The 117,908-nt window shown below is 47.3% G+C and overlaps 7 protein-coding genes and 2 pseudogenes across 18 annotated transcripts; 5 read left to right on the top strand and 4 right to left on the bottom strand.

Moving 5' to 3' along the window:
* Positions 1-339: 339 nt before the first annotated feature.
* GCHFR (GTP cyclohydrolase I feedback regulator) lies at positions 340-4,215 on the top strand. Its single transcript, XM_080931442.1, has 3 exons — positions 340-442; positions 1,818-1,912; positions 3,804-4,215. The coding sequence occupies exons 1-3, from the start codon at positions 407-409 to the stop codon at positions 3,925-3,927; spliced, it is 255 nt and encodes an 84-aa protein (XP_080787568.1). The 5' UTR covers positions 340-406; the 3' UTR covers positions 3,928-4,215.
* A 143-nt stretch (positions 4,216-4,358) lies between these two features.
* DNAJC17 (DnaJ heat shock protein family (Hsp40) member C17) lies at positions 4,359-36,502 on the bottom strand. 4 transcript variants are annotated; one of them, XM_080931303.1, is made up of 12 exons: positions 36,399-36,502; positions 16,442-16,511; positions 16,129-16,187; positions 15,790-15,877; positions 14,111-14,196; positions 13,801-13,897; positions 12,521-12,564; positions 12,083-12,160; positions 11,547-11,627; positions 10,981-11,148; positions 7,772-7,892; positions 7,429-7,662 (listed from the first exon to the last, which is right to left on the bottom strand). In XM_080931303.1, exons 1-11 carry the CDS (start codon positions 36,474-36,476, stop codon positions 7,812-7,814), a joined length of 930 nt encoding a protein of 309 aa, XP_080787429.1. In that variant the 5' UTR covers positions 36,477-36,502; the 3' UTR covers positions 7,429-7,662; positions 7,772-7,811. The 4 variants fall into 4 exon arrangements, with proteins under 4 accessions (XP_080787430.1, XP_080787428.1, XP_080787431.1 ...); XM_080931304.1 differs by lacking the exons at positions 7,429-7,662; positions 7,772-7,892 and adding an exon at positions 4,359-4,517 and having other exon boundaries at positions 10,981-11,091; XM_080931302.1 differs by lacking the exons at positions 7,429-7,662; positions 7,772-7,892 and adding an exon at positions 4,359-4,517.
* Positions 6,663-7,326, top strand: LOC308431733 (uncharacterized protein C15orf62 homolog, mitochondrial). The gene has a single exon (XM_080931306.1). It carries the CDS (start codon positions 6,778-6,780, stop codon positions 7,321-7,323), a length of 546 nt encoding a protein of 181 aa, XP_080787432.1. The 5' UTR covers positions 6,663-6,777; the 3' UTR covers positions 7,324-7,326.
* A 186-nt stretch (positions 36,503-36,688) lies between the features above and the next one.
* On the top strand, positions 36,689-45,131 carry ZFYVE19 (zinc finger FYVE-type containing 19). Of its 3 annotated transcripts, none has more exons than XM_080930998.1 (11): positions 36,689-36,894; positions 38,224-38,345; positions 38,508-38,558; positions 38,879-38,997; positions 39,099-39,244; positions 39,606-39,714; positions 42,261-42,470; positions 42,858-42,931; positions 43,581-43,679; positions 43,805-43,902; positions 45,010-45,131. In XM_080930998.1, the coding sequence occupies exons 1-11, from the start codon at positions 36,841-36,843 to the stop codon at positions 45,014-45,016; spliced, it is 1,089 nt and encodes a 362-aa protein (XP_080787124.1). In that variant the 5' UTR covers positions 36,689-36,840; the 3' UTR covers positions 45,017-45,131. The 3 variants fall into 3 exon arrangements, with proteins under 3 accessions (XP_080787124.1, XP_080787122.1, XP_080787123.1); XM_080930996.1 differs by lacking the exon at positions 45,010-45,131 and adding an exon at positions 43,985-44,400; XM_080930997.1 differs by lacking the exon at positions 45,010-45,131 and adding an exon at positions 43,985-44,400 and having other exon boundaries at positions 42,264-42,470.
* A 441-nt stretch (positions 45,132-45,572) lies between these two features.
* PPP1R14D (protein phosphatase 1 regulatory inhibitor subunit 14D) lies at positions 45,573-64,547 on the bottom strand (the record flags this gene model as incomplete). The annotated part of the gene is made up of 4 exons (XM_080931678.1): positions 45,573-45,697; positions 45,900-45,932; positions 46,124-46,207; positions 64,290-64,547. The coding sequence occupies 4 exons, from the start codon at positions 64,545-64,547 to the stop codon at positions 45,632-45,634; spliced, it is 441 nt and encodes a 146-aa protein (XP_080787804.1). The 3' UTR covers positions 45,573-45,631.
* On the bottom strand, positions 47,229-47,782 carry LOC308432014 (large ribosomal subunit protein bL32m-like; annotated as a pseudogene). The gene has a single exon. The product of its transcript is annotated as a large ribosomal subunit protein bL32m-like (transcript).
* A 6,797-nt stretch (positions 64,548-71,344) lies between the features above and the next one.
* Positions 71,345-72,091, top strand: LOC308431820 (small ribosomal subunit protein mS40-like; annotated as a pseudogene). The gene has a single exon. The product of its transcript is annotated as a small ribosomal subunit protein mS40-like (transcript).
* A 3,947-nt stretch (positions 72,092-76,038) lies between these two features.
* SPINT1 (serine peptidase inhibitor, Kunitz type 1) lies at positions 76,039-88,169 on the top strand (the record flags this gene model as incomplete). 5 transcript variants are annotated; one of them, XM_080931538.1, is made up of 10 exons in its annotated part: positions 76,039-76,495; positions 84,055-84,182; positions 84,408-84,546; positions 84,628-84,798; positions 84,943-84,969; positions 85,234-85,359; positions 85,475-85,525; positions 86,986-87,156; positions 87,334-87,381; positions 87,729-88,169. In XM_080931538.1, the coding sequence occupies 10 exons, from the start codon at positions 76,039-76,041 to the stop codon at positions 87,932-87,934; spliced, it is 1,524 nt and encodes a 507-aa protein (XP_080787664.1). In that variant the 3' UTR covers positions 87,935-88,169. The 5 variants fall into 5 exon arrangements, with proteins under 5 accessions (XP_080787664.1, XP_080787663.1, XP_080787665.1 ...); XM_080931537.1 differs by lacking the exon at positions 84,943-84,969 and having other exon boundaries at positions 84,628-84,846; positions 85,213-85,359; XM_080931539.1 differs by lacking the exon at positions 84,943-84,969 and having other exon boundaries at positions 85,213-85,359.
* Positions 88,170-105,510: 17,341 nt separating this feature from the next.
* On the bottom strand, positions 105,511-106,757 carry RHOV (ras homolog family member V). The gene is made up of 3 exons (XM_080931562.1): positions 106,523-106,757; positions 106,288-106,346; positions 105,511-106,093 (listed from the first exon to the last, which is right to left on the bottom strand). Exons 1-3 carry the CDS (start codon positions 106,728-106,730, stop codon positions 105,650-105,652), a joined length of 711 nt encoding a protein of 236 aa, XP_080787688.1. The 5' UTR covers positions 106,731-106,757; the 3' UTR covers positions 105,511-105,649.
* Between the last annotated feature and the right edge of the window lie 11,151 nt (positions 106,758-117,908).

A 117,908-nucleotide genomic window follows, 5' to 3' on the forward strand; every position in this document is an offset into this window, starting at 1 on the left:
ACCCCGGGACGCAGGACCTGACACTCGCGTTTAGCCTAGCTTAGCGCACCTAAGTTCTCAAGGGACGCGTCCTAGTGAGGACACTTCCCTTTGGTCCCCAGAGTAACTTTCGCTCTGCTGCGCTGTAGGGACAGGCGGGAAGCGGCTGGAATCCGTCGGACTTTGGAGCCTGAGCATGGAGGTGTTGCAGGAAGAGGGCAAAGGGGCGTCAGGCACCCTGGACGCCATGGCTACAACTGCTAGTGGAGTCCGCGGGGACACGCCCGCTTCCAGGTCTCTGGGGCGGCGGGACCGAGGCGCGCGCTCCTGATTGGCCCACGCAGTGTCCGCACCGCCGCCAAGCGCCGCCCGCGGACAGAGCAGGGAGTAACGGGACTGTGGTCGCGGGCAGCCCCAGCCACGCACCATGCCCTATCTACTCATCAGCACTCAGATCCGTATGGTGAGTACCTGGAGTGGGTGACTGCGACAGCCATCCTGAGGGACTTTACTGGTGGCCCTGCAACCAGCCCGCCACGACCCCGCGGCTCGGACACCGGGCAGGGTCAGGCGGCTGGGTGGGCGGGGTGTTCCGCGGGGACACCCACGACCCGAATCACAGGCGCTGCCGCCAGGGCCCGCACGGAGACAAAGCGGCGCGCACGGCGGCTACACCTGCAGCCCGGTCCAAGCGGGGCTCGTTCCCATGCACAGAGAGAACTCGGGCTAGAGGTGGAGAGGACTGCAGGCGGTCTGGACCGGAGCACCACAGGGGAGTCTGAGGTCACGCTTTTCTAGCGGAAGTTTCTTCAGCTGGGGCCCTGGGAGGGAGGTGGTACTGGCTGCTTTATAAGGTCTCCTCAAATCCCCTTTCAAGGGATACCTGATGTCCCCTCCCACAGCTCAACAGCAGGGCAGGCTACCTCTTCCAAGGCCCAGCAGTGTGTTACAGTAAAAAAATATTTACTGCAACAGCAGTGGGTACAAATTTAGCTCCCAGGGGATATAGCTAGACGTAGTGGGCTCATCATGAAACTAGAGAGGTCTGGGCAGTGCCCAGAAGGGAGTGCAAACCTGTATCTGGATTGCTGGGCACGTGCGCCTGTCTTCCTCCCCAAACAATAATTATTCTTTTAATTCTGTCTAAGTTTTGTGTATGTGTGTGTATATGTCTCATGTGGCACAGACTGGCCTCGTTTGTTATGTACTGGAGGCTAGACTTGATTCCCATTTGCTGGATTTACAGGCATGTCCCACCAGGCTTGGCTCTCTTAAATTACAGAGATTATTTGTTACTGGTGGTCTTGTCCGTCTGTCTGTCTGTCTGGGGCGTGGAGAGTTCAAGACAGGATTTCTCTGTGTAGGGCTATCTGTTCTGAAACTCTGTAAACCAAGCTGGTCTCAAACTCAAGAGATCCACCTGCTTCTGCCTCCTGAGTGCTGGGATCAAAGGAATGATCCACTATTGCCCGTCTAATGCTTGCCACATTTCACTTGTGCGCTCCTCAACTGACAAGCATGGTGTTCTTTCAGTCTTCAGGCTGTTATGAGTAGTTCTGTTAGGAACATATGGTGTTTTTCTTGTTGTTCTGTTTTTTATTTGGGTGTCAGCTGTAATCTGGGACGTTTACCTGCCCGGATACAATTTTTTTTTTTTTAATGTGGACATATGTTTTCATTTCCTTCATTATCCAGGTGATGCCAATACACAGGAAACCTGACGGGTGGCACCTGGCTTGAAAGCACCAATAGGCAGGCAGTGTTTAGAAGCATCAGGCAGCTTTTGGGGACGTCAGGGAGGGCACCTAGCTAAGCAGCTACTGTGGCTTACCTTGCAGGAGGTGGGCCCCACCATGGTGGGTGACGAGCACTCAGACCCAGAGCTGATGCGGCATCTGGGGGCCTCCAAGAGAAGTGTCCTGGGAAACAACTTGTAAGTCGTGGGAACCTCTGCGCCTCCTTTTCTCCCTGGCAGGGCCTTGTTCTGCTTTTCCCTTCACATAACCATCAAGCCCAGAGGCAACAGTCACTGGAGGGTTTGCTCTCATCTTCTGGAACAGCCTGTCCTGGGAATTTGGGGCTCTGGAAATGAACTGTTCTTGCCTTGTCCTCTCCCCTAAACTGGATCCCATCAACAAAGACAAGCCTCACCTTGAAGGGCTGGCTGAGTGACAGAGCCCGGCCCCAGAAACAGAGCAGGACACCTGGGTCCTCCTTTGAGCTCCTGGCTTCCTGGCACTTAGCCTCTTCTCTCAGGTTCCTTCACATCATCTCTGTGTCTAAACACTACTGCTTCCCTTTCTGCTCCCTTACCCGATGTCTTAGGGTTCTACTGCTGTGAAGAGACACCATGACCAAGCAGAGTTAGGTTAATCCATGACAGTCATGGTGGGGAGAATGGCAGCAGGCAGACAGGTGCTGGGGTCGGAGCTGAGAGCTTTATATTTTGATCTGCAGGAAGCAGTAGGAGAGGGAGGGAGAGGGAGGGAGAGGGAGAGGGAGGGAGATGGAGGGAGAGGGAGGGAGAGGAAGGAAAAAGAAGAGGGAGCACCTAGCATGTGCTTTTGAAACCTCAAAGTCCACACCCAGTGACCTCCCAATCCTTCTAATCCAATTCTTAGTCTTCCTAATGCCAAGACCCTTTAATACAGTTCCTCATGTTGTAATGACCCCAACCATAAAATTATTCCATTGCTACTTAACTGTAATTTTACTACTGTTATGAATCATAATGTAGATGTCTGGTATGCAGTACATGTGATATGTGACCCCAGTGGAAGGGTCATTTGATACCCTCCCCCAAGGGTATCAACAGTTGTGAACCACTGTTCTACTTCTTCTCAAACAGTTCCACTCCCTAGTAACTAAGCATTCAAATATTTTCATTGGAGTCATCAAACGACTTAAAAAAGAAAGCACTTAACTGGGGGCTTGCACTGAGTGAGCCCATAACCAAACCGGCAGGGATCATGGCAGCAGGCAGGCACAGCACAGTAGGGCTTACATCTAATCTACATGCAGAAGGCAGACACTGGGTCTGGAGTGGCCTTTTGGAAATTAAAAGCCCACTCCTAGTGACACAGCTCCACGGCCACACCTTCCTTTTTGCCCTCCCCACTTCTTTCTAAGGCCATACTTTCCAATCCTTCCCAGAAGAACAGTTCTACCAACTAGGGACCAAGCATTCAAACATATGAGCCTATTCGTTCAAACCACCACGCCCTCCCTGCTATTGGGGGAGACACACCAAGTGGGTTCAGGGATCTTAAGAAGAACTGTCAGAGACCCAAATGTAAGAAGGGAAGAGAGGAGACAAACAGATCCCAATCCCTTGGTCAAGGCATAGAGGAGTCACTCCTATCTCTTGCCATTAGACATTTGTTTCAAGATGCCAAGCTTGGGGTTTAGGCCCCTCATCTGCTTCATGCTTTTTACAAATCAAGGGAAATCAAACCTTCTCTGTGACACCGAATGGCCCATGGATCCAGGTGTTAACCTTTTTGCAACTTCAGGATTGCAGGGCAGCCCGAGAGTAGCCACAAAGGGCAGACTACTCAGTGGGTACTTAGACTGACACACAGCAGCTGCAGGGCTACCCTGGGGCCTGCTAATCTTGGCAGGCAGAGCTAACCAGCCTGTTTTCACATGTGTCAACAGAGTAATGGTATTTTCATCACACTGTTAAAAAGTGTATAGCAAGGAACAGAACAGAGGCTGTGGACTTCGTCTGTTACCAGGCAAGTGCCCAGCAAACAGGCTTGGCATTGAGTGAACACTAGCTTACACTGTATTTACCTCATGACACTCTCCTGGTCTCTTTACAGTTATGAGTACTACGTCAACGACCCTCCTCGAATAGTCCTGGACAAGCTGGAATGCAGGGGCTTCCGAGTGTTAAGCATGACAGGGGTGGGCCAGACGCTGGTGTGGTGTCTGCACAAGGAATGACCTGCTGGAGTGGACTTTGCATAGGGTATATATTCTTTGGAGGGACCTCCATGTGCCCTGTCCACAATCTTGCTTCACTGTCTGCCCTGCCTATGTCTTGGGCTGTGAACGGCCTCAGGAACCTTGCTTCAGTTGGTTGGGCACAGTAGCCCCTTGCCTGGAGCTTTCACCTTCCCTCAGCTACACCTAATCCTGGCTCTTGCTATAGGCCACATGCTGAAGCTGCCCCAACACAGTCCCTGGATCCTACACAGCTAATCCAAGCCAATAAAGGGCTCTCACAGTGGTTGTTCCTCAGTTGTTGTGCAGTGTCTCTTGAGATGTGCCAGTCTCTACTGGTCTATCCCCATCCATGGAAGAAGTCCTCGCAGATAGAGTCCAGCCTAAGAGGAAGAAAAGTAGACTGTTTTTAAAAAGTTTATTGGTGATGATTCAGAAAAGGGTGTGGGGTGGGAAGGCTGGAGCCGGGGCTACGTGGGCTGCCCCTCATCTTCCTGCTGCATCTGGGCGATCAGCTGCTGGCGCTCAGCTGCCTGGCGCATGCGCATCATGACGAGACTCTCATAGTCCCTTTCTGACAGCACTGAGCCCTGGAGACAGAAGAGACAGAGGAGTTAGGGCATCAGGATACAACTCCATAGATTATAGACTCAGTATAGTGCCAAGACAGAGCCAAGTCTAAAAGCCAAGGAGGGAAGGGCAGAGGAAGGGAAGGATCAGACATCTTGAATTCCAACTCCTCCAGGAGCCTTCAGAGAGAGCAGGCCTATGCTCCCCAGGCTGCACCAGCCCCCCTCAGCTCCCTTTACCCAGGACACCACATCTACCTACATCCTGCTCTGGTTCAGTCCTTTCTTGTCAATCACTCCCCCCCCCCCCCCCCCGTGCGGGCCTGGCCCTCCCCCTTCATTTCCTCTCAGCCCTTTATCTGACACTTTCCCTCCACCCATGGCTTCTGTCTGGCAGGTTTCCAACAGAGGATATCTGTGGTGCTGGGATCCCCAGGCTCTGCTGGACACAGACCAGAGCATTTCTCCGTGGTCTGGCTAATGCTCAGGATACAGAAGGGACACAGCTTCAAAGGGCCCCCCTAATCTGAGAAAAGCAAGCATGAGGTAGCCCAGCTTGCCTCATAAAAACACAGACCAGACCACTACAGCACAGGGTCCCTGGCTTTCTTTTGTGGTCTTGTGATCTGTGCAGGGGACTGCGGAAGGCGACCAATGAGTCAAGGCTGTGGGAAGTGAAGCAGCACTTCATTACGGCAGTCTGCGCGGCCCAGTCTGTCAAGAGCAGCACTGTGACTCAGATCACTTCCTCCCTTAGCACAGCTGGAGCTGTGGTACCATTGGCGATCCTACAGCTGATTAGAGAAATGGCAACCCGTCAGAGAGGCATGAAGGCAAGCCAGGACAGGGCTTGCAAACATGGTGTCTTGCAGGGGGCACCCCACATTGGTGCCCTCCCACAGAAGAAGGCTTGGAAGTCAGTGACCTAGGGAAGAAGTGGGGAGTGGCTGAAATTAGGTTGCCAGTCCCTGGCTGACTTGTTTGTAGTAAAGAGGCGCAGATAAAGAGGAAGTGATATACAGCCTGGTCTCCTTCCCTTATACCTCCCCACCACAAGAAATTCCCCCTACCAGCTACCCTCCCTCCAACCACTGGCAACTCATGGCAGCCTCACCGTCCTGGTCCCACCCGTAAGATGGTTCCCAAATGAACCGGAGGGAAAGGCTGGGAGCATCCTAGGAGCAGCAGGGCACTGGCCTTCTGCTGGGGTGAAGGAAGGAGAAAGCTGAGCAGCCCATACTGATGTCCCCGCTGTGGGGAAGGACAGTGTTCCTTCCCCAAGTTTGTATTGCTCTTCCAAGAAAACTTCAAGTCACCCTGGCATGCCCCCAGCACCTTGGGAGGAGCAAATCCTGTACAGGCATGGGGCTGTTCCCCGTTAACACACCCTCCACATCCTTCTCCACCATTCCTGTGGCCTGGCTAATAAGGGCCTGTCATCCAGCCTTGGGACTGAGTCACACACACACCAGCAAGTCTCCTCTCTTTCTTCCCTAACAATTGTTCCAAAAGCTGCCTTTCAATTAGTACGACCTCCCTGGGCTCCTCCCAGAGACATCTGGGGCTCGGCAGCCAGGCAGGCCTGCTGAGGTCACGGTGGCAGAGCACTGACTAGAAAGGAAGTAACCTGGTGACACACCAAGCAGGGCTGTCCCCAGACCAGTCCCCAGAGGAATCTGAAGCGTCCTACTGCCCTGGGGTGTTGGTCACAGCTGCCCCAATCGCAGCCTGTGGATGCTGCAATTACCTCAGAGCATGAAACTGGCTTCCCACCTGACTGAGTCAGCTGAAAACAAAACACATCTCTACCACACGCTGGCACAAACAGCCAAGCCACTAATCAGAGTCCCCAGATGCTGGCAGAGAGAGCACAGCCCTACATTGGCCAGGAGATCGACATATGCCAGGGATCACCAGAGAGAGGGTGAGCAGGGGCCCAGCCGCTGCCTGCCTGTGGAAGGAGTACGTGTTTCCCTGCCAGGATCCCAGCCCTGCCCACCAGCCCGGTGAGTACCGTGAGTACCGCTGCTTCCTTTGGGGTTTTCCACATGCCGTCAATCAAGTAACCAGGCCACTCTTCTCCAGGTGGGAGCTCGCAGTGCTCGAATCTCCTAGACAAACCTCCTCCTGCTAGACTTGTCTTACCACCCTGAGCAGAAACGCACAGCCTCTGCTGCTGGCCCTTGAAGGGTGTCCCCCTGGCTCCTGGCATTCTCTAACAAAAGATCACTAGCAACTGCTGAGCCCCTCTGTGGGGCTTCTCAGATGCCAGACTCACTGGATGACTCTCAGGAGCTCCATGGAGACTTGGCGGAAAGGCTCCTTCCGCAATGCCTCCTTTTTCAAGCGAATCACCCTTGGGCGGCCACGGAGACTGCAGCGACAGGGCAGCATACTTAGCCAGGCCAGCACTGCTGGTGGTGACCATGAGGAGTATAGCAACCGGGAAGTCATCCGGGAACTGCAAGGGAGGCCAGATGGCCGGCGTCTGCCCTTGTGGGGGGATGAGCATCCCCGAGCCACCCTACTGGCCCCACCCAAGCCCCCACGCCTCTACCGAGAGAGCTCCAGCTGCCCCAACATTCTGGAGCCCCCAGCAACCTACACTACTGCCTACTCGGCCACCCTGCCTTCAGCAATCTCCCTGACAGGGCCCCTCCATCAATGCCCAGAGGAGGGCCTTTTGAACACCCCCCATTTCTCGAGGGCAACAACTCCGGACCTCAGTGACCCTTTCCTCTCCTTCAAAGTGGACCTGGGGCTCTCACTTCTGGAAGAAGTTCTACAGATACTTAAGGAACAATTCCCAAGTGAGCCTCACTTCTGATCCTGGGGAGGGTGGTGAGAGCTGGGGTGACTGGAGGCGTGGAGCCTGTGGGACCCAGGGAAGGAAAGTACAACTTGGACTAAGGAACAGGTGGGGACCGGAAGCCACAGTTCTCCCTGCCCTCTGGCTGCTGACCAATCCTTCAAGTCACCCAGAGTGAAGGGACAAAAGCCAGCTGGGAATGTATGGGAGTCACTTTCTGGCAGGAACCCTGAAGGAAGCTGGAGAGGCCAGGAAAAGAAAGCCACAACCTGCAACCACAGGAACCAGTCAGAGGTCAGTGGAGAGCCAGGAGCAGGACTCAGACTGGGCAGAGCAGACAGTGGCATGCACCGGCCTCTAAAAAGCACATCAACAGAGAAGGCACAGGACAGGAAGATGTAGTCTAACCGAGATGAAAGGAAAGTGGGGAGGTCAGAGAGACAGGATTAGAAAAGTCACTACTTACTGCGAAGGACTGTTTAATGAAGGAGAAACAAACTGAAAAGTCAGCTCAGAGACTGGGGGATGGCTTCGTGGATATAGTGCTTGCTGTGCAAGCGGGAGGGCCTGAGCTTAGACCTCAGCACCTGCATAAAGAAGTGGGCATCTGTGCTAGCACATCTGGAATCTGTTGCTCAGGATGAAAAAACTAGGGATCCCAGGGGCAGCTGGCTGGTTAGATTGGCCAAATTGGCACAGTCCAGGCCCAGCAAGAGAGCCTGCCTCAGTAAACAAAACATGGAGAACAATTGAGAAAGACATCTGAAATCAACCTGTGACCTCCACTTCACACACACACACTATATAGACACAAACAAACAAAAATTCAGTTACTTTTCATCCTAGCCAATTTTTGTTTTTGAGACAAGGTCTCATATGTAGCGAGGGTGCTCTTGAACTTCTGATCCTCCACTTCCACCTCTGAGTGCTGGAACTGCAGGTGTGTGTCACCACACCCAGGTTTTTTATGTAACGCTGGGGATCAAATCTAGGGCTTCATGCATGCTAAGCAAGCACTCTCCCAAAATGAGCCACATGCCAGCACGCACACAAGTATACGCAGGTGCCTGCAGAGGGCAAAGGTGTTGAATGCTCCTGAAGCTAGAGTTGTTACAGGTAGTTGTGAGCCACCTGATGTGGGTGCTAGGAATTGAACTCAGGGCCTCTAGAAGACAGTATGTGTTCTTAATTGCTGAGCCATCTCTCCAGCCCACTAAGGCACGTTTTACATCAACAGCCACACATGATTGACAGCTACTGTGTTGGATGACAGAGCATAAACATTGGCCTGTTAGACCAAAGTCCACTGAATGGTGCTTCCATCAGAAGCATGGGTAAGGAAAGATGCCCCCCAGGCTGCAAGTGCAGGAGGGGCTGACACAGCAGGAGAGGTAGGCAGAAGAAAATGCAGGGGAAAGGCCCAACATCATTAGCCAACAGCATGAAACTCAAGCCGCCCACAGATCTGCAATCCCAGTGTTCCAGGAAGAAGCTCCTGGAACCAGCAGCTGCAGAGGAGTTCTCTGGGAACTACAGAAACAGTAGAGGGATAGCCAGATCAGGGAAAGGACAACGCACCACCAAGAGGCTCCAGAATCCTCCACCAGGCCCGGGACGCTTTGCCTTGCCCCAAACAGGCCAAGGCTACCGACTGTGCTGCTACCCTGCCCTGTGGCTTGGTCAGACCTGAATTTAGAGCCCAGAAGCACTGGACCATATGGGTCTGGCCTTCAGGCCACTCAAGTGTGAAAGAAGGGTAAAGGAAGCTGTGACACACACTGCCTCACACACCCACATCTGTGACATCTCTTTCCTGCTCCTGTGTCCAGCTTCAAGCCTCCTCTTGAAAGAGGAGGCAACCAATAAAGGTTTTTCTAATATGACCTACAGAGTATGATCTTGGATGTGAAATGCTGAAACTTACTAGTGGGGGGAAAAGGCCTCTTTTTAAGCTAGGATCCTGTAGTAAACAATTTGGTTTCTTTTTTTTTTTTTTTTTTTTTTAGGAGAGAAATATAAATATGTTTTTATTTCGATCCCACGTGTGATATGGGCTGCTCCAGACTGTTCGTAGCAGCTGACTATGATTTCCCTCGTGCTCTAGCAGGGGTGTGCTTTTGCCAGCTGCAGACAGTTTCTGCAATTGAGTGACATTTGAAATTCTGGGGCTTTTTTTAGAGAGTATAAATGCTAGGGGTCCTGAAAGGCAGGGTGGTTTGTTAAGTAGTCTTGCGCAAAGAAGAAGCAGTAATGGGAAGAAATGAGATATCCTGACTGGTGAAGTTCTCAGTGCCCCTAATTAGGGGTCTCTTTCCTCTCTATCATTTTCTCTCTCTAGTGTCAGAGGGTTAAAAGTGTGGAAGAACCCACAGAGTGGCAAAGACAGCTACAGGATCCTGAGCTGACCTACACTACTTCATGTTCCTCCTCTATCAGGACCTGGACAGTGATGAGAATGGCCACCACAGAGTCTAATGTTTGAATGCCTAGTCCCCAGTTGGTGGAACTGTTTGGGAAGGATTAGCAGGTGGAGCCTTGTCAGAGGAGGTGTGTCACTGAGGCCAGGCTCTGAGGTTTCAGTCAGCTCTCTCCCTGCCCTGTAGTTGGTATTTCAGCATGTAAGCTCTCGGCTACTATTCTGGTGTCTTGCCTACCTGCTTGCTGCCATGTTCCCTACAGCAATGGTCACGGACTCTACAACCTTCTGGAACCGTAACCCCCCCCCCAAATTAAATGCTTTCTAAATTGCCTTGGTCCTGGTGACAAAACTGTCACAGCAATAGAAAATAACCAAGACTGACACACTCCCTCAAAGGTTCCAACCTCTCAGGCAGGCATCCTGATAACTCTCTGAGAAGCTGTAGATATGTCAACAGGTACCCAGGCAGTTTCAGAGAAGAAAAAAGCTCCTGCCCCCAAGGCAATCATCTTTCCAGCAGGAGCTTATGCCCCAACCTCTGCAGTCAGGCTAAAAAACTGGACCAAGAAGGACAGAGTGAACAAGTCATGGTGTTCTAAGGACTGGGAGGCAGCCCCAGGCCCACAGTTGCAGAAAGTTAACACTTCACCATAAGTGGAGTTCCAGATATAGCTCCCCAGGTTCAACATGGGATTGGGTGTTATTTCCAGAGTCAGTTTGTGAGGGGAAAGCCGGAGACACAGCTGAAAAACAGAAGTGCTAGGAAAACACCACTGCTCTAGCTGCCTGCCTTCTGCCTCTTCACCCAACACTGGGTTTCCTAAACTGAAATCCTGTACATCATGACCAAGGACAAACAAAAGCCCTCTTGGTAGGTTGAGGGCTCCAACAGGAGACACACATGAAGGGTAAGCAAAGGCCAACTTTCTTGTAGCCTTGGAGGTGTACTTCAGTAGCAGAGTGTGGGCTAATTATGAGCAAGACTCTGGTTTTGATCCCAGTGCCAGAGAGAGAGGGAGGAGGTGGAAGGGGAGTAGAGAAGAGAAGAAAAAAGTAAAGAAATAACATAGGATAAGGCCCTCTGGTGCCCAGAGAGAAAAGGCATGAACAGGGAGTCAGCCTCTTGCCTGAGCTGCAAACCCAGCCCCACCCTCACCCAAGTGTATTTGTATCCAGGTTGAGAAGAAAGAGCATAGAGAGGAGCAAAAGGTCCCAAACCCCAAGCAGACCCAGCTGGTTGAGTCCAGGCTTTTTACCTTTGATAGTCCTGGGGGGCTGGGGTTCATGGTGCCCTGGGGCTGTCCTTCCAACCAGGAAACCTTCAGAGGGTTGTCAGCCAGGCCCACTTCATTTCTGACAGCCAGCTCCTGCCAAACAGAGTATCCAGTCTCTGTCCCATCCGGTCCAGGTCTAAGGGGCTCTTTCTAGCCCACAGAAAGAGTAAAACCAACATTATCATCCTCCAAGCAGAGTTGGGCAACTTCAGCAACCTGCAATCAGTGGTATGCTGGAGTTCTGAACCTTATGGGAAAATGGAAGAGATGCACCTTCTGATTTGAAAACACACACACACACAAAAAAAAAAAAAAAAAAAAAAAAAAAAAAACCCATTCAGGGTGGAGTGGCCATGCTGGTGCAGGGTGGAAGGTGTGGTATGAAGCCGGTCAGAGCAAAATTAGTCAGACTTTTTGGAAGATTCAACTCTTGAACTGGCCTAAAGATCCAGTGCAGTAAGGGTCACCCAATTAGGAGGACCCATGAAATTGGGACCCTGCTCAGCATGACAGGATACCAACAGCCCTCAAACCCATACAGCACTCACCGCAGCCCTGACCGTTGCAAACTCCACTATGGCGTTGCCTGCCTTCTTTCTGGAAAGTACCAGGTTGAGAACCTCCCCATACTGTGGGAAGAAGAGAGCCATAAAAGTTTAACTGGGCACACAGCATGACCCATTGGACTACAGCCCAACCTTGAGTTACTTCTAGGGACTCAGAGGAATAAGATTGGAGAGGAGTTGTTTTCCCTTCCCACGGCACACAGGACAGACAGCAAAGGAGAGGTGGGCAGAGCACTGAGACCTAGGCTAGCACACAGCACAGCGGTCTCAATGTCTTAAAGCGGGGATGCAGGAGGTGTCCGACAGCCAGCTAAACCCTGTGCTTCAAGGAAAGGGCTAGGCTTAGGCAGGAAAGGTGAGCAGAACAGAGGGGCATATGATTACTCAGATGATGGGAGAACTGGCCTAGGAGAGTCTCTAGCCTTATCCATGATTATGAGACAGGCAAGAGAGGTGAAGTTTGGGGCATTTGGTTCCTTGGGCTGAGGCAGGAGGTGGCAGATGTCCCTGGAGCTTACCTTTTGTAAAAGCCTCAGGAGGACATCTCTGGAGTAGCCACCTTGGGACTCATCCTCCTTCTTGCACTTCCACTTTAGCTACAAAGACAACATCAGCATCAACCACAGCAGACCACACAGGTGAGCCTGCTACTCTAAGCAGACACCTGCTGCTCTCAGGGTCTGGTAATTTAACCGCCCAGAGCACGTTCCCTGTGGAAACAGAGGAACAGCCTGAGCAGTCTTATTGACACTGTGGACTATAAGTACCCATCTCAAATGGCTTTTGAGGATGCCTTGCCTACACCGCCAATGTTACAGCCACTTGGTGTGGCAAGCTCTGAGAAGCAGTCCTAGGGTCCGGGCCCAGGATGATGGAAGGATGGGTAGTTATCCATAGGGTAGGGCCTGTCCTTGCTGAGAGCTGTCACACTGTGATTACAGGTACTGAAGACTCACCTTTAGTTTGGGGGTTCCTTTGCCTTCAGTATTTTCTGTTTTTCCTAAAAATATTGGAAAAAGAAGAAAAGTAAAATTTCAGAGTTCGAGGTCTCCCAAAGGAGAGGTGGCACCAAGCCGGAGGACTGACCCATAAAGGCTTTTTGCTATTCATGTCCAAGGGTGATGCCTCCCCTATCCTGGTAAAGGGTCTTGCGGGGAAGCGAGATGCTATCCCACCCCATTTCTAGATAGCCTGCTCAGCCACTTCATGAAGGTTGCCTCTTAGCTCTCACAAAGGAAAAAGTAGAAACACGTCCTAGAGTCAGAGGCAAACAGACCACTCAGTTCCTCTGAGGCCAGGTACCCCAAGGCCTTTCCCTGTTGGGGAAATGAAGGGGGAAAGGGGATAATAAAGGATATTTTAAATAGGTATGGGGGGATATAGGATGACAGGATAAAAGGTAGATAACTGAACCTACTAGTCTCAAATATTTTACATAGCATGGATTATTCTATATTGATAGAAGTGTAAGGTCATTTGGTTCAATTCTTGCTTAATGTTTTGTATGCAACTCATGAAAGCGACTTACAAACTGTTTATGGTAATTAGAACTGGAAGTTAGTAGTCAGGCACCTAGAAATAACCTAACCCGTAGTCTTGTTAGGCACTAGTTTAGTTAATTATGGAAATAAGCTTTATTTAGTCTCTTGTATATGGTTTCAAAGTTAATTGGATAGTAAATAGCTAGAAACAAGCAATGTTTGTTCAGATATATGATACACAGACAGACAGACAGACAGATAGGTATAGATGGTCTTGAAATACTTCAGAGATCTACAGAATATGGCATTTAAGATGCTGCTCCTGGTTGTTTGACAAGAAGTTGGAGATATCACGATGAGGAAGATTAGATTTGCCCCAAGGAACCCAATGTTCACAGTCAGCAGGAAGTAGCCTACAGAGGACTGTGCTCTCTCTCCCCTCTAAACTTCTTTCTCTCCTACCTAGTGCTGGGGTGGGAAGGAGGGCAGGTATAAGAGCCCAATAAAACAGTAAAACAAATAACACCAACATTTCCCCCTGAGATCTGCTCTGGGACCTGTAAAAAGCACAAAGTCTCCTACAAATTGATATGCCACAGTAGGATGCTGTGGAAGACCGTGGGTTATTCACAGGGCTCTGGTAGGTGGGCCTGCCATAGTCAGTCCATGAAGCAGCCGACTTCAGCCGAAAGGCTACTAAATACCACAAGGTGCGCTCGCCCTGGAGGAGACATGGAGTGTATACTCTCTCTCACCTCTCAGCCTCTGTTCTCGGTCCTGGCGGATCTGCTCCTGGATCAACCTCTGCTGCTCTTCCAACTGACGGGAGCCTTCTTCTCGAAGTCGAGCAATCTGCAGAGCAGGAGGCGGAGGGGTGACAATTCTGTGCAGATCCAATTCCAGGTTGGCTCACCTTGTAAAGGTCCCTGAGAGGTTCCACCTGCAAGCTAGGGCTCAGCGACCTGCGGGTGGGACAAATCACCCAGCTCCCACAGAAGAGCCAACGAGCAAGCTCTCCCCACACAACAGCTACTCACCCTCAGGCCAGCGGGTCTGGGTGCTCACCTCCTGCTCTAGTGTGGTCGTGCTCCTGCTCTCCTCCTCTTCCTCAGTCCCCTGGGCCTGGGCCCGCCGCTCCCTGGCCTCCAAGTCTAGGTGCAAGGATTGAGTGGTCCAATTTCTAGTCTGCATGTCTATTATAGCCTCAGCCCACCCCAGCTCTGGCTGTTTTCCCAACACCTCAAACAAGATGGGCACCATACAGCAACTCCACCCATATCTTGCTGTGCCCAAACATCCCCAGTTACTTTTCATTGCAAAGGGACATACACAGAAGAGACATGGGCTCCAGCCAAGCAGCCATGGGTCTAGAAGAGTTAAAACAGCTCACACTGACCAATCAGGTTCTGTCCGGAAAGGGGCAGAGTGTACAGGTGGGTCCTATGGCCTGCTGTTACTGTGGTTTGGCACTGCAAGCTGGCCTGGGCCGTACCTCAGTTCATCTCCCATCACTGAACTCAAGTTGTCACTGTGTCCCTTCCTCACTCTCCTCTGCCAAGCTTTACTGTGGCCTGTGTTCTAGTGGCCTCTCTCAGCCAGCCAGACTGCTGCTGGTATACTCCACATCCCAAGCCCTGTGCCAAGCTAACTGTTGTAACAAACCCTTCTCTCTGCCTACCTGATTTACCTAAAACTTCCTTCCCTTTGCCTCCCATCCCATTCCCCACCCCCTTTTTTAAAGATTTATTTATTTTATGTATATGAGTACACTGTGGCTGTCTTCAGACACACCAGAAGAGGGTATCAGATCTCATTACATATGGTTGTGAGCCACCATGTGATTGCTGGGAATTGAACTCAGGACCTCTGGAAGAGCAATCACTACTTTTACCACTGAGCCATCTCTCCAGCCCCTCCCACCCCAGTTTTGACCTTGTACATGCTAAGCAAGTATTCTATCATAAAGCTATACCCAGCTGTTTGGTAGATTCATGATTGAATTGGGGCTGGTGAGATGACTGGACAGACAAATGGACTAGCTGCCAAGCATGATGACTTGAGTTGCCTCGTGAGCCCACAAGGTGGAAGCAGAGAACTGGTTCTTGCAAGTTGTCTTCTGACCTCTACGGACACTGTAGCATGCACATGTATATTCACATACCAAAAAAATAAATGTAAAACGTGTCTTTAGAAGTTCAACTATACTATGCTCCCTTGGAGCTCTGGGGAAGTGTCCCAGAGTACAGGGTGAGTACAGGGGTTGGACTGATGGGGAAGAGGCAGCTCCGCTGGAGGTCAGAACACTGACTTCACTCAAGCTCAGTGTAGGCCCCCACTCCGGCAAGTCTCCGGACTTTAAAGATATATCTATTGTTACTTTTATGTGCATGAGTGTTTTGTCTGCATGCACGATCTGTACGCCTGGTACCTGCAGACATCAGAAGATAATTCCAGATCCCTGGAACTGAGTTACAGGTGGTCGTGAGCTGTCATGTCAGCTAGGAACTGTACCCCGGCTCTCTGGCTGAGCAACAAGTGCTTTTAACCACTGAGCCACATCTCCAACCCTAAGTGTCTTAACTTTAGTAGTAAATCTAGTAACCAATATCATTTCTGAGAGTGCCTTTAGGACCCAACCTTACCAAACAGTTTTGCCAGGACCTGGGAAAGGCTCTAAAAATGAAGGTTAGGGAGACTAACAGCAAGGGAAGCCAGAGGTCAGCCAGCCTGGCCAGGTCTCCTACCAAGCTTCACTTTCTTCCTGTTCTCGTCAAGTCTCTGGGTCCTCTCTGCGGCCTGCTTCCTGGCTTTCCTCACCTTGTCATACGCAGCCTGACCAAAACACAAAAGCAAACAAACAAACAAACCAGAGCAGAGTTGGCCAAAGAAAAAGGGCAGAGCTCCAGGCATCTTCCTGGCCCCTGCTCAACCCAGAGTTATCAGATTTCTCTTATCCTAGAGCTACTGAAGCCTGCCCTGCCCCCCTCCCCCTTAGCTTCTGAGATGCACAAGATTAGGTCTGTTCTAGGCAGCAGCAGTCTCTAGTCACTGAGGACAGTTCAGTTAAAGATGGTGGTACTTACCCTGGCTGCAGAATCAGTCAGTACTTCCAAGGCCTGGGAAAGCTGGTGGAAGAGTTCAGCTACACACACAAGGACAAAAAAGGAAGGAATGAAGCTCAGTGTGATGTTGTGCTTCCTCAGTGGAATACTTCAAAGAAGCCACAGCAGGCCAACAATGAAGGTTAAGTACATTCACAACCGACTGTATAACCCCACCACCTGAAGACACACAGTGGCTCAAGGCAGGTCGTGTGTGTCCACACCAACAGCACAGACACACACAGCTGAGTTCAGGGGAGCAGGTCTCTTCCTCCCCAGGTCCTGAGAATCTCACCTGCTCTGGGGTTATCTGGATTTTTGTCTGGATGGCAGGAGAGTGCTTTTTGCCTGTATGCCTTCTTCACCTAGAAGAGTCAAGAAAACAGAATCAGTCACCCTCCCTGAGGGACAACGGGAAAGCCTAAGCGATGTAGGGATCAGTCCTATGCCACCTATAAGAGGCTGTGGCTCCCTGTTCACAGTCCCCACGACACTTGCAATGAGATGGCAAAGGCCATGGAGGGAGCTGCCCCTGGCATCAGCAGTCCTCTCACTTGGCCCTTCTCTCACTCTTGGTGGGCCCGCGGCTACAGCAACCTTCTGATAGAAAGTGCAGCTGCCAAGCTTTGCTATACACACTTACCTGTTTTTATGCACCTTGTGTTCTTGTGTGTGCTTGCACGCCACAGTGTGCACGTGGAAATCAGAAGATAGCATATGATACTCAGGTGGCCTGGTGAGGTGCCTTTACTCACTGACCCATCTTGGTGACCTTATCTGTTACATCTTAAAATATACTTTCCCTTTGACTCAGCCTAGGATTTGAACTTGAGAGGAACGACTAAATATATAAAGATGCTCAATGCAATAATAGTTAGTGGAACTAGCAAAACCTCCACCTCCGGGGTACCCATGAAAAGCACGACAGTGGCCTGGTGTTACGGTAGTAATGTCTGTAGCCCAGCTCTAAGGAGGCAGAAGCAGGAGATCAAGAGTTCAAGGTTGTCTTGGGCTATATTTAATAAGTCGCAAGCCAGCCCAGGCTACATTAGACTCTATCTTGAAACCAAATCAAAACAAAAGAGAACAAACAAAGTAATCACTACAGGAGCTGGGAGCATGGGGCTGAAGGGATGACTCAGTGGGTGAGGGCGCTTGCTGTCAAGTCAGACATTCTGAGTCCAATCCCTGGAACCTACCAGTGAAAGGAGAAAACCAGTTCCTACAAGGTTGCCCTCCAACTGTCACAGGCACTCCATGGCACATACACATACGTACTCCTACACATAACATACAATAAGTAAATATCACTTTAAATTCATTTTTATTTTTTGGGACAAGTTCTCTCTACATAGCTCTGGCTATACTGGAACTCACTGTGTAGACCAGGCTGTCCTAGAACCTACATAGATCTTCTGCTTCCTGAGCCCTGGGAATAAAGGCAGGCACCACCACATCCAGCTTAAAAAATTAAGAGAAAAACCAGTAATCAAAACTATGTCTACAATAACCCGTCTACGGGTTGTTTGTCTTTTCTGTTTTGTTGTTGCTGTTCAAGACAGGGTTTCTCTGTGTAGCCCTGGCTGGCCTAGAACTCACTGTGTAGACCAGGCTGGACCTAAACTCTGAAATCCACCTGTTTCTGCCTCCCAAATTCTGGGATTAAAGGTATGCGCCGCCAACACCCAGGTTGAGTTTAAAAATTGCAAGCAATTAAACAGTTAAGACAACTGGCCAGGCACATCAGAGTAGCAGAAGAACTCTCAGAGGGTAAGGAGTGATGGCTCAGGCCTGTAACCCAAGCTGGGAGGCTAGGCAGACAGGCTGTCCATGTCTGAGACAGCAGTGGGTATAGGTGAGCTCCAGAGACCCTGTCTCAAAACAACAAAATCCAAAAACTATTTCTAGATGGATGGGCGGGGATTGGGGGTGAGTGGGGGAATCATAGGCATGCACAAAAGAGGGGGTGTTCCAACAATGTCTTGATGTCACGTAGAACCAAGCTAACTGAATTTACTGTGTAGTCCAGGTTTTTATGTACCTTTAAATGTACCCTGTTTCTGCCCAGCCTCCCAAGTGCTACAACTACACCTATCTACGACCAGGCCAAACTCTAGCATTTCTTCTTTTTGCAAAAATTAAAAAGCAGGGCCTGGAGAAATGGCATTTGCTACTCTTGTAAAGAACTGGAATCACTTCCGAGCGTCCGAGGGGTTGCTTATAACCATCTATAATTCTTAACTCCAGGGGATCTGGTGCCCTCTTCTGGTCTCTAGAGACACTGCATGCACATGCACAGACAAGCCTGCAGGTAAAACACATAAAAATAAGTGAACCAAAACTGGCTGAGGTTCTTTCATGTATGGCCTTAGACGTTTCCCAGAAAGTGGTACAGAACCACAGAACTTGACTCCGCTTCTGAGCTCTCTGCATCTCACTTGTGTTCTGTACAGGTTACCTACTGCTTAAACTCAGGGAGGAGCAGCTCAGCACTCTGGCTTCCTGGTTTCTCAGAGAAAACTAACACCACCTCTACACTCAAGTGAGCTAAATAAGACCTTCAGAGGCAGGCAGCCAGCATCTCCCAGGAGAGTCCACCCGACTCAAACTACCTCGGTGCCGAGCCCCAGATCTCTAAGGTTGTGCTGCCACCTGCTGGGCTGAGCCAGCCCCACACTCATACCTGCCGGGGCTATTCTGGTTTTCTAGATTGAACTTGAACCTGAGGATCGGACTTACATTCCTGTTGGCCTATCTTCTCAACTGCCTACCTATGCATACCCCAGAGCACATGCTCATGACCCCAGTACAATGGGCTAGGCATGAAGGCTTCACATCTGTAACCCCAGCCGTCTGGACACTGGGCCAAGAAAATTGGAAGCTCTGGACTAGACTAGGTTACAGAAGGAGAACATAACTAGACATTCCTCTCGTCCAAAAACCCAACGCAACAATAAGGAAAGAGACAGCCTGCCAGGTAGCCTCACAAGTACAATCCTGACCTCCGGGTTGCACGGAATCTGTCTTTCCTCCTCCATGGAGCCCAAGGCAGCATCTCCCTTATTTTTATTTTCCTGGGGTTCTTGAATGGGGTTCCCACTGTGCTGACCTGGCTGGCCTGGAATTTGATGTGCAGATCAGCCTACTGGCACTATAAAGATGGCCCGCCAGACCCCGCCCCACCTCTTTTACTTTTAAGCCAAGCTTTATTAACCATTTTCAGATATGTGCGTATGTACATATGAGACCTGTCCTAAAAAGAAAAAAATACACATAATAAGAAAAAATGTTGACCACATACAAATCAAAAGGTATTTTCAGCTACTGACAAAAAAAAAAAAAAGGATTTTAGCCGTGTGCAATGGTTCAGTTTAGAGCACCAGATGCTCTTGAGAGGGGTCCCGGCTCAGTTCCCAGCACCCAGACTCTGAGGCTCACTGTAACTCCAATTTTAGGAGAGCCAAAGTCTTTTTTGGCCTCTGCAGTCATTTGGTACACATGCAAATATTCAGACATACACTTAAAATAAATAAGTAAATATTTTAAAGAGAAAAAAGATATTTAATTTGGGTCATAGAACTGGGCCCTCAGACCTAAGCAAGGCTCTTCTTTTTTAAAACAGAGTTGCATATATACCATATCTGCTTAGAGCTTGCTTGTCCCTCCCAAGTGCTATTAGCAGCATGCACCACCAGGGCAAGTCTGGTTTGTTTCTTTGTTTGCTTCTCTACTTTCCCTTTTTTCTTTTTAAAAGCTTTTTAAAAAGGATTTGTTTTTAGGGGCTGAAGAGCTGGCTCCGTGGTGAAGAGCACTTGCTGCTCTTGCAGAGGACCTGGGCTCAGTTCTCAGCAGTTTACAAATATCTGTAACTGTGGGTCCAGAGTTACCATATTCCGGTCTCCACAGGCACCAGGAATACAACTGGTGCACAGACAAATACACAGGCAAAACATACAGAAATAAAAATAAATAAATCTTCTTTAAAAAACAGAAAAAAGATTCATTTTTATTTTTTAAATTTTATTTACTTATGTATTTGTTTGTTTCCTTTGTTTTTTGTTTTTGTTTTTGTTTTTTTTTTTTTGAGACAGGAGTTTTCTGTGTAACCCTGGCTGTCTGGAATTCATTCTATAGACCAGTCTGGCCTCAAACTCAGAGATCCACTTCCCTCTGCCTCCCAGGTGCTAAGATTGAAGGCATGAGCCATCACTGCCAGTCTAAAATAAAATTTTAAACTTTTAAACATTGAAAAAAAAATTCAACAATTAAGAATCAACATGGCCCACTCAGAGTGGGGCACACATAGACCTTAAATCATAATAACTCAAGAACTAAGAAGATAGGCAATTTTTGGTATTTAAAAATCATTGTTTAATCTATACACATCAAGAAAACTTTGACTATTTCCAGGTTACATCTTGTTTTACATGTACTTTAAGCTCATTGTAACTAGTAAGATTTCAATGCATCCTATCAAACCTTTAAAAAAATCAAGTATGGACAAAAATATATTCATATAGTTTTATGCCAAAATGCTTTTAAAAATCTGTACATGTATCTCTCTTTTTTAAAATAAAGTTGTAAGGAAAAAAAAAAACTTAAAAAAAAAAAAAAGAATCAACATGGACGGGCTGGAGAGATGGCTCAGCGGCTAAGAGCACTGAGTGCTCTTCTAGAGGTCCTGAGTTCAAATCCCAGCAACCACAAGGTGGCTCACAACCATCTGTAATTAAAATATAAAGCCCTCTTCTGGTGTGTCTGGAGACAGCTACAGAGTACTCATATACATGAAATAAACAAACTAACACATCTTTTAAAAAAGAAATTAACATGGACAAAACCAATCCTCATGTGGTAGGTGTTGTTACCCTCCTGTGACACATGCGGAAACGGGTATAAAGAGGAGTTAATGTAATTATCATATACAACAAAGCCTATTCCAGCTGGAGAGGTAACTTAGTGGAAGAACACCTACCCAGCACCGCACACACACAATCTACTCCAGTCAAATACTGCGGAAATACACCCAGCCTGGTCACACCTTTCACCCCGGCAGATAAAAATATAGAAATATTCACCGAAAAGGATTACAGTTGATATTTACTGTCAACACGAGTTTAAGTAATAAAAGAAAATACTTATATATGGCATTTATTTTCAAATTTAGACTCTTCCTTATACTAACAGCAAGACTTTAGACAAGTCACTGAATCTCACTTGGACTCAGGCTCCTAAGCACCTACCCCCTTAAGGCTACCGTAAGGGTTAAAGGAACCAGCAAGACACTCCACAAGTTCCTAAACCTAAAACTGCTGTGCTGGCACATCCCTGTGATCCTAGCATCTGAGAGGTTGAAGCAGAGGGATCAAAAGTTTACCCTACACCTAGAGCAACTTCAAGGCCAGCCTGAACCAAATGAGACCTTCTCAATAACAAGCTACTAGCTGGGTGTGGTAGCACACACCTTTGATCCCAGCATACAGAAGGAAGAGGCCGGTGGGATGGTGTTGAAGACCCAAACAAACAAGTTCCCAAACCTCCTCCTCACCCCTTCCTGGACAGGAGTCAGAAAGACAGGACAGCAGCCTAGGAGCCTGACAAACTGCAGGGAGTCCAGGAACGGACAGACCCAGGTGAACCCAACCTGAATGGTCTGGATGGACAGGAATGGTTTCAACGCTGATGGAGGTAGTCCTAAAGTTCGGCTGGCCCCAAGAGCTCTAAAATACTCTCACTGAAAAAGCAGAGGGCTTAGGTAGACAGCCTGAGATCTGCCGGGTGACCACAAACTGACACCCAGAATGCTGGACAAGTAAGTCTGTCTGGATTAACTAGTTAGTACTATATTTGGCTGCTAAGCCTGCCTTGGGCAGAGCCCATCCCGAGACTGAGGCTGGCAGGCTAGTTTTGATTTTGAACCAGTTGGCCTGGTCTTTGGTGCTTTCTTACAAATTGGATCCCAGTTCTGTCCAGACCTCTGAGCTGGCAGCTGAAGAATTTCTCAGCAGGTAAACAACCCTCCAAAAGCCATCTGGCCTCAGTTCTCAAAGCTGCTTATTCAAGCTGGGCCTGGTAACCTTTATTCAGAGGCTGAGGCAGGAGTGTTAAATATTCAAGGCCTGGTTGGACCTGGTGGCTCACGCCTCTAATCCCAGCACTCAGAAGGCAGATCTCTGTGAGTTCCAAGACAGTCAAAGCTACACAGTGAAGCCCTGTCTCAAAAAGACAAGACAAAACAAAATTCAAAGCCTGAATGGGGTAATTTTGTGAAACCTCTCAAAATAATAAAGATATTAATGACTGCAGATACAACTCAGTGGTAGAACAATTGTCTGCCATGCAAAGAATCATTTACTCTATCTCAAAAACAAAAACAAAACAAGAAGAAAAGTTTAAAGTCCTCTGGGGCTTTTGGTCACCTGAGATCCTTGCCATTCTGGAGCTGTGTGCGGAGACAGACAGCCTGATTCTCTGATCCCTGGACTCACAGGGTGGGAGGGTAGAAACCAAGTCTTGGTAATTGTCCTCTGAAACACACACACACTCTCTCTCTCTCTGTTTTCTTTTTTTTTTTTTTTTAGACAGGGCTTCTGTATATATTGGCTGTCCTGGAACTTGCTGTCTCCCAAGTGCTTCATAGTTTTAAAAGTGTAACAAAGACTAAGGATATAGCTCAATTGGTTGGGTTCAATTCTGAGCACTCTCCAAAATGGAAAGGAGTTCATCAAAACAGTATTTTTCCCAAGCTCTGTACGGCTGGGAAGGAGAGGAACTTTCAGGAAGGAGACATTCTATAAGACGGAGGATAAAGGCTCAGGCAGCAGCACAGCAGCTACAGAGCTGCCAGAGACCGGCCCTCCATCTTCACCTACAGGTTTCCTCCTGGTCTCCCCAGCTCTAGTAAACACCACATTCCGGAGACTTCACAGAAGAAGCTGGGTAACAGTTCAGGGGCATTCTACCCTCCCACCCTGTGAGTCCAGGGATCAGAGAATCAGGCTGTCTGTCTCCGCACACAGCTCCAGAATGGCAAGGATCTCAGGTGGCCAAAAGCTCCAGAGGACTTTAAACTTTTCTTCTTGCTTTGCTTTTGAGATGCAGACTTACTATGTGGCCCCTGTCTGGGCAGGAACTTGCTATGTGGACCAAGCTACACTAGAATTCAGGGAGATCCACCTGCTTCGACTTCCCAAGTGCCTAGGATTAAGGGAATGAACCATCATGCCCAGTGAACTTTGATCTGCAGAAGGTTTTGGGATTTTTGGAACAGTCTAATGAATCTCATCAAATTCAACTACATAGCTAAAAACTGACCTTGAATTTCTAATCTCCTGCTTCCTTCTTCTGAATGCTTTAAAAAATATATCATTTACTTATTTATTGGGGTGTGTGTGTGTGTGTGTGTGTGTGTGTGTGTGTGTGTAGGTACCTGTAGAGACCAGAAGAAGGCATCAGATCCTCTGGAGCAGGAGTGAGGTGGTGATATGAACCAAGTTTCTTATTTATTTATTTATTTGTTTGTTTGTTTGTTTGTTTCATGTATGTGAGTACACTGTAGCTGTCTTCAGACACACCAGAAGAGGCATCAGATCCCATTACATGTGGTTGCTGGGAATTGAGCACAGGATCTGTGAAAGAGTAGTCAGTGCTCTCAGAACCAAGTTTCTTAGGTCTTCTGTTAGAAAACTGGGCCCCCCTTGAAGAGCAGAAAGTGCTTTTAACTACTGGGCCATCTCTCTAGCCCTGCAGGAAGGGGCCCATACTAAGTTTTTTATTGGTGGTGGTGGTAGTTCATTTGGTTTAGAGACAGGGTGTCATCAGGACCCGGAACTGTGAAACAAGTAGCATCTACAATAAAAACCTGTTGCAAGAAAGGGGCAAACATTCATTTGCTTTCAATCAAAACAATTAGAAAGCCTCAACCAAGTCAGTGAGTTCAGACCCACAGGAGGGCAGGAGGTGAGTGCTCTCCTGACCCTCTTTTCCCCCAGTCCTCACCACTATTTCCTAACTTCCCTTTCTACCTATTAACACCTTCTCTAACAAAAACCAGGCCTGAGCCAGGACCTGCCTTTAATTCCAACACTCAAGAGGCACAGATAGGTGGATCTCTGCGAGTGTGAGGCTAGCCTGGCCTAACAAAGTGAGTTCCAGGATAGCCTGGGATACACAGTGGCTATGTAGTCTATTTCAAAAAACAAAACAAAAGTCTAGAAAAGACAACGTATGGAGACAGACTGACAGAACAGCCATAGTGGGAACCAAATGTTAACTTCTCACAGCCCACACCACAGGGGTAGGGGTGGGGTAGAAGGAATAAGGCAGAAACTGCACTCAGCCCCTCCCGGAGCTCCATAACTGGTTCCACAAATTGCAGCAGCCCAGCCCAGTAGAGGTGGCCACAGTGGAGCTCCTGCCACTCAGGTGATTTGCCCCAGGCACCCAACAGGGCCTCTGACAATCTTCCTGTCTCCAGTTTCACCTCTTGAGGTGAAAGATCTCCTGACTCACCCAGAAAAGCAAGGGCTGAGGGATCCAATAAATAGAAATAGCCATCATTAACTTAAAAGAAAGGTGCCCTGCAAAGAACAGGTCATTATTTTTTAAAGGCGGCTGTCCTTTCTTGCAGTAAAACTTGGAGCCAGGTAAGTAAAAGGTACAAGTAATTAGACCCCATTCTCAAGAGCCAGGCCAGTTGGTAGCACCCAGACAAGGACACACAGGGAGGCAGTGGCTTCAGGGACAGAATGAACAAACTATCTAGGTGAATCAGCTCGAACGCCATTGGCAGCCCCAGTTCAGAACAGTCTGTGACCACAGCCTGGACACTCATCTCTCCCAAGCCTAGAGAGGTAGACATCTCATTCCCTTTCTAGCAGGAACACCAGGAGTTATGTGACTGTCTTATGTCAGGCGGAAAGAAAGGCAACACAGGACTCTGGGCACACAGATTTAAGAATCCCCTCTGTAAGGGTTCAAGGCCAACCTGAGTAATATGAGACTCTGTCTCAAAAAAATCAAACAAGGACTGGAAAGATGGTTCAGCAGTTAAAAGCACTAACTGATCTTCAGAGGACCCAAGTTTAAATCTCAGCACCCACAGTCAGTGTAGGAGTCTCTAATTCCAGTTCCAGGGAAGATGACTGCTTTTCCTGTCTCTGTGGGCACCAGGCATGCACACGGTACATAGAAAACATGCAGGCACGTTTGGTTTCGTTGGTTTGTTTGTTTGAGACAGGTCTCCCTATGTAGTCTAGCTAGCTTGGAACTCACTGTGTAGACAGGCTGTCTTCAAACTCACAGCAAACTCCATTTGCCTCTGCCTCTGGAGTGCTAGGACTAAAGGTATGTGCCCCCATACTTGGCAAAAGTAACATGTTGAAACAAAAGGATCTAAGGTTCAAGGCCAGCCTTGGCTCATATGGAAGCCACCAAGGGTTGAGTGAGACCTGGTCTAAGCAAACAGCAAAAGAACAACAATAAAGGAAACTAATGAGCAACAATCCCCTCTGCCTGAAGACTGGTCACTATCATTCCTTTCCTCCACAGAAACAATACTGAAGCCCTCAACTGTCTGGGCACTCAGAGACTGTGGGCCACTTCCTCTGGACAAAAGCAGAAAAGCAGCCATCCTACACCAGACTCCTCAGCTCAATGTCCCCAAATGTAGGCCTCCTGGTGGGCTTGAGGTGATTTGGGGGATGCCTGAACCTCACACCAAGATCTCTTATGGTAGCCATAGCCATGGTGTGATCTCAGGACAGGAACCTATTCCTTCAGGAACAACTAAAGCATGTGTTCAGCCTGGTCTCTGTGACACTCAGCCCATCTTTGGTCTTCCCCCTTCACTCTCACTTTTAGTCTCCTCCCTTCCTTTAGTCCTCCCAACACTCCTTCCTGGTCCTCAACTTCCAGTAAGCTCCCCCCACCCCCGCCCCCCGGAATAAGTCCCCTAAGCTCCCTTCTCACCCTCAGATGCTACCTTTCCCTCTGGCCAGAAGGTATCTAGCAGTTCCCAAGCTCAGTTCTCACCTGCTGGGCTCACCCAAGTCACATGGCTTTACTCACACGGAGACAAGTCTCCGTCACTATGCAGAGGTGGGGGAGGGGTCCTGTAGGGAGCACAGACCACCTCTGGTTGCCCTAATTGCTCCTGGGTGTGGAGAGTAGAGCGTTCAGGTGTGGGCAGGGGCTCTGCATTTATTTGTTACCTTATGCCAGGCAAATCAATTAACCTCTTTGAGACTTGGTTTTTCTCGTCTATAAATTGGAGTTAATAGTCCTTGCCTGCCTCCCAGCCCTGTTTGGAAGATCACATCAAATGAATGAGGCCTGGGAAAGCTTTCTGGTATCACATAAATGTGAGGCACCACTGAGAATGCTAACAGCTTCCAAACACAAGGGATCATGCTTCTTCCTTAGTAACTTCAAAACCCCAGAGCTCCTGCCAGAGTTGAGTTTAACAGAGGCCCACAGGACTTGGGCTGCATACTACCACCACCTACCATGCCTGGACCTCAATGACAAGAACCAGGGTCTTCCAGTGAAATGTTCTCCGTGCCTAGCCTAGAAGGGTTCTCTTTGGAGGCATGCAGATAACACCCCAAATCCACAAAGAATCCAATTTAGGTCAAACCCCACCACAATTCCCAGATTCATCTCCTGTCGGACCTTCAACAAACACTAGGCCCTGTTCCTTGCATTGTAAGACACAGCTGCCCCCTTCGTCTTACCTATCTCCTTCAGCTCTTTGGCATCTGGCCTCAAAACTGATGGGTTTTGTTTGTTTTTTAAAGATCTATCTGTTTAGCCAGATGGTGGTGGTACATGCATTTAATCCTAGCACTCTCGAGGCAGAGGCAGGCAGATCTGGGTTCAAGGCCAGCCTTGTCTACAGAGTGAGTTCCAGGACAGCCAGGTCTACACAGAGAAACCCTGTCTCAAAAAACAAAACCAAATATATATACTTTGTCTATATGTATGTTTATACATCAGAAAAGGATATCAGATCCCATTATAAACAAGTATAAATTGTATATGGTTGCTAGGAATTGAACTCAGGACCTTTGGGAAAACAGCCAGTGCTCCTAATGGCTGGGCCATCTCTCGAATCCTTGATGATTTTAAACATTTTTTTTAATAAAGAAACAATGTTGACGTGGGCATGGTGATTTATACCTTTGATCTCAGCACAAGGGAGGCAGAGATGGGAGGATATCTCTGAGTCCCAGGTCAGCCTGAACTACATAGCAAGTTCCAGAGCTACATAGTGAGATAAGTTTCGAAAAACAAACAAACAAAAAAACAACAAGAAAAATGAAATAATGTTGATGTACCACATGCTATAGTATCAAAAATGTGTGGCTTAAATAAATTGATCAGTAACCTTATAAAGAAATGGCTCAGCAGTTCAGCACACTCTCAGCTTTCGAAGATGGCTGGAGTTCTGTTCCCAGCTCCTACATGGAGGCTTACAGCTGTCCATAACTTCAGTTTCAGGGAATCCAATGTTCTCTTCTGGTCTCTATGAACACTAGGTATGTATGACACACATACACACATACAGGCACACACACTCACACACACAGGCACACACACACACAAATAAACAAAGATATACATTCAGACAAAATAAAAATAAATCTTAAAAAAAAAAACCCTACTAACAAATACGGTTGGTTGGTGAAGCATGGAATCACACACCAGTGATCCCCCGCACGAGTGGACAGAACCAGTAAGGTTGAAGCAGATTCAAAACCCCAGTAAATCTCATAACTGAGAACAGTAGGCACTGGAATCAGCTCCTGCCCAGACTACCTGCCCTGGAACGTGAGACCATGACACCTCACTAAGAGGACTATGACAACCTAGAGTTCTCCATGCTATCGAGGTATCTAGATAGGCCTTAAGTGTTTAGCCAATGAGCTTCTCTTCCTGGGCATCCCTTCCTGCAAAAGATATTTATTTAATCTCTGGTTCACCCTGAGTAAGATGTATGCATTCTCATCCACCATGAATAAAACAGTTTGGACAAGCAAGAACTGTCTCCTTCATCAAGGATCGCCTGGAGCCTTCATCCCAAACAGCCATGCCTACATCTCTCGTAGAAGGCCTTACTTCCAGCCCCTCTGCACTTCTGGCACTCACTCAGGGCCAAGCCAGATTAAAGTTAGAGAATCACAGCATCTGTCCCAGCCACCACTGTTTCTCACCCAGGAAAACACAGGTTGGAACCCCTATCTTACACTGCAGTTTTGCCTTCCCTGAGTACCTTGCTGGAAGCCCAGCAGCCCAGCAGTGAGGCGGAAATGCAGACCAACAGTGCATACCCCTCAAAAGGCTTCAAATGAAAGGCTGGGTTGCTAAAAACAGAGACCCTGAGTTCAATTCCCAGCAACCACATGGTGTCTTATAACCATCTATAATGTGATCTGATGTCCTCTTCTGGAATGTAGGTATATATGCAGATAGAGCACACATACATACATACATACATCAAGAAAAAAAAAAAAAAAAAAAAAAAGAAGAAGAAGAAAAGCACACAGAAAGACTATGAAACCGAGTCCTAGTCTGAGCCTGACATTCAGTCAGTTGACAGTCTTGACTTGTTTTAGAATCTCTGTAGACCAATGACTAGCAAATAATCCTGAGGATTCCCTCTGGTTGTTTGTTGGTTGGCTGATTATTTCTCCCATTTATGGGTGTTTTTGTGTGTACCTGGTGCACGTGTAAGAGATCCCCTGGAACTGGAATTACAGATGGTTGAAGCTACACCATCCGTGTGGGGAACCAAACCTAGGTCCACAAGAACAGCAAATGGTCTTCACCACTTCACTCTAGCTTCCAACTATGCTGGTAATCTTTTGTTCCCTAAACTTTTGGACAAAATACCTTTTCAGGGAAGCCTTCCCTGATCCAGGCAATCATGATTTCTCCTCCTCCTCCTCAGATTTGTTTGTTTTATGTAAACACACACTGTCACTGTCATCAGGCCCACCAGATTTCATTGCAGATGGTGTGAGCCACCATGTAGTTGCTGGGAATTGAACTCAGGACCTCTGGAAGAGCAGTCAGTGCTCTTAACTGCTGAGCCATCTCTCCAGTCCCATGTTTTTCTTCTTATTCCTAAAATACTTCCCCTGTATAGTTCTACTGAGCCTCCTTTCTCCCCAGTTGATGAGTTACAACACTGTCTGAGCTGACAAATCCCATGTGACTTTTTTTCAGGGCTCACTTCCCACCATGACTGCCTGGGATGTTGTCTATGGTGATAAACTCCATCAATTTGATTTGCATGCAATCCTGATCTCTGTCTCCCTTCTACACTGACCTCTGCTTCCATGGAGATCCACTGGAGGCCAGAGGACAACCGCAGTACTTGGTTGGCTCTCTCCAATTCCTATCACTAGAACTTTGACTTCTAGGAATCAAACTGGGCCATCAGCCTTGGTAGCAAGCACCTTTACCTGGTGAACTATCTTGTCGACTCTTATTTTGGCTTTTGAGACAGGATCTTAATATGTAGCCCTGGCTGGTCTGGAACTATGGATAGCCTGGAATTATGAACAGGAACCTGGATAGCCCCAAATTTTAGGTAATTTTCCTGCTTGTGCCTCCCAGTTGCTGAGATTACAGATGTATATCTCACAGGTAAATATTTAGCTTTAAAATGTGCAATGAATTAGTCATGATGGTGCTCAATATTTGGGAAGGAGAGTCAGGAAGATCAGTCGTGCCAGACCTCGGTTACATGAAACCCTGTTTCACAAACCCAAACATAGAACTTGCAACGAGGATACAACAGCTAGAACTACCTGGCAGTGTGCTGGGCACTGAGATTAAGGCGCTGGCTGTACTGCTTTGTATGAATCCAGACTCACAACTACGCAACCAGGAGGAAGCCATCGTCACTTCCATGGGGCAGATGGGGAAACCAAAGCACAGAGAAATTAACTGTTCACGGATACCCGTGGGCTAAGTCATGAACTACACTCAGGCAGCCTTGGCTCCGAAGTTCCCCTCTTTAGCCACAACTGCCTGTGAGTACAAAGACTACTGACACATTTATGGTTCACAGCAGTGCAGGCCGCTCGACAGTCATATCTCTCCACCTTCAAACCATGGCAGCTACAATAAGCAGTAATTCTTGACCTTACTGAAGACTGGTTAGAAAAACTCCACCTTATGCATGGTAGGTGTCTGTAGGATCCATCGTTTGATTGGGAAATGTAAGCTTTGGGGCTAGAGATGCTCAGCAGTTAAGATCTTGAAGAGGCCCTGAATTCAATTCCTAGCACCCACATCACGTGGCTCACAACTACCCATAACCTAGCAGCCTCTGGCCTTCACACTTGTAATCTAGCTGCCTCTGGCCTTCATGTACACACAAACAACAAACAGACACACCTTTTTTTTTTTCTTGTAAAAAATAAAACTTTAAAAAAAAGAAAATGTGAGCTTCTGGAAAAATCCCGAAGAAAGGAACAGAGGCTAGAAACAAGACACCAGTGGCCACTCATCAGGGAGAACTTCTATTCACCTCTGTATCAGCACCAGACACAGCTTGACACCCAGTAGGCACTTAATAAAAATGCTTACAGGCTAAGTGACAGCTCAGTGGAAGATGCAAGCTTGCTATAGACAAAGCCCTGGCTTTGTCACACCAAAAGAAACGTGTACAGGAAATGCTTCCATCCTTCTATCTAAACAAGTAAGAAGGAAGGAAAAGAGAGTCTGACTTTATGAAGGTTCAGGGTGTGCCTGCCCTAGGCAAGGTACTGGGGTACCTGGTGTGCTGCTGTCAAATGTCAAGGATCCAAGCAGAGAGAAGGAGACCTTATACCTACTTGGTGGGAATGTCAATCAGTACAGCCTTTCTGTGAGTCACTGTGTAATATGAATCATAGTCTTGTATATACATTAACCTTTGGTCTACTAACTTCACTAAGCCTGAAAACAACACTGTTTGCTCATTCAATCATTCGCCAAGTGTTTACTGAACATTGGTCAAGTGCTAGGCATTGTTCTAGGAGCCAGAAACTGCAGCAAACAAAACAGGAGCCACTGCCAGGATTTTTATCCCCTGGTGGGAGAGGCCAACAGAGAGCAAATGACATTAACATAACATGCAGCTGGGGGCTCACAGCTGGAGCAGGACAATTAATTGAAACACCTCATTAGGGAAAGCAGCTCCCAGTGGTCAATTAGATGGCCAAATGCCCAAAGCAAAGAAAGTTCTAGCATAAGTATTAGGTGTAAAAGTCCCTAAAACAGGTCTGTTAGGTAAGTTGAAAACACAAAACAAAAAAACAAAAACAGGCTGAAGTCCCAGCACTTGAAGGTGTCCTCAACTATCTGTAACTCCAGTTGCAGGGATCTGACACCATCTGACTTCCTTAAGCAGTGCATGCATGTGGTGCACACACATGATGGTAAAACACCCATACATAAGACACATAAATAAATACATATGTTTAAGCACCCTAATTCATTGTTCCCCCCCAAAACAGAAAATAGACAGTAACAGGTTTTGGAGAGATGCCATGGTACAGCTGCTGCAGATGGCAGTACCACAGTTCCTCAGAGACTACACACAGAACCAACTCACGACCCAGCAGCTGTGCTGGGGTTATATCCAAAAGACATTTTTTAATATTTTGGAGGTGCTGGAGATCAAACTTCAGGGCAAGCTTTCTACCACTGAGTTACACATAGAATACAGGCCTCAACCAGATCTGTATAGCCATATCCACAAGAGCCTTATACACAGGCAAAACAACCCAAATATTCAATAGATTGAACACACAGCCATACAATGGAATTCAGCCCTAAAATAAGCCACATATAAAATGACAAATATTATCCGAGGTGCACAGAATCATCATACTCCACCTCCTGGGAGTTCAAGGACAGCCCTGGCTCCACCAGAACCCGATAAAACATCACAACTAAGGCAGCTTCTAGAAGGAAGGGTTTATTTGGGCTACGGCCTCCATCATGGTGGAAGCATGGCAGCAGGCGTGTATGGAGACCGGAAGAGAAGCTGAGAGCTTAGGTTCTAATCACACGCAGGAAGCAGAGCGAATTCGTTAGAAATGATCAAAGCGTTGAGTTTTTGGTGGGTTTTTTGTTTGTGTGTGTGTGTGTGTGTGTGTGTGTGTGTGTGTGTGTGTGTTTGGTTTTTGAAGGCAAGGTTTCTCTGTATAGTCCTGGTTGTCCTGGAACTTGCTCTGTAGACCAGTAGACTGGGCTGGCCTTAAACTCACAGATCCAGGTGCCCCTCTCTCCCAAGTGCTGGGATTAAAGGAACCTGGCTGATGACTAAAGTATTTTAACTCTCAAATCCTGCCTCCAGTGACATATTTCCGCCAAGAGGCCACACCTCTTAAACCTCCCAAACAGTGCCATCAATTGTGGACCGAGTTTTCAAATGCCCGAGACTATGGGGGACGTCTCATTCAAACACCACAATTACTATTTGACAATCATATATTTAATATTTAACATCTTGAGGAATCCTCATATCTTTAAGCTATAGTCACACCACATCCTCAAATATGTATGTGTGCACTGATTTTGGCTTCAAAACCCTAGCTAACAGTAAGAAGTATCTCATCCTAATTTATTTATTTATTTATTTATTTAGAGACATGTAGATCATGTAAACTAAACTGGGCTTGAACTCACACAGATCCACCTGCCTGAGGTTCCTAAATGCTAGAATTAAAGACCTACCCTACAACACCCAGCACAGCTATTTTTTGAGACATGGTCCCACTAACCCTGGAGCTTACTGATTTGGCTAGACTGGCTGGCCAGCAAGCCCCAGGATCCTCCCTGCACCAGGATTACAGGTGTGCACTTAGATTTTACCTATGTGCTGGGGATGAGCTCAGGTCCTCATGCTTATGTGGTAAGCACTTTACCATTCAAGCCTGTGTTTGTATCTGAGTGTGACTATCTGCACAGAGGTATGGGTACCCAAGGAAGCCAGATGTACATACCCCACTTCCATCCCTGGAGCTAGAGGTGATTGTCAGCTACTCAACTTGGGTGACAAGAATGAAATTCAGGTCCTCTTTACCCTTAACCACTGAATCACCTCTCCAGCCACACTTTAACCTAAATTTTAAATTGAGTTGTTCTGAGTTTTTGTTTGTTTCTTGTTGTTGTTGTATGATTTTTCTTGCTTGCTTGTTACAATACTTTCTACATGTAAAAACCATTCTGAGTTCATAAACATTAAACAAATGGTCACAGAGGGCTGAAGAAATGACACAGCAGACAAGAGGGTATATATGGCTTTTCTAGAGGACTGGAACTCAGTTTCCAGCATCCGCATCAGGTAACTCATAACTGTAACTCAGATGTCACTCAATATGTAGTCCACATGCACAATTAAAAACAACAAAACTAAAGCTAAAATAAAATTTTCAAACCTAAAATAATTTTGTTTTTTGAGGCAGGGTTTCTGTGTAGCTCTGGCTGTCCTGGAACTCACTCTGTAGACCAGGCTGGCCTCAAACTCTGAGATACCTCCCGAGTGCTGGGACTAAAGGCATGCCCCACCACCACCCAGTTTAAAATCTAAAAAATTATATATAATCAAAAACATTTAGGGGCTGGAGAGTTGGCTCAGCAGTTAAGAGCACTGGCTGCTCTTCCAGAGGACCAGAGTTCAATTCCCAGCAACTACATGGTGGCTCACAACCATCTATTATAGAATCTGAGTCCCTCTTCTGGTATATATATAAAATTTAAAACCAACAACAACAACAAAACATTTAAATAGGGGCTGGAGAGATGGCTCCACAGTTGGGAGCACTGACTATTCTTCCAGAAGACCCAGGTTCAGTTCTCAGCACCCACATGGTGGCTGGGACCATGCCACCATCCTTGGCTTATTTAAAATTTTAAAAGTTAATTTTTCATTTAATGCACATTGGTCTTTTGCCTGCATGTATGTCTGTCTGTCTGTGTAAAAAGTGTTTGGTTCCTTGGAACTGGATTTGCAGAGGATTGTAGCTGTCATATGCGTGCTGGGATTTGAACCCAGGTCCTCCAAAGAGCAACAAGAGCTGAACCATGTCTCTAGCCCCCCTAATCCCTCACTTTAGAAAAAGTACATTTACTTATGTAAGGATGTGTGCATGAGCACACATGTGCACGTAAGAAGACAACTTTCAGAAATCAGTTCTTCCATCATGGGAGTTCTGGCCATTAGATTTGGCAGAAAGTCTTTTTTTCCCCTCTGATCCCTAATTCTTTATATTACATTTGGGTAAAACCAGGCCCAGAAAGCAACACTGACTGTTCTAGGTTTCCTGATTCTCAAGTCAAGCCATTATAGTGGTCTCTCTAGTGTTTTCTTCATTCCTTCAAAAGATATTTATTAAGAGCCCACAATGTACCAGTCACCAGGACTACTACTGAAGTGAATGGACCAACCAGATCTGCTTCTCTTATATTTTCTCTAATGGCTGAGCCCCCAGTTCTGCTTCTCAAGAGGAAGAAGCACAGAAAGGATTAAGGCACTGGACAAAAATAACAACAGAACTAACTGCAGACTAACATAAAGTGCTGGAAAGGAGGGGAGCCAGCTGCTGTCAAAGAGAGTAACAGGCAAAAAGATTGGGTTGTAGCTCAATAGAACACATGCCTAGCAAAGCCCTAAGTTCATACCCAGCATGGGGGTTGAGGGGACCAACTAAGCTGAGTTGGGTTCTTTTTTAAATATATGTCTGTGTATTTGGGTTCTGTGTGCACATAAGTGCAGATGTCTGCAGAAGCTATCAACTGCAGGTGCCCCAAACTCAGATCCTCTGAAAGAGTATTGTATGCCTTCTTAACCACAAAGCCATCTATCTCTCCGCCCCACCCCCTGTTGTCTATGTTTTTAAAATAGGGTCTCTGTGCCTGCTAGTTTTTTTTTTGTAAACCTGACACACACACTCACACACAATAGGAGGAGAAAGAGGAGGAGGAGGTGTTGGTGATGTGGGTTTGGAGAGATGGTCCACTCTGTAAAGTGCCTGTCCTGTAAGCTCTGAATTTGGATCCCAAGCATTCAGGTGAAAAGCCTGAATTCCAAAAGAAGGGCATGGGGCAAACACCTTTAATCCTAACATTTGGGAGGCAGAGGCATATCTCTGTGAGGTGGAGAAACTACCCTGATCTACATCAAAACTTCCAAGACAGACAGGGCAACATCAACCTTAATTTAAAAAAAAAAAAAAAAAAAAAAAAAAAAAAGTGGGTGGAAGAGGCTTTTGGTGCTTAAAGGGTATTTCTACATCCACTTTAACTTCAGCCAAATCTTCAGTAAGCTTTTTGAGCAGGATGACCATAACTTTACTAAAGAATAGAGTCGCCCTGATTTTCTGCCACAGAGCACTCTGACATTCAACCCTTGGATGCTGCAGTCCAGAAGTACAAAGAGCATCAATAAGATCTTTTTCTTTGTTTTTTTTTTTTCTTTTCTTTTTCCCTCCTTCAGAGAGTTGACCTTAAACTCCACCAGAAGCTGAAGCTGACCTTAGTTCCTGATTCTCCTCCCTCCAGCTCCCAAGTGCATTACAGGTTTGTACCACAATGCCCAGCCTGGTGGGCATTAATTTTTATCCAATGAACTTCCCTGCATGTACTGTTACAATTGCCATCACAATCTGAGAGTAAATAACAGAAACCTTAAGTACATCTTGATCTGTCTCACCCAGGCACACTGACCAGCACCACCTGCTTTAACCTTCTGTTTAACCCGCTAAGCAGCACGCACTGAGAACGCTGAAACATCTGATACTTTTAAAAGCGGAAAAGAAAACCGAGGTTCTAGGACTCAACTTCAAATCCAGAAAAAGAGGGGCTGAGGAGGAAGTCAAGAGCCTAGAGACTGTTTCTTCTTAGGCTCCACCTGAAGTTAAAACAGACAGAAACAAAACACCTCCAGACACACAGGTAAAACGTTCAGTGACCAACGATGCTGCGCAGGCGCAAAAAACAGGCCTGGTTCTCCGGTTCAACCGGCCTCCACACATTGTGGACAGCTGGGACAGCAGAGTCACACAGTTCAGAGTCCTCAATGCCTCCCTCCCTAACGAGGTCCTCAAGCCTTTCAGGAAATGCCCGGAGGCCCCCTTTTTAGTCATTGGCCGTCCCTCACTCCCGGTCCAGGATAGGGCGGAGCATAGAAAGCCGGAGCCGGGCGCGAGCCAGGCACGAGGACGGAAGAGCTACTTTGCCTATCAGGTTCTCACCTCCTTGTCTGCCGCCTTCTCCTCAATGCCAAGCAGCGCGTACAGATCCATTTGTAAGAGCTCTTTGGTCACCGCCATGGTTCTAGCCTATAGTTGAATTGATACTACAATTCCCAGGAGTCTGAGCGTGCGGGGGAGGGGGGGTTACTAGCGCCGAGCCAGCCCAACAAGCGCGCTAAGCCTCCTGGGATGGCCTATCCCGATTCAGGTCTGACTGGCTGTGGAGGAGCGCGCAGTGAAGAATGAACTACGACTCCCAGCATGCTCCACTCCGCTGCCGCCGGCGCCTTGCTGAGCGGAGAGTCAGAATTCCCCGCGCTGGGCCGCCCCTGGAAAGCGCTGGTGGGCGTGTGGACCTGGGCTGCACAGCCTGAGGGTCTGGGATGCCTGCACTGCGCTGATGAGAGGCTAACCTACGGACTCTGCAGCGCCAGGAACTGCTATGGAGAGCAGGTGCTACGGCTGTGCCGTCAAGTTCACCCTCTTCAAGAAGGAGGCGAGTGTTCTCCCAGACAGCTGAAGGGCCAAGGGAGGACGGGGCGAAGGGAAGGGACTTGCAGGCTTCTTTCCAGTTGCGCGGTTTTGATGAAGTAACCCAGTTAACATTTCTGTAAAGAGGGGCGGATGCCCACCCGTTTTCGGGGTTAAGATGATGTCTAATGAGGTCCAGTGAGGTGGCTCAGTGAATAAAAGCACTTCCCTGATGACCTCAGTTCGAACCCCAGGACCCACATGGTGGAAGGACAGAACTCCTAAAAGTTATTCTCTGATCTCCACACACATGCCATGATCTGCACGTCTGCACGCATACACTCTCACAAAGAAGTAATGTAAAATTTTAAAGTGGCTTCGGTGAGATGCTGGAGCTGAAAGTACTCTAGAAATTGTAAAGTGTACTACTGTCAGTTTTCAAAAAAACACTTTTTTTTTTTAAATCTCCAAGTGGAATCTGCCACCCACATTCTACCCACCCCGCTTCTCTTCATCTCTGTCTCTAATACCCTATGACTACATCATACCACAACTGTTGCTCTATGTTCTGAAATCTGCCTTATCCACAGTTTGCCTTTTCCCAGGTTAGATTACCATACTTTCTCTTCTTCCCAGGGTGAAATGAAAAGGCCTTCTCAACACAGACTTGCCAGGTTCTCCTTGTAAGCTGCAAGGGAGTAAATGGGATGGATTCATGGTGTGCAGGACTGGAGTGCTTAAATAGCAATTTTGGAGTCAGGGTTTAAATTTCAGCTGCCCTGTCTTATTCAAAGAATACTTGAACAGTCATATAATTTCTCTGGCCCCCGTTAAGATAGAGATAATACTGATGGGCATTAGAACCAAATATGATAACATATGTAAATTATGATGGTTATATTAGGTGATGAATGTTAAGGTCCAAGCTTAGTGCCTGGCACACACTCTAAGTACTTAATAATTGAAGCTATTGTTACAACCCTATCCTGAGGCAAACCTCCCACCATCTGTGCCAGAGCAGAGAAAGCACGGATCTGCACTCAACTCTGATTCTTTTTGTTGACAAGCCAGTGGACCTGACACACAGGGCTTTGTTTGTCTTTGCAGTACACACCAATGTAAGAAATTGAAAATGGTAGAAAGCATGTGAATTTTGCCTAAAGTTTTATCTAATTTGAACAAGACTCTGGAAACTAAGGAATTGCTAAATCCATCTCTGCCAGGACCCTAGGGATCCCATTTTTCTTCCTTCAATATCCGGTCACAGCTTCAATTACTTCTTTCTGTGAGTGCTTAGAGAGTCTTGAAGAGCCAGTGGGGCTGGCTGAGGTATGAATTCTCCTGCTTCCTATAGTATGGCTGTAAGAACTGTGGCCGAGCCTTCTGTAATGGCTGTCTTAGCTTCAGCGCTCTGGTACCCCGGGCTGGCAACACACAACAGAAAGTCTGCAAGCAGTGCCACACAGTCTTGACCAGGTGAGAGATGGGCAAGGGTTCAGACAATAAACATCTGGTCAGGCCTTGTAGCCTTGTGCTCCCTGGCCAGAGGTCTGCCTGGGAAGTATTTGGGGTAGAAATTACCAATGGGTAGGAGGGCAAGACTTCTGACACCAATGTCTTCCGGTGTCCTCTTTCTAGAGGGTCTTCTGACACTGCCTCCAAGTGGTCACCACCCCAGAACTATAAGAAGTAAGTACTGAGTAGAAGACAAGGGGGCTGGGAAAAGACAAGGATACCATGTCTCTCCTTCCAGTCTCCAGATCAAATGGGCGCAGGACAGAGAGAATGCCCACCTCCAGAGGCTCCTGGCTTCTCTCTTGGATCCTGAAAGCTTCTCATTAACCAGTTATCAGCAAAGGCATTTGGGAACCCGTTCCCTGCTGGTCATCTGGGCTGGGCTGTGGAATTAAATAAATAGAAGCTGCAGAAAATAGCGGCCCAGGCTGGTGTGAATGGGCACTTTCAGTTTTCTCTTTAACCTTAAGAGTCTCTACCTCATATTCACCCAGACGTGTGGCAGCCTTGGAAGCCAAGAATAAGCCCATCACTTCCCAGAGCCAAGGCCTGAGCCACAAAGACCAAGCCATCGCTGAGCGTCTAGCACGGCTTCGTCAGGAAAACAAGCCCAGTGAGTGGGACTGGGCCAGGGGACCTAAGAGGCACCTACCTACTAGGACTAAGGACTGAGCTTCCTCTGGCCCTTACAAATCCTCTCCCTTCCAACTGCAGAGTCAATACCCTCACAAGCAGAGATAGAAGCACGGCTAGCCGCGTTGAAGGATGAAGTCCAGGGCCCCATTCCTTCCACACAGGAGATGGAGGATCGGCTTGCAGCATTGCAGGGCAGAGTCCTGCCTCCTCACACCATGAGACCAGTGAGTGTGATGGTTTAGGAGAAATTGATTTCCTAGGGCAAGCACCCCTCACAAGCCCAGATACATGTATGATCGTGTGCTTTGCAGGGACTGGTAAAGCCTCCCACCCCTACCTCCTGAGCCTTAAGCCTGCTCCTAAGCCAAAGAACAAGGGCCAAGCAGCAGGACTGAGTGCATCAGCAAAGAGTGGATACTCAGTCCTGTTGGGAGCTGCCAGACCGACTCACCTATGTGGACTTGAATTCATCCCTTTCCCTGGGCTTTGAAAACTCTTCAGCATCCAACCCTGACTCAGACTTCTGCACTCTTGGTGTGTCCTTCCCCACGCCCCCTCCCCACTGAGCTTCCCTCCTCTGCACAGGCACACCAGGCACCAGATACCAGGACCCAGGCCCAGCAGACACAGGATCTGCTAACACAGTTGACAGCTGAGGTGGCAATTGATGAAAACTGGCAACCAAGAGCCCCAGGTAACTTGTCCCCTTGGTTTTGCTCAAGTCATGTCCTGCCTCTTTTGCCCATCCTTTAGAGAGGTGAATGTAAGTCAGAGAATGGTCATTCCTGAAGAGCTTCTGTTTACTGAGCACTTGCTCCAAAAGGAGCCAGTGTGGGCCTCTTACACTGGCTCTAGAATCATGGTGAGTTCCACTTCCACCACCTACATGAGTTACTTCACCCCTCAGAGTCTTTCTCATCTATAAACTCAAGCTCTGTGTGCTAAAACCTATGTCCTGAGAGAAGTTATGAAGAATAAATGAAACAATACAGTAAGTGCTTGGAGCTGTGCCTGGCTCATAATAAGTACTGAGTGAGTACTCTCTGCAGGGCCTACACTGACAGTGGGGAAAAGGCTTAAGTGAAAAGTTAGGGTTCAGTTGCTTCCTCGGACCAGCCACATTTAACCATTCGCTACCCACATGAGCTGGTGGATTACATCATGAACAGTATAGATCTAGGACGTGCTATGCAGTGTTTTGACATCACAGAAGATTCCTGGACAGTGATAATGAAGTCTTCAGAGCAGTAGCTCCAACTAGGGATGGGTTTTAGCCTTAGGCACCTTCTGATTCGGTTAAAGACATTTTCATTGTCACAGTTCACAGGTACTCCTGGCTTCTGGTCGGTGGAAGATGGGGATGCTACTGGGCACCCTATCATGCAGTTATCAATTCCCCACCCCTAGAAAAAAATATGCCTTTAAATGTGCCAGAAGAACTAAAATTGTTAAACGGCCGCAGAGAGTCTCTGTGGATAACTTTACTCATCTAACTATGGATTACTATCAAATGTCTTCCTGCCCATTATCTAAGATTGCTGTTTCCATTATGACTACTCCCTGTTGGTCCCAGAAAATGCTAATTCTCACCCTGAAAGACTGAGTCTAAGTTCCTCACATTCTAATTCTCAGGCCATAGGATAACCACCCAGTATTAACTCAATATGTGCAGATGTACTTTTGCTTCTGTTTTCTATACTCCTTTTCCTCAGCCCTTTATGCTCCCAACACTAGATGATAGAGAAAGAAACAACAGAGACGAAAGGAAAGAGATCCCTGAATAAAGTCAGGGGTTGGAAAAGAGCAGCATTATAGGTAGACATCCTGTTGTTTAGAGGTGTCAATCCCTTGGGGACACGATTGCTCTTTGCCTTCAGGATATCTGATTTTATCTTCTTGTTGTCTCTCTGAGTATTACTACATAGTAAATGGCAACCCACAACAACCAAAAACCCACCAACAACCTCTCAGGGCTGTAGCATTTATATACCCTTTGAAAAGTCCCCAGAATTCCAAATGTTACATAATTGCAGAAACATTCTGCAGCTGGCAAAATCATACCCCTGCTAGAGCATGAGGTAAATCACAGTCAGCTGCTATGGAAAATTTGAAGCAGCCCCATATTTCCCATCAGTGTTTAAAACAAGAGCATATTATAATATTTCTGCATTTTTCAAAAAAAAGCAAAATTCCAAAATTCTCACTCCCGAGGTTGACATGCCTTTGAAAGACACAACTAAAATTACTAGTTTTCCCAGGCATGATTCTTTTCCCATGCAGTCATAGAATTGTGAGGTAAAATCATGAGTTCCAGGCCATCAAGTGGAGGGATAGGGGCACCAACCCAGCAACAAAACCTTTGACCTACAGTTTGTCATTCCTGCAAAATCATCATCAGAGTGTTCAGAGAGACTTCATCCAGTTACTGGTGAGAACAGATGTAGACTACTTCAGGCAAACAGGGGAGTTCTGCAAGGGAATGGGAGGAAGGATCTGAGGAATTAGAGAAGTCAGGGACATCCCAAGAGAACAAGACCCACAGAGAGAACTGATTGGGATTTGTGGGCTCGCAGAAGCAGGGATTCTGCAGAGGTCTGACCTAGGTCCTCTGCATATATGCTGTGGTTGAGTAGCTTGGCATTCTTGTGGGATCAGGGGTTGTCTCTGACTCTTTTGCTTGCTTGTGGGACCCTTTCCTACTACTAGGTTGCCTTCTCCCATGTGGCTGATGTTCCTGGCAGGACTTTCTCTTTTCTGAGGGGAGGTTGAAGGGGGATTGACATGGGACTGAAAGATTGGGAAGCTGAGGCAGAGAGACTTGGTAGGAGGGGAGGGAGGGAAAACTGAAGTCAGGATGTAATAGATGAGAGGAAAAGTTTAAAAAGAGTTTCAGGCCAGCCTAGACTCTACAGCAAACCCGTCTTTAAAATAAATGAATAGATGTGGAGGTGGCATACACCTTTAATTCTAGCACTTGGGACCAGCATTTGGGAGGCAAAGGCCGGCAGGTCTCACTTTAAAGCCAACCTGGCCTACCAAGTGAGTTACAAGAAGGCCAGGACTACACAGAGAAACCCTACCTTGAAAAAAAAAAAAAACAAAATAAATAAACAAATGAATAAAAGCCTTGTACTGAGCAATGAAAATGTATGGTTAAAACTAGTTGAGAAATGGGTTCAGTGGCTTCCGGGATGAGATCTTAGGATTCTTTTGCTTTCCTAACTGCATTACCCCTTCCAGCAGCCCCTCTCCAGAATAACCTCACCAAGGGAGGTACTAGGAACCAGCACACAAATTCCCAGGGGCAAACCAGCCAATCTCTGGAAGATGAGAAGAACAAGCTGCTGGCTGAGGCAGCAGTTGAGCTACGGGAGGAGAATACCAAGCAGGAACGGATCCTGGCTCTCGCCAAAAGATTGGCTGTATTGCAGGGACAGGACCCCAGCAGAGGTAAAGGCTCTAGCCAGCATCCTTATTCAGGCCCCCTGGCTAAGACCACAAACTGCTTTCCCTGACAGTGCTAAAGCAGATAAAAGGGTCCCTTGACAAAGCGCATGTCATGTGCTATGCAAAGCCGTGACATACGACAGGCAGAGCAGAGAATGAGGACTCTGAGGCAGCGGAACCTTCAGTCCCTTCTGGTGCTGGTGCTTCTCATTCTGACCTCCACTCTCGGGGCTGACAGTCCAGCCTTGCAGGGCTGGGGTAGAGAAGAATGCCGCTCTCAACTTCGAACTTAGTGCCCCCAAGAACCAACAGTTCTAGAAGGCAAGAGGAAAGCCATTTGGTGAAATCTCTCACCTCACTTCTACCTATGTTCCTGCCCTCTCATTCAAGTGACCCTCCAGGACTGTCACCTCCCAGACAGTGATGAGGATGAAGAGACAGTCATCCAGAGAGTCATGCAGCAGGTAGCCCTGTTACCCACCCAGTCACCCTGTTCTTCTGCGTCTGTCTCATCGCTCTGTTACACCAGCTGTCTGGTCTCATGCACTGGCCTCTGCTCCAGGGCCACATGAGCAGTCATTCCTCAGCGTTCCTTCTAGCTGGGATCCTATTCTTCCTGGTGTCTTGAGATAGGAAATATGCAGTCGTAGGCAGGAGGTAGTGTGAAGTGTAGTGAGAATTTTGTACAAATGTGTTTTTCCTTTAGTCCCATGTGTGGGATGTGGGGCTGCTTTGGATGGTCCTCACCAGCTGACCATGAGTCGCCTTGTGCTCTAGCAGAAGTGTGGTTTTCCCAACTGCAGATAGTTTCTGCAATTTTGTGGTTTGTAGAAGCCATGATCAAAGAAGAAAGAAAAGGCAATAAATTAGATCCAGGTCTGTCTGTCTCTCTATCCCTCCTTCCCTCCCTCCCCCTCTTCCCCTGATATCTTTTCTCTCTTATCTAGTATTAAGAAAAGAAATGGAAGGGAGGAGAACCCCCAAGATGGTAACAGATAACAGATTAACTGCAGTGAAGAACTGAGAAGCTAAGGCCACAAAACAGACAAATGGTGGGAGGGGAGCCTGGGCCTAGAGCAGGAAGGAAGTAGTTCTTTTCCTCCCTGTTCACAGCTCACTGAAGAAGCTGCCCTGGATGTGGCAAGTGGCTTTAACATCCCTGAAGAACCAGCTCCCAGATCCCAGGTCCAACCCTGCAAGGCAGAGACTGAGGTGACGAAGGCTCACATGGACTTCCATCCCCACACTTCCCCACAGGCAGCCTGCCACCTGCCTCACTGCTCCATCTCTACTTTCCCCATTCCTCTTTCTTCCTAAGCCTCAGTCTCTGCTTCCAGGCTGAGGAAGAACTACCCTGGTGCTGTATCTGCAATGAGGATGCTACTCTGCGCTGTGCTGGCTGTGATGGAGACCTCTACTGTGCCCGGTGCTTCCGGTAGGTGCTGGTAGTTCTGAGAGGAGAATGTTTTGGCTTGAGGGCTGCCAAGATGTCTGCCATTCGCCCCTTTGTTCTTCAGGGAGGGTCACGACAACTTTGATCTGAAAGAACATCAGACTTCTCCCTACCACCCCCGCCCGCCTTGCCAAGAACACTGAAGATAACCTAATGATCTCCTGAGGTGGCAGTGCCACAGGGCAACCATCAGGCTGGGAAGACACCTGGGCTAAGTGTCAGGTTATCCAGGGGGATAGCAGACCCTGCTCTACTGATGGTAAACATGGCCCTTTGTGAGCTTCACAGTCCCTGGAAGGAAGAAAGATAATGACTCTTAGAGGGGCCAGATGAAGGAATGAATCAGGGCCCTTCTCTAAGATGCTGACCTCAAACAGGCAGATGGGAAAGACCAGACTAATGCTGTGGATGATACCTGAAACCTGGTTCCTGTGCCCAGCCCTGGCCTATAGTGGAGCTAATAAAATGTTGAGTTATTGGTCCCGGATGTTTTTTTTTTTCTGTCTTGGGGATTGAAACCAGGGCCTTGCACGTGCTAGACAGCAATGCTACATCCCTCACTTGAGAACCTTTCAATTGTGTGGTTTTACAGGCACTACTAGGGATTGAATCCACATCCTCAGACACACTTAGTGTGTGCTCTACACCTCCTACATCTAGAACCTCATGGCCCCTGAGCCTGGGGCATGTGAGAGGCGCTTACCACACAGTAGGTTAACAACACAGTAGGTTAGAAGTAGACTCCTATGGAGTAAATGAAAAGCTTGAGCTATTCTGTAAGCTCCCAAGCAAGGGAGTCACATCTAGTGGCCTCATTCCAAGTAAGCATGAATATTCACATTAGGGATTGTGTCTTGTATAGTTCAACTTAGCCAGAAGACCCTTCCATGTTGGATTTCTATCTGTCTAGTACTTAGTAATGAATGTAGAAACAATGCATGCATACCCTGCTTCCTCCTCACTCACAGAAGACCTGGCTTCTGTCCCAACTGTGTACCTCAAAGACCCAATAACCCCTTGGCTCAGATTCTGGCAGTCCCTTCCACTCCTCTGCATATCCTCTGCTTCTTTCCTTCCTGCCCTGCACAGGAGCTAATCCAAGAAGAGAGTACAATCCAAAGAGTCCTGCTACACTGTGTGTGGAGGAAGGATCAACCTCCCTGGATGCTCCCGTGAGATGTTTCCTGTTGCCTCTTCAGTGGAACTTGTCTCTGCCAGTTAGGGCCTTCTTGTTGCTGACACCAGGATACCGTGTGCTTTACCCACATGGCCTCTAGGCCTCATTATTCCAAGCTGTGGTCTCTGTTTTGCATTCCCAACACCTGTTGGCATGGGGATGGGGGATGATGGTGGGTGGATGGTTGTAGATGCATGCTGGGGTAGAGCCAAGTGACTTAGGATGTTGGTCTTCCAAGCTATCACTTCCCGTCTCCCATCCCCAGCATAGATACACACCACACTCCCTTAATCTGGGCTCCCAAACGTTTTATCTTGGCTTCCAAGGAAAACATTAGACAATGCCACAACTGTCTCCCAGAGAGCCCAGGTGAGAGCCAACTGTGACTGCACTCACACGTGGGCTATACAAGTGTCTCTCTTTGTCTTCTGTCTTCTGCAGCCCTTTCCTGTATCAAAGGCCTTTCAACCAGTATCCAGGTCAGGGCTGTGGTTCCTGGCAGTGCTAAGGCTACAGAAGATGGTCCCTCCAGGATTATTTCGAAGGCCTGCTGAGTCTCCGAAGTCTCTTGAGTTGACTGAGTAGCTCAGAGATAAAAGGCTGAGGGAGAGAGAACACTGAGATCAAGGCAGGAAATCACAGGCTCTATGCTGCCCTCCTTAATCTGTCTTCAACTCTCCCCAGAGCAAGAAATGGAAAGAATGACCAAGGGCCAAGCATTCCCCTCGAAGGCTCCTCTCTTTGTTGTAGCCCCTCCCCTACTTGAAGACTTCCTCCTAATGCACAGCAGAATGTGCCTTACCTCTCTGTTGCCGGGGCAGTCTTGGAGAATGGCCTGAGTGAAAGAGAGCAGGCTGAACTGAGCCATGGTGCTTCCCCACACACCCCACCCATTTCCCAAGAGCCCTCCCCTGTAACCTGGCCCTTTGCATTGGCAGTCCTCTGTCGTGTGTAGCTAACACGTGGTACTTCTCATGTCACCCAAGAAAGCAGACCCTAGGCTCCAAGCCCAGCTTCCCATCCTACCTCCAGCTGAGTCCGTTGCTCTTCTGTAGACAAATCCATGAGAGCTTCCAGATCAATCTCAGGCTCAGAAGGCTCTTCTTGACCCTAGTTGAGAGTAACAGAGGCATCTGAGCACCTGGTGCTAAAATGGCAGTTACTGACAGGAACTCACCCATCTCTACCCCCATCGGCTGATCGTCCTATTGATCCCCCTCCTCAGCTAATTCACAACGACCATTGCTTTTCCTATTGGTAAACGTTTACTAGGCACCTACTATATTCTAAGCCAAAGAGTTAAGACTTCTACAAAAAGAGGCCTTCGCATGTGCCTGTACTCTCAGTGCCTGGGCTAAGGACAGAAGAACATGGATTTCAGACCGACCTAGACTTCATAGTAGAAGAAGGAGGGGGAATGCCTTGTGGAGACTGCTTAGCAGCTAAGAGCACTAGCTACTCTCCCAGAGAACCTGAATTACATTTCCAGCACCTCAGGGAGGCTCACGACTGTTCACAGTTCTCCTGCTTCCTGTGCTTTTCTCTGGACTCCCTGAGGACTCACACTTGGAGAACAGATATGCATACCGTTGAAACACCTATACACACAGAATAATAAGACTTTTTCAGAGTGTGGTGGTAAACAACCCTAATCCCAGCACTCAGGAAGCAGAGGCAGGTGGACATTTGTGGCCGGGTCTGTAGAAAGACCAGTTTTAACACCACAGTCATGTGAATAAGTCAATGTATATGAAACATGCAGTGTTAGCTGATCTACAGAGACAACGTAGATCTGTTCTTGCCTGGGGCTGAAAACTGATGGCAGGGAATGTAAAGTGGCTGCTGATGCACTCACGGGGACCGGATAAAGTTACAAAGTTAGGTTGTAGGAAACTTCACTTAAGCCTGTGAGACAGAACACGGCATTGTAGCACTGAACACTTTTTTTTTAACATAAAAATGCTGAGTGTATTCATGAGACAATCTTTAAATTACCTCATTTAAAAGTGACAGCTAACAAAATCTATTTTAAAATACACTGATGATTTGAAAACAGGCACAACATGAAAGTAAAGATTCTTGATTTTAAATAACTGTTTTACTATGAAAGTCTCCTTTTAACATTTTTAGTTCAATTCTGGGTGAACCAACTCGGCCTCTTTATGTTTCGTTCAACAATCCTCTTGCCCTGATCCTTTTCTGATGATTTCTCTCCTGTGTACAGTACCACAGTCTCAATGGAAGGAGCTCTGAAAGGGCCCCCTTCTTGAGCCCAAATCTGTTGTCTGTCTCTTGGGGCACTTTCTCATAGCAATAGCCACAAAGGACATGGTTCTGCTTCAGGTGACCACATTCAGGGCAGATGTCTATATTGTTCTTAATTTTAATAAACTTGTGAGGGTTTCTTCTCCTACATCGGTTAACTTTGATGGTATGTCTGTTTTTGGGAGCTGCCATCCAAAAGATGGTATCTAAAAAGCTAGAATTCTCTGTATTTTCACTGGTCTCATATGCTAGTTCTGTGGGGATAGATGGACTCTGGACTGCTAATGCTGGTGCCCACTGAGGACTTGCAAAGCCGCTCCAGTTCTGCTGCAGCTGCCGTTGTAGCAGCTTCCAGCACCTCTGGAGCAGTCTGGGACACACCGGCCGTGGGAGCGACAGGAGCAGCAGCAAAGGAGCCATGTTATTATTATTCATAGGAGTGGGACGCGGGATGTGTTGTACACTTTTAAAAGTGTGTGAATTAGCTGGATGTAGTGGACCATGATGTTAATCCCAGCACATAGAAGGCAGAGGTAGGAAGATCTCTATGAGTTTGAGACCAGCCAGATCTACATAGCAAGTACCAGACTAGCCAGGGCCATATAATGAGACCGTCTCAATAACAAACAAAACAGGTAAATTGTGGAATGTATGAATCATTAAAAATCATAAGAAAGCTATTTCTAGAAGGTACAGTCATGAGCCACTCATAAAAGTTGTCGATAGGAAGCATAAGAAGAAATGTTTAGTATCTGGGTCCAACAAGGAGGACACTGAGGTTGTCCTCCTATCTCCACTTGCACACTGTAGCACACACCCCACCTCCAACAATAAAATAAGTAAGTTAAACTTTAGAAAAATTAAAAGTTACAGTCTGTTCCATATGTCAGCAATTTATGAGTTAGAGGCCAACCTAGACTAATAGTCTAGGACTGCCAGGACTACATAGAGAGATTCTGTCTCAAAACAAAACAAGAAAAGTTACAGTAACAGGCGCTGGAGAAGAAACTCAGCAATAGAGAAATGACTGCTCTTCCAGAAAGTTGAGTTTGGGTCCCAACACCTATATCTTCACACCCTCAAAGCTGCAGGTCCAGGGAAATTTGACCTCTCATGTACTTTGGCCCCTGCACTCAGACATACCCATCTTCCCATACCCACACTTGGTGATGTGTGTTGGCATTAGGATAGCCCCCTCCCCCAGCAATGGCTCCACCCACAGGTGACAGGAACCTAGCACATCAATTGCCATGGAAACAGCCAAAGCATTCCCAGAAGACATCAGTTCTAAATCCCATCTCCCCCTGGGAGCAAGTGACGTCACTACCCCTACAAAAGACCGAAACCCTTCCTCCTCTCTCTCTTTCCTCTTCCTCTCTTTGCCCGGCCTTGACCCCTGCCCTATCCCGTTCTATTAAACCTCTCCACGTGGAACCGTGTTTGGTGTGGTCTGTCTGGGCCTAGGCGAGAAATCTAATTTACAACATTGGTGGCCCGTACGGGGAGCCAGATTTTCTCGCGACCAGTCCTTGCCGGCCACTCCAGCACACCCCGGCCCACCCCATCGGGCTGGGCATAGCGGCAGCTGCATGGCGGGCACTGTGGTTGCCTATTCCTCTTAACCGAGGCCACTGCCCCGAGTTCCCATACTGCCTCTTGTTCTGCTGACTGCCGCAGTGACCGTCTCCCGCCGCTGCTGCCGCCGCCACTGCCGCCGCCGCCGCCGCCGCCACGTGCAACCCGTCTGCCGCCACAGCTGATCTACCAACAGCTGCCCGACTCACAGACTTCCAGCACGTGAGTTGTCGCCATTACTAAAGCTCTAGACACTTGCTGGCCACTGCTCTGCCACGTGTGCCAATAGCTCCTGCCACGCAGGCTGCTGAGATAGATCAGCCACACGCCACACGGTTTCACTTTTCCTGATACCAGATCGTGGCTAAGGCTCCCGCACAAACATCGGCAAATTGGTAGGGATTGTCACTCCAGTTGGTGGAGAGAATCCCCGATTTCCCAAAAAGGCCTGGCCAGCTTTTTCGGGCAAAGAGGGTTACTTCTCTATAGCCACAGTTTTGAGACAGACATTGACCATTGAGAAGCTCGTCGGGAGTGCCCTTCACTCTTTTTCCCTTCCCCCAGGGCTCTAGCAGCCGGTTCACTCAGCCGAAGTCCAGGCCTGGCGAGGGCACTCTCTGCCAGATCCAGGATCTGGCGAAGCCACCAGGAGTCCGAGTGACGACTCGCGACCCCTGCGCATAGGCGAAACTTTTCTACCGAGTTTCATCCACTGGGACGCTGGATTGGATGGCTCCGTAGCCCCCTCCCTGTACCTTCCCAATGGGCAACTCAATGTCTCAAAACGTGTCACCAGGCTCCCCACTGGGATGTCTCCTGGAAAATTCCAAATCTCTAAAACTAACACCTCAGCTAAAGACATCAAAATTGATACACCTCTGCAACAATGTTTGGACTCAATATCCACTAGATAATAACTCAAAATGGCCGAAAAATGGCACCCTAGACTCGTTAATTTTACGAGACCTCCACTCATACTGCCAACGATCTGGTAAATGGAAAGAGGTTCCCTATTTATCTATCTCCGCTCTAATCCTTCTCTGTGTTCTTATAACCCCACCCACCTCCTTCTAGCAATGAGGCAATAAGGCAGATGACACCACAGCTCTCGATCCAGCCAACTAGCCATCGCCGCAAAATCCAAACCTCTACCTCAGCTTCTATTCATGTTATTCTAAGCTTTTCAAAACTCCCCTCCACAGCCAGACTCACATGTGGACGTGGACACACCACTCGGCCTCAAGCACCACTGCCGGTGCCCCTTTCCTCCCTTTCTGTCCTCTTCTGTGCCGCAATCTTATAGTCTGATGTTCTATGCTTTACTATGAGACTCACTAATAATTTACTTCCTGAGGAAAGCCAGCGAGTTTGGGAGCAGGCAAAAACGCATGCAGACGAAATCCATCAAACAGATACAACATACCCAATTGGATCTGAGGCAGTACCTGACCAAGATCCCCGATGGGATTACAATTCCACGAATGGTATCTTGGCCAGAGACAGGTTCATAACCTGCCTCCTGGCCGGTCTCCGCAGAGCAGCCTTAAAACCGGTAAATTTTGAAAAGCTACAAGAGGTTTTCCAAGACAGACAAGAAAACCCATCCCAATTCCTAGAGCGCCTCACAAAGGCCCTGTTACAGTACACTAACTTAGATCCTGAAAACCCAGAAGGTAAACAACTGTTAATGACATATTTTTTTCCCAGAGCTACCCCGACATAAGAGACAAGCTTAAACGGCTGGAGAGGGGGCCCCTAACTCCACAGGCAGAAGTCTTGGCGCTGGCCTTTAAAGTGTACCATGGGAGAGATGAAAAGGCTCGCAAACAAAAGTACCATATGCTGGCACAGGCTGTCCGACCAGCCACTGCTACAAACTCCCGGCCTCCGAGGGCAAAGGGACCACCAGCTCCCTGCTATAAGTGTGGTCAGCAAGGTCACTGGGCAAAAGCCTGCCCTAGCCCCCGCAAACCAAAGGGGCCATGTCCTAGATGCCATCGAGAGGGACACTGGGCTGTAGACTGCCCTTATGTCGCGCAAGACAGGGAGCATCACACCCAAATAACTCTCCAGCCGATCTCCTAGGCTTGGCTATGGATGATTGACGGAGCCTGGGCTCCCTTGACACGACCACTACCATTACAAACAGGGAGCCACGGGTAGCTATCATGGTATGTGGGCGGCCCATCTCCTTCCTCTTGGACACTGGGGCCACTTACTCGGTCCTGACGGAGTTTTGGGGACCCACTTCTCCCTCCCGTTTTCCTATTGTCGGGGTAGGAGGACAACCCTATCTCCCTCACCAAACCCCACCACTTAATTGTACCTTCAGGGGCATACCTCTCACCCATTCCTTTTTGGTAGTGCCTACATGTCCTGTCCCCTTATTGGGAAGAGACCTTCTAGTAAAGTTGGGAGCTTCCATTTCCTTTGCTCCCCCCACTCGCCTAAACCCAAGCTCGCCAGCAACCCCTCTGCTTCTCCTCCCAGCCAGCCAACCTACTGACACAAACATGCTGCTTCCTTTACCAGCTTCTCAGGTAGACCCCCAAGTCTGGGACGTCCAGAACCCCTCTGTTGCTAAACATCATTCTCCTGTTGTCGTCCAATTACTGGACCCTACCAGGTACATAACCCAAGCTCAGTACCCTCTCTCCCTCCAGAGCCTTAGGGGACTTAAACCTATCATTTCTGACCTCTTAAGGAAAAAACTTCTTCGCCCTACCTCTTCTCCTTTTAACACTCCTATACTAGCAGTTAAAAAGCCCAACGGAACCTATCATCGTCTGGTTCAAGACCTCAGGCGCATCAACTCTGCAGTGGTTCCCCTTCATCCTGTTGTGGCTAATCCTTATACTCTTCTTTCCACTATCCCCTCAGGGACCCCCCATTTCTCAGTCCTAGATCTCAAAGATGCGTTCTTCTCCATCCCTCTAGACGCACAGTCACAGGACATATTTGCCTTTACCTGGACAGATCCAGACACCCATTTCTCTACCCAGCTTACCTGGACTGTTCTACCTCAGGGGTTCCGAGACAGCCCACACTTGTTTGGCCAGGCTCTGGCTTCTGATTTGTCATCTCTGCCTCCTCTCAGATCTAAGGTCATACTTTATGTAGATGACCTTCTTCTCTGTAGTCCTTCCTCAGAGTTCAGCCAGGATGACACCTCCACTCTCCTAAACTTTCTTTCCAGTCGAGGCTATAGGGTCTCACCTTCCAAAGTCCAACTGTCCACTTCTCAGGTCACCTATCTGGGACTAACAATTACCCCAACCCACAAAGCTATTACCTTAGATAGAAAAAACCTAATTCAGTCCCTAACCGTTCCTTCTACAAAGGAAGAAATTTTATCATTCCTAGGGATAGCTAGCTTTCTACGCTCCTGGGTTCCTTCCTTTTCCCTCCTCTCTCGCCCCCTATATGAAGCAGCATCAGGTTCCATCCATGAACCTCCCCTCAAGCCTGTTACCAGGCCCTTTCGAAGGCTCCAACAGGCCCTCCTTAAGGCTCCGGCCTTACATCTCCCTGACCTGACTCGCCCCTTTTCTCTCTATGTAACTGAAAAGGAGGGATTTGCCCTTGGAGTCCTAGGTCACCAACTGGGGCCATCTTTTGCACCCGTAGCATATTTGTCAAAAAGACTAGATCTAACCGTCCAGGGATGGGCACCCTGTATTCGCACCTTAGCAGCTGCTGAACTCCTCATTAGAGAGTCAAAAAAGCTAACCTTTGGTTCGCCCATAACTGTTTTCTCTTCTCATAACCTGTCGCAGCTCCTGACTTACAAAGGCCTACAGACCCTGCCCCCTTCCAGGGTTCTTTCTCTCCAGGTAGCACTAATCGAAGACTCTACGCTCACCTTCCAATCATGTCCACCTCTTAACATTTCCAGCCTTCTTCCTCCGCCAGAAACTAACTACTCCCTGTCTCACTCTTGCACTGAAACTTTAGATGAACTATTACCTCATCCCTCACACATACAGGAGGGCACACTGCCTCAGGCTACCCACACCTGGTATACAGATGGCAGCTCCTTTCTACATGAAGGGCACAGAAGAGCTGGCTATGCCATAGTGTCAGACACAGAGGTGGTAGAGGCACAGGCCCTCCCTGCTCATACCACCAATCAACAGGCTGAATTAATAGCCCTTACCCATGCTTTTCAACTGGCACAGGGACAATCCCTCAATGTCTACACAGATTCTAAATATGCTTTTCATATCCTCCTGTCCCACGCTGCCATCTGGAAGGAACGTGGGCTACTTACAACAAAAGGAGGATCAGTAACTAATGCAAATCAAATTATGGCCATGCTAAAGGCTTCCCATCTCCCCACGGCTATTGGGATTATTCACTGCAGATCCCACCAGACCGATGATTCCATTGTTTCCAAGGGAAATAACCGGGCCGATGAGGCAGCTAGGGCTGCAGCCCTTAGGGGCTTAGGCTCGACTCACCCTCCCCAAGACATTCTTACACTGCAGCCCACAATCCCACCTTCACCCCCGGACATTCGCCAAACTCTGTCCTATCTTCATCAACTCTTCCATCCTAACAGCCAGGCCTTGTCCTATTTTGTTAAGACCCACTTGCAGCCTACCCCTGAAGACTTAAGTTTCTTAAAATCTATCACTGCTTCTTGCAAAATCTGCCAGGCGTCAGACCCTAGCTCAAAATATCGTAGTACTCCTTTTCCTACCCATCAAGCCCGAGGTTCTCTTCCTGGAACTGACTGGCAACTTGATTTTACCCACATGCCCACTGTCAAACGAGTCAGATACCTCCTGGTCTTGGTAGATACTTTCTCAGGGTGGGTAGAGGCATTTCCCACAACCAACAAGAGGGCTCAGACAGTCTCTGATCTCCTCCTCCGAGAGATAATTCCCCGATTTGGTGTCCCAGCTTCCTTGCAATCAGACAATGGTCCTGAGTTTACCTCTCAAATCTCTCAAAACCTGTCTAAGGCTCTAGACATCCCCTGGCATTTTCATATCCCCTACCACCCTCAATCTTCAGGGAAGGTAGAGAGAACTAACCGCTCTTTAAAAACCACCCTTGTCAAGCTGTCACAGGAACTTCACCTTGATTGGGTAAAACTCCTACCTCTGGCTCTTTTCAGACTACGAGCTCTTCCCAAGCGACCTCTTCAGGTCTCACCATTTGAACTTATGTATGGGCGTCCGGTCCTAACTCCTGGCCTCTCACCTAAATGCTCTCCCCTCCCAGACCATCTACTCACCCCGTTACTTTGCCACCTTCGCTCTCTCTTGTGGAACTTCGCTGACCACCATCTACCCCGACCACACACTGAACCTTGCCCACTGCCTGTAAACACTGGAGACCAAGTTCTTCTATCTCCTCCAGACAACCGGCCCTCATCACTCTCCCCTAAATGGCAGGGCCCTTTTAAAGTGATTCTCGCGACACCTACAGCAGCCAAACTGGAGGGACTCCCTCACTGGGTCCACCTGTCCCATCTCAAACCTTTTATTCCCCCACCTAAACATTCTTCATACACATCGACCCTAACAGGACCGTGCTCTGTCAAGCTCCAGAGGACGTCGAGACAACCCACCTTACCCTCGCTTCCAGAAAATGAGACCCCATCCTGCCAGCAACATTCAACACCACTGGATTAGACATGGGCTTCTTATCTTCCCTTTACTGTTTGTCTTTATCCAGGGAAGCCCATATATCTGGAGATTTGAGGTTCACGAGACTTCTGCAGATAACAAACAGTCCTTCCAAATAGGTTCAGGAAACTGCTCTATGGCTGGATGTCAAGAACCGATCCAAATCGCTGTCGTCCCTGTGTCGGTCATCCCATCCAAGTACTATGATCTCTTTACCTGCTTTCTCTTTGACCAGACAGCAGATGTTTGTAAGAAATGGCCAGATAAATATGGGGGTTGCCCATATTGGTCTTGCCAGATACACATGCTAGGATCACGGCCCCTCCACTTCTTCTACCAACAGCACAAGAAGCTCTTTTTCTACATAGAAGATCCATGGGATCCCAGGTGGGAGACTGGAGTTGTCGGTAAGCTCTACCGTAAAAACCAACCAGGATCCCCAGTGAGTACTATCAAAATTCAGAGAAAATATGTTTCAATTGCCCAACCCCTAGATATAGAAGGGGTAGGAAAAATAATCAAACACTCCTCTGAGGTCCTTACTTCCTTAACATCCCCCCTCATAAATGGCACCAGCTTGTCCTTCCGCCTTTTGCTTCAGACTTTGACATTAGCATACAAGCTCCTTAATATCACCCGACCTGGTCGTTTTAAAGACTGCTGGCTATGTGTTCCTCCTGGAACAAACTCACAATTGCCGCTCACAGCTTCTCCAGTAATGTTGCCCAATAACCTTACCTCACCCTTCGTCAGCTGTCCCGACTCTGATGTTGCCATGACCCCTTACCTCTCCTCTATCTCTCTTCTTGGCACGGCAAACTGTTTTAAGGCATCTGGGACACATCCTGTAGGAATGTTAGGCTCCTTAGACTGCAATATGACCACAACCCTTGATACCCCATCTCTGCCACAGTGCCCAGTGATCCAAAATACATCAATCCTCTGTGGCACGCAGGCATATCATCGTTTACCTGGCAGCTGGTCAGGAAGCTGCACTTTGGTTCTCCTTTTCCCCGAACTAGGAGTAATCCAGGGAAACGAGCCCCTGCCAATCCCAGTCATCAATATGATAGCCGCCCGACATAAGAGAGCAGTTCAGGTTGTGCCACTTTTGGTAGCTGCAGGAATAGCAGTAGGAACTAGCACTGGGATAGCAGGAATAACTACTTCCATGACCAAATATAATGAGATCACTTCCACCCTCAACAACAGGTTTCAAGAAGTGTCTGAAACTCTGCTCACCATCCAAAAACAGATAGATTCCCTGGCAGCTGTGGTTCTTCAAAACCGACGGGGGCTGGACCTTCTAACAGCTAAAGAAGGTGGCCTTTGTCTGTTCCTCCAAGAAGAATGCTGCTTCTATGTCAACCAATCCGGGATAGTGAGAGATAAGATCCAAGAGCTACAATCTGACATATAAAATTCCAGGGAACGTGAGACCTCCAGTTTCTGGACCTTCGAAAACCCTATATGGAAGTGGATACTCCCCTTCATAACCCCTCTTCTAGTCATCTTTCTAGCATTACTATTTGCTCCCTGCCTTATCAATCTTGTCTCTACATTCCTTCAACGACAGATACAAAAAATTTCTAACCAAACCATTAATCAGTTCCTGTTGCAGGACTACAAGCCATTGCCTATAGAAAATCCTGATGTTAATGATTACCAAGTGGAACCCGATGGCGAAAACCAGCTATACCCCTACGACGCCCCAAGACAGCAGGAAGCAGTTTAAGAGACCCGACGCCCCTATTCCCTTTTCACCATCGGCTTCCCTACCCTCCCCTTTTCTCTCTTTTTATATAAGAAAAAAGGGAGGAATGTTGGCATTAGGATAGCCCCCTCCCCCAGCAATGGCTCCACCCACAGGTGACAGGAACCTAGCACATCAATTGCCATGGAAACAGCCAAAGCATTCCCAGAAGACATCAGTTCTAAATCCCATCTCCCCCTGGGAGCAAGTGACGTCACTACCCCTACAAAAGACCGAAACCCTTCCTCCTCTCTCTCTTTCCTCTTCCTCTCTTTGCCCGGCCTTGACCCCTGCCCTATCCCGTTCTATTAAACCTCTCCACGTGGAACCGTGTTTGGTGTGGTCTGTCTGGGCCTAGGCGAGAAATCTAATTTACAACAATGTGAAGTTTTATAAAGGGCAAAATATATCCGAGGCTAGAGAGATGGCTTAGAGGTTAAGAGCGCTGACTGTTCTTCCAGAGGTCCTGAGTTCAGTTCACAACCACATGTGACTCACAACCATATGTAATGACATCCCATTCCCTCTTCTGGTGTGTCTGAAAGAGCTACAGTGTACTTATATACATAAAATATATAAATCTTAAAAAAAGATACATCCACTATTTATTTTGGTCACTGTAAAAGGGCACAAAACAGATCAAATAATATAGCAAAAAAAGAACCCCCATCTACCTTCTTTCTTTTTCCACTGTTAGCACTCAAGAACCTTTGCATTTTTTAAAAAATTACGATTGCTTGAGTCAGCCCTTTTCCCTGAAGCTCTAGGCTTCCTCCCGAACTTCTTTCATGTATAGTGGACTTCATTCAAAGCTTATGGACTTTATATGTGTTTGTCAAGGGATGGCAGCTGGGCAGTGGCGGCATGGCACTCAGGAAGCATCCACATCCCTGGAACTAGAGTTATGGATGGTTGTATGCAACTATGTGAGTGATGGGAACTGAACCTGGATCCTCGTAATAACAAGAAGTGAGCCTAAACTCGGCTATCTCTCCAATCATAAAAAAAGTAATTTAACTAAGAGTAGACAGCTCCTGAGGAGGGACATCTGAAGTTGACCTAAAGTTGACATGAGTGTGCACACGCACACACACACCAACAATAAATTAATAATGAAATAGAATGTGATACATGGATATACATACCTGTTATCCCAATATTTGTGCTAAAATTGGAAGCCAGACTGAACTATGTCCCTTTCAGGCCAATGTAAAAGAGACATTGCTTCAAAAACCAGGTGCTGGAGAGATGGCTCAGTGGGTTAGAGCAGTAGTTGCTCTTTCAGTGGATCTGAGATGAAGTCCCAGCACCCACATGGTGGTTCACAACTGTTTATGACTCCAATTCCAGGAGATCCTACTTTAGGTGCCAGATAGAAACATTTATACATATAATATAATAATTAAATAAAAGAAGTTGTAGATTGTCCTGAAGCTGTTTGCATTTTAATGTTAATTCCACTTCCCCAAGAAGTGACTAGTCACATGACTCCAACTGAACCTTCCCATTTTAATTAGTGATGTAAAGGAAAGCTAGTGATTGGGTGGGGTGAGGGAGGTAGAGAGGACGGAGAGGTCTGAGGAGGTCAGAGGACGTAGGGGAAAGGTCATGGTGACATGGAGCTTCCCAAGGACCAACTAGGCCTAGGTAATATTGATTAGTGTTAAAAAGCTATGAACATTAAGGATTTTACAGGTCTTATATCTCATATAGAAGGACAGTTTGTATCTTTGTCTATTTGATGCAATCTTGTTGTGTAGAGGGTTTGTGGATTGAGAGTTGAATATATAAACCTCTATGAAAAGTTATCAGGCTGTAGAGTTGTGTTTGTGGGATTTGGGGGTACAGAAACACCCCAGGACAGAGGCAGAGAACAGGCGGAAGTAAACCACCAAGGGAAGGGAGTTGTACAGACAATTTGAGCTGTAGCGACAGCTCAGACCGGGATCCAGAGGTGTACACAGCTCTGTATCAGGGTCGGGCCTGGGGAGTGAGACCTAAGGACTGGTAAATAGATAAACCGTTTTTTATTTTTTAATATTTACTGCAACAAGAAGTGAACAATATTTCTAGATATTGGACAATAAGGAACTTGGGGCTGTGAACCAAGAAAAAATAGAAATGAGATTTCTCTCCAGAAACAACTGAAGACCCCAGCCAGAGGCCAGAAGACCCAAGTGTCATGTCATTAAAGTCATGTGACAGATCAGACCTGGAGAAGGTGGAGGTAGCTAGAAGTCACTGGACTAATTTTTGGGAGGGACAGTTATGCAGAGAGAGCTGTAGCAATTGGCAGAAGAGATACTCTTTAATTTCTGCTGAGCACTAAGATGAACATTCAGACCAACTGTGAGGAACTAACTGAAGGCACAGAGGTGAGCTGTTCTCACACCTAATTCAGGACTAGGTGTTGTTAAAAGTCACAGGGCACCAATGTTGTTAAAGGTCTTGGGATACCAATGATGTTAAAAGACATGGCACTAATGTTAGGAAAAGGATGAAGAGAGTGGGAGGATATGGCCCAGGGTGTTGCGGTGAGGCCTGGAAGCAAGGGAGATGCCTCTGAGGGGCCCATGTTGGGAATCCCTTCCCCCTGAGGGACCAGCCACACAACTGTATAGTACAGAATAGAGTTTATTCAAGTCATGGGAGAGGGGGTCCATGGAGGATCCTGATGTTAATGTTTACCAAGCGGACCCCAATGGTGAAAACCAGCTACACCCCTACAACGCCCCAAGACAGCAGGAAGTAGCTTAAGAGACCCGACGCCCCTATTCCCTTTTCACCATTGGTTTCCCTATTCCCTCCTTTTTCTCTCTTTTTATGATAAGAAAAAGGGAGGAATGTTGGCATTAGGATAACCCCTTCCCCCAGCGATGGCTCCACCCACAGGTGACAGGAACCTGGCACATCCATCACCATGGAAACAGCCAAAGCCTTCCCAGAAGACATTGGTTTCAAAATTCCACCTCCACCTGGGAGCAAGTGACATCACTACCCCTACAAAAGACCGAAACCCCTCCTCCTCTTCCTCTTTTTCTCTTCCCTTCCCTTGACCCTGACCCCTGTCTTGTCCCCATTCTATTAAATCTCTCCATGTGTTCGTTTGGTGTGGTTTGTCCAGGCATGAGAAATCTAATTAACAACACTAGGCACAAATCAAGTCTGAGCAACGACCTGAATAGTTATTGTTGAGCATGCAGGAACTCTACTGAGACCTCAAAAGGGTCATTCTATACTGGGAGCACCAGTGACTCTCTAGATCAAAGACAACTTTTGACTAACCCCAACAGAACTTAGATAAAAGTCTCAGATCCACAAGTAATACCATCAAATAGAACAAAACCCACACTCCTTGAGCGAAGGTTTTGTTTGTTTGTCTTTTTTTTATATGTGTTTTGTTGTTGCTGTTGTTGTTGTTGTTTTATTACAGCTACCTTGGCTGGGAAGATGGCTCAGACATTAAGACCACACTAGGCAACTCAGAACTGCCTATAACTCTAGCTATGGGGAGTTGGTACCTCTGGCCTGTAAGGGCATCCCCAGTACTCATGTACACATACCCACATACAGACATGTACACAATTAAAAATAAAAAATAAATCTTAAAACATATTCAGTTACTTAACACTCAATTCACAATGTCGAGATATAATTCAGTGTCTGGATATTATTCAGTGATAGAATACTTGAAAAGCATGTGAGAGAAGCCCTAAGCTTATTGCCAACACCACATACCACACACACACACACACACACACACACACACACACACAAAAGCACACAGATACACAAATCACACACACATGTCACACAGACATATACACACATGTACACAGACAGACACACACACATACACACATACCACTAGTCTCAGAAATGACAGACATGATGGAGTTTCTAGGCAGAGAAACAAGAATAATAAAAGATAAGAAATCCAAATCTAGGCATGTGGTACACTCTTAGAACATTAGAACTCAGAAAGGCTGAGGCAGGAGGATCAGGAATTCAAGGCCCATCTGGAAAATGTAGTATTTCCCTGTCTCAAAATCAAGAGTAAAAGACTGGCCAGAGAGGTGTTAGGAAGGAATACAGCTGAGGTGGTAGAGTACTCGCCTAGCATGCACAGGCTCTGGGTTATGGGTACCCCAAGCACCTCATAAACCAGGCACAGGGACACAGGCCTGTATCCAGCACCTGGGAGCTGGAGTTTGAAGGGTTGGGAGTTCAAAGCCATTCTCAGTTCCATAGAGAGTTAGAAGTGACGTCAACTGAATCAGACTCACATGGTAAGGCAAGATCCATGGGAGGGCCTGTGACGTTTGGAGGGAGTACAACTGGGACCCATTGGACAGTGAGGGGGTTTGCACAGTCAGCTTTGCAACGCACCGTTGGTCTCACGTCTTCACTGATCTTTACTTCATTGAGGAAAGCTCGGCAGGAAACTTCTCCTGGCATCCCTGCTGATCCTGGTTGCTCCTGCTGACTTGTGCCAATTTGGCTGAGGCCTGGCTGTTTCTGCTGGATCATGTTTGCTGTCCTGATACTACTGAACTGGACTGCTGATATATCCGGACAACACAGATCGGATTTGCACAAAAAAACTATTTCTAAACATTTCTCCCATATCCTAATAGCCGTTCTTTTCTACTACCTCTTATGGGTGGTGGGTTAGAAGAGAAGTTAAAGCATTTAAGAGCCCTTATTAAAAGTAGGTTTTAAAGAAATCGAAGACAACACAGCCCCACTGAGATGAACAAGTTTGGTAAGCTTGTGACACTATCACATGGAGCAGCCTTTTGCCAGCCGTTGCTCGATTTGAACCCCTTTTCTCATCTCAGTCCAACCCAGAGCATGAAGACTAGCAATGGAGAACAGCCCAGAAGAGCTAACCATGTCTGCCTCATTGACAATACTTGGGAGTGTTGTTGTTGTTGTTTGAGACAGGGTCTAACTATATAGAAAATGTTGGTCTCAAACTCAAAAAACAACAACAACAACAAAAACCGTGTTGCCTGTGTCTACTTCTTGATTGCTGAGATTAAAGGCATGCACCACCACGTCCATCAATACTTTTTTAAAAAATTATTGTTATGATTGTGTGATGAGGGGAGTGCCAGCCATAGTCAGAGAACTATGTGGAGTTGGGTCCCTCTGTCCACCTTCACATGGGTACAAAGGACCAAACTCAGGTCATCAGGTTTGTGTGACAATAGCCTTCACCTGCTGAGTCATCTCAGTGACCTGAACAATACTGTCAATTTACTTACATATTTTGTGCTATATTCTCAGTTCTTTTGTGTATGTTTTATTTCAAGATAGGGTTTCGATAAATGGTCCAAGCTAGTCTTGAACCTGCAATACTCCTGCCTCAGCCTCCTCAGTAGCTGACTTTACAAGCCTGTGCCTGACAACCACACATTTTAAAAAGTTAAAAATATAGTTAAGTTGCTGCATTAAAATGTCACTGCCTCAACAGGGGTGTGTTCCAGCTGTCAGCAGGAAAATCCAGTATCGTGGGATTTCAGGAAGTTCTCTCTGGGTAGACGGCGTGCCCTGCAGACATGCACTTTAGCTGTAAAGCGGCACTTAGCAAGCAGAGGCAGAGCTCTCAGAAGGTATCAGGGGACTGAGTGGTATGGGAATGGGAAAAGTCAGAAGTGAGTGTGGGCGAATCCTCTCAGGGGTCTGATGGGAAGAGGTTAAAGGGGGTGCGGTGTAGAAATAGTGCACAGAGCCTGTTGTTGAAGAGAGGTCTCCTAAGATGTACAGCTGATCCAGCCTCTTCCTAGAAGCCAAATCCTCAGACTACTGCTAGAGAACAGAAGTCCCAGGGCCCCCAGATTGCATGTATCCCCAGATTTAGTTTCTCACAGACCCCCAGGCCAGGCTACACACCCACGGTGGCATTGGTTCTCTGAGAAGGAATGCTGAGTGTCATCAAACGAGAGACACATCCCTGTTCCCATTCCCAATGGTATAGCACAGCAGGGTGGGCAGGATGGGCCATGGAGGGGTCCTGGGAAATAGACTAGAAGCAGGTACGCTCAGAGTTACTGTGACCTGTGTCTAGATGCCCATCCATCTGGAGCTTCCTGGGCATTTAGTCGTTTCCTGCTGGCACCTTTGGACAGTTGCCATGGAAACAGCAGGGCAGGTGTTTTATGCCAGTCATTGCCTGGGAACGGTCCTCCCACATGCCTTGTTTCCCAGTATTATGGGCACATTATGATACAGCCTCCCTCCTCCATCTTTGCCTTGTAAAGTAGGCTGTTGCCTTCCTCGGTTGTTTGGCAGGACTTGCCCTGAGATATCTGAAATCTGAGACTTTTCAGTCAAGGGCACTTAGAACACTCTGAAATTGAAACTTAGCCAGTGGAGGAGGAGCTGGAAGTAGTAAAATAGGAGTGCCTGGCGTATCTCTCTAGCTCCCAACTCTGAAGCAACTCTCTACCCTCTACAAGCAGGCTAAGGATGCTTCAGGAGACAAGAGCAACGTGTACACTAGGCAGTCACAGGATATAGGGAACTGCAATACTGACCAGGCCTCCAAAATCATCCTTTTTTTTTTACTCTCATAGTAGGACAGCTCACAAGCCTCACTTGCAAGAATCACAGGACCCAAAGAAGGAAAGGGGGAGGGGGAGAAAGGAAGGAAGAAAGAAGAGAAGGAGTGTAGAAGAAAACAGTCATGTTAACAAACACTTGTAAACAGTGAGAACTCCTGGTCTTGTGGGTTAGTCTCTGGGAACCAGGCATGGGGCTTATACCTGTCCAGTAATAGATTTAAATTCCCATTGGCTGGCTGTTCATATAAGTACCCAAACTTTCTAGCCAGGGGCCAAACTATAGTCCTAGTCCATGACTCCCTAGCTGCATGCCTTTGAACAAGTCACTTATGTATCTCAGTAGCCTTGAATTAACTAAGTAGCTGAAGACAACTGTGGACTTCTGACCCCACCCCCCACAGCTTCTACTTCAGATCAGAATGAGCCATGTATGCAATGCCAGTGCTGGGGATCAAAGCCCAGGCTTCATCCAAACACTCTACCCACTGGATTGTATCTGCAGCCCCAAGTCTCCACTCTCTCAACTGTAAGACAACAAACAACCCAGTGGAATTTGGGGGGAGGGTTAAATCAAATAATGCATGTCCAGGCTTGCACTGAGGCTAAGACACTGTAAAGAGGTCAACATCTTATTCTTGATGAAGCAGTTGCTACTGCTCTGAGATCAGAATTGACCGAGCCTAAGTAAGAGACTACTTACTACTTGCCCCATGAGCAAGGGCAAAACCCATCCTTCCCCTGGTTCAGGCTGAAGAAAGGCAGCCAGAGCCACCCAGTCCAAGCCAGTTGAGGTTATGGTGTCAGTGTCTCCCTTGGCTGTTGTCACTGTCTAGCTCTGCACTGCCCATGCCCATCCTGAAATAGTGGGGCTGGCCCACATCTGTGTTGACAATATGGTCCACAAGACAGTCAGCTCTTTAATTATTGCTATGCGATTTGGGATCTAAATTTTGAATCTGATTTCATCTTAATTCATTTAAAACTAAAAGCCATGGTACTGATAGGGACAGTATTGGACAATGTAGGCTTTATGCATGAATTACGTACACTGAAGAGACATAAAGCAACAAAGTCTAGCCAAGCATTTAATCTTCAGCTGTCACTTACATCTCAGAAAGTCTTAGCAAAGAGATCTATCAGGCATGGATAGCCCCATTATATAGCTCAGAAACTGAATCTAGGCAATTTCCACAAATGAAATCAAATCAGGCGTTTTCCATAGCACAAAGGGGTTAAAGAGATGGTTGAGACTTTTCTTTCATCTGAAGATGCATGCTCCATGAGAGCATTTCTAATCAGCCCTCCAGCTCCTCTGGAAGTCTCTAAGCAAGCTCTCTGAACCTCAGGGCCCAAGCCCAGCTCCACAGTCCCAGCAGTCCCCGCAGGCTACCCACCTGGAAGAGCTCCTGAACCTGAGCATCTACCCACTGCTCCATCTCCAGCCAGCGCTGCAGATGACCCCGGTCGTACTTCACCGTCAGCCGGCTGGGCCTCCGGGACCTGGGCAACTTAGAAATGTCCAAGTGAGTCTTTGACTCTGAGTCTGTGGATGATGCCCTCCTTCTCTTCTCAGAAGCCCAGTGGACCTTCTTGTCTGGGTTGTCCGTGTCGGGGTTGGGAGATGAACAGGAAGCAGATCTTGAAGACAGCATGGAGAGAGATCGGATGATGCGAGAAGCTAGAGGAAAGTGCCAGTCCCGGAAAGAGCACAGAGGAAAATGAGGGGACAGGGAATGGAGGGAGAGGCCCACAAGGAAGAAAGGAGGTGGGAAGAGGGCCAAGGCTCTTGGGAGGGGCAGGGGTCAAAGATCAATAGGCCTTTAGTTAGTGCTGGGAACGAGTCTCCCAGCTTCTCTCTGCCAACCAGTGGCATTCGGAGCCAAATCCCAGCCTCTGTTCTGCAGCTGCCGGAGCCCACAGTAACATAAACCTCAAACAAGCAAAGGTCAAGAGGCTAGCAGGCCTCAAGAAGAGGAAAGAAGGAGCCTTCATGTCCTGAGGGGGGTGGGGCTCCCACCTGTCTTCCGTGGATAGCTCTAGACCGTGACTAGACCCTCATCTGAAGTTCCTTCAGCATCCTGTCTTCTAGGAACCAGATGGTCCACTGCAAGCCTGAGCAGCTGTGGCCGGTCAATTCCGGTTCCTGCAGGAGTAGGATTACTACTCAGGGTGAGGCACCACCGAGGGTAATCTCGGCCAGTGGATAGAGTTCACAGATGGCTACTTCTGACCCTGTGGGCCCTAGCGCAGTGTCTGGGTGTGTCTAGATACAGGCTCTGCGCTGTGATTGTTAAAGGCAGATTTGTGCAGCCTGGCCTACAGTGCCTGTTCTCATTCTTGGAAGCCAAGTTTACTGTCATGTGACCCTCCCCTGATTCAGCTTCTTCCTGATAAAAGACACCTACAGACCTGACTTCACATAGGTATCAAGACTCGGATTGGTAAACAAGTTGTCGTCAAAAAGTACTTTCATTTATTCAGTCCTTTATAATTAAAAAAAAAAAAAAAAACTCAACGTTTGAGAAGACTGGATTTTTATGGTTTGTTTTTGTCTCGTTTTTCTTTTTAATGAGCAGCTCAGAAAAAGAGATGGAAGGAAAAAAAAGAGGAGGAGGAGGAAGGGGAAGAAGAAAGGAAGAAAGAAAGGGGCTGGAGAGAAGGCTCATCAGTTAAGAGCACTGACTGCTGCTCTTCCAGAGGTCATGAGTTCAATTCCCAGCATCCACATGGTGGCTCACAACCATTTGTAATGTGATCCGATGCCTTCTTCTGGTGTGTCTGGAGACAGCTACAGTGTACTCACAAACAATTAAATAAATAAATAAGAATTTTTAAAAAAAGAAAAAGAGGAGGAAGAAGAAGAGAAAGAAGGAGGAAGAAGAAGGGGGAGTCTGAAGAACTAGTTATGGCTAATATTAAACAGAATTTGGTAATAGATTAGAACACACCAATGATCAAACCTCATAGCTCCCTGCCTGCACAGGACATCCCGGACTCATGCACGGGGCTTCTCATAGTCTTTCTTTGTTTTTAAGATGGGGGATTGGGAGATTTATGTGAACTTGTAGCATGGGCACTGTGAAGCCCTGTGGCAAAGGGAGACAAGGGAGATACAAGGCTGGTAGAAGGAAGACGGTTATGATTTCCTGTCCTGGCACAAGTTCAAAATGGGTAACAGACAGAGCCCAGCAGAGCCAGGCTGCCTGGAATCCCCCCTCCCCAGTCCAGTACTGGGGACTGAGCCTTGCCTGCCTCACACATTCAAAGCAAATACCTCTGATTCACATTCCCAGCCCTAGCCTGTTCTTACAAGCAGTCTTCTTCTCCATTACAGAAACTTAATTACAAATGAATAGGTTATAGTAACTTTTCTAAGATGGTGTCTTAGTTACTATTCTAAGGCTATGCCAAACATCATGAACAAGGCACTCTATAAAAGGAAGCATTTAACACCTACCTTGGTGGTACATGCCCTTAGTCCCAGGAAGCACAGGCAGGCAGATCTCTGAATTCGAGGCCAGCCAATCTACAAAGTGAGTTCCAGGACAGCCAAGGCTCCACAGAGAAACCCTGTCTAGGGATGGGGTTTGAGGTGGGGACAGGAAAGGAAGCATTTAATTGGACTTACGTTTTCAGAAGGTTCCATGATGGCGGAACACGTGTGTGACAGGCAGAAAGGCTGAGAACTCACACTAATTTGAAAGTAGGGGGCAGAGGGAGACACACTGGGGGTGGCATGAGTCTCCTGAAACCTCAACACCCACCCCCAGTGACACCCCTTCCCAACAAGACCGTACTTCCCAATCCTTCCCAAACAGTTCTACCAACTGGGGACCATCACATGGGCACTGTGGGACACATCTATAATCTCCAGTACCCAGAGGCTGAGGCAAAAGGATACGTGTGAGTTCAGAACCAGCCTGGGCTATACAGTGAAACTGTTTTTCAACATGACAACACAACACACTTCCCTATGCTACAAATAATATTCCATTTACTGCCCAGCCCAATGACCTCTTGCCCTGTAATCAAACTGCTCTTAAAAAAAAAATTAGGCCAGACTCTGGTGGTGCACACCTTTAATCCCTGCCCTTGGGAGGCAGAGGCAGATGTCTATCTTTAAGTTTGAGGCCAGCCTGGTCTCCACAGTAAGTTTCAGGATATCCAGGGCTGTTCTACACAGAAACCCTGTCTCAGAAAACAACAACAACAAGCTAAAAGCAAAAAATAACAATGAAAAAAATCAACTGGGAGTGAGGTGAGCTAGAGAGATGGCTCAGAGGTTAGGAGTACTATCTGTTCTTGCAGAATAGCAGGGTTCAATTTCTAGCACCCACATAGTGGCTTCACAACCATCTATAGCTGCAGTTCAAAGGGATCTGACACCTTCTTTGGACTTCTGTGGGCACCAGGCACAAATGTACATGTACATACATGCAGATAAAATACTCACACACATAAAATAAAATAAGTACATCTTTGAAAGTACTATATACAGTCATTGGAATATTTTATTTGTCTTTTAGGGGGGAGGGGTTGGGCAAGGTCTCACTATGTAGCCTTGTTTATACTGGAGCTTACTATATAAAATAGGCTGGTTTTGGATTCATAGAGATCTGCCTATGGCTTGGGATTAAAAGTGCATACCACTATGCCTGGGTAGAATAGTTTAAACATATTTATTAAAGTCAGGGTCTCATGTATCCCAGGCAGGCTTCAAACTCCCTGTGTAGTACAGGACCACCCTGAATTTCTGCTCTTTCTGCCTTGGGATGACAGGGATGCGTAGCCATTAACCGTGCCTAGTGTGTGTCTGGATATCAAGACCAGGCTTCATCCATGTAGGGAAGCATTTCATTTTATCTACTCTTTTTTTTTTTTTTTTCCAAGACAGGGTTTCTCTGCATATCCTTGGCTGTCCTAGAACTTGCCCTGTAGACCAGGCTGGTCTCAAACTCTTGGCAGGGAAGCATTTTACTAACTGAGCTACATCCCAGCTCTTTTTCCTCTTTTGGCAGTGGTGGGATTTGTTTTAAGTATGTTTCTCTCTCTCTCTCTCTCTCTCTCTCTCTCTCTCTCTCTCTATCTCTCTCTCTCTCTGTGTGTGTGTGTGTGTGTGTGTGTGTGTGTGTGTGTGTGTATGTGTATACACTTGCTTAGAGGAAGCATCATCTCAGATATAATCCTCGGGGACACCATCCACCTCCTTTAAGACAAGGTCTGTTATTGGCTTGATGCTCACCAATTACTCTAACAGGCCAGTAGGTTCCAGATATGCTACTTAGCCCAAAGTGGCCCTGAATTTCCAATCCTCCTGCTGGGATTTCCAAAAAGTTTTTATTTTTAATTATGTGTACGTGTGTACCAATGTGTGGGTGTAGCTATGTGTACACAAATACAAATGTCCCCAGAGGCCAGCCCTCTCTGGAGCTGAAGTTACAGGGAGCAGTAAGACACCCAGTGTAGGTGATGGGGACCAATTCTGGTCCTTTGCAAAAACAGTATGCAAACAGAACTGATGAGCCATCTCTCAAGCTCCTTGGATTTTTTTTTAAGTCAAGGTCTTTTATTTTTACTAGCGTGTATTCATTGAACATAAGGATGGGTTTTGTAATGACATTTTCATTTAAACATATCATGTTCTTTGACTACATTCACTCCTCCATACCCACCCCCCTTCTCTCCGCTTTTCTGCTAGTCCCCCGAAAAGTAATCTAATCTACGTTCTACTTTTCTACTTCCATGTGAGTTTATGTATGTACCTATAATATATAATTAGTGGAGGGTGTATTATTTGTGGAGGATGACCTGAAACACACCATGTAGCCCAGGCTAGCCTAGAACTTGTGGCAATCCTACTTCCTTGCTTATGAAATGTTGAGACCTCTGACATGAAGCTCCATACTCAACTGTCTGTTCCCATTGCTTAACCTTAACGTTAGAGGACCGTGGTGGTTTGAGTGAGAAACATCCTTCACTGGCTTAGCCATTTGAACACTTGGTTGTCAGGTGAAGGTGCTGTTGGGGGAGGATGAGGAGGTGTGGCCTTGCTAGAGGAAGGCGGCTATGAGAGCGCCTAGCCTTGCCTAGCTTCCACTTGGCTCTCTCTGGTTCTTGCTTGTGCTTGAAGTTGAGTTCCTGTTCCTACCTCCACTCCTGGTGCTTGTTGCTCTGCTCCCAAGCTATGATGGACTTTTAGTCCTCTAGATCATATGCTCAAATAAATCCTTTCTTCTGGAAGTTGCTTCTGGTTATGGTGTTTTATCACAGTGACGGAAAAGTACTTAACACACAGTCTAATTTTGAAAAATATTGCATTATTTCCCCCATAATTTATTATCAAAAATATTTTTTAAAGATTATTATATTTATATGAGTACACTCACTGCAGCTGTCTTCAGACATACTAGAAGAGAATATCGGATCCCATTACAGATGGTTGTAAACCACCATGTGGTTGCTGGGAATTGAACTCAGGACCTCTGGAAGAGCAGTCAGCTCTCTTAACTGCTGAGTCATCTCTCCAGTCCAACACTGGGGCTCAAACCCTGGACCTTCTGCATATGAAGCAGATGTGATAACTGCTACACTACAGAACCACGTCAAAATTTCTTAATTAGTCCAGTGACACATGCCTGTAATTCCAACACTTGGGAGGCAGAGACAGGAGGATCAGCAGTTCAATGCTAGTTTTCCCAGAGGAAGAGATGACTCATCAGTTAAGAGCACTGACTGTTCTTCCAAAGGTCCTGAAATCAATTCCCAGCAACCACATGGTGGCTCACAGCCATCTGTAATGGGATCTGATGCCCTCTTCTAGTGTGTCTGAAGACACTACAGTGTACACATATACATTAAATAAATAAACCCTAAAATAAAACGAAACGATTGCTCAGAATGTGTGTGTGTGTGTGTGTGTGTGTGTGTGTGTTTTCAAGCTAGTCTTTTAGTTATTTAGCAAGTTCAAAGCTTCAAGGCTTGTCTGAGCTACATGAGATCCTATGTAAAACTACCAAAACACACACACGCAAACTAAACCAAGGGTGGAGACAAACAGATTTCTGGGTTTCTACGGCTAGTTAGTCTAGGGTACTTAGTGAGAGACCATCTCTCACAATAAAATGTGGACAATATCTGGAGGGCTACTGAGGTTGTCCCCTGGCCTCCAGACGTGCAAATGTGTACTTGCTAATCCACACACGAAAACATACATACCTTGTTTCTACACTAATCAAGAGAATTAATAGGCTTTTAGTTGGATCACTAAAAAAATTAAGGCACGTTTTGAAATCTTTCTGTAGCAGAGCTGGGATTATTGGTGCTTTTGTGGATGACCTGGCGTCATTTCCTACCACCCAAATGATAATTCATACTGTTCATAACTCCAGTCCAGGGGAGTCTGACATGTTCTGCTGGCCACTGCATGCACATCATGAACTTCAATACATACAGGCAAAACATGCACATAAAACATAGACATGCACATAAAAATTAATAGAGGGTTTTTTGAGACAAGGTTTCTTTATGTAGCTCTGGCTGTCTTGGAACTCACTATTTAGATCAGACTACCCTCATCCTCAGAGATCTGCCTGCCTCTGCCTCCCCAGTGCTGGGATTAAATAAAAGGAACTACCACCATTGGCTGGCTCAATTGAATAAATATTTTTTGAAAGGGAGCTGAATACAATGTAATCCCAGACCTTGTAAGATGCAAGCAGGCAGGTTAGGTCAAGGCTATCCTCAGCTACACAAGACTCTATCAAAACAATAAAAAGGCCAGTTTGGGGGTTTTAAAAATATTTATTTATGTATAGGAATACACTGTAGCTACCTTCAGACACACCAGAAGAAGGCATCAGATCACATTACAGATGGTTGTGAGCTACCATGTGGTTGCTGGGAATTGAACTCAGTACCTCTGAAAGAATAGTCAGTGATCTTAGCCATTGAGCCATCTCTCCACCCCCCCCCCCAAAAGGCCAGCTTTACTTTGTAATAATGCTAGTCTTCTATTGCAATTATTATTGATATGTTCTGAAGTTAGATCAGTCCCAGGAGGCAGGCAGATGAAGAACACCAGGGCCATAGACAGTTGCAAAGAGGTTAGTGCAGAGAGAGCAGGGAAGAAGGGAATGGATGATAGCATCCTGTATCCCTGTCTTTATTATGGACATCCATGCTCTTTTAAGGGAAACTGGAAACTATTTTTTGAAGCTAGGAAGAGGAGCCACGCCCAGTGGCACAGACCTGAAATTCTAGCAGTTGGGAGATGGAGTCAAGATCCCTGGGGTTTGCTAGCCAGTTAAATCTGTGAGCTCCAGGTTCAGTGAAATGCTATCTCAAAAGACACGGTCAAGTCACAGAGATGGCTCAGCAGTTAAAACATTTCCTATGCTACTGTGAGAAACAGAATTTGGATCCTCAGAAACCCACATAAGTGTGCATCAAGATGACTGCCTCCCTGCCGCACACGCTGCTAAGGCTGTATCTTACACTCTTACGAAGCTCCTACGTAGCTCAGGTTCCCCTCCAGACTCTCTGCACCAGAGGCCCTCCTGAAAAAGACGCTCTATCCTCACTTCCCGTTTCCCCTTATGAGAACAAACCTTAGAAATACCTGGATTCAGAAGAATACCAGAACCGCTATGGCTCTCAGACTACTGCTGCAACCACAAAGGTGGCGTGCCACCACAGCGGACCCGAAAGACATGTATTCATAACTATAAAGTTTCTGGGAATCCTTGCCCCATCTGCAGGGATCACAAGTTGCACATTGACTTTAGGAATGTGAAGCTCTTGGGACAGTTTTGTTTGTTCCCACACGGGTATCATCTTCCATGCCCCATACACGGGTGTCTGTATGAAGCAGCACAAGAAGCCGACCCAGGCCATCCAGAAAGCCAGGGAGAGTGGTCTTCTCAGTTTCTACATTCCCCAGGCGGAGCCCCCAGATGTTGACTTTCATACTGTGCAAGGAGCTGTCAGTGTGACTCCACCAGCCCCCACATTGTTGTCAGGCAAACCTTGGTACCCATGGCACAGCTGGCAACAGCCACTGGAGAGAGGGCTGTCTCGCCTTTGCAGACTCTATCAAGAAAATCTGGAAGAAAGTGCTCCACCTATGTCAATGCCTGAGATGCCCACTACAGCACCAGCGGAAGCCTCCACTGGGCAGACCGGCTCCCAGAGTGCTTAGAGCTCGTGACCTGGGGAAGTCAGACTGAGGGACTGGTGTCTAGGGCTATGCGGTGGCGCGTGTTATGGAAGGGGTTCTGTTTTGTGACAGACAGTGTCAGACCCTAAAAAGAAATGACTGCTGTGAAGAGGACAAGAACATCTGAAGTTGAGAGATCTCGATGTGTATGGGGAACTCTGGAGAGGGCTTACACATGAACTAGAGACCTGTGTGTCTTGTCAGCACGTCCCTATCTTAAACCTCCTGGCCCAGCTTTTATACAATAAAGCTGTGTCTCCTCACCTGTTAAAAAAAAAAAAAAAAAGAAGAAAACTACATAAAAGACAGATGGGCCAGGCAGCTTGACTAGACTCTTGGGAGGAGACAGAGGGGATCCCCAGAGTAAGCTGACTAGCAAGATAAGAAACTCTGCCTCAGAGTGTAAAATGGAAGAGTGAAGGCAAATGATTCCCGACATCCAATTCGAGCCTTCACAGGAATGCCCACACACATACATAAACCCTGCTTCCTCTGTGCACACACACAGGGGCTGGGGGTCAGGGGGAGCAGGATTCAAAATAAGGAAGTAAATGAAAAAGGCACTCAGTATTAACTTCAGTAATAGCTTCCAGAGACTCAAAGTCCAAGATCTGACACACACATCTAGCAGCTGCCTGACACAGAAGAGGAAAAGCACAGGGGGCAGCCTCACTCTATAACCTGTTCTCATGGTAACTCATCCAGTCCTTCAAGGATTAACCCAGTTCCTTTTCAATGATCTAATTACCACTAAAAAAGCCCCACCTCTAGACACCACCACAATAGCAAATTTCAACATGAGCTTCCAAGGGGACCAAACTATATTGAAACCACAGCAACAGGCATCACAAAAAAAAAAAAAAAAAGAAAAAAAAAAGAAAGGCTGTCCATCGCTTGAAAATTATTTTTTATTTCAGGCAAGGTGAATCTGAAGTAAGAGTGGAACTTACAGATGACATCAGGATGGCAATTACACTAAAGCCCAAGGTTTAGGTACTGAAGCAATGAAGCTAGCCTGCCTTGGGGCCAAGCCCCACTCTGTGACCCAACATGTTAGCTCACCCATCTGTTTGTTCATCGGTACAATGGAAATAAAACAGAACCTACTTCCTTGGTTTGGTCAGATTACATTGGGTAACTTGTGGGCAGTGCTCAGGAACATGATTTAGACGTTTTCATTGTCCGATAAATGTGTTTATTTATGCAATGCTGAAGAACCAAACTCTAGATTTTGTGCATATAAAGCAAGTGTTCTACCATCAAGAGTTTTCCATTTCCAGCCCCAATACAAGGAAGATCTGTTTCTCTCTCTCTTTCTGGAACAGGGTCTCTTTCAGCCTCAGCGGGACTCAAACTTGATATTTTAAACAAGAGTGGCTTTGAACTCCTGATCTTCCTGCCGCCTATCAGATGTTTGGATTATAAGTATGTATCGCCACACCCAGCTTTAAATATAGGTATTTTTAATATCATGTACATAATGTAATCATAAACTTCTGGCAATGTGGTATTATGATAAGGTGATATTCTCCTGTGCTAGTATTCTCTTATGTATGAGCTATTTGGGAAGGTAGGAATCAAACTGACAGAATTCTTTCTTTCCAGGAACTGCACAGTCATGTTTCTTCCCTAGCATACACTACAAGCTTCACTATGCAATGGCTGTGGAACCCCAGAATATCCAGAGAGCCCTGGACACCCACTAGTTTCAGTTCCCAGTATCTGTAACCTGAGTAGCTGGAGGATTTGCAATTGGTAAAGTGATCCTTGCTCCAAGATCTACCCATGAAACTATTTTAAGTGAGCAATGGGGGAATTTTTCTTCATAGAGTGTGTGTGTGGGGGGGGGGGTTAAAATAGAATGAAATGATGTAGAATCTTTCCTTAGAACCTTGAATCCATTCCCAGCCCCATGTGGAGTTTTCAACCGTGTTACTCCAGTTCTAGAAGGATCCAAATGGTCTCTTCTGGTTTCAACAGGCATGAAGCAAACAGGAGGTGTACACAACATACAGGCACACAATATGTAGGCGCTCATACACGGAATACTTTTTAGAATCTTTGTTGTTGGTTTGGCTTTTTGAGACTGGGTTTCTCCGTGTAACCCTGGTTGTACTGGGCTCTGTAGAGCAGGCAGACCTCAAACTTAGGAGATGTGCTGCAACCCCCAGGCCAAATGTTTTATAACCTTAAAGAATAAATATTTATGAGTGTGTGTGTGTGTGTGTGTGTGCGAATAAATACCACATTTGTGCAGGTGTTTGAGGATGCCAGGTTTCAGACCCTTTGGAGCTGGAGTTTCAGGAGGCTATGAACCTTGAGATATGGATGTTGAGAACTAAATTCCAGTCCTCTACAAGAGTAGCAATTGCTCTGAACTGCTGACCTGTCCCTCCTGGGGAGAGGTAGGGGGGGGGCATAAATAGGACAAATCCTGCCAGATACAGTGATTCATCTCTAATCACAACACTAGGAAATGACGAAGAACATGACTTCAAGGACAGGACCAGAGATGCCTTTCAAGGCCTTGTCACAGAAATAAGTTAATGTGAAAGAAAACAGGACTAATGAATGCAGATGTCCTGTAGATATCTAGGATGTGAAGGACTTAGTGCTTTTCACTTAGTAAAAGCAATGAGCTTGGCATGAAGGTGTCCCCTGTTTTGTGAGATATTAACTCAACCCTTCGGTGAGCTGGAGCCTCCAGGTGTTAAAACAGGGGATTTTGGGGGAAGAGAGTGGTCAACTACTCACTGGGAGTTCCCCTTGGGATGGGAGAGTAAACCAGAGATTCAGGGAAGGGGGTAATTTATCAATAAAAGGTGAAGAGTTCAAAAGGAAATATTAATACAAATGAGGGAGAGGCCCAAACAAAAGGGAAAGAACTCCTGTGGGTGAAACCCAGGGAAGCCAGGATACCAGGAATCACCTGTTGGTCAACAACCGCAGAAGGAAGGGCTGTCCTGAGCTGTTTCAGTGAAGCACGCAATCCCTGGGGCTGGTTTTCACAAATTCAGCCTACCTAACTTGGGGTTCTCTTCTCACTGGAAATGACGTCCCAAGGGCAGGCCACAGACAGCGAAATCGTTTGCATAAGCTTTCCCCGACGAGGCTCTTCCAACCCCTTCCCAAACGCCTCCAGCCAAGGGCTGGGAATGCGGGGTCTAACCGGAACGGAAGGCCGGAGGCAGCCTCACCTGCGCCACCTTGCAGCGGCGTCGCAGCCCAACGGGGACTTTCGAGATGCACTTTTGATGTTCTGGGACCCACCGAGTGGCTGACTCCGTGGAGCCACATAGAGCCGCCTCCAGGGCACGCGAGCCTCACCCACGCCCCTGGGCGTCCGGATACCACAGTCGCTGCGGCTGGGTCTGGGGTGGCGGAGCCGCCGGGCGGGTCCAGCCGGAAGTTCTTCTGGGCAGGACGGTGGGAGTGCAAGCGGCGTGGGCGGGGCCGGCGGCGCAGGGGTTAATGCCAGTCCCGCCCCGCGCTCTGACTCAGTTTCACCAGAAACTAGGAAGGGGGGTAGGGGGAGGAGGCAGCCAATCTTCCGCGCATCCAGAGCCGGGCGGAAGCCGGGCGGGATCTTCGGCGGTCCCACCCCGTTCACCTGTGCAGGTTGCCAGGGCGGACGGTAGGCGGAGGCCCAGTGGGCCCCGAGCATGTTTGGCGGACGTCCGCTCTGTGTTGGGGTACGCGAGCTCCCGAGCGGTGCCCTGCCCGACGTCTGCGCTCCGGTCCGAGTGTGCGAGGGCGGATCGACCCGCGTGCGCCTCCTCCTTCCCAGTGCCCCGCGCCCCTTTCCGAGCTGATCAGGTGTGTCTCCTCTGTCTCCTCCCCTCTCAGGTCACCAGCACCCTCGGAACCCAGAGGCCAGCACTGTGAAGGTCACCGTCTTGGGGAGGAGGGCGACGGCCCCTGGGAGCACGATGGCGGGCCGCCGCCTGGCCCAGGCCAGCATCTCTACGGTCGGCGTATGGCTCCTTTGCGCGCTTGGTCTCCAGGGCACTGAGACCGAGCTGCCATCCGCACCCCCTGATCTTCCCGGGGGAACCGCCTGCTTGAGCCGCTTTACCAGCGGGGTGCCCGCATTTGTACTGGACACCGAAGCTTCAGTCAGCAACGGGGCCACCTTCCTGGGTTCCCCGACGGTGCGCCGCGGCTGGGACTGCGTGCGTGCCTGCTGCACCACTCAGAACTGCAACCTGGCGCTGGTGGAGCTGCAGCCAGACGGCGGCGAGGACGCCATCTCTGCCTGCTTCCTCATGAACTGCCTGTACGAGCAGAACTTCGTGTGCAAGTTCGCTCGGAAGGAGGGCTTCATCAACTACCTTACCCAGGAGCTTTACCACTCCTACCGCGAGCTGCGGTCTCGAGGCTTTGGAGGTGAGGAAGGTTGCTGGCCTGAAGGTATAGGCAGGTTATGGAGTCTTGGTGAAGACAGCAACAAAAAGGAGTTAAGGAGGAGAGCCCGTGGTCGACTGCCTTTGAAGTAGATAGTATTTAGTAAACAAAGGGAATGGGAGGGCTTTCTTAGGGTCCAGGTTCTGGCCCCTGAAGTAAGATGTTCAGTGTTGATTATAGATGGACTGAAGGCCTAGCCCAGACTGTTCCTGTAAGAGAAGTTCACTACTCTGTCCCTGATAGGCCAAGTCAGGGAATGTTGATGCGACCAAAGTGACTAGAAAGGCACCCTGGCCAAGCCTTGCCCTAGGCTGTTAGAGGCCTTGACAAAATGAGTCTGGCCATGGTCTCCTCCCATGGCTGGATAAGGGACAGGTTAGTGTCTCTGCCCTGGGAATAGATTGGACTTTCCCAGGTGGACCAATGATACAGCCAGGCCCCAGACAATACAGGACAGACCCAGGCAAAAGTTTTCCTGAGGGAGAGGGACTGTGTTGTAGGTCCAGTCTCCTAGAAGCAATCTGATGAGGGGTGAGCAGGGCTGCTGGGGTGAGTAAACCTGTTGGTATGTGTAGGTGAGGGTGTCAGCTGCCCAAGCAGGTGTGTGTGCCTGTCCCACGTGAGCCAAGTAGGGTTGTACCTGCTTAGGATATGGTAGGCCTGGCTGTCTCTTCACCTTGTTTCCTCCCGATGATGGAGGCAAAGTGGGGAACAAGGATCCTCCTCTTTGGTCTTCGGACTGACTGACAGTGGACTGTGAGCAGAGCTGCAGCAGCCCTACGTCGTCCTCTCTGTGGGCCACAGTGATAGCTTCTGCTGGCTCTTCACGTTTTACTCACTGTGCGAGTTCCTGGCTGTCTCCACTCTCTGGGAGAGGGGCCGCTTGTATCTGCTTTTTAGCGTAATAGGGAACTGAGCCCCCTGTGTTAAATTACTTGGGATAGTGGTGCACTCTCTTTAATAACAGCACTTCGGAGGCACGGGCAGGCAAAGGCCAGTCTGGTCTACAGAGTGAGTTCCAGGACATCCAGGGCAACACAGAGAAACCCTGTTAGTTTTTGTTTGTTTGTTTGTTCTTTGTTTTTGTTTGCTTTGTTTTTTTTAAAAAAAAAAAACAAGCAAAAAGAAAGAAAAGGAAAAAATTAGTTTACCCAGGATAATATCCCTAAATGGTAAGCCCAGGTCTCACCTCAGGGGCCTGCTCCAAAAGTCCTATTGTCTTTCATATAGGACCACCTTTCTAGTAGAACCCTAACCCTCGAATGGGTGGTAACCCAGCAGCTAACGGGAACAGGACCGGATAGAACCAGTGCAACAGACACCCATCTCTCCAGGCTTTTTTCTGAACTAGTACCTATCATAGACGATGGGTCTGCTCTTTTCCCCTTGATCTCTGGGGAGACCTGAGGCGGGGATTCTGGAAAGTGGGGGATGCTCTCTGTGGGGTAGGTTGGTCCATGGTGTCTCACTTGGTTACGGTGGAAGCATTAGAGTAGGTGGTGATGACACCTATTGGTTGTGGTGCCTTTTCTGCTCTGACAGGAGTCCTGTCCCCAGCCAGAACCTGGATCTCTGGATCTGGGCCACTTAGTCCTTCCTCTTTCGGAATCCCCCAGAAATGCTCCATTTGGCATGAGATAGGATAGAATGGGGATTTCCTGGACCATTTGAGGAGCTGGGTGGGGCTCAGGTATTGTGTGCACTTCAGGCCATTCTAGGCTGTATCAGGGGTACTTTAGGAGGTCCAAAAGCTGCTTGTCAGTAGCTCCACAAAAGGGGATGTGTCAGGATACCTAAGCTGTTGGTTGATTCCTCTGTTGGTTGGATTACCAGAATGGGTTGCTTTAATCCCTTTTCCCCAGTTTGTGGCTAGGCCAGGCAAGAAGACTCCAGGCTTGTCTTGTCCCTTGTGCCTGTGCTCCCCCACCATGTCCTAGTGGCTTAGGAGGTGGAGCCTACCATTCCCTGGATATATCCTGAGGCCTGGTTTTATTGTGATTCCAGCCCTTTGCTCTCTCCAGGGTAGGAAGAAGGGAGTGGTAGTTAGGGTAGGGCATTTGCCCCTTGGTCTTGGGGCTTGATGAAAGCAGATGTGCGAGTGGTGGAGTGTAGCAGTGGAGGGGGGGAGCTGCTCCTCATTCAAAGTCTGATGCCTGGCTGCCACTTCCACTTAGTGGGGCTGGGCGTTGGGTGGATGTAGCCTGTCCTGCTTTCTCCTCTTCCTGCAGCTGGTTTTGCACAATAAAAACAGGCACCACCTGACCTAGGCTTATCACCCAGGGTCTGGTAAATACAGTAAATACAGTAAACACACTGGCAGCAGTGTTTCCAGGTAACCGCTTTCTGTTCCTCTTTTGCCTTCTTCCCTACCTTTTTGTGTCCTTCATGTTCCCTGCTTTCTCTTTGGCCTTTTTTTTTTCTTTTACCCTGAATCTAACCTTACCTGTTAAGCAAGGTTCCCACAACCAAGCCACATCCCTGTCCCTTTTTGCTAAACTTTGAGATGGGGTCCTACTAGGCTGACATTGAACTAGCTCTGTAGCCCACATAGTTCTTGAACTTAGATCCTTCTGCCTCTCTCTTTCCAGTAATTGGAATTACAGACCTGTGACACTAGGTCCAGCCAACCCTGCCTTCTCCCTGGGTCTGTGAAACCTTGTCTCTCCTGTCTTCTCATCTCTGTGACTCAGCCCCTACAGCTGGCCTTATCTTGTTTCTCTTTGAGCACTCTTACATGCCATATAATCCTCTGTGGAGCCACCCTTGCCATAATTCTACTTGTGGGCTTAATGTATACATTTGTGCGACAGCTCGCCGGTAGCATCTTTTATAATGATGAAGAATTGGAAACAACTTCAGTGTGTGTCAGCATCTGTTAACTGAGCACTGTGATGCTGTTTGAATAACAATAAAACCAGGCTGGCAAGATGGCCAAATGGTTAAAGGTGCTTGCCACCAATTTAATTTGAGTTTGATCTCCAGAGCCCACTTGGTGGAGAGAGGAAACTGACCGCCCATGCCTTGGCATGCTCAGGCCCACAACACATACACAGCATATACATACTAAATAAATGAATGTAAAGTCATAATAATAAGCCCTAAGGCAAGCTTTAGGAAGGAGATGAATTTGAATACCTTCCCTTGGCCTGGCACATCTGTAATCTCAGCACTGGGGAGGCTGAGGCATTCAAGACTGAAAGCCAGCCTGGACTACACAGGCTTACATAGAGACCCTGTCTAAATCAGAGAGAAAGGGAAAAAAAAAAAAAAAAAAAAAACCTGTCTTTTTAGTAGATTCTCTTCTTTCCACCCCCTTTCCCACTCTAGTGAAATCATGCCTTTACACTAAAGAACACTGGAGTTTTTGGTGTGTTGGGTGGTTTGGTTTTACATTTATTTGTGTGGTTATTTGTCAGGGTGTGCTTTCTACTTACAGAGGTTAGAGGATAATGTACAGGAATCTGTTATCTTTTCACTGAGTGGGTCCTGAGAATCAAGCTCAGGTCAGGCTTGGTGACATACCTTCCCCTGTTGAGCCATCTTTCTGACTCAAAGGTGGGCTTTTAGATAGAGTATGAGCAATGGAGACAGACAGCCCTGGGTTCAGATCTCACTTTTAACACTTAAAAACTGAATCATGGCGCAAGAGTTCAGTTCCCAACACTTAGGTTGAATGAAAACCGAGCCATGCCTCTCATGAGTTGATTTTTCTCATCTAGGAAGAGTGAGCTCATAAGCATAGCAGGGTGGTTATGACGGTTAAGTAGTCTCGATGGTAAATATTTTAGGCTTTCTGGGCCATACACCATAGGTGACATATAAATAGGGGCAAGGCTTTTCCCAACTCAGACACACATTTCCCCCCACGGAGCTGTACCTTCTGCCTCAGAGTTTATTTTACCTGAGTTTTACATCTCACAAAAGGTGATCTTCTTTTCCCTGCTTTTTACCCATTTAAAGATAGGACGGGTGGTTAGTCTGAATTCTACACATCCATGCTAACCTGATGCAGCTAGCCCCCACCCACTGCATCCCCAAATTAGCAGCTTTATTAAGTAGTATATCCCCACTACTGTCTCTAGTCCTGGCCTCTCTGAAACACCCACACTCCTTTCCTGCTGAGCCAGTGTGTGTGTGTGTGCGATATGGGTTAGGTTCAGCTTTTCTGTGGACGGTACATACTTCTTTCTTAGTCTGGTTGCTCTTCTGCTTAGCCCTCTGTCTTCCTTCCTCATTCCCAGAGCCTTTCACGAGAAGATGGAAGTGTCTGCCCACAAGTGTTTCTCTAATCTTTCTTTACTTCCCCTGACTGCCCTGTGACTCAGACCTCTTGTGTTACATCACTCCTGAACTTCTTGCCCTTGTCCACCTGCCAGCCTTCTTACTTTATAGAAACTCTTCCAATCCAATGTTTAAATGCTAATGCCCAGGGCAAGGGTACCCTAGGTCGCTCCCACATGATTCCTGGACCTCATGTGCATTACTTAAGTCAAGGACTAGGGTAGCCAGACTCCATAACTCTACTCCGCCGCTTTCTGTCCTTTCTCTTCCTGTATCATTGTTTAATGTTTGACTGTCGCTCCTGGTATATCCAAGCACTCTGACTTCGTGTTCAGAAAGCCTTGAGGTTTGTCTCAGCCTGGCCTCCTTACTGTCCACAGAAGCAGCTCTGCAGATTCCTAATTTCTTTTCACTTTCATTTCTTTTCATTGTCGTTATTACTTTAGTGTGTGTGCATGTGCGGAGTGTGCGTGTGCACACATGTAGTTAGTTAGGTATACATGTGTGCCTGCATGTGGAGGCAGAGGTGGATATCAAGTACATCCCTTAGTTATTCCTTTATTTGTTAATTAATAAATAAAAAAGTATTTGTTGTTTTGCTTTTCGAGACAGCATCTCACTCGTAGCTCAAACTGGCCTCAGACTCAGAGATTCACCTGGCTCTGGAGTGCTGGGGTTAAAGATGCCTGGTTCCCCTCACTTATTGAGGCAGGGTCTCTTTGAGAGACTGCAGCTTACTGATTCTGTGGCCATCAAGCTCCAGAGATCATATTGTCTCCACCTATAGTGTTGGATTACACATGTGGAAAACTAGCAAGCCTCTTTTCACACGAATGCTGATGATTTGAACTCGGAATCTCCTGCTTCCATGGCAGACACCTTACTAACTGAGCCAACTCTTCAGCACAGTTTACAAACACCCCTTGTTCCCCATAATCAAGTAAAAGAACAAAACCAAAATCTGTCTTCCCTTCTGTTGAGAGCTTCCTTTTCCTCTGACGGCCTACTCTGCCGACTTCCATCTCATGTCCCCTCATGATATTGGGTCTTGGCTTTTTAATTCTACATAACCAATGATGGAGGCACATGGGAAATCGAGGTAGTCCATTTCTGTGACTTCAAGTCACCATAGTGGATTCTAGGCCAGCCAGAGATACACAGTGAGACATGACTCAAAAAAAAAAAGTCTATATGTATGAAGGTAGGCTTGTGCACACTGTCAGGACATATTTTTCCTTTTTAGTGTTTTTGGTTTTGAGATAGGATCTTACTATGTAGTGAAGGCTGACATGGAATTCTGTGTAGAAAAACTGGTCTTAATTTCATAATCCTCTTGTCTCAGCCTCTTAAGTGCAAGGATTGAAAATGTGTGCCACTGGGGCCAGCTTTTCTGTTTCTTGGTGTGTGTAGACATCTGTGCATGAAGTGCGTGTGTGGATGCACATATTTGTGTATGGATGTGTGTGTGTGAAGGTCAGAGGATAGTCTCAGGTGTTGTTCCTCAGGTGCTATCCACCTTTTTGTTTTTGTCTGAGAATGGATTTCTCACTGGTCTGGAACTCACCAAGTAGGCTAGGCTGGCCAGCTAGTGAGCCCCAGATATCCTTCTGTCTCTGCCTCCCCAGCCAGCAATGGGATTGTAAGTGCATGACATTTCATCTGGCTTTTTGATGTGAGTTCTGGGAATTGGACTCAAGTCCTTGTGCTTGCAAGGAAATGCTTAGTGATAGAGCATTCTCCCGAGTCTAAAAAAGATTTATTTATTTTATATATAAGTACACTGTGGATGTCGTCAGACACTCCAGAAGAGGGCATCAGATCCCATTACAGATGGTTGTGAGCCACCATGTGGGTGCTGGGAATCGAACTCAGGACCTCTGGAAGAGCAGTTGATGCTCTTTACCGCTGAGCCATCTCTCCAGCCCCATTCTCCCGATTCTTGTTCTGTTTTGCTCCTGCTCCCACGCCAGCTCTGCTCTGGTCTAACCCGAACCCTGATGAGTGAGACTGAGGGCCTTGCCCGTGTGAGTCAGTAGCTCAGCACTTTGCCACTTGGCTTTCTTACAGTGTCAGTTATCCCAGATAATGTTCTAGAAGCCCTTTATCACTTATGCAAAGACTCTCTCCAAATAAAGTCATATTCTTGGCTTCTAGAGGTTCTGTGGGTGGAAGATGGGGGCCATCCAACCCATTTTTAGCAGGAATCCTCTGTGCTTCTCTGACAGGACCCCTGGCTTTCAAGTGAAGGAAGCCTCAGACTGTTAGGTCCAGGAAGGGTGTGGCTCCTGGAAATTCCTTGTACTTGATGGCAGAGGCACGCTGTCCCATGGTTCCTCACCCTGGAGCACCAAGGCCATCTGAGTTGTTTCCCCTAACACTCAGAGGCTGAAGGCCTCTGTCTAGATTCTCAGCATGGTCTAGGCTAGTGAGTGATTTTGTTGTTGTTGTTATGAATGTATCTCTCACCATTGCATGTCTAGTGTACTACTTGATACTACTATGTGCCCCGTGCCATGAAGGCCAGAAGAGGGCATCAGAAAACCTGCAACTATATTTATGGATGGTTCTGAGCTGCTGTGTGGGATAAGAGCAATTGTTCTTAACCACTGAGCCATCTCCTAGGACCATTCTACCCATGAGCACCCATTTGCTTGCTTGTTTGTTTGTTTGTCAAAAGGTAATCTTACACATCCTAGGCTGAGTTCAGTTTTTATGTATTCTAGGACATCCTTCTAATCCTCCCGCCTCTACCTTCGGGGTGCCAGAATTACAGGCATATACAACCACTGTTTGAGTTAGCACTAGGGAGTCTCATCCTGCTGTATGTAAATGCTTAGCAAGCAGTCCGCCAATGGAGCTTCCCCTGTAGCTCCAGAGGAAAGATGACTTTTTATCACACACTTTTTTTGATTGGCTTTAAAAGAAATTGTCAGTTTAACTTTTTTAAGTAGTCAGCAGAAGTACCTGCTTATTGTAGAAAATAAGAACAGACTCATCCCCCCACCCAGTGTACAATCACACAGGTGGATTTTTTTTTTTCCTGAATGAGATTAGATAATCTAGCACATAGTATTCAGTTACTTGCTTAAGACAATCTACTAGTCATAATTGACTGCACAGAGAGCAAGGTCTGGCTTCGTTGAGAGTCCTTTTTGTGCCTATGCAGGCTCCTGAGTCCTAGTTTGGCCACCACCCCTCTTGTTTACCAAGAGAGCCTCCCTCTACCCACTGATGGTTAATTTTACTTCCATTTCTCTCAGGTAACCGGATCCCTCGAATCTGGATGGGCATAGACTTGAAGGTACAGCTGCAGAAACCCCTGGTACTGAGAGACGCAGACAACACAGACTGGCACCTACTGCAAGGTGACAAAGATGTCAGAGTAGAGGTGAGATACTGGGCTGGATCCCTGACCTTCCCTGAAGCCTCCTAGGACTCCTTCAGGGCTGTAGGCCAACCACTGGCTCATTTGGTGTTGGCTAGAGAAGAGAGCAGGATTCATTTGATATCCAGTCTGTGTGCTCTCCCGGGGGAAAGGGGATGGCTGGGAGGACCTGGGGTTGTCGGGGAACATCAGGAAGTGGCCAAGCTTCATGACCAGTGTTGTGTATAGAGAAACCGTCCAGAAGAAGTGGAGCTCTGGGGACTTAAGGAGGGATCCTACCTGTTCCAACTGACAAGAACTGACTCAGACCAGCCAGAGGAAACAGCCAACCTGACTATCACTGTGCTAACTGCCAGGGAGACAGAAGGTGACTGGGAGTGGACTTGAGGTGCCTGGAGCTTCCCTCACTGATAAGCCTCTAGTCCTAACTCACAAGTTCTCCATCTAGATTATTGCCTGGCTTCCTACAAGGTGGGCCGCTGCCGGGGCTCCTTCCCACGCTGGTACTACGACCCCAAGGAACAGATCTGTAAAAGTTTCACTTTTGGAGGTTGCCTGGGCAACAAGAACAACTACCTCCGTGAGGAAGAGTGCATGTTAGCCTGCAAGGATGTGAAAGGTGTGTCTCTGAGGGGCAGCTTTAGGGCTCAGGGCGGGCAGTTTTTCTGTTCAGGGAAGTGGATATGGGGCTTCCTGTCACCTCACCATTGTTAGAGTCTGGCCACACCTATATTATTCCTCTGTTGTTCCCCCCCCCCCCCAGGAATCTCACCTAAAAGGCACCATCCAGGTGGGTTTTACTTCTTTTCTTTCCTTATTTCCTTCCCCTTGTCTTGGTCTTCAGCCCATATGATGACCGTACCCCTGTCAAACCTGCTTTTGCTCAGCTCCCAGCGCCCCAGTAGAATACAAACAGCTTCCTGTCAGGATCTGCCCAGTTTACAGATAGGAGGAGCTAGGGTTGGTGAACATGGGCTCCTGGTGGGGAGGCCCAGTAGGTGATGGTCCCCTTGGCGCATGCTCTGTGCCTGAGCTTCACCTCATCCCCATCCAGTGTGTTCTGGTAGCTGCCATGCCTCCCAGTTCCGATGTAGCAATGGCTGCTGTATCGATGGCTTCCTGGAGTGTGATGACACACCAGACTGCCCTGATGGCTCTGACGAGGCCACCTGTGAGAAGTGTGAGCTGGGGACGAGGAGATAGGGCGGGGCGGGTGGGGAGGTCCTAAGAGCTCTCCTTTATGCTTCTGGGTTCCCCCATGGTTGGCCCTAGCCTCTGCCCTCTCATCTCTGCAGACACCAGCGGCTTTGATGAGCTTCAGAGTATCCACTTCCTCAGTGACAAAGGTGAGAGTCTCCCTGCTCCTCTGTGTCAGAACAGGTTCTGGCACTTCTGTCCCCACTCCATCCAGCTGACAGTGTCCCAGGGGTTTGCTCTGTGTACCGGCTGTGGACACCCAGAGGCAGGGCCTTCTGAGACAGGGCCTACTGAGCTTTCTTAGCTCACTTTCCGTACACCACTAGTCACTCGTCATCTGATTATTCCCATTACTGTAGACTCGTTAAGCATATCACTAAGTCATATGTGTTTAGGAAATTTCATAGTGCTGTCATACATGGAAAGCCAGCATGGCTTGACACACTGAAAGCCACACACCTAGCATTGCAAGGAAGTGTGCTTGTGTTCCACCACCCCTGGGGCGTGAGGGAAAACAAACAACTACCCTTTATGCAAATGTAACATGTACTGAAAATACAGATAATGGCCTAGTGATGGTGGCTTATGCCAGGAAGATCAGAAGTTCAAGGTCAGCTTCTGCCAAACAGCATTCAGAACTAGCCTGCGATACAGTGAGATTCTCTATCAAAGAAAAAATTGGCTAGGCATGGCAGCGCATACCTTTAATCCCAGGCAGATGCAGGCAGATCTCTTGAGTTCTATACCAGTCTTGTCTATAATGTGAGTTCCAGGACAGTTAAGCCCAGTGGTTGTCAACCTTCCTATGGCTACAACCGTTTTTTCATTGTGATTTTCATTGCTACTTCATAGCTAATTTTGCTACTCTTATGAATCATAATGTAAACATCTGTTTTCCAGTGGTTTTAGGGGAAAGGTCATTTCTAGGGGTTGAGAACCTCTGCTTAAGCTAGATACTCTTTCATGCCTAATGCCCAGCCCTTTTGTTAAAAGTTCAACTCACTGGGTGGTAGGAGTCAGAGACCTTGACACAGAAAAGTTAGATTGAAAAAGAAAACTGTGGGGCCAACAAAGGCACTTGCTACTAAATCTCATGCCCTGAGTTTGATCCTTGGAATCCATCCTGTTGAAAGGCCACCCTAGTGCGAGTCCTCTGACCTCCGTGCGCACATGCACATAAGTAAATAAATAATGTCACCAATCTTATCTTTAAAAGTAGAGTCTAGGGCTGGAGAGATGGCTCAGTGGCTAAGAGCACTGATTGATCTTCCAGAGGTCCTGAGTTCAATTCCCAGCAACCATATGGTGGCTCACAACCATCTGTAATGGGATCTGATGCCCTCTTCGGGTGTGTCTGAAATTGTGTGCCCACATACATTAAATAAATAAATAAGCCTTTAAAAAAATAAATAAATAAAGTAGAGTCTAAGTAGCAGTTCTCTTGGTGTTTGAGATCTTTATCCAGTTTGTCTATCCTGCCTTTAGTGAAGCCACATCTGCCCTCAGCCTGGTGCAGGGGGTGCTGAGCTATAGTCGTGTGGGGTCTGAAGGGTGGCAGCAGGGTGGCTCCTTGGACTCACTTGCCCCTTTGCATGCTCCCTTACCACAGGGTACTGTGCAGAGCTGCCAGACACTGGGTTTTGCAAGGAGAACATCCCACGCTGGTATTACAACCCATTCAGTGAACGCTGTGCCCGCTTCACCTATGGTGGTTGCTACGGGAACAAGAACAACTTTGAGGAGGAACAGCAGTGTCTTGAGTCCTGTCGTGGCGTCTCCAGTGAGCAGAGTGGCAGTGGTGGGGTGAAGAGGAAGATTTGCCTAGGCTGGGGCTAGTCCCTCCTCTATAAGTGACTTTGATGGCTGTGGGAGAGGGTAGCAGGGGGCTGTGACACTGGAACAGCTAAGTCTAAGGACTTAACCTAATGCCGACTGGTTTTTCTATGTCACTTTGCAGAGAAGGATGTGTTTGGACTTCGGAGGGAAAGCTCCATTTCCAATGTAGGTAAGCCTAGTCTTCCCTGTCACCGGCGTGGATACGTAGGTGTTGATTTAGGACCTGGCAACATGTGATGTGAATGCCCAGCCATGCTGAGAGGATCCTAAGGTTCCCCAGAGTGCACCACTGAGTAGTGAGGCCTGACATAGGTAAAGGGGGGAACAGTGAATTGCCTGCCAATTGTCAGGTGTCAGAGCCCCTCTGGGCTTTTGGAAGTCTGGAGGTCTGAGTTGGGTGTTCATCTGCGTCTACACATGACACCCATGGATTTTTGTCCATTCCGTAGAGTGAGGGTGGTGGGTGTCAGACCAGGCAGGCTTTAGGAGCACCTCATTCTGCCGTTCTTCTCCCAGGCTCCTCGGAGATAGTCATTGCTGTATTGCTGGTCATCTGCATCATAGTGGTCTTGGCCATCTTGGGCTACTGTTTCCTCAAGGACCAAAGAAAGGACTTCCACAGTCCCCTGCACCACCCACCTCCCACACCAGCCAGCTCCACCGTTTCCACCACGGAGGAAACGGAGCACCTGGTCTATAATCACACAACCCAGCCTCTCTGAGCCTGGGACTCTTACCAGTCTCACCGGGTCCTTCTTGCCAAGACAGAAGCGAGGACCTGGGAAAACTTGAGGACCAGACTCTTCCTACCTCTTTCCTGGGCATACTCACTCTGTCTCAGACTCTTGGAGGAGTCTCGGCTGCACTCAGGCCGGTTCTGGAGAAGGCCCAAGAGTCTAGGAGGAGCAATAACCTTGATCCAGGAACGCTGTACATAGAAGGACCTGCTTATCCAGGAGCCAGAGGAAGTTGGTGTTTTGTGTCTTGTTCAAAGCTGTCCATCCCCATCCAATGAGGACCTTGAGTGGTGTCAGGCCAGAAGCCACACAGCGCCTTCCACAACTGTCCCTCCACTCTGCACAGGCCAACACTGAAGGATGTGTCTTTGTAGTTTGTGCTGTAAATGATTTCTTTTGGGGCCCCAGGGTCATAGCTCAGGGTAGAGCATGTATGGTCACCCTCAGTGCTCTACGTAGCACCACAAATTACATTAAAGTAGAAAATAAAGTGTTGTGTTTTGTTAGCTCCTGCTGTAGGTCCCCCACCTCCCTTGTCTTAGTTCCCAGTGCTGACATAAAACTTGCCTGTGTGCTCGGCAGGGACTGTACCACTGAGCTATCTCTTCAGCCCTGTCTTGTGGGGTTGCTGAGGGGGGAGATTGAACTCCTGTCCAACCGGTTCCACCTTTAGCCACCCTGTCCAGCAGGTTTTCCCCGCCTCTCCTGAAACTGCCCTGGCTCCTGGGGTGGAGAAAAGTGTCACCTTTGACCACTGGAGTGGAGGGTCATGGGGGTGTTGGCCTTGCCGTGCAGGGTTTCTCTTGTAGCCAACACCACACCTATGCAGGTGGGGGAGGTACAGTCTGTTCGGGGGCTTGAACCCTGGCAGTCACTTCTGTCACCAGACATAGGCCTTCCTTGCCTATCTGAGAGCCTGCTGCTGAACTGCAGGAATGTAGCCCCTCCTCAGGCTCCAGGCTCTTCTCTAGTGGCCGTTAGTGGAGGCCCATCACTCCAGTCACCGCCCCCCCAGGGCTCAGGCCACTTGGAGGTGCCAGAGAGTCAAACTTGAGGAGATTGCAAAGATGGCCCGTGTGCCATGCACTTCCAGTCCATACACATTTAACGCTGTCAGGGAAGATGCTGCTCAGATGCCTTCCGTGACACCGGTTTGCTCAGAGCACTGCCCTGTTGACGGCACTCAGACCAGGAGGTTGATAACAAAGCTGGAATAACCCCAGTTCTGAGGCTCATGTGGTAAGAATGGATCTGAACCCTGGTAGTGTGGCCCAAAAGTCCCATGTTCCAGGAAAGGTTAGGGACTAGAAGGCAAGCTTGCCGGCTGTGCACACCTTCCTGCCCACCCTGCTAGTTTGTCTCTGGTGCCTGTTTCTATACCTGCTGTGCTGTGTTGAACACCTTTTCCTCACCACTCAGTTAAGCTCAGAGCCTTCAAGCGCTGGCCCAGGTAGCTGGCACGCCCTGCTCCACACCCTGGGTTTGCCAACGGGACCCTGAGCACATGGCATCCTTTCTTTTGTTTGTGTATCCGTCTCCCTGCTAGGTTGTGAGCTGAAGTCACAGGTGCATCTGAGTCATCCCCGACTCTAGCATGCCATGTTCCTTCTGTGACCTCTGTTAATGGTAGTTACCAGCGAGGGTGGGTACACGGCAGGGGTGGAGTTTGTTTCTTTTGTCTCATTTCACAGGGCATGGCATTTTCTCACTTAACTCTATTCCTGCAGCCATTTAGCCACACTGAAGCTCAAAATAGACATCTTCTCTTGACTATAAAGTACAGGCTGGCATGATTAACAATTCAAAGACTATCCAGTTTCTAAGACAGGTGATCAACACAGCAGGCCTAGTAAGTGTTAGACTGAACCGAGCAACCTGTCTTGGAGTGGTATATGTATGTGCTTAGCAGGCCAAAAAAAAAAAAAAAAAAAACTTTATTAACCATCCTGCTGTGGCTGGCTAGAGGAGGTGGATTCTCGCAGCAGCCACTAGGGGGCGCACTTACCATTTGCTCCTCAAACCTCCTTATCTTTGGATCTCTGCTCTCGGTTTCATCCCCACCTGAATAATGCTTTGTCATGCCTTCCTGATTCCCTGCTTGGCACCGGCAGAGCCAAAGACCCTTTGCCCCCTGCAGGACTTGTCTCCAAAAACTTAACAAGTTTGTTAAGTCTTAAGCTCGCTGTGACTCTCAGGTGAACCATGGCTGTGCCCCGTGTCTGCCCTCGAATGTTTGGAAATCCTTAGAGCAGGGTCTGGGGCATAGCCCGGTGCGCCCCTTACCAGGTTCAGTTGTGTATATGAAGTACTCAGCAAAGTGCAGTTGTAAAAAGGCTGTTGGAGCTGTGAAGATTCAGAAGGTTGAGCGGCTGGAGACCGCTCGGGTGTGGAGCGGTGCTCAGCACGCATAGCCCTGGATTCAGTTCCCAACACTGGGGAAGAAAAAGAGAAAGTAGGTCAGTGAGATGGGTGAGCAGGTAAAAGTGATATTTCCACAAGTCTAATGACCTGGGGCGTTACAGCAAAGTTGAAGAGCCAGGCATGGTGGCACACTGACTCCCAGCACTTGGGAATCGGACAGCTGTCTGGTCTACATTGTGAGTTCTGGGTCAAACAGGCTTATACAGTGAGACCCTGACTCGGGGAATTAAATGAGTAAATAAGTGGAAATAAATAAGTAAATAAAATTAAATACTGAAGGTAGTCCTCATCTCCCTGAACTCCTTGACATGCTTACGTCACACATACAATAATAAGATAATGTTATGATTTCTTTGTATTTATGTGTAGGTGTATATGTACATGGGAATATGTGAAAGCGGAAGGCATTGAAAATCCTGATACTGGAATTACAGGCTATTGTGAGCTGCCTGACATGCTAGGAATTGAACTTGGGTCCTCCTGAAGACCAGCAAGTGCACTAGCCTCAGACCCAGTGGTTAGCCCCATTTAAAAAAAAAAAAAAAAAAGGTTGGATATGTGCTTAATCCTGGCACTTAGGAATCAAAGGCAGATCTCTATGAGTCAGCCAGCCTGGTCTACATAGTAAGTTCCTGGTCAGCCAGTGAGATTTGTCTCAAATTAAAAAATTAAAAAGCAGGGAGTAGAGGGAGATTTCAGTATGTCTCTGGGTAAATTGCACTTGCCTGAGCTCAGTCCCCAGGACTCACACAGTGAAAGGAGAGAAACAGCTCCTGGGTCATGTCACTTGTACCTGGGCATGCACACACACAAACACACACACACAATCCCCCCCCTCAATAAACTTATGTAATATAACATTTTAACTTTAAAAATATGACAGAGGCTGGAGAGATGGCTCAGCAGTTAAGAGCACTTGCTGCTCTTGCAGAGGACCAGAGTTTGGTTCCCAGCACTGGGCAGATCACAACCACTTGGTTTGTAACTCCAGCTTCAGGAATTCTGCTCTTGCATGCACACAATTCAACTGCATGTAGATGTACACTCAACTGCACATACACACACACACACACACTTTAGGTTTTTTTTTGTTTTTTTTTTTTTTTTTTTATCGATTAGCCTGGGGGCTGGGCAGTGGTGGCACACACCTTTAATTCCAGCACTCAGGAGGCAGAGGCCCGCAGACATCTAAGTTCAAGGCCAGCCTGATCTACAGAATGAGTTCCGGGATAGCCAGGGCTATACACCGAAACCCTGTCTTAAAAATAAAGATTACCCTGGGGATGAAATAGAAAGGCTCTTGTCTCCAAAAAGGAAAATTAAGCCAAGAAATGGCTTCAGAAAATAGGTTTTAAGTAGAAGAGTGAAGATTCTAAAGAAATGTTTGGGTTTAATGTATGCATGCAAGTGCGTCCACTTTCTCATTTGAGATCAGGTCCCTCACTGACCCAGAACTCACCAATTAGGCTGAGTTGGCAGGTCAGTGATTACCCAGAATTCCACCTGTCTCTGTCCCTCCTGGTGCTAGGAATACAAGGGAGCACCACCGTGTGTGGCCTTCTTACATAGGTTCTTGGGATTGGGTTTCATTCCTTGGGCTTGTTTGGCAAGCACTTTACAGCCGGAGCTGTTTCTCCTCCAGCCTTGCTTTGGTTTCCCTAAGGCGGGGTCTCATTCTGAAACACGGGGCTGGGGTGGTGATGCATGCTTGTAATTCCAGTACCAGAGAGGCTGAGATTGGTGGGTTTCTGTGAGTTTGAGACAGGCCTACTTTACATAGTGAGTTCCAGGACAGCCAGAGCTACATAACAGAAGAGTCCACCCCCCAACATAATATTTTTATAGATTATTTGGGAATTTCAATATCATGTACCCTGATCACATTCACTTCCAAGTTCTGCCAGATCTTCTCCCTAATCCTTGTGACCCACCCTACAAATGATGAAGAAGAAAAGAGTTCACTTTGTGTTGCCCACCTGCACCCTGCCAAAGCCATCAGCTGTGAAATACACTTCAGCATCCGTATCACAACTTTTAAGAGTGAAAAAGCTGTGGGCTGGAGAGATGGCTCAGTGGTTAAGAGCACCGACTACTCTTCAGAGGTCCTGAGTTCAAATCCCAGCAACCACATGGTGGCTCACAACCATCTACAATGAGATGCCCTCTTCTGTGTGTCTGAAGATAGCTACAGAGTACTTACATATAATAAATAAGTAAATCTTAAAAAAAAATAAAGAGTGAAAGAGCCTGTCTTTAGGAAGAAAGGAAAGAAGGACAGATAGACCACTCTGGGATACAGAAGGAGTTCAAACCCAACCTGATAACTAACAAGGGACAGAAAATAGATATAGCCCAGTGGGAAGCACCTGCCTAGCATGTTCAAGATTCAACCTCCAGTTCTACAATGAATGAATTAATCAATCAATCAATTAACGATAAATAATGTGCTTGTTTGTTTTTGTAGAGTTATATAAACCAGAGTCACCCAGAAAAGGAAATCTCAGCTCAGGGACTGTTTCCATCAATGTGGACTCTTGACATGTCTGTGGGGCATTTTCTTGATGAATGATGGGCGGGGGAGGGCTCAGCCCACTCTGGGCTCGGCATCCCTGGGTAGGTGCCTGGGGCAAATAAGGAAAGCTGTGACCGAGATGTCTAAGTTGATTTTTATCCTGTCACCAGATCACAGTAACAGAAAGCGAACCAGGACAAATGCTGACTGTGATATGCTGCAACACAGATGAAATCTGAGATTAGGATAAGTGAAAAAAACAAGGTTTTTCAAAAAGGCATATTGTATGACTCCAATTATATGAGGCAACTTAGAGTATTCAAAATCACAGAGATGTAGTGTACAACTGTGCTTTTAAGAGAAGGTGGGGAGAAATTTAATGGGTATACTATTTCAGTCTTGTGAGGTGAAAAGAATTCTAGGAACGGATAATGGTGATTGCAAAATGGTGTGATTGCACTTAACGCTCCAAACTAGACCCTTAAGGAAAATTAAAGCCGGGCACCGAGGTGCACTCCAAAGTCTCAGCACTCAGGAGATAAAAGCAGAGAGATTGTGAATGTGAGAGCAGCCTGGGCTACACTTAAAGATCCTTCCTTGATAAACAACGCCTTATGCCATTTGAATTTTACCACAATAAAAACAGTTGGAAAGGTGAGCAGGTGCATTTGAATGTGTGCGTGTACACGAACATTGTGTGTGCATGGGTGTGTGTTGGGATGGGAGGTCCCAAGTATAACAAAATCTCAGAAGATCGGTAGACAGGGGCCCCGCTGCTGAGTACTTGGGGATTGCGCAGGGACAGGGGAGAGCCAGGCTCTAAGGGGTAGATAGAGGCCACATCACAGGAGGCCACGCCACCAGGAGAATCAGAGGGAAGAGACAAAACTGAGTCAGTTGGTCAAGATAACCTGTGCAAAGGGCACAGTGTGCTGTGAGGACTAGCGGAGGTTACCCACTGGCAGCCTGCAATCGTACCCTGTCCCCAAACAGTCAAGTTCTTTACAAAGCTGCCCATGACTCAGGAAACTTTATTAAATGCATATGCACATCCATTTCTCACTTCCTGGGGGAACTGTCAGTCCAAAGCTTAAACATTCAACTTTGGATCATCTTCGGCTCCAGAAGTTATTGGTCCTAGAAGTCCAAACAAACAATGACAAAACAGTGTTGTCTGGTGTGGCAGTGTGACACTGTGATCTCAGTGCCTAGGAGGTGTAAGATGAAGGAACAGAAGTTCAAGGTTAGCCTCAGCTACTTTGCACATTTGAGGTCAGCCCAGGCTAAGTGAGACCCTGTCTGAAAAAACTAACTAAATAAAACAATTAAAAATTAAAACCTTGTTATTTGCCCCCAAACCAGTCTTACCATCTGAGCAAAAGCCCTGAACAAGGACTGGTTTTGCCCTGTTGAACAAGACCATTCCTCACCCAAGCACCAAGACTAGGGCCCAAGAAGGTATATTCCCCAGGGAAGGCTTGTCAGGAGCCACGCCTGGCAAGCTTGAACCCAGAAGTCCTGACTCTCACCCAGTGAGTCTGTGATCTGCTCTGGCCACAGGCTTTGAGAACTCTCACCTTCTCCTGTGGCAGCCCTGGAGGTGGGGGAGATTGCATCAGTGGAGCCCAGAACCAGAAAGACCAAAGAAGGACCAGGAAAGAAAGTGGCTCGTTGTCATGGAGTTTTTAAAAAGCAAACAGAAAACCTGAAAAACTGTTTACTCAAATGTTCACAAATTACCTCTCACCAACAAAATGATAGATGGTGTTGGCTCCGCCTCCTCAGTCACTCTGCATTTTGTTACTTTCTTCTTTGTTTTGTTCTTTTGGTTTTTTGAGACAGAGTTTTGCTGTGTAACCTTGGCTGTAGACCAGGCTGGCCTCAAACTCAGAATTCTGCCTACCTCTGCCTCCTGAATGCTGGGATTAAAAGTATACACACACACACACACACACACACACACACACACACAAGCTTTTTTCTTTTATATATGTGTGTGTGTGTGTGTGTGTGTGTGTGTGTGTTTTGCCTGCACATATATCAGTGCACCACTTACATGCCTGGTGGTCTCTGAGGCCAGAGAGTGCATTAGATCCTCAGGAACTGGGGTTACAGACAGCTGTGAGTTAACTGGGTTCTGGGAATGGAACCCAGGTCCTCTGGAAAAGCAGCCAGAGCTTTTAACCACTGGGCCGTCTCTGCAGTTCCTGTTATTATCTGAGATAGGGTCTTACCCAGGGTTGGCCTGGAACTAGCTCTACAGACAAGGTGGCCCTTGAACTCAGAGACATCTGCCTGCCTGGGTTATGTGAGGGTGGAATCATGTTTTTTTGTTTTTGTTTTTTTTTAAATTAAAAGTAGAGTTCCCAGGGGTTTGCAACCCCGCAGGAAGAACAATATCAACCAACTAACCCCCCCCCCCCCCAGAGCTCCCAGGGTCTAAAACATCAACCAATAAGTACACATGGAAGGACCCATAGCTCCAGCCGCATATGTAGCAGAGGATGGGATTGTCTGGCATCACTAGAAGGAGAAGCCCTTGATCCTGTAAAGGCTTGTTTCCCCAGTGTAGAGGAATGCCAGGGCGATGAGGTGGGAGTGGGTGGACGGGAGTGGGTAGGTGGGAGAGGGAACATCTTCGTAGAAGCAGGGGAGGGTGAAGGGGAAGGGGGAAAGGAAATAACCTTTGAAATGTAAATAATACAATATCCGATTTTAAAAAATGAAAAAAGATGGTACCAATAAAAGAAAAAGTAGAGTTCCCCTGGCTTGATTCCCATACTCCAGCAGTCTTCCCCACCTCAGCCTCCCGAGTAACTGGTACTATAGTATCAGTGCACGTGCGTCACTGTACCTGGACTCAGCAGGCATTCTCAAAACCATCTACAAAAAACAGCTATTACTCTTGTGGGACGGGAGGAGTGAGACAGGGTCTCATGTAGCTCAGGCTGGCGTAAATCTTACTACATAGCTGAGTCTGGCCTGGAATCCTGATCCTCCTGTATCTCTATCTTCCAAGCATTTGGATTACAGACATACACCACTAGACCTGACTAAAATCTATTACTTTTGTAATAAGCAAAAGGGTTCAGATAGAAAAGAAACAGATCATCAAACAATGACCTCTCCTTTGGGGTAGAAAACGTAGAAATAGAAAAGAACCCAGAGTTGGATCTAATGACATAAGCCTGTAATTCCAGTTACTTAGGAGGCTGAGTCGAGCTCTAGGCCAGCCTGAGCAACAGAAGGGATGGCTGAGCTGCACTGTTGGAGGCCCAGGGAAAGGGACACTTCAAGAATTTACTCTGGGCTGGGCAGAGGGACCATGTAAGTCCTAAGAGCATTGAGATCTGCAGTCCTGGGAACTTGGCGATGTGGCAGTGCCACCGACAGAAATGAACGGGGTGGGGGCAATTTCAGGAGAAGCAGACAGAGAGCACAGGCCACAGTCGGCAGATGGAGGTGTGCTTCTTGGATCTTAGTATCAGTTGTTTATTTACTTGTGCCTGGCCTTACAGGGGAATGATTCAAGGATGCTTAACAGGGTCTGTAAATTATGAAATAGCATGGTAGGGAGTAGAAACAAAAACAAAACAAAGCAAGGGTGTAAAACAGAGGTCAGGAGTGAGGCAAAACCACCCCAGTCTGTGTCTCGGCCTCATGGAGAAGCTCTGCATAGTTCTGCTATGGTGCCGTTGAGATCCCTCTTGAGGTGAGGGTCTGTGCTTGGCAGGGGCAATGGAGGCCTTGGGTTTAGGAAGTGGTAAGGGTACAACCTAGGAGTAGGAGAGATGATTATGAGAGAAATCAGACAGATGGGTAGATGTGAAAGAAGAGAACCAAAGAAGAGGAGCAGTGACTGAGGAGGGGGAGGGCATCAGGAAGCATGGTTGGCAGGAATGATAGCCAATGACCAGGGAATCACAGACTTCAGATCTGTCCAGGCTGGGGACAAGATCACTGTCCATCACAGATGCTTGAAAGAGACACAAGGGATAGTCATGGCCGGGGGCTCTTTGGTGTCAGGGGAGGTGAAGGGAGGTTAGAGGTGCGGGGAGAGGCCACGGGTAGAAGGTGCAAGCACTGTTAGAGAAGGCTGCATCCTCAGGTTGTCTTCCCTGAGACTTCTCTGACCATACACCTCCTTACAGATGCCCCCTCTGCACATAATTTATGCTTTTGGGTTGGCCATGTTGACCGTGTGGTTTATCTGTGGCCCCAACTGGGAAAGACATACAGGAAATAAAGAAGGTAGAGTTAGATGACAGGATTTTTCCTGTCCCACGTTAGTGCCATTAGCATTCAATTACCAGCTCTAGGGCTCTCTCCTCCCTCAGTTCAGAATCATGAGGCTGCCGTTGTTGAGGAGCTAAAACCCAGAGATGAGCAGTGACAGGCCTAGGATCACACAGCCAGTCTCTGGAATTATAGCGGAGCTGGGAAGCCAGTGCTCCAAAGCCCCGAAGTCTGCACTGTGGTAGTCTCATCTATAGACAAGTGTTCAGCTTTGGTTTCTGTCCTCTCTCTGGAAGTGGGACAAAGAAGCCAAGAGCCAAGAAGCTGTCAGGGCTGGTCCCAAACCCCAGGAGGCTGGGAACCAGAGTCCCACACCCATGTAAACACAGACCAGCTCTGATGCCTCTTAGTTGGCACTGAAGAGCTTCCTCCAAATCAGTTCTTGGCTATTATCTTGCTTATCCTCACTGGTCCCCTGGGAGCCAGGGAGGGGCAGAGAGTATTAGCCCCACTTCATAACTGCTAGAAACTCAGACAAGAGGGAAGGCAGTAATTTGCCCAAAGTCACCCAGCAAGTCAGGATGGGGCTGGAACTAGAGGCCCTATCTCTCTCTGCCTCTGTCTCTCTGTCTCTCCATCTCTCTCTCTGTGTGTCTCTCTTTCTGTCTCTTCTCTCTCTGTGTCTTTCTCGCTCTATCTCTCTCTGTCTCTCTGTGTTATTGGTGAGGATAAGGATCATCAATAAACGTAGCCTATTGTCTCCATAGGGAGTGGGTGGGTTGTACACAGTCTCCAGAATAAAGGGTCTCCTGGTTTGTGAGGAGAACAACAATCTCACCTCTTTTGGAGGGACAGCACTGAGGACAGCTGTGTGAGCAGTATCAGGCTGAAGGAAGGCAGACAAAAACAATGGGATCTAATCACACCCAGCTCAGGCCTGAAGGAGGAAGCAGTGACAGGCAGGTGTCCCTGAGTGGCCACCAGGTCTGGCTAACTGCTTTCTAGTTCCAAAAGACCCCAGAGAATTTCTAAGCCCACACTGGGCCTAATATTCCTTTCCTGATGCCCCCTCAATGCTGGGGTTTAAGATTGGGAAGAGACATCTGGACAACTGGAGGGATAGACATACCGTTGCTGGTAAGGATCAAAGAGAAGGAGATGCTGCTGCTGCTGTTGATGATGATGTTCATCTTGCAGAGGGATTGCAAGTAGGTGATTGTACACCCAAGTTTTTATCCAAGGCCCTATAGTTTGACAATGAGTCCCACAGTCATTCTAGTTGAGGGCCCATCCTTCATCCTTACTCAGTTTGAAAGAAAGCTCTAAAAATGTTCCAGCAGGAGAGGAGACCGCTCCAGGGTAGCACCTGTTCTCACCCTTACTCCAGCTCTGCCTCCCCTTCCGTGACTCCCAGCCTAGGCCCACCAAGACCCTTAGAACTCTGGCCTGTTCAGCTTCGCCCTCCAAGAGACCCATTTTGTTTTCTCTTTTCTTTCCTCTCTTTCTCTCTCATTCTCTCTATTCCTCTCTCCTTTTGAAACAGGGTCACTCTAATGTAGATTGTTCTGGAATGAGCTACATAGACCAGGGTGGCCTCAAACTCTTAGAGATCCTCCTGCCTCTTCCTCCCAAGTGTTAGGATTAAAATTGTGTCTCATTTCCAGGCTTGAGACCCATTTGTAGAGCAGACCCTTTAGTCCTCATGCAGAACAAGAGGCCTGGATCAGGAAACCCATGACAGGCAGTTGATAGATATACGATTGCCTAAGTATTGCTGCATACAGGGACAGCAAGCAACAGTGCCCAGACCCAGGAAATCACTCCTTACTGTTCACAGTGACTCATGAGGCCCCTCTACTATATTCGGCTCATCTTACCAGGGATCTGGCCCAAGCCCAAGGAGGGCACTGCTGGCACAGCCCTGCTAAGAGCTGGGTTTCCTGGCAGCCAGTCATAGTGGGCAGGTCTGACCTGTGCAATGCGATCTGTGGTTACAGCCTGGGGCAAGGGCTGGTTTCAAAAGGGGCCGGTGCTCCTGACGAAGTCTGCTTTCGGTCTCACGGTCTCACTGGTAAGCTGGTTCCCAGGAGACTGCAGAGAGAGACCAGGGAGGGTGCGTCACCTCATCTCTGGGCACCACTCTGCTCTGATTCCGGAGCGAGGACACAGCTCTTTCAGGTGTGCATGTGCTCCCGTTCACACCAATCCATGCTGAGCAAGCACACTCAGCACAAAGACGCTCACAGAAAACAACACAGATAGAATTGAGCTTTAACATGAAGACACAGGCTCCAGGGAATTAGACCAGCACAGATGCTTAGACATGCACACAAAGACCCTCATGACTTCCGGCTACAGATGCAATTCTATGAGACACACACCCCTGAGGGCCGACCTGATGCAAATACAGACATATGCACACTTTAAGTAAAGATGGCCAGCTAGGGCTGGAGAGATGGCTCAGCTAATAAGAGCACTGGCTTGATTTTCAGAGGGTCCTTGTACCCACGTGGCAGATCACAACCAATAATAACTTCAGTTCCAGGGGATCTAATCTTCTTCTGGCCTTGAAGAGCACATCAGATATGCATGCTGACAAAATACCCACAAATGTAAAATAATTTAAACATTTTAAACAGATGGTCATTCATATTTACATAGATACTCATGCATGTAATTACTAACTTTTGCACTGAAAAATGTTCGAATGCATTAGACAAATTAGCCACACAGAGAAAGGTACATGTGTGATGCTATACACACGCTTGTCATTTAGGATTTATTGAATACTCGTGATCCATTACTCATCCTCCAGCAGAGATAAGCGCTCTCCTTCAGTTGCAGACATATAAATGAATGCTTCCTCAAGAATTTACTTCAGGTTATACGGGGCCCTGTCACCAAGCCAAAGATAGAGGACATGTTTTACTGCTCTCAGTGACCCATGAATCCTGCCCCCTACACACACACACACACACACACACACACACACACAGAAATAAAGCAAGCAAGCAAGCAAGCAAAGGAACTAGTGTATATTGTGTTATGCTAGGTGAGGAAGATAATCTAAATGTCCCTAGATGGGGATCTGGCCAATGATGTTGAAGTCAGGGTGAGTGAAGGTCAGAAAACAACTTGCTGGAGTTGGTTCTCTTCTACTATGTGGGTCCTGGAGATTGAACAAGAACCTGTCCTCAAAACAAAAGGTGAGGAGAAAAGGGAGCAGAGTGTGGGCAGAGAGCTGGGAAGAGGGCTCAGTGGTAGATCACTTACGTATGGTGCATGAGACCTTAAATTCAATCCTAAAAACAGCCAAGTAAGGAAGGTAGAACTAACTTACCTCTGCTCTGGAGGCAGAAGTAGGAGGCCCTTGAGCTCCAGGCTAACCTGTGCAACATAACGAGAATAAACAGGTACGTGTAAGTAAACCAATAAACGTGTGAATGGGTGGGCTGAAGTAGGTAGAATGTCTCCTTGGTATGCAGGCAGTGGTTCTGTGGGTGCTGAACCCCAGTACTACATAACCTGGATGTGGTACTGAATCCCTGTAACCAGCACTTGAGAAGTGAAGGCAGAAGTATATCAGAAGTTCAAGTTCAAGGCCAGCCTGGGCCTCACAAGACACAAAACAATACAGATAGGGCCAGTCCAGGCTGGGACTCAGGTCAGTGCCGTGCCCAGCCATCACCAGAGAAGCTTCTTCTTGCTGTAGATTGGAACAAACAGTGACCCGCAACTGATCAGTGTGCAGTGAGTGAGTGACCTAAAGCAATGTCTTCATTAGCCCCCTCCCTCGGGCTCAGGGAGCTCTGAGGAAAAGGAGGCAGAAAGATGGTGACAGCCAGTGGGGATGGAGTGTCTTCTGACAGGACTGACAGGAAGTCACAGAGGCTGTGGCAGCGTGCACAGGGCCGGCACAGGTTCAAACCAGTTGGGATTCCAGTGCTGAGAGAGAATTCAACATGCACTCCTATCCCTAGCCAAGAAGCTATCTCCACTGATACCCACTTGTAAAGAAAAAGTTAGTCTTCTCCAAGGGAGAAGGGGGACAGTAGCCATATTTTAGGGCAGGCTCCTTGTCCAGCAGTAGATGGCCAACACAAAACAACCACAATTGTGATTACAGGGATTCAATACCATGTCCAGAGATTTGTGTTTTTGTAGATTTTCTGTCTTGTATTGCTTTGTTTGGGCATTTTCTTTGTCTTACTGTCCTTTTGCTTATATATTATGGTTGCTGATTTTGTATTTTGATGGGTTTTGCTTTTGTGACTGTGTGTATATCTGGTGGTTTAATTTGTCGCTTTTTTTTTTCATGTTTGTTTTCTAAGGAGAGAAAGAGAAAGGGCATGGAGCTGGGTGGATGGGAAGGATCTAGGAGACTTGGCAGGGGTGAGAACCCTTGGCAGGTGACCGTAGTACACTGCATGAAAAATCTTTTCAACAAAAATAATGGTGTTCCACCTTTCAGCAACGCATAGACTGTCATTCGAAAGACAGAGAGCTTAGCATAGTCCCTGTGAAAGAATGACATACAAATCCGTGAAAGACAGTTATTTTAAAAGATGGGGAGGTGGGGGGAGGGGCTATAGAGATGGCTCAGCTGTCTTAACTCCCGAAGGATCAGATGCTTCTGGCTTTCAAAGGCACTGCACTCCTGTGCACACACCCAACACACACACACACACACACACACACACAAACCCACACACACATAATTAAACACACACATAATTAAAATAATGAAAAAATCTTAAAACAACAAATATGATGGGTGAGACTAGAACTCACTTTATAGATCAGAATGACCTTGAACTCAGGGAGCTCTGCCTGCCCCTGCCTCCCAGCGCTGGGATTAAAGGTGTGCTCCAGCACTGCCAGCTCCAGACATTTTGTTCATTGCTGAATCCACTGCTCTTGTGTGTGTGTAGCAATGAACTCCTTGGGTCACACATGCATGTACACATGCACACAGTAAAGGAGAGGGCCAGTTGAGAACAGGAGGAGAATTAATGGGAGCAGGAGGAGGACAAAAAAATGGTAACTGTATTGTGTGTGTGTGTGTTGAATGGGGCAAAAATCTATCATGTACATGTATGAAAATGTCATAATGAGCTAGCTGGGTAGTGGTAACACACACTCAGGAGGCAGCAGCAGGTGGGTGTCTGTGAGTTCAAGGCCAGCCTGGAGCCTTCAGAGTAAGTTCCAGGACAGCTAAAGCTTCAGGAAAGACCCTGACTTAAAAAACAAAAAAGTCATAATGAAACCAGTTATTATGAATAGCTAAAGCATGCTGACAGAAACATTAAAAATTAACATAAGCAAATACAATGAAAAAATACAAAAACCAACCTGTGAGATTCCATCTCAAAACATTTACATTGACATGGACATTGTATTTTCATATACATTTACATGCATGCATATATGTATATACATTTGTATATAACACACGATTTTATCTAAGCAATAACTATTCCTATAAGTGTAGACTCCTGTAGAATGTTTGCTTCTGCTGAATAAAGCCCTGATTTTGATCCTCAGAACTGAAAGAAACTGAAAAGCCTGTGTCAGGAAGTAGAGAAATGCCATGCTACACAGAGGTGACATGGAGTAGGAGGGGGGTCGAGAGCTAGATATCTTTGTCCTGCACAAGTCCTGGCCGCAAGCCTCAGGCTCTGTATCTCAGTGACACAAACCTGGAGCTGAATGTGATCCTGGTGAGTCTAAACAGTTAAGGGACAATGGTACACACTGCCCAAGCCCACAGGGTCTCCTTGGCAAAGCTGGGAGGATCATCAGTGTGCCTTCCCTGTGCTGAGTATCTGTGAAGATGCAGATAGCTCAGAACCTTCTGGAAGACGGTCAGAGGAGGAGCAGGCCACATGGGAGGGGCAAGGGGACATTTTTAAAAGTAGATCTTGCAAAAGCCAAAAACTTAGAGTCAAAGACAAGAGATAATTGAGGATCACCAAGACAAACTGTGCTGGTCCAATCTGCTGTCAGATTTGGGGAGGCCTTAGAGGTTCAAGTGAAGAGCTAGGAGTTTGCTGAAAACAGAAGTGATTAGTGCTGGGCGAGGGAGGCAAGGGAGGCACAGGGATGGATGTAGGTGAGTCAGTAGAGATCCTGATCAGGCTCAGCGACTGCCATGAGAGGAAGCATGAGTGCAGAGGCTGCAGCCTCAGTGACTCAGAGATGCTGGGACCATGAGAGAAACGACACTTCACATGTGATGATGGAGTGAAGGCCACCAAATCAGGGTTCTTTGCTACACAGTCTCAAGAGTCCTTGGAATGGTTTGCCAATATCTACTGGAGTGTTTCATTTTGCAAATAAGGAAATTGAGTTACAAAAAGGGAAATGAGCTGGCCGGTAGGACTAACCATTTAGCCCAACACTTGGGAAATGGATGCAAGTGGAGCTTTGTGAGTTTCATGCTATCCTGGACTATAAAGTGAGGTCCTATCTCAAAAAGAATTAAAAACTTGAAATTATTTGCCTGTGGTGATGTCAGGACTTGAACTTTTAATCTTGAACTTGGGTCCCTCTGTGTCCTAGAGAGTAGCAAGCCAGGTTGGCTTAGGGTAGCAGCTAGCCGTGGATCTATCTGTCATAATGCAGCTTACCACCCCCACCTAAGGAAACAAAGAAGGTGGCTGGTGCTCTGGGGGATAGGAGGCTTTCTTGGCTAAAACTGAACTTGAGGTTACCTAAGGTTTCATTTGGCTAGTATTTCTTATTTCTGTCCCTCAGTAATGCCTACACACACACACACACACATAAACACACACCTGTACTTCCTGAAGAGGGACCTGGGCGCCAATAGATTGAGATGGGGATGGGTGCTCACCTGGCCCAGCAGGTGCCTAGCAGGTGTCTTAGGTGTAGCACAGAAATACTTCTATAGAATGCCTCCTATATACCTAACTCTATGCTGTTCCTCTAACTACTCAGCTATATATTACCTTTTTTGTCTCCAGACCACAGTTTCCTTAAGGCAAAATAAGTTTTGTTTTCCCCCAAAATACTCTTTAATGTGCTTCTTATTTCCAATCCTTGTTTCCCATTCCCCTCCAAGCCTTCTGCAGCGAACTCACAGATTCAAGATTCCTGAGGCCAAACCTCTAAATTGTTCACAGCCAGCACCTAACCTACAGTAAGTCTGTATGGGTCCAACCAACCCAAGGCCACAAGCTTTGGCCAGTGGTTAAGTTTTAAAGCTGTATAGGTCTTCCTTGGTATTCAAACTGGAGTGACATTCTCCAGCCAGACCCTGGGTCCTGAAAACTGTTTGAAGAATAGAAGCAGAAAGGCTAGAGGGCTTGAGATTGTCATAGAGCCCCAAAGATGAGCATCATACTCTAGAAAGGAGGGGGAGAAGGGAGGGGCCCCACCTACCTGATGAGGTCATGGGAAAGCAGCTCTGGCGCTGACACCTGGGGAAACCCGTTTCCAGGCTGCTTCCCACGCTAGCTCTCCTGGGAACCAAGTAAACCAAGCCCCAAGCAGGGAGCCCCACACCTGTTCCCCCTAGTCCAGTTCCCATCACATTGTCCCGTCTGATTCAGCCCCCACCCTTCAACCAAGCCTCAGTTCCCAATCCATCTACCAAGGCTGTCTGGCCTTGGCAAAGGTTATGAAGAGGCATTGGCTGGCCACTCCAGGAAACCACAGACGGCAGCTTCAGAAACAGAAGGTTTTATTTGCAGATTGCATAGCTCACCTTCTAAGCTATGACCTTGTGGAAAGGGACGATCCCTGCCCCTTCCTCCTTCAGGCTCTTATTTGCAGCTCCTCCCCCTCCCTTTGCTGGGCCTTAACTCTCACTTCCTGCCCCTCTGCTAACCCAGCCAGTTTGGCCAGTGCCTGGGGAGCCCTGAGACCCAGTTCTTCCCAGGGAGCAGTCCTGTTCTCCCTGGCCCTGGGGCTCGTGGGCAGCTCAGGTGTCAGTCTTCTTCACAATTGTCCACCCTTCTTTTTTGTCGTCCTCCTTCCAGGCCCAGGCCTCTAACTGCCTCCTGTCTACCACTCCCTCACTTTCTGTTTTCCTCTCAACCTCTCACTGGCCTCGTCTTCATACCCCATCTCAACAGTCTCCAATCCAAGGCTGACCAGCCACTAACCCTCTAAGATGCCCCACTGTTTTCCTTGCTTTGTCACACCTGTCTAGAAGAGAGTGAGAACCCCTGGAGGGGCCTGCATCAGCCAAACTGACCTGTGGCCCCAGGACAGGAAACTGAGAATGACATCCCAAGCTGCTCAGTGATACTGACACTGATGGGACTATCCCATGAGAATCAAAGTGTGGGATTTTCCTGTGAGTCTTGACCAAAGAAATCCAAATCAGCCAGCCCTTGCACAGGACAGAGGCTCACCTGGCTTACCAGAGTGTACAGCTTTAAGGCCCATATCCCCTGTGTTCAATAAAGAACTGAGTCCCAGGGGTTGGCCAGGCCCTGCCAGTACCCGATGTCTCAGGGTTCAGAAGTCTCAGGTCACCTGCCTATCTCTTGCACTGCCATAGCTGCTCAAACAAAGCAGAAGAACTTCTTCCAGCGACAGCGAGAGAGCGTGCGCACACCTTTTGCGTTCAGTTTCTTCTCTAGGCGGGCTTTGTGCTCAATGGCACTGAGAATGGCCGAGTCAAAAACCTCCTTCAAGTTCTTCTGAGTCAAGGCGGAGCACTCAAGGTAGCAGCAGGCCCGGATCTTCTCAGCCAGACCCTGGGCTTGGGGTTGGGGTACTGGGCCCTCCCGGCCTCCTTGGTCCAACTGAATTAGTACATTGACATCGTCCCTCAGGTCAGCCTGAGTGCCCACCAGCAACACAGGTGCTTGGGGGTTGTGAGTGCGGATCTCCGGAAGCCATTTTTCTGTTATGTTTTGGAAGGAGCTGGGCTGCACCACACTGAAGCAAGCCAGAAAGACATCGGTATCCGGATAGCAGAGAGAACGAAGGCGGTCAAAGTCCTCCTGGGGTGGCAAGGCTAGTCGTTAGCAACATCATTCCCTCCACATTGGAACCAGACTCTGCTTCTCCCTTGGGAGCGAAGACCTAAAAGTCCTAAAGCCCAAGGCCTGCTTCATTCCTACTCCATGCAGGGATTCTCCCAACCTCCAATCCTCTCCAACCTCTTGCCCAAGGAAGTCTACACCCAGGTTCTCACCTGCCCTGCGGTGTCCCAGAGCTCGATTCGCACAGGGGCTCCATCTACCAGGACTTGTACTGCAGAGGTGGGGAGGGAAAAACATGACTTAGGCACAGCATCCTCATCCCTCCAGTCAGGCCTCACCAGCGCCACCTCCGGGCCTGCTCCCGGGGTCTTCCGTGCCTTCCCGCCAGCCGGCTACTGAATGCACAACCCTACCCAGTCCCAAGGGCCCCGGGACTACAAAACATACCGGAGAAGGTGTCCAGTGCTGTAGGCCGATACCGCGCGGGGTACCCATTGCAGGTGTAGCTGACGATGAGGCTGCTCTTGCCCACCGCGCCATCGCCCACCAGTACGCATTTGATGCCCAGCTCCGGAGGGGCGCTACGCCGCCGCGGAGGAGGGGTCGAGGCCGGGAGAGGCGGTGGCTCGGCCTCGCTCAGCTCCCGCGGCGGCATGGCCCGCTCCCGGGGTAGCAGAGGGGCCAGCCCGGACCAGGCTCCGCAGTGCTCGGGGAAGCAGGTTCCACAGCCGGACGCTGACAATCTGTCCAAGCTGGGCACGCCCGCTGGAGGCTGACAGGAGGTATATGTGTTGGGCCCCGCCCACCTCATCTGCATGTCCCTAGTGCCCCGACCCCGCCCACCGACCTGGAACCTCCCTCTGCAGAACACCCAGGAATAGCAAAGCATCCAGAGAAGAAACGGATATGAAAACCTGGCTCCAGGAAGGTACAAGGACAAAGACCCGGCATATGATATTTTAGTACATCCACAATTTATTGTTAGTAAGAAGATTCAACTACAGAATCCATAATACAGCATGTTCAAATAAACACATTCAATCTTTTCTAAGTTAGAAATGCTTTTATACATATATTAGTACAAGTATTAAACATCAGGATAGTAATTTTATTAATAAAGCATTTTAATCTACTGAGATTGAATCGGAGAATGTAGCTCAGAGTGCTTGCCTAGCATATATAGCCCTGGCTTGGTGGTGCATTTCTCTAATCCCAACACCCTAGAAGGATCAGAAGTTCAAGGCCATCTTCTGTTGTACAAAGTCAAAGGGACTATAATGTGAGACCCTGTCTCAAATAAACAAACACCCCTGCATAGTGGCTGGTCCATGTCTTTATTCCCAGCACTTGGGTGGCAGAAACAGAGGCAGGAGCACAGGCATAAAAGTCTTCCTGTGTCTGAGGCCAACTTGGTTACATAGTAAGTTATAGGCCAGTCAGGACTAGAGTGAAACTCTTGTCTCAAAATAAACAAACAAAAAATACATACACATATGTATTATAGGGGCTGGTGATGTCATCTGTGGTAGAGTGCTTGCCTGGCATACATGAGACCCTATGTTTAATGTCTAGTTACACACACACACACACACACACACACACACGGGCTGGAGAGATTTTATACTTTCATTATGAAACATATTTTGGATATTTTAAAAGATTTATTTTTATGTGGTATAGGTGCCTTGTCCGCATGTACGTCTATGTATCACATGCATGCAGTGCTCATGGAGACCAGAACAGAATGTTCGATTCCCAAACTGTAGTTACAGAAGGTTGTTAGTAGTCATAACAGTGCTGGGAACCAAACTCAGGTCCTCTGCAAGAGCAGCAAGTGCTTTCCAAACTGCTGGGACATTTCTTCAACACCTCCACCATACATTTGAATATTTATAAATTCCCAAAATAACATCTGTTATCCTTTTTAAATAATGAATTTATTTGCTTTTTTGTTTTCTTTCATTTCAAATACATTTCCTATTCCTCTTAATTATTTATTTTTAAAGATTTGTTTGTTTATTTATTTTATTTAGTTATTTATGTGAGTACACCGTAGCTGTCCTCAGACACACCAGAAGAGGGCATTGGATCTCATTACAGATGGTTGTGAGCCACCATGTGGTTGCTGGGAATTGAACTCAGGACCTCTGGAAGAGCAGTCAGTGCTCTTAACTGCTGATCCATCTCTCCAGCCCATGATTTCATTTGTAATTAAGTATATCTTACATGGACATGAATATGGGCATGTGAGTACAGTGCCTGAGAAGACCAAAACAAGATTCGCAGATCCCCTGAAGCTGGAGTTACATACAATTATGAAGCTGCCTGAGTGAGTGCTGGGAACTGAACTCAGATCCTCTAGAAGGGCAGCATGTGCCTTTAACTACTGAGCCATCTCTCCAGCCCTAATACTGGAGAGCCATCTCTCCAGTACTTAATATTATCATTATCACAAAAGCCCATCATAATTACCCATTTGCAGATGCTGTTTCTGGGTCACCTACTGTCCTCACCCTTTAAGGAACTTATAGACTCAGCCTGAGGAAGGTCAACTAGCGAGCAAATGAGCGAGAGGCTGGGTACCAATTAGTATCTACTGTAGCCAGAACAAGTGACACCAGGCTGAGAATCCTCTCTCTGATTCTGGAGGTAGTTTTCACCCCAGTCTGCATGCACAAAGATCTCGGAGACACTTTCACACGGGCAGGAAGAAATTCCTGAGTTTGGGGAAAGGACAGATGCAAGGAGAAGGTGGTGAGTAGTAAAGAGACATCTAATGCACTAGATGTCTAGCCTGACATGGTAGCACTCATCTGTAATCCTGGCACTTGGAAAGCTGAGGCAGCAGGTTTGCCATAAAACAAAGCCAGATCTGGGTTCTACTCCCAGCAGGACATAGTCTAAAGTGAAGGCACACCCTACAGCCCTGCAGCAGCTGTAGGGCAGAGTGGCACACTGTTAATCCCAGCACTCAGATCTCTTGTAAGGCTGAGGCCAGCCTGGTCTACTTCCTGAGTCCCAGGCCTACCAGGGCTACACAGTGAGACTCTGTATCAAAATAATAAAATAACGAGGTAGAGGCAGGAGCATCCGGAGTTCAAAGCCTCCTTTGAACTTTGGTTATATGGCAGGTTTAAGGCCAGCCTAAGAAATATGAGAATCTGTCTCAAAGGGGAAAAAAGCCAAAAAAACGCTTTATTAAACATGTAAATTTAAGTGCGATAGTTTTTAACCTTTCTAAAGACACATAAATAATACACTAATGGGACAAACATAGGAGACATCTGCTGGGTATGAGTAAATGTCCTGCCTTTGTCTGAGACTGGCCATTCGTCATTGTCTCATGGGTGGAGCCATTTCTGACCAAGGTCCCTCTGTCTAAGCTGGTTTAGGTACAGTCAGCAAGAGGGGGAGGGAGGAGACAACCCAGGAGCTGGTGAGTCATCTATTTCTCAGCTGAGGACTTGTGATTTTGGCTGCTACTTCTGGGAAAGTCCTCTTCGAGGTGTCTTCCTGCCTACCTGTAGCATCTGCCCCAACTTCCAGATGTATTTGCTAGGATTACAACTTGGCACGAAAATTACATCTTGGATAAATGTTATGTTCTAGGATGTGGCAGGAAACAGATAAAAGGAACCTTGAATATATGTGGACAGAAAGTAAGGAAGCGCTAAACAGACAAACATGACAGGGAAAATGTAGGTCATGCATATTAACAAGAAGCCACTGGAAGAGTCTGTGATGGTCTGAATTGAGCTATCTGAACAACAACGGAAAGCAATATTATAACATAGTGTAAGACAAATATTTAAATTCATACATACAAATAATTTATACATAAATAAGGTAAGGAAAAAATTTCAAATAATGTTTTTAAATTCTTGGCCTTGAAGGAGACAGGAAATAAGTCTTTTTAAATTATTTTTTAGAAGTAGTATGCCGCTCTCTCTCTTGTGTTCCTGTTCTTTGCTCTCCCGCTCTTGCATTTCCCCCCTACCCCTCCTCTCCCCATTCCCTACCCCTCTCTCTCCATGTGCTCATGGCCCATGGCCAGCCTCTGCTTCTCTACTCTTCTCTGCCTCTACCACCCTTTTAACACCCCTCCCCATGCCGGAACTTATTTTTCATTGGCTTACTGCTTACCAATTAGGCTAACTTGACTAGCCTTCCAGTTCCAGAGACTGACCACCACCTGGCATTTGTATTTCATTCTGGGGCTGAAATTTAGGTCCCCGTGTTTGTAAGACAAAAACTTTACCAATGGAGCCAGGAGGCAGAGGCAGGAAGATTGTAAGTTCAATCCAGGATGAACTACATAGCAAGACTGTATCCCAATAAATAAAAGTAAGGCTGGCAAGGTGGCTCAGTAGTTGAGTGCTTGCTGTGCAAGTCTGATGACATGAGTTCAAATCCCAGAATCCACCTAAAAGTAGTTGGCTCTTCCACATACACACAGCACTCTGTCTGTCTGTTTCTCTCTGATACACACACACAAACACACACACAACCCACACACACATATGCACACACAGAAATAAAAACAGAAAAATGGTCAATATGCCTTACTAGTGTAAGATATTCATAATTAAGGTAACCTAGGTAATAGGGGTACATAAAAATGCCTCGGACGGTCTTTCTTAAGTTTTCTGTTAATCTAAACTCTTCTAAAACAAGCAGCATCTCAAACAAACAAATCCACTAGAGTCCTGATAATGAATTATGGAAACAATAATGTTTTGCTTCCAGAATGTTCAGTCTAGTTATATAAGGCTCTGTATTTGTAAAAATGCTGCTGTTTGCCCTGACTGATAACACGAGAACAGAAGTGAGGTGTGTGTGTGTGTGTGTGCATATGTGTGTTCCTGCTTTGTTAATGGATATACTGAAGTCCAAAAGATGAGTTGTGTTAGGGGATTTCAAAGAAGCTAGTGACAGTCTCTCCTCAGAACCAACAAGCCACAGGCCCACGCTAAAGTGAATCGTGGTGGTATCAGGCATTTTTGTTCAATCCTTATCTTATTTAAATAGACTTATTAAATGTATTATTCTTTAATTTATTAATTTTATGTGGACCCAAGTTCCGTTCCCAACATCCACAGGGCAGCAGCCCAATATCCTAAGAAGTCCCAACACAACAGCAGTTCCAGGGCACTGGCACTTTCTTCTGACTTCTGGGGGTGCCAGGCATGCACATGGTCCACATTCATGCAAAATATTTGTATCCATAATAATAATGATAATAAATCTTTTTTAAAAAGCCAAACAAACCAGGTGGTGGTGGCACACCCCTTTAATCCCAACACTCTGAAGGCAGAGGCGAAGAGAGCTCTGAGGTCAGTCTGGTCTACAAAGCAAGTTCCAGGACAGCCAATGCAACACAGAGAAACCCTGTCTCAAAAAGAAAAAGAAAAGAAACAAAAAACCTACAGTTTCCAAGAAGTGTTTTATTTCCAGACAAAAGTGCACTTTATCCAGTCTTCCTTCTCCATGTCCCTACTCAAGTCTGCCATCAAGAATGAGCCCAGAAACCACCAAGCTTTGAAAGAAAGAAGATGAAAGGGGGGAAAAAACCTTTCAGGCCATTGGGATAGTACAAGCCACCAAGCCGAAAGACCGGAGTTCAATCCCTGGAACCCACATGATAGAAGGAGAGAACTGATTCCCACAAGCTGTCCTCCTCTTCCCTCCACAGGCAAGCCTGCTGCCCAAAGGCACACACACTCACACACTAAATAAATATGTACATCTAATAAAAAATAAAAATTGAATTAAATTAAACAGCCAGAGAGATGGTTCGGTGGTTAAGAGCACTGGCTGCTCTTCCAGAGGTCCTGAGTTCAATTCCCAGCAACCACATGGTGACTCACAACCATCTGTAATGGGATCCCATGGCCTCTTCTACATTCATACTTAAAATAAATTAATTAATTAAAAAGGAAAAAAAGAATCATAAATTCAAAACTTATTTACCAGCATTTTAATGACGATGTCAGCAGTGATACATAGTTATTAGATACAAATTAAAATTTCCAGGTAGCTGGATCACCAGAGCATTTGGTGTTATATTTAGTGCACCATGTTTTCAGGCATTTATGGTGTCACCGTGGAACTCTCTAGCTCCCAACCCTCCCCCATTTCTGGGTTTCTATCATGTCCTTCCACCTCCTGTGGGAGGGTCCTTTACCCTCAGCTTCCATTTTCCCTTTCTCTTCAGCCACCTCTAGCCAGCTCCCCCAACCTCAAAGTATCCTTAAACCCTGCCCAATACTATTGAAAGGCTCCTAAGAGTTGTCACTTAAAATGTGAAACTATGGGAGGCGTACTAAGAGTTCCAGGTCAAAAAAAAAAAAAAAAAAAAAAAAGAAGAAGAAGAAGAAGAAGAAGGGGGGAGGGGAGGAAGAAGAAAGAAAGAAAAGAAAAACTAAAAGAAAAGAAAAACTAAATGAAAAGAAAAGCCGTGCCTCAGTGGCACACACCCTAAGACCCAGCACTAGGGAGGCAGAGGCAGGCAGATCTCTGTGAATCTGAGGCCAGCCTGGTCTACAGAGAGAGTCAGGGCAGCCAGGGCTACAGAGAGTCTGTCAAAAAAGAACAAAACAACCAAACCAACAACCAACCAATCAACTAACCAACCAACTAACCAACCAACCAAACATCGTTCCTGGGCAGTTGCCCAGGATGGCGGAGGGGAAGGTTTTAATTCCCTAGCAACAAGGCCACTCTGCGATGGCGCAGTGGCCCCACGCAATCATGGTCTTGCGCAGAGAAACATTAACCTTTCCCGGACTTTCTACAGAAACAAGAGAAACAAGTGTTTGAACACAAACCCTGGCCAAGGTTACTACTACTCCTCAGCCAAGCACCATCTTTGCCCCAAGCGAGGCCCGATGCCACCCCGGACCAGGCAAGGCCAGGCCGCCCTGGAATGTTCTAGAGACTACCGCCCTCCTATGACAAAACAAAACAAAACCGATAAAACCGGGCGGTGGTCCCTGCTGGCCTCAGGTTAGGCGGCCGAAGCCTACCGAAAAGGTGGCCTACCTGGGGCGTCGAGGTCATCTTCGCACCAGAAGTGTGTGAACCAGATGACACCGCCAACGTGAAGCCAAGCGGAAGGAAAAGGCGGCGAACCGGAAGGAACGGTCGCTCGTGAGGCCGTGGAAACAGAACGTGGGGAGGAAACCCCTCTGGTTCACAGAGGGCCTCAGGACCAACCGTGTGAGCTCTGTATGTGCCTAAAACCAGCCTCATCCAAAAGGACTCCTTTTAATTAACTCGGGTCCCCGTTATCTCTGACGATTGCTAAAACTTTTTTCCCCCTCAATTTTATCTTCTTTTTTTCTCAATTTTAATGAGTAGGAAGAAACACATTTTGCCCAGAATGGCATGGAACTCACTATGGTAACCCAGGCCAATGACAAATTTGTGACAATCCCGTGACATCACGAAACCCCAGGATGGTATAACGAACTGCACCAGATATAACTGAAAAGAATTTCTTTTTGTTTAATTTAATTTTATTTTTTAATGTCCATTGGTTAGGTGTCAAGTGCCCCCAAGAGGGGGAGCTAACAGTTGTGAGGTGATTTTTCGGTCAAGTGCTCTTTTAACCACTGAGCCATCTCTCATAAAAGTGGAAGGAGAAAACTATATAAAAAGTAATTTTTAATAATAATAATAATAAGTTAAATTTTGAAATTAAAGGTTGGAAGACAGAAAGAGGGAGAGTGGAAGGGGGTTCATTGAAATGGCTTAGGGAACACAGGGACCTGTTCCCAAATGGGACAAGCTGACTGTGGCTCCCCTGACACTCGGTAGAGGGGTAGAGGGAGGGACTTGACTCCCACAAGCTGACTTTTGATCTCCACGGAGATGCCATGGCACCGTGTGCTTACACACCTGCACACAAAAATAAATAAGCATTAAATGTGTCAGGCGTAGTGGTGCACACCTTTAATCTTGGCACTTGGGAGGCAGAAACAGGTGTCTCTCCGTTAGTTCCAGGACAGTCAAGGCTACCTGGAGAATGTCTAAAAGGGGAAAACAAAAAAACTAAGATCAGGAGTTCAAGGTTATTCTTGTCTGTATAGCGAGTTTGAGACCAGCCTGGGCTACCTGAGACCTGGTCTCAGAAATGTTACAAGTTTAACCCAGTGAGAACAAATGTGGAGTGAACTAGAAGAGGTGCTTGTTCTCACCGGGAGCTCTGACCACACCCTTTCTGAGTGCTGTGGTCCCAGGTGTGTGTCACGACAGCTGCCTCTGAACATTTCGCTTTTGAAATAATTACACACATATTGCACAGTGGTACAAATCCTTAATCCCAATGCTCAGAAGGCAGAGGCAAGTAGATCTCTGAGGACAATTGAGTCTATACATACTGAGCTCCAGGAAAGGCTAAAGGTACACATTAGAGAGGCCCTGTCTCCAAAACAATGCATTTTGTATGTGAGGGATAGATGTATGTGCACATGGGTATGGGTGGGGGCTATATATGTGCCCTGGTGCACATGTGAAAGTCAGAGGACAACAGAAGCTAGTGGGTTAGCACCTTCTATCACGTGAAACCTGGTAGGTCATCAGGTTTTGATAGCAAGAGCCTTTATCCACTGAGCCATCTCACCTGTTTATTACTTTATTTTACCTGTATGTTTCCTCTGCATGTATGTATATGCGCTACATATGTGCCTGGTGCTGCAGAGGTAGAGGAGAACATTGGACCCCCTAGAACTGGAGTAAGTTGAGAGCCACCATGTGGGTTCTGGGACTTAACCCCTGGTCCTTGGCAAAAGCAACACATATTTCTAACTACTGAGCAATCTCTCCAGACCCTCACTTAAAAATAAAACAAAGCAAACAAACAACCCCCCCCCAAATAAAACAGGCAAAGGTGTTACCTTTAATCCCAGCACTTGGGAAGCAGAGGCAGATGGATCTCTGTGAGGTTGAGGCCAGCCTGGTGTAAGAGTGATTTCCAGAACTGCCAGGGCTACACAGAGAAACCCTGTCTTTGGGGGTTGGGGAGAAGTCAGAAGAGGGTGTTGGATGCCCCTGGAGCTGGATTCATAGGCAGTTTCAAGGCAAAAGTTGGTGCTGGGAACTGAATTCTGGTCCTCCCAGGAAGTGTGGCTTGGACTGATGCTGCTTGTATTCTGAAGTTAATTCTGCTTCCCCAGACGGGTTGCTTCCAATTAGCAGTACTCAGGTGATCTTGTGTGAACCTTCTCCCCATTTTAACTGGTCAATAAGGCAAGAGCCTGGGACTGGGCAGTGGAGGGGAAAAGTGGGACAGGAGGTTCAAGAGTGGGGGAAAGAGGGGAGAACAAGAAGGGAGGGAGAGAGGATGACCAGATGGACCAGAACTGTGTGGCTGGAAGAAACTAAAAGTACAAGGGGTCTCATAGCTGGGGAATAAATCAGTATAGTGTTAGATCTGCCCAATCTAGACATATAGCTTATATTTAAGATAACTGGATTGTGTTTTTTATATGGGCTTATTGAGGTTGGAAATTCCAGCAACGCTCTGAAAGGGCAGCAAATGCTCTTAACTACTGAGCCATTTCTCCAGTTCCTTGTTTTCATTGTGTTTATTATGTGTCTCTGTCTATGTGGGCATGTGCTAATGAGTGCTAATCTCCTCATAAGCCACGAGCACTCTGCTGGATCTCCCAGAAGATGGACTGACAGGGAGCTGAGCCAACCAAACTTGTGCTCTCTGCAAGAGCAGGATGCAGTCTTAACCACTAAGCCATGTCTCTGGCTCCTGAATCTTTTACTTCTGCAAATGAAAAAAAAAAACTGATTAGAAATTATTCTATATCAGAAAAGAGAGAAGGGGCTGGAGAGATGGCTTAGCAGTTAAGAGCACTGGCTGCTCTTCCAGAGGTCGTGAGTTCAATTCCCAGCAACCACATGGTGGCTCACAACCATCTGTAATGGGATCTGAAGAGAGCAACAGTGTACTCACATACATAACTAAATCTTTAAAAAGAAGAAGCAAAGAGAGGAAATGTCCCACAACACGTGTGTTTTTGCTTTTATGTTTTTTTTTTTTTTAAAGAATTATTTATTTCATGTATGTGCTGTCTCCAGACAGAAGAGGGCATCAGATCCCATTACAGATGGTTGTGAGCCACCATGTGGTTGCTGGGAAATTGAACTCAGGACCTCTGGAAGAGCAGTCAGTGCTCTTAACCACTGAGCCACCATCTCTCCAGCCCTGGTTTTTGTTTTTAATGCTGAATTGCAGGATTATGAACGGCCCTTTGTCGATTTCACTAATTTAGAGGTCACTCCATGTTTCCAGTGAGCCTACCTCATGTCTTTATTAACATGTAAGCAACTTGAGCATAGGGAAAATTCTGGAGAGACTCCTTTACAGAACAACTACATCCCACCTGACAGGCATTTACCATCATCGATGTAATATGTGAATGGTGATGGGTTGCCAAATGGTGATGAGACTAGCAGTCACAACTTCTTTGATGACACAGGCATTTGGCCAAACAGCCAAGCTACAGAACAGCCAAATCTGTAATTGCTTCTCCCTTACAGACTGGCTCCACTGGCCCGACATCTCTTGAACCATGATCTGTTTCTATTGGAGTCCATTCAGATCTCTGGGGTAAACAGTAAAACATGTGTTCTTATGTGATGGTGATGGTGAGAAAGTAACTAAGCAGTATGTGTGTATTGTATATATGTGTTCATGTGGGTGTGTGCACACATGCATGCAGGTAGGTGTGTGTGCACCTGTGTGTAGGCCAGAGGTCAGTGTTGGGTGTCTTGTTTATTACTCTCAACCTCATTTATTTATTTATTGAAACAAATACTCTCACTGAACCTGGAGCTCACTGACCGTCTGGGCTGGGAACTCCAGGGGCCTGCTGGTCTCCATCTGCACAGCAGCACTGGAATTCCAGATGCATGATGCAGGGTCCACTTTCACACACTCTACTGAGGCATATCTCCAGCCTGAAAATCAGTAACATTATAAAAGAGGGCCTATGTTCTAGTTTGCTTTCTTTCTTTAAAAAAAAAAAAAAGATTTACTTATTTAGAGCACACTGTAGCTGTCTTCAGACACACTGGAAAAGGGCATCAGATCTCACTACGGATAGTTGTGAGCCACCATGTGGTTGCTGTGGATTTGAACTCAGGACCTCTGGAAGAGCAGTCAGTGCTCTTAACCATTGAGCCATCTCTCCAGCCCCTCTAGTTTGCTTTCTATTGCTTGAATAAACGCCATGGTCAAAAGTAACTCGAAGAAGAAAGGATTTAGCTGGTTTATATATCCATGTGACAGTTCAACACTCTGGGAGTCCATGACAAAAACTGAACTGAAGCTGTGAAGGAACACTGTTTACTGGCTTCCCTCCATGGCTCTCCAGCTTTCTTCCCCCTCCCCCTAACCTCCCAGACAAGGTCTCGCTGTGTAACTCTCTGGCTGTTGTGAAACTCCCACATGCTGGCATTAAGGGCTTGCACAAGTATGCACAGCTCTAAGGACACACTGAGGGAAGCAGCTTCTCAGTTGAGGTTCCTTCTTCCCTCATGAGCTCTGAAAAGAAGCCATGGAAACTACAGGATGCTGGATACACCAGAGCTAAAGGGGACCTGCTAGGGAGAGCAGTGTACAGGGAATGGAATTAGTTGAAGAGGGAGAATTATGCTGTAGGAAGCAAAGCCAGAAGGGTGGAGCCAACTAAAGCCCTGGACTCGGAGTCACAGGATTTGGAGTTTGCCTTGCTGGGTTTCAGTCTTGCATTGGGCCCATATTCATTCATTTAACTCCATCTCCTCCCCTTTGGAAAGGTGTTGCATATTCTGGGCC

The sequence above is a fragment of the Micromys minutus genome, assembly GCF_963924665.1.
Source record: "Micromys minutus genome assembly, chromosome: 17".
Lineage (NCBI taxonomy): Eukaryota > Metazoa > Chordata > Mammalia > Rodentia > Muridae > Micromys > Micromys minutus.

What these genes read in the sequence shown, in the direction of transcription:
- LOC308431733 (XM_080931306.1), top strand. Translation starts at nt 6,778, where the DNA reads ATGACTCTCAGGAGCTCCATGGAGACTTGGCGGAAAGGCTCCTTCCGC.
- RHOV (XM_080931562.1), bottom strand. Translation starts at nt 106,730, where the DNA reads ATGCCGCCGCGGGAGCTGAGCGAGGCCGAGCCACCGCCTCTCCCGGCC. An exon ending in AGCACTGGACACCTTCTCCG is followed by an intron (nt 106,347 to 106,522) that starts GTATGTTTTGTA and finishes CCACCTCTGCAG; the next exon opens with TACAAGTCCTGGTAGATGGA. An exon ending in TCTGGGACACCGCAGGGCAG is followed by an intron (nt 106,094 to 106,287) that starts GTGAGAACCTGG and finishes TTGCCACCCCAG; the next exon opens with GAGGACTTTGACCGCCTTCG.
- DNAJC17 (XM_080931302.1), bottom strand. Translation starts at nt 36,476, where the DNA reads ATGGCGGTGACCAAAGAGCTCTTACAAATGGATCTGTACGCGCTGCTT. An exon ending in AGAAGGCGGCAGACAAGGAG is followed by an intron (nt 16,512 to 36,398) that starts GTGAGAACCTGA and finishes TGACTCTTCTAG; the next exon opens with GTGAAGAAGGCATACAGGCA. An exon ending in CGACCACACTAGAGCAGGAG is followed by an intron (nt 13,898 to 14,110) that starts GTGAGCACCCAG and finishes CCTGCTCTGCAG; the next exon opens with ATTGCTCGACTTCGAGAAGA.
- ZFYVE19 (XM_080930996.1), top strand. Translation starts at nt 36,841, where the DNA reads ATGGAGAGCAGGTGCTACGGCTGTGCCGTCAAGTTCACCCTCTTCAAG. An exon ending in CCACCCCAGAACTATAAGAA is followed by an intron (nt 38,559 to 38,878) that starts GTAAGTACTGAG and finishes ATATTCACCCAG; the next exon opens with ACGTGTGGCAGCCTTGGAAG. An exon ending in GGGACAGGACCCCAGCAGAG is followed by an intron (nt 42,471 to 42,857) that starts GTAAAGGCTCTA and finishes CTCTCATTCAAG; the next exon opens with TGACCCTCCAGGACTGTCAC.
- GCHFR (XM_080931442.1), top strand. Translation starts at nt 407, where the DNA reads ATGCCCTATCTACTCATCAGCACTCAGATCCGTATG. An exon ending in TCAGCACTCAGATCCGTATG is followed by an intron (nt 443 to 1,817) that starts GTGAGTACCTGG and finishes CTTACCTTGCAG; the next exon opens with GAGGTGGGCCCCACCATGGT. An exon ending in AGTGTCCTGGGAAACAACTT is followed by an intron (nt 1,913 to 3,803) that starts GTAAGTCGTGGG and finishes GTCTCTTTACAG; the next exon opens with TTATGAGTACTACGTCAACG.